Below are 144,179 nucleotides of genomic sequence, written 5' to 3' on the forward strand. Positions count from 1 at the left end.
TTTCTTTTTCAACATTATTACGTGATCCATTCGCGTCATGGGTATCGTCTTGGTTAGCCATTTTATCTGTAATATAGAAATGATTCAATAAGACCCAAGTAAGACAATGATTCAATACGTGAACACATTCATATACCTTCCATTTCTCTCATGTTACAACAATCTAAACTCTTTTTTTTTATCATTATTGAATACAAACTCACACACACCTACTGCATGCAAAAGACCAATGCAAACTTATGGTGTTTGGAACATGAACAAACTTGCATCCATAATCATCAAACTTCCAAGCACAAGCTCAAACACACTTCAAATGATATCAGTTTTCAATCAGAAATAAAAAACTCAGTTTGCCCTAAACAACATTAATCAACATAATGCACAAAATGAAAAACTAAGTTTAGAAAATGCCCTAATCAAACACATGAAGAAAGTGAATGGTAACGATGGAGAAGAGAAATACCTTAAAGGTGACGGTAACGATGGAGAAGAAAGTGAACAGTGACGGTGGACGCAGATAACTCAGTGAACGTGAACGCAGCAGCAGAAAAAGGCGACGGCGACGATGACGGTGAGGGAGGGAGAACGAACGGAGGACGAGAGTAATCGCAGTAGAGAGTAATCGCAGTTGAGAGAAAACCCAGTTACGTAAACGAAATAGCTTATAGAGAGGGAAAATAAAGAGACATGCAGTATATGTTATAATTTTAATGTTTACTAAAGGGGACATTAGAGGGCGCTTTTGTAAAAAAAGCGCCCTCTAAAGGGGGCCTAAGAGGGCGCTTCTGAAAGCGCTCTCTAAGGCTTTCCAAAAGCGCCTTCTAAACTGGAAATGTACATGGACTTAGAGAGCGCTTTTTCAAAAGCGCCCTCTAAGGGTAACCTTAGAGGGCGCTTTCACTAAAGCGCCCTCTATTGTTGTCCCTCCATTTCCTCATTATTTTTTTTTGGCTTCACTTTAGAGGGCGCTTTGTTACAAAAGCACCCTCTAAAGGGGGCCTAAGAGGGCGCTTCTAAAAGCGCTCTCTAAGGCTTTCCAAAAGTGCCTTATAAACTGGAAATGTACATGGACATAGAGAGCGCTTTTTTAGAAGCGCCCTCTAAGGTTACCCTTAGAGGGCGCTTTCAATAAAGCGTCCTCTATTGGTGTCTGTCATACGGTGAACTGACTTGGGGTGTTTTGCTTTTAATCGCAATGTCGCGGATAGCAAGAGTCGCCACCGACTTTTCTTTTATCCAATAAGGAAGGGTAGAAAAGAACAGGAAAGACCTCAATAGATTTTGGGTTCGGGAGGTACATTATACAAAGGGAAGGTATTAGCACCCTTTGTATCCATGGTTATCCATGGGCTCTTAATTGCTGGATCACTTATATTTTTGTCTGAAAAAAAGTGTTGGTGAATTGCTTAAAAAATGTTTGAAAGAGAGTCCAACTTTGTAATGATTCTCGTGTGAATGTATACGAAGTGTTATCTCATTTAATTTTGAAACGATTTAGAAAAATATAACCTGGCAATGATTCTAGTATGAATGTATACCAAGTGGTGATTTTCTAGTATTTTGCAAAGTGTAAAGTGTGAGGGATGGAAAATGTTTTAGATTATGATCCAGCAATTGAGAGTTATACCTTCCTAAGGTCGTTATGAGCGTTTCCTATCCTTATGAGGGTAAAACTGTCCTTACTATTGAGAAGTAAGTAATTTTACCCTTTGGATGTTTACAGGTCATCGTAGGGTCATCGATCGGTCATTGAAGGCAACATTTGTAAGGATACCTTAGCATTCGAAGGGACGATCATCATTTAACCGTAGGCTACACCGAAGGGTCATCGAGGGACAAAATCGTATTTTCGAAGGCAACATCCGAGGGACCATGATTTATCTTATGATGATTTAACCGAAGGGTCTTTGCTAAGTGTATCCCTACATTCGCGGGACATGACCGTTATACCGTAATATCGTAAGGCAAAAGAGAGGTCCAAGATCACATATTTAAAGGCCATATTTTAAAGTCAATTAGGTGATTTAAGGTGAATCTCCACATTAAAATCAATATATTAAAATTAATACATTAAAATTAATACATTAAAATTAACTAGGTAATTTAAGGTGAAACTCCACAAGGGTATCCCACAAATAAAGTGGAAGACCTAAACGGCAATCTTTTCCTGGGACATGTGAACCTTTGCAAAATTCAGCAAACGGGTTAGAATACCAAATCGGGGTGCAATCGAGGATCACACCGCAAAAGAAACACAGCAGCAAAAATGTCATGCAAAACAATGTATGATGATAAGGGAACAGATCGGAAAAGTATAGCACAGAATAAACGAAATATAAGCGACTGTCCTGTTCGCCTCTGCCTCGCCTAGCGAGGGCCTAGCGAATACTCGCTACATGCTCGCTTAGCGATGTGCTAGCGAGCGGCTGCGGGTTTTGAATTTCAGAACAGTATGGTCTCAGCATGCTGCATGCCTTATTGCATTCAATTACAGAAATAATATGGTCAAACATTCGGGGTATTCAGGCGTACTGGAATTCACATGCAAAGTCTAATCCAAAAAATTCAATCATGATGCCTTATGTATTTAGAGATTACAAATTGGAAGCATAAAACACTAATGATACGCAAACCTGTTTGCAATGGAGTGGTAATGCTGAATTGGCAAGTCACTTTTGGTATCGGGTGGAGTTGGACGGCGGCCGTCAGGGTTTCTTCACTCCGACTTCTCTGAGCTAGGGTTTCTATGCCAGGGTTTCCGTCCTTTTTCGTCCTCCTCTTTTCTGACTGGAGTTGTGGTATTTATAATGCCTTTTTCATGACCTAATGGGCTCAGAATGAAGCCCAGAATTTTTTGTTATCTGCCAGCTTCGCTAGGCGAGCGTGTAGCGAACGTTCGCTAGGCGAGCGTGTAGCGAACGTTCGCTAGGCGAGCGTGTAGCGAACGCGTAGCGAACAAGCCAGTTTGGGCCATTTTCTGGATTGGGCCATTCGTGAGCTGGGCCTTCGTTCCTTTAAGATCAGTGTCATAAAAATGAGTCGGAGTGCCTTGAAAAATGTCTTGAAATATTAATGGGAAAATTTTGGGGTATGACAGCTGCCCCTGTTCAATATTCTCGAACCGAGAGAGTTAGGATGGCGAGTATGCCATTCGTGGTCTGGATGTGGAAGATGATTGAACACTAGAATGCCCCAAAAATTTGCACTTGTCATTTAGTCTTGACGGAGATGGGCTTAAAGATGCCATCCAGGAAGTTTGATGATGAGAGCTTCAGAGTACGTCGTACGCTAGAAGATATCTGAAGTCATGGGTGTCACTGGGTCATACGCTAGACCGTATAGTGAGTCATCCCTTAGGCCGTCGACTTTACTGAGGAGTCAGAGTGTGTCATGCGCCGCTGGAAATAACAGGTCAGAATGGATCATACGCTAGATCGTATCTGAGTTGCAGAATGGGCCGTCCGTCAGGCTGCATCTGTCGAAAAGTAGTCGTACGCTAGACTACACCTCGGAATGTACCGTACGCTAGATAGTATCTGAGGAAAGAACATCCAAATGGGTCGTACGCTAGACCGTATCGGACTTGTTGGAGGAGTAATATGTTGTGCCGAATCAGGATGAGATAAAAATTTGAATGAGTCATACACTGCTGGGGATAAAGGATCAGGATGGATCATACGCTAGATCGTATCTGAGTTGCGGGATGAGCCGTCCATTAGGCTGCATCTGACGAAAAGTAGTCGTACGCTAGACTACACCTCGGGATGTACCATACGCTAGGTAGTATCTGAGGAGTGAAGATCCGAATGGGTCATACGCTAGACCGTCTCTGAGCAGAATGAGCCGCCCGTTAGGCTGCATCTGATGATGAAAGGGGTAGTCATACGCCAGACTACACTTCAGAATGTACCGTACGCTAGGTAGAATTTGAGGACTTGAGGGTCTAACTGGGTCGTACATTAGACTGTCTCTGAGCAGAATGAGTCGTCCGTTAGGCTAAATCTGATGATAAAGGGGGTAGTCATACGCTAGACTACACGTCAGAAATATACCGTACGCTAGGTATCATCTGAGGACTGAAGGTCCAACTGGGTCGTACATTAGACCGTACTGGAGTGGCTGAAGGCCAGAAGGGATCGCACGTTAGATCGCATCTGAGTTGAAGGAGTCATATGTTGAGCTGAATCAGAATGAACCGTACGCTAGGCTATATCTGATAGTATTTGCATATGTTGTATTTGCAATAAATGTCTGGGATGGGCTTATAGAGGCCATCGTTAGGAGGATGTCAGAATGAATGTTGACATGGAGTATATCTGAAAGATGTAGTTGAATCCTGAATGTAATTGATGAAGATGTCCGTCTGAATGGACCTTTGTTTTGACTGTATCAGGAGGATAATTAACCTGAAAAATAAAGTTAGCTTCATGCCATGTCATGATGCATGAGATGTTTTATGCTTCTGAAACTAAATGCGAACAATGTATGCATGCGTATGCTGTGAAATGATGTAATGAATGAATTATGCATCTGAAAAGTTCTTCCCGAGGACTCTACTGGGGAAAATAAATCTCAATCTTCTGGTTGGGAGATACTGGTATCGATGACCCTTTCTTAGCCGGGGATGCTTGATTTCTGTCTGATGGTAGAAATGTTCAACAGAAGCCCGGCTGGGGGTGGAAGAGATGACCCATTTGTCTAGTAATGCCACTCTCTTATGAGAATGACTGGCTTTGCCGGGGAATAGGATTAGCAACGGATTCATTGGAAAGCATGATTAGACCTTCTCCTCGATCCTGAAGTCTCGTAGTAATCGTTATTTCTATTTTATGCGCACATTTTTGGTAAACATTGATCATACTCAAATGCATATATTAATTCGAATTAAATCAATGGACGTTTATGCAAACAAAACAAAGAAAGTAAAACAAGAGCATCTTTTTTTGAAACTAAAATTATATTGATTTCGAAAGAGGGCCTATAAACAGGCAATTTGTGTACAAGGAGACAGAAATCCTAGTAAGAGGAAATTGTCAAGAAAACAAAGAGAAAGCTATGTCGAAAACGTCCTATTGACTTTAATTCCACTACTGCCATTATGTCTTCAAGCCTCTCATCTCCTGCTGTCGGATAGAAGTGATTAGCTTGTTCAGTCCTTTGAACTTGGATGAAGCTGTCTGAGAACGGGACATATTCATACGCTTTAATCCCTAATTTTTGCCTGGACCGCCTTTTCAGGTTTTCAATCCACCAGGATACCCCTTTTTGCCCAAGCCGCCTTTTCAGGTTTTCGACTTGCCGGGTGCACATTTTTTATGTTTATCCCTAATTTTTGCCCGAACCTTTTTGGTTCGCCGGGATGCCCTTACTTTTGCCTAGGTACGTCGACCTAGCAGGTCTCTTTTATGCGTAGTATTTTTTGACTATGTCTGCGTTCACGGGATGTGGGAAGTCTTCGCCATCCATTGTAGCAAGTATCATGGCTCCACCAGCGAATACCTTCTTAACTACAAATGGCCCCTCGTATGTGGGAGTCCATTTGCCTCTGGGATCACCTTGTGGTAGAATGATACGCTTGAGCACCAAGTCGCCAATTTGATACACCTGTCTCTTGACCTTTTTATTAAATGCCTGGGTCATGCGTTTCTGATATATCTGCCCATGACAAACAGCCGCAAGTCTCTTCTCATCAATCAAATTTATCTGGTCGAGTCGAGTCTGAATCCATTCCTCTTCATCTAAGCCCGCCTCTTTCATGATTCTTAGAGAGGGAATCTGAACTTCCACTGGTAAAACGGCTTCCATTCCGTAGACTAAAGAGAAAGGAGTTGCTCCTGTCGAAGTGCGTACTGAAGTGCGATAACCGTGAAGAGCAAACGGTAACATCTCATGCCAGTCTTTGTACGTCACTGTCATCTTTTGTATGATCTTCTTGATATTCTTATTAGCAGCTTCTACAGCGCCATTCATCTTTGGTCGGTACGGAGAAGAGTTATGGTGCTTTACGTTGAACTACGTGCAGAGTTCAGTAATCATTTTGTTGTTCAAATTAGTACCATTGTCGGTGATAATTCTTTCAGGGATGCCATACCGACAAATAAGACTATTCTTGATGAACCGTGCCACCACATTCTTGGTGACAGAAGCAAATGAGGCGGCCTCTACCCACTTTGTAAAGTAATCAATAGCGACAAGGATGAAGCGATGTCCATTAGAAGCAGTAGGTTTAATCTCCCCAATCATATCAATGCCCCACATTGCAAAGGGCCAAGGTGCGGTCAACACGTTCAATGGAGCAGGAGGTGCATGTACTTTATCCGCATATATCTGGCACTTGTGACAGGTTCTGGAGTGATGGTGGCAATCAGTTTCCATGGTAGACCAATAATACCCTGATCTCAGAATCTTCTTGGCCATCGTATGTCCACTAGAATGAGTCCCAAAAATACCGTCGTGCATATCTCCCATAATCTTTTCTGCTTCCTTTTTATCCACACAGCGAAGCAAAGTTGAGTCATGATTACGTTTGTATAATACTCCATTACTCAAAAAGAACTTAGCGGAGAACTTCCTCAGGAATTTTTTGTCATTGATGGATGCCCCTTCAGGGTATTCCTGAGCTTCCAAATATCTTTTCACTTCGTGGAACCAAGGTTTTTCCCGTACTCCCTCAGTGTTAAGTTCATAACAGTATGCCGGTTCATCTAGTCGCTCAATGGTGATCATGGGAGCTTCATTGTCCCATCTGACTCTGAACATAGATGACATGGTAGCCAATGCGTCTGCCAACTGATTCTCTTCTCGTGGGATATGTTCGAATGTAATCTCTCCAAAGTATGGGATTAGTGACAACACCTTCTCTCGATAAGGGATGAGATTCGGATGTTTAGTGTCCCATTCTCCTTTGATCTGACTGATTACTAATGCTGAGTCTCCGTACACACTCAAAAACTTGACCCGCCGGTCTATAGCAGCCTTGAGTCCCAAAATACATGCTTCATACTCAGCCATATTATTGGTACAATGAAAACATAGTCTAGCAGTGAAAGGCATATGGTAACCCTCGGGAGAAATGATTACCACACCAACACCATTGCCCAATGCATTAGAAGACCCATCGAAAACCATAGTCCATCGGGATCCTAGTTCGGGTCCTTCATCCGGTCCAGGTTCTTCATAATCAGTAACAAGCATGACATCCTCATCTGGGAACTCAAAATTCATAGATTGGTAATCATCCACTGCTTGATGAGCCAAATGATCGGCTAGCACGCTTCCTTTGATTGCTTTCTGGGTAGTATACTGGATGTCGTACTCTGTTAGAATCATCTGCCATCTTGCTATTCTTCCGGAGAGAGCGGGTTTCTCAAATATGTATTTGATAGGATCCATCTTAGAAATCAATACAGTGGTGTGATTCAACATATACTGTCTCAGTCGGCGAGCAGCCCAGGCCAAAGCACAACAAGTTTTCTCGAGCAGTGAGTATCTTGTTTCACAGTCGGTAAACTTTTTGCTAAGGTAGTATATGGCATGCTCTTTTCGACCAGACTCGTCATGTTGTCCCAACACGCACCCCATTGAATTTTCTAACACGGTTAAATACATGATTAGAGGTCTTCCTTCAACTGGTGGCATCAGAATTGGAGGTTCTTGAAGATACTTCTTGATTTTGTCAAAAGCTTCTTGACATTCCTCATTCCATATCATCTCTTGATTTTTCCTCAGTAGCTTGAAGAGGGGTTTGCAGGTAGTAGTCAAATGGGAGATAAATCGGGTAATGTAATTCAAGCGTCCCAAGAAACCTCTGACTTCTTTATCTGTACGGGGAACTGGCATTTCTTGAATAGCTCTCACCTTAGCCGGGTCAACCTCAATTCCTTTACCACTGACAATAAAACCCAAGAGTTTACCGGATCTTACTCCAAAGGTGCATTTGTTCGGGTTCAATCTCAACTTGTACTTCCTCAACCTCTCGAACAGTTTGTATAAATGATCAAGATGTTCTTCTTCAGTATGAGATCTGGCTATCATGTCATCCACATATACTTCTATTTCGTGATGGATCATATCATGGAACAAAACCACCATAGCACGCTGGTATGTTGCCCCTGCATTCTTTAAACCGAATGGCATTACTTTATAACAGAAAGTGCCCCATTGCGTCACAAACGTAGTTTTCTCCATGTCCTCAGGCGCCATCTTAATCTGGTTATAACCTGAGAATCCATCCATGAATGAGAATACCTTGTGTTGAGCGGTGTTATCTACCAGAACATCAATGTGCGGAAGTGGAAAGTCATCCTTGGGACTCGCTTTATTCAGGTCTCGGTAATCTACACACATTCGCACCTTACCATCCTTCTTTGGCACTGGTACCACATTAGCAACCCATTGAGGATAAGAAGTAACAGCCAGAAAACCTGTATCAAATTGTTTCATCACCTCGGCTTTGATTTTCTCAGACATTTCAGGACGCATGCGACGAACCTTTTGCTTAACAGGACGACATTCTTCCCTCGTTGGCAGTCGATGCACTACTATATCGGTATCCAGTCCTGGCATGTCTTCATAAGACCAAGCAAAAATCTCTACATAGTCATGCAACATCTGAATCAACCTTCTCTTGACACTGTTTTCCAAGCCTGCTCCTATTTTGACTTCTTTCTTGTTTACTTCAGTACCCAGATTTACAGTCTCAACTGACTCCTCGTGTGGCTGTATAGTCCTTTCTTCCTGCAGTAACAGTCTGGCAAGTTCTCCAGGTACTTCACAATCTTCCTCACTTCCATCCTCGGCTTGGTAGATAGGATTTTCAAAGTCATAATGAACAGTAGTAGAACTATTGTCAACAGGATCCAGAGTGGGTATGGATCTGCAATTCGTTACGTGAGTGTGTGTAAGAAAACATAGCTCGTTTGGAAGATGACAGAAAAGATAAAGAGCGCAATATTTGAATGCAAAAAGTCCATTGATTTATTGAATATGAATATGCTTATGAAGATGACAAAACCCTTAACAAATTAGCTATTATGCCCCGGGCATAGACACAATGCTTGGAGAAGTTCAATTGTAAAAAAAACAAAAATTTGCAACACTAAAATAGACAATAACAATTACTCCTGACTAAAGGAAATCGGGATAGTGTCTTCAGCCTTCCAATTATTGAGTCCGTCACCAATTGTTGGGAAAATCCAGCTATCCAGGTCGCAATCGCTGTCAGCATCTTCTATGGCATTAACCTGATCTTTGACTATCTTCTCAGAGTTAAACCCCAGGCCAAATTTATCAGACTTGTATGGTATGTCGATCAGTCGACCCCAGCCAGTACGACCACCATCTTCAACCACGGCTTGAGCGTCCTTCAGAGAAATCATAGCAGGAGGAGCACGAATAACCTTGGGTACACAGGAAGTTGGCTTAAGGACAGGATTGGTCGGAGGAACTACTTCAAATGACTGACAAGGAGTCTCAATGAATTCACCATCCATCTCGACGTATCTGAAGGTATGCACACTACTGACAATGTACTCTTCTTCTCCACACACGGTGACAATTTTGCCCTTTGTGGGATACCTCAACTTTTGATGGAGAGACGAGGCTACAGCGCCTGCCCCAAGAATCCAAGGGCGTCCCAGTAAGCAAGAATAGGCAGGACGAATGTTCATTACGTGGAAGGTAGTGTTGAAGACTTGAGGTCCTATCTTGATAGGGAGGACTACTTCGCCATGGACAATGCTCTTCGCACCATCGTAGGCACGTACCACAATGTCACTAGGTTTCAGTTCAATGCTTTTACAGTCCAGTTTATCCAGCACAGCTGTCGGCAGCACATTCAAGGAAGAGCCATTATCGATCAACACATGAGACAAAGTGATTCCCCTACACTCAATGGAGATATGCAGGGCTTTATTATGATTCTTTCCTGCTGGTGTCAGATCAGCGTCGGAAAAGCCTAGGCCATTGTCAACAGCCAAGTGAGCAACATAATGTTCGAACTGATCGACAGATGTCTCCTGAGGTACATGAGCGGTCTTCAAGAATTTTATCAATGCATTGGCATGAGATTCAGAAGATAATAGCAAGGATAACATCGAGATCTTAGACGGGGTATGCCCCAACTGTTCTACAACATCAAAATCACTCTTGCGAATGATTTTCAGCACTTCTTCCATTTCTTGTTTGGCAATATCTTCGGAAGTAACTTCGACCGGTGCCTCTGACTGAGGAGGATCGACTGGTTCCTTTCCTCGAGTTTCAAGGACCGGAGGCGAGATTTCTGGAGAGAAGATCCTTCCACTTCGAGTAATTTTACTAGTCCCAACAATGCCATTAGGATTAGCAGAATTATCAACTTGCTTTACGCCATGGATGTAAACATCACCGCCATAATTCCACGGAATAGCTTTGCTTGAGGAATACGGGATCGGGCCAGGTGCAGTAATGATTAGGGGAGCTACCCTGGGCTCAGCAATAATCTTCACAGGCGCTTTAGTAGCGGTAATCTTCACTGGAACTTTGGATCTAGCAATCACAGATATTTCTTCAATAGCGTTTTCCGCCTTAGGAATCTTTTCGAAGAGAACTGTACGATCATCCATCAGCCGTTGAATACCATTCTTCAATTGCCAACAATCATCTGGTTGGAGTATGCAGAGATTGCAATCTTCAGCACAACCTGGAAATAAACCAGCTTGCAATAAATTCCTCTTTATGATCGGGAGAGGAGATGTTAAGTTCGCCACATTAGAAACGTGAGCATCGTCATCCACAGCATTAACAGTCTTGTCATGGTTAGGCATGGGAGCAGTGATGACATTAGGAGTCTCCGGAGGCTCAAACTCAATTTCTCCAGCTTCGATCATATCCTGAATCCTATTCTTCAATGACCAGCAATCGTTTGTGTCATGCCCGGGGCTATCGGAGTGATATGCACACCTGGCATTGGGATTATAACGAGAAGAGGTAGTGTTGGGATTTGTAGGAGGATCTCTAAGGGTGATCAAATTTGCCTTTAGCATTCCCTGCAGTGCCTGTGCCAAGGTCATATTGATCCTGGTGAACTGCCTTCTTGGCCTGTCTTGTTTGGGCTGGAAGTTTTGAGATGGTGGTGCTGCAATCGTAACTGCTCCAATGTCGTGGTCACGGTTTTTCTTGTTACGACCCTTTTGACCGTACACAGCATTTGATTCGTTCCTCCCCTGATAGGACCTTTTGGTGCTTGCAGAGGTAGCCACATGTATCTTTCCACTTCGGATGCCGCTTTCAACACGTTCACCTGTTAATATAAGTTCAGTGAAACCTGACGAAGAACTTCCCAGTAGATGGCTGTAGAATGGGCCGGTCAGTGTGCCCATGAACATGTCCACCAATTCTCTGTCAGTCATAGGGGGTTTGACTCTGCCAGCCAAATCTCTCCACTTTTGAGCATATTCTTTAAAGCTTTCTTTAGATCCCATAGTCATATTCTGCAACTGTAGCCGGGTAGGTGCTAGTTCAGAGTTATACTGGTACTGTTTATAGAAAGCTGTTGCTAAATCAGTCCAGGTGCGGATGTCAGAGCTCTCGAGCTGATAATACCATTCCAACTGTGTGCCAGACAGGCTCTCTTGGAAGAAATGGATCCATAGCTTCCTGTCAGTGGTATGCGGCTGAATCTTTCTCACATAAGCTCTCAGATGCATTTGAGGACAAGACACACCATCGTACTTAGTGAAAGTGGGGATTTTGAATTTGCGAGGAATGGTCACATCGGAGACCAGACCCAAACTTTCGAAATCCAGACCGAGCACCTTCTGACCCTCCATAGCTAGCATACGTTCTTCCAGCAACTTGTACTTATCATCTCTTGGAGAGTACTGTTCATTTTCATAATCTTCATCGTCATCCTCAGGGTTGGAGAAATCAACATTCTCTTCCTCTGAATCATTCTCCGCCCCCTCTTCTGGACCATTCGGGATTCCAAACTTGACTCCTGCGGCCTGTCCTTTACGCCTTCTTCCCGGGTTAATGAAACTCACAGCTTTCTTGTCTTTCTTCTTTTCGAGCAAAAGAGCCTTCAGTTCCTCCTGCCCCTTGGATAAGCTTAGCATCATCTCTTTGAATTGAGCATTCTGAGTCTGGAGATCTTTGACAGTTTGTTCGAGATCCATTTTTCTGTTTGTAATGAAGACCGTGAGAACATTGAACTTGTAGAATACCTGTTATGCAGTGTTATGTTATGTTATGCAATGCATGAAATGTTTTCAAGGACTTTTGGAATTTAACTTTGCGTAAATCACCAACAAGAGAGAAATGTTTATTTCTAATTTCTTTGATCAATGTTCATTACAAAAGGAATAATAATAAAAATACAATGAAAGCTCAAGTCTCCCAGGGGAGACTTCTTTTTGGGCGAAGATACGTATTGAATCTTCGTTCCTCATTAAGCTGACTGGTAAGTTCTAACACTTTCTTCCTTTCTGCGACGAACTGAGTCTCGAAAGTATCCCTTTCTTCTCTCAACTGGATCCAGGATCTCTTTAGTTCCTCAACATTGGTAGGCATATCTGGATAAGGAATGATCTGAGGAGCACCTCCTTCAGCTTCAGGTTCGACAATCTGAGGTCCGATTGCAAGATATGGCATGACAAGTTCACGAGCTCTGGCGCGTACCCATCTGAGATAAGGTTCCATAGGAATAGAATTTTTCTGTCCTAACGTACCTCTATTCACCATGCCCCAAGCTCGTACAAATCTTTGACGGAGGCCTTGGGAATCGTTGTCATAGTCGAACATAATGCCTTCGATGATCATTTCATGTGGACCATCTCTTCGAGCACAACCAAACTGTCGCAGAGCTAAAGCAGGATTATAAGTAATACCTCCTCTTATTCCTAGTAGTGGTACATTAGGGAACTCGCCACAACGGTCAATGATGGTAACATTTTCCTTGAACTGAGGACACCAACAGATGTCTGAATGGGAGAGCGACATTATCCTTTGAGACCATTTCAAATTCTGCCCGTTCTTCAAGACTGATTGAGGAAGGTGCAAAATAAACCACATAGACAGCAAAGGTATGCAGCACATGAGAGTCCCTTGCCTCTTCATAGTACGAGTGTGAAGGGAATGCAAAATGTCTCCAAGCAAGGTAGGCACAGGGTTATGAGTGAGAAATATCTTAATAGCATTCATGTCTATGAATTGATCCGGATTAGGAAATAGCACCAAACCATAGATTAGTAATGCTAGAACATCTTCGAAAGCGTGGACACTCATAGATTTTAGGAATTCTCGGGCCTTATTTATCAGAAATTTGGCAAGTAAACCCCTAACTCCACTTCTTGTTACCCAATTAGTTCCAATGTCGGACTTTGTCATGTGTAAAGTTGCAGCAACTTCTTCAGACTTCGGCATCTTTTCTAAACCACTGAAAGGTGTTTGATCAAGGATAGGTATCCCAAGCAATCTGGAGAATTCTTCTAATGTGGGTACCAACTGATAATCTGGGAATGTGAAGCAATGATGTTTAGGATCGAAGAACTGGAATAGAACTCTCATCATATCTTCTTTGAAACCCGTGGTAACCAAACTGAGAAGAGAACCATGTTTCCTGATGAACGGAGCATGATCGGGAAGCTCTGACACTAAATTCTTCAGTTGAGGAGAGATTGCTACAAAATTGATCCGGATGGTCTTCCTGGGAGCCATAGCCTTACAAAACAGAGCAAAGTTAAATCCCTAAGTCCTTGAAATGGTTAGTACGATGTCATGATGTTATGATGCTATGATGTTATGATGTTATGATGTTAAGTAAATAACAAGCACAAACAAGTCATACAACCATCATTCCTAAGTTTTAAGGCTTGCATGAGTTCCATAGGTAAGTACCCTCCCCACTGAAGTTTGGTTGGTTCAACCTGTCCTAGAATAGTAACCGGGTTCTAAAAGGATCTCCAATCATTGACATTCCTTTAAGTCCACTTCAGTGCAACACCAAGTGGTTGACCGAAGCTTCCCTAAAGTACAATCTCAAGGAGTGTAGTATCGAGTCTCAACCAACCCCAGTCGGAACCGAAGTCAGTTATCTCACTACTTTCTAATGGCCAGGATGAGTCAATTAGGGTTCTAAAGGTCTGGTTAATGCTTTGATGACACCACGCGGAAGCCAAATTTTTCCTCAAGTGAACATGAGGAACATCAGGACATCCAAAGTGTCACATTAACCGTGGCCATCATTTTAACCATTCCAGTATACGCCGGATAGTCGTGATGATCTATTGCCACTTACCTAAGGTACACTAGATCCGGGTGTAGGATCTTTCACTCAAAAATACCCAAGCAATCCCTTAAAAGTAAATCAGACAATTTGGAAGAAGTGATCTTGTTTTTAAGGTAACCTCTCTTTTTAAAGTTTCCCCAGCAGAGTCGCCAGTTCTGTCATACGGTGAACTGACTTGGGGTGTTTTGCTTTTAATCGCAATGTCGCGGATAGCAAGAGTCGCCACCGACTTTTCTTTTATCCAATAAGGAAGGGTAGAAAAGAACAGGAAAGACCTCAATAGATTTTGGGTTCGGGAGGTACATTATACAAAGGGAAGGTATTAGCACCCTTTGTATCCATGGTTATCCATGGGCTCTTAATTGCTGGATCACTTATATTTTTGTCTGAAAAAAAGTGTTGGTGAATTGCTTAAAAAATGTTTGAAAGAGAGTTCAACTTTGTAATGATTCTCGTGTGAATGTATACGAAGTGTTATCTCATTTAATTTTGAAACGATTTAGAAAAATATAACCTGGCAATGATTCTAGTATGAATGTATACCAAGTGGTGATTTTCTAGTATTTTGCAAAGTGTAAAGTGTGAGGGGTGGAAAATGTTTTAGATTATGATCCAGCAATTGAGAGTTATACCTTCCTAAGGTCGTTATGAGCGTTTCCTATCCTTATGAGGGTAAAACTGTCCTTATTATTGAGAAGTAAGTAATTTTACCCTTTGGATGTTTACAGGTCATCGTAGGGTCATCGATCGGTCATTGAAGGCAACATTTGTAAGGATACCTTAGCATTCGAAGGGACGATCATCATTTAACCGTAGGCTACACCGAAGGGTCATCGAGGGACAAAATCGTATTTTCAAAGGCAACATCCGAGGGACCATGATTTATCTTATGATGATTTAACCGAAGGGTCTTTGCTAAGTGTATCCCTACACTCGCGGGACATGACCGTTATACCGTAATATCGTAAGGCAAAAGAGAGGTCCAAAATCACATATTTAAAGGCCATATTTTAAAGTCAATTAGGTGATTTAAGGTGAATCTCCACATTAAAATCAATACATTAAAATTAATACATTAAAATTAATACATTAAAATTAACTAGGTAATTTAAGGTGAAACTCCACAAGGGTATCCCACAAATAAAGTGGAAGACCTAAACATCAATCTTTTCCTGGGACATGTGAACCTTTGCAAAATTCAGCAAACGGGTTAGAATACCAAATCGGGGTGCAATCGAGGATCACACCGCAAAAGAAACACAACAGCAAAAATGTCATGCAAAACAATGTATGATGATAAGGGAACAGATCGGAAAAGCATAGCACAGAATAAACGAAATATAAGCGACTGTCCTGTTCGCCTCTGCCTCGCCTAGCGAGGGCCTAGCGAATACTCGCTACATGCTCGCTTAGCGATGTGCTAGCGAGCGGCTGCGGGTTTTGAATTTCAGAACAGTATGGTCTCAGCATGCTGCATGCCTTATTGCATTCAATTACAGAAATAATATGGTCAAACATTCGGGGCATTCAGGCGTACTGGAATTCACATGCAAAGTCTAATCCAAAAAATTCAATCATGATGCCTTATGTATTTAGAGATTACAAATTGGAAGCATAAAACACTAATGATACGCAAACCTGTTTGCAATGGAGTGGTAATGCTGAATTGGCAAGTCACTTTTGGTATCGGGTGGAGTTGGACGGCGGCCGTCAGGGTTTCTTCACTCCGATTTCTCTGAGCTAGGGTTTCTATGCCAGGGTTTCCGTCCTTTTTCGTCCTCCTCTTTTCTGACTGGAGTTGTGGTATTTATAATGCCTTTTTCATGATCTAATGGGCTCAGAATGAAGCCCAGAATTTTTTGTTATCTGCCAGCTTCGCTAGGCGAGCGTGTAGCGAACGTGTAGCGAACGTTCGCTAGGCGAGCGTGTAGCGAACGTTCGCTAGGCGAGCGTGTAGCGAACGCGTAGCGAACATGCCAGTTTGGGCCATTTTCTGGATTGGGCCATTCGTGAGCTGGCCCTTCGTTCCTTTAAGATCAGTGTCATAAAAATGAGTCGGAGTGCCTTGAAAAATGTCTTGAAATATTAATGGGCAAATTTTGGGGTATGACAGTGTCCCTCCATTTCCTCATTATTTTTTCGCTTCACTTTAGAGTGCGCTTTGTTACAAAAGCGCCCTCTAAAGTGCGCTGTCTATTCTAGTACTATGCTCCTTATTTTTTCTCTTCACTTTAGAGTGCGCTTTTGTAATAAAGCGCCCTCTAAGGGGCGCTGTCTATTCCAGTTTTTGGCGTAGTGAAAGTGGTTAATAGAAGCACACTTAAGAGACTTAAAATTTGATCATTTATTCAATAAAGGAATAAACTGAAACCCAAAATAAAGTTAAGGGACCAAATAATACATTAAGCATAGATTTTAATATTACATGAACCTGTTTCCCGAGGTTAGTGCAAGTGTAGTCTTTTTTCTTTGTTCAGGTATTGACCCTCTTTCATACCGAAAAAAAACAAATCACACATCTCATTCTTCTACGTATAATAAATAAATAATCCATATAAATTAGCAAATTTCAAAATACCTCATTCTTCAACATATAATTAATAAATAATCCATAAAAATCAACAAATTTCAAAAAAATCTTGAATCATAATTGTAATTTGTATGTAGGGATGCCAACTGTACTCATTCCTAATGGATATTCACAAAAAATATCCATACCAGATAAGATAAAAACCTATAAAATGGATACGAGCGCCACACATGTAATTATCCATCAGAATAAGCGAGAATGAATACAAATACAAGTGTCTTAATATCCACATCGGCCCATACTCATACAATGCATATTTATATATTTTAATTTATATCAAAGTATAAAAAATGTATGTCAATTTCTTTAAAAGAATGCATCACAATTAAATTATTACATATTTTAATAAAAAATTGAGATTAAGCAAACTATCGGCAAAAGGAAGGATATGCAATGACAATGTAAAATAATTTTACACGATCATATATTTCGACAAATTATCTCAATATTTTAAAATTAATTGTATAACATGGATATGAAGGTTTTTTTACCGAGATAACCTAGTTTTTCAAAAAAAAAAATCCCAAAATACCCCTGGTTTCAGAAAAATTCCCAAAATACCCCACTGTTAGGAGGAGTCTCCAATTGAATTGGTGACTCCTCTTAAAACTTGAATGGAGGCGCCAATTGGATTGGCTAGGGCAGGTGCCCTAGCCAATCCAATTGGCACCTATGTGTAGGTTTTAAGAGGAGTCGCCAATTCAATTAGCGACTCCTTCAAAAAAGCCTCAAATGACAAAACCTCCAATATGAAAGTTGTAGATCTTTTCAAGAAAAGGAATTTGGACATAAATTTTGCATCATTTGGATTTTTTTATGAGAAAGTTATGGGCACTTGAAGTTGGACTTCTGATTTTTTCAACTGTTATCTGACCTATAATGTTTTGTATTATCACATGTGTTTCTTTTAGAATTATGAAATTTTGTGCAACATAAAAAGTGAAGTAGACATCTCAAACTTTCCAATGCACTTGGTCCCACCTCAAAAGAATAAACAATGAGTGAGTTAGGTCCTTGGGAAGTTGTCCCAAAATTAGGGTTTCAGTCAAAATGACCTATAATGTTTTGAAATGAATGATGAGCTTCCAAGTTTCAAATGGATTTTTGATGAACATGAAAGTTGTTCATATGGCGACTCTTCTTAAAACTTGAATGGAGGCGCCAATTGGATTGGCTAGGGAAGGTTCCCTAGCCAATCCAATTGGCGCCTATGTGTAGGTTTTAAGAGGAGTCGCCAATTCAGTTGGTGACTCCCTCATAAAATGCCTTTTTTGTCTTATAAATAGATGCGTTGTGTGATCAATTGTTCCACAACTTATATAATCATTTGGCTATCATGTTTGGTGTTCGTCGCCGATACGGTAAGGTGATTTATGCGAGAGACAAACCTCAAATGCTGATGCTGTTTTGGAACATCACCACGTTCGATCAACTGAAGAGGGAGCTGGTTCGATGGTTGGATGGGAAAATACCAGAAGGGGAAAAAATAAGAAGTATTGAGAGACTTGATAGTATCTTTGGTTGGGTGCGAATGAAGACTGATTAGGATGCTAGGGAAATGATGTTCGGTCGAGACGACATTAATTTGATTGTTGCAATCAGTTAGAATTATTTATGTTTTCAGATGTTTTGTACTGATGTTTGTTGTGAAACTCGTTGTAACAAGAACTTAATGATATATAATGATTGAATTTTACAGAAATACAATGTTACAAAAAGCTTAAGATCTAGATGATGCTCCTTGATTGAGACAATTGTTTTTGTTGTGTCCTGGTTGATGACAGATACTACATAATCTTATCATTTTATCTGTGGAATCCATCTCTGTTTTGATACGTGTGCTGTTTGGCCTTCCTTTCTTCTTTCTATGCATCTCTTCATTGTGCCAAACAATATCTCCTTCATATGGAGGCCAGTAATCCTCCATTGGTAGTACTGAGAAGCTTTGAGTATATACATTCATGGAGGTGTTGGCCTTGTACACATCAGATAAATGGTTGTAATTTGTCTTGACGAGTATAAGCGCATGCTGCAATGACATGGGAGCAAGGTATGCGGAAGGCCTGAAATTTTCTATAATCGCACCAACTTCTGTTTAGTCTAACAGCGTAGGCTAAATTTGGTCTCCCCTCGTTGTTGCCCATTGTTTCTTGGACGCTGAAATTTTGTCTATGACGGTCAAAGACTGTTACAGCGTGTGTGGTAGCTTTGATGCTCTCCTCTTTCATGACCTTCATGCAACACTCACTGAATACTTATCCGGACATTAACACTGCACTCCATCTTTCACCTCTGGTTGCGAACATAGAAGCCAACCTATAATAGGTTGATCTTACCAAGGCAGTTATCGACATATTTCGAATTCCTTTGAAAACCCCGTTCATGCATTCCACAATGTTTGTTGTCATGTGGCCCCATCGACAACCACCGTCAAATGCTTTTGTCCACTGCTCTACTGGTATGTTATTTATCCATCTCCATGCGTCTTCATTAGATAGTCTAATTTCATCACGATAATATTGAAATGACGGTTGAGTTAAAGCATACCCAGAATTCACCACCTTCTTGCAAAGATTCTTATCTTTTATAGCACACATGAAGTTTTGTGCAATGTGTCTGATACAGTAGACATGTGTAGAAGGAGGATCATGCCATCCGTTGTCATGGTTGTTGTAGGCACTCTCAATGGCAGCATGTCTATCAAAAATCAAACATAGATTGGCTTGTGGAGCCACATGTGTTCTGAGATGTCGAAGAAAGAAACCCCATCCACCAACCGTTTCACCTTCAACAAGAGCAAAGGCAATGGGAAAGACATTGTTGTTACCGTCTTGTGCAACCGCCATGAGCAAAGTACCTTTGTATTTTCCGTATAACCAAGTGCCATCAATTTGAATAATAGGTTTCCAGAATGCGAAACCTTTGATGCACGGGTCAAATGCCCAAAAGAGACGGTGAAATATTCTATTACCTGTAGCACAGGTTCCGTCTGGCATCATTGCTGGCACTGTCTCCATAATTGCCACAGTTCCTGGGACATATGTTTTTAGTGCCCATAAAAACCGTGGCAATTCCTTGAATGAATCCTCCTAGTTGCTGAAAACCTGTTCAACAACCTTTGTCCTTGCAATCCATGCTTTCTTGTAAGATGGAGTATAATTATATGTTGTTCTGATATGAGATACAATTATACTCACCTTCACTGATGGGTCTTTATTTACCAATGGCAGAATGTCTTGACATATCAAAGTTGTGCTCAGTTTACGGTGATCTTGTTCAACGTTAGTTGCAACGCAACTGTGCGGTGGGTCTATTGAAGCGATCTCCCAAGAGTCATTTTTCTTCTTGTAAGACGCAGCCAAACGAAACTTACAAAGCATGTTACGACATTCAATAATATACCTTCTAGAATCAGTGTGTTTCACTGTAAAGTCAGCAAAGTTGTTCATGTGGAATTTTTTGATTGCCAAAACACATTCTTCTTTGGTACGAAACATGTCTCCCACCTTTAATTCGCCTTTTGATCTTGGATACGGATTATAGAAGACACTGTTGGATGTTTCATCGTCGTGAAGATCCATATTTGTCATATGTTAAGGCGGATTGTAGACATGACTAGGAGGTATTGGTGGTGGTTGATCATCATCTTCATCGTCGTTGTTCAGCATGTGATCAACCTGTATCTCGGCCTCCTCTTCTTCTTCATCAACAACGTCGACTTCTACTTCTGCTTCTGGGTTGAGTTCATCTGACCATTGTGCATCATCTTCACCAGCTTCATCCTGATCGGTTAGTTGAGACTATTGAGATGGTATACATGGTTGTAAAGTAATGTACAACTCGATACAGTTGTTGCCTGAATGTTCATGACTAACAAACATGTCTCGTACCTTAAGGGGAAAAAACTTGCATTGACCATTCTCAAAAAATATTGGATTTTGATATGTGATCTTTGACACAATACCCGATCCTATAAAGGATTGTATTTTTTTTTTCAAATGCAAAAAGGTTGCATTTCTCTTGATCGTGATTCTAATGGTATCAGTGTTTCAAAAACAAAAACCATGAAGCTCAAACTCAAAAGTTTCACCGTTGTAGTGAATGTTGACACTGTATAATGATGAAGATGACATTGTGGAGATGAAAACTATTTTCTTACTGCAGATGAATGTGAATGAAGTGTCTTGGATGTTGATAGTAAGACACTTAAATAGATGGTATCAATGTCTCACATGCTAGCTAGTTCTGAGATGACGTGTCAGACATGTAAGATAGTCTAAGATGATGTGTCAATCATGTAAGATAGTCTGAGATGATGTGTCAACCATGCAAGCTATCAAGAAATGACTCTTCAGCATGCAGGAGACAAGACAACACGTGTCAGACATGTAAGATAGTCTGAGATGATGTGTCAGTCATGCAAGATAGTCTGAGATGATGTGTCAACCATGCAAACTATCAAGAAGTGACTCTTCAGCATGTAGGAGACAAGACATCCATGTGTCGGACATGTAAGATAGTCAGAGATGATGTGTCAGTCATGCAAGATAGTCTGAGATGATGTGTCAACCATGCAAGCTATCAAGAAGTGACTCTTCAGCATGGAGGAGACAAGACAACCACGTGTCGGACATGTAAGATAGTCAGAGATGATGTGTCAACCATGCAATCCATCAACAAGTGACTTGTTCAGCATGCAGGAGACAAGACAGCCACGTGTCAGACATGCAGGTGGTGTCTCCAAATGGATTGGCGCCTCCACTTAATCCTTGTACATGGTCGCCAATTCAAGTGGAGACACCATGCATTCAGACCTCGAAACCAAGCATTCAGACCTAGCCTTGCATGCATGTCCCTATGGAGGCGCCAATTGAATTGGCGACTCCTCTTAAAACCTACACATAGGCGCCAAACTTTCATCCCGGTTACTCACAACCCCTTATCCGTCAAACTTTCCGTTCCACAAACACACAAACATATAACCAAAAACATGCTATTCACCCAACCCCAATACCAAGAACATACCCCATACCACCACCAACAAATTGACCATCAACCTGAGACCCAACATCGCTTCGCACCCACACCATCACCCTACCAAAGTCGCCTTAGCCAAAACACCAACAACCCTTCCTCCTACCGTAGCCAAGAAGCCCAAACATCATAAAACCAAAACATCCCACAACCCTATCTCTACCAAACACCCCAACAACCTTTCCTAGACGCATCATTCACACCCATGTCTCCCTTCAACCGTCTCGGTCGCCCATCCATGAGTCAACCACATCCTAACTTCTCTGGCATGGGTCATGAGCTCAGCTACGGCGGTACACCATCATTGCATACCGAAGACTATGCTGAGTTGTCTGAATACCTCAACGGACCTTCTCCTGTAGTTGGTAGTGACGCTCCTGGCCCCTCAGATGAACAAACACCGGTGCAGAATCGTCAACGTGGGTTAGGGCCAAGGGTTAGGGTAGCTAGGGGATGTGGGACCGGAGGTCGGTTAGGTGATCCCGGTCATCACCATTAGGTTTCTTTGTGTAAACTCCAAACTTTATTAATATCAAGTCGTATTATATCAAATTTATCTTTGTGTAAACTCCAAACTTTAGGTTTCTTTGTGTAAACTCCATTTTGGCAAAATTCACATACACGTGTTTTGACTAAAACCCTAATTTTAGGTCAACTTCCCAAGGACCTAACTCACTCATTTTTTATGATTTTGAGGTGGGACCAAGTGCATTGGAAAGTTTGAGATGTCTACTTCACTTGTTATGTTGGACAAAATTTCATAATTCTAAAATAAAAACATGTGATAATACAAAACATTATAGGTCACATAACAATTGAAATGTGAAAAAGTCCAACTTCAAGTGCCCATAACTTTCTCATAAAAACTCCAAATGATGCAAAATTTAAGTCCAAATTCATTTTCTTGAAAAGATATACAACTTTTATGTTGAAGGTTTTGTCATTTGAGGCATTTATCATTCAAAAAGAAGGGCTTGAAGTTGGTTCATTTTGGCAAAATTCACATACACATGTTTTGACTAAAACCCTAATTTTGGGTCAACTTCCCAAGGACCTAACTCACTCATTTTTCATTCTTTTGAGGTGGGACCAAGTGCATTGGAAAGTTTGGGATGTCTAATTCACTTGTTATGTTGGACAAAATTTCATAATTCTAAAAGAAACACATGTGATAATACAAAACATTATAGGTCAGATAACAATTGAAAAAATCAGAAGTCCAACTTCAAGTGCCCATAACTTTCTCATAAAAAGTCCAAATGATGCAAACTTTATGTCCAAATTAATTGTCTTGAAAAAATCTACAACTTTCATGTTGGAGGTTTTGTCATTTGAGACTTTTTTAAAGGAGTCGCCAATTGAATTGACGACTTCTCTCAAAACCTACACATAGGCGCCAATTGGATTGGCTAGGGCACCTGCCCTAGCCAATCCAATTGGCGCCTCCATTCAAATTTTAAGGGGAGTCACCAATTCAATTGGAGACTCCTCCTAAAAGTGAGGTATTTTGAGAATTTTTCTGAAATCAAGGGTATTTTGAGAATTTTTCTGAAATCAAGGGTATTTTGAGAATTTTTTTAAAAAACTGGACTATCTCGGTAAAAAACCGAATATGAATCTATAGATAATCTTTAAAATTATATGAATTAAATTCTTTAAATATTATATTAATTGCTTAAAATTTGAGTTGCCCGGGAAAACAAGATAAACCTTCCCCAATATTGAATTTGAACCAAAAGGAAAGAAACCATGATCAGTGGAAAGTTTAGAACCGGTGACATAGTATGGGCAAAGCCAACAATTCCCTCCCCTCCAAACACCGCCAACTGGTCTCCAGCACTCGTCACATCCTCCTCCGACCTCGCCATCTCCCTCTCCTTCTTCAACAACCCCACCACCGACCTCCCCACTCGCACGTTCTTCCTCGAATCCGAACTTCTCCCCTTCGATAAACCCTTCCCCTTTACAACCTCCCTTTCTCCCCAAAACGACGCGTTTCTCTCCGCACTTAGGTTATTCGGTCTTAGAATCATTTCAAGTTTAACCTGCCGCTGTATAAAAGGTCATCACGAAAAGAAGACGGGTTTAAACGGGTCGGGTTATTGTTTTGAACCGATTAGGGTTTTGGGTTTTGTTTTGGATGCTGCTGTTTTGCCTTGGGTTGAAGGTTCGCGTGTTGTTGATGCGGTTAAATTGGTTGCCAATGTACATGCTTTTCGTCGTTATTCTTCTGTTCAGCAAAAGAAAGTCTACCAAGAAAACCGAAAATTAGGTATTTTTTATTTTTTTATTTTTTTTCCTAATTTGAGTGTTGGGAAGTTTATAATTTTGATAAATATCTATGCAGTAGTAGTTAACCTGACACGAGACAATGGTTCCAAATTGAGACAAATTACATAGCATGTGTTTGAAAAAATTGATTTTGATTGAATTGATTATGACTAAAGCTGGGTTGAATGTAAAGTTTTGCATAGATTCTTGCAAAAGTGAATTGAATAGTAATTTTCAGTGTAAAAATCACGTTAAGATTCAAAACTACACATTCTAGCTTAAGTATAATCAGTTCTACTTGAGAGCAACCAAATATGTCAAAATCAAAATCAATTCTAAGTGCTCCAACCGTGAAGTCAAACATAAAGATAATTGAGTATAATTACATGTGATGGTATTATGTTGGTGAGATATGCCATTCACGGAAGACACATTTGATCAAAAGTGTAGTTGCTGTATAGATAAATATTATCCTGTTTTTGTTTTTGGATTGGGAATTTTGATTGAGATTTTGGTAGATATTGCAACCTAATAGTTGTTACATAAGCTAAGAAATGTTTTGATTGTAATTGGGTGATTATTGTAGAGTTTGTCTCTAGTAGACATTTATGGAGAAGAATGTAGAATTATATATAAGCATGACATTTATGGAGAAGACGCATAGAAGCATGACAAGGGTTTAACAACTTGTGCTTTTTTTCCAAGTGATAATAATAAGAGGCTCATGAGTTAGTCACCTTAAAAAAGTGGACAGGGTCAAATTCTGACTCTTCACATGGAAAAAACTATACAGAGATTAGATATAGAGATATATTTGTTTTGTCCAGCGCAGACAGGACTGTATCAAGTCAAGAAGGCGCTGATAAAGCGCTGAGCAGTAGCACAACCGATGCATAAAAAAGTTGGAGGTAGATTATTGTCGTAATGCAGGGGTGAGTTCATGTGCTGTAGTACTAGAAGCAGTGCTTTAAAAGAGTGAACAATAGATTGTCTTTGCCAGTGGGGTGGGAATGATGGCAGGGGCAGCTTTGGTTGGCCGGAAGGCATTGAGATGTAGCAAAAATTTAGAAGCCATATGGCAAAATGCTCTTGTTTTACAAATTTTTGTACCCAAATTTTCCTTTTTATTTTGAACTTGATTACACAAGCATAATTTTGTGATTTTGCGTTTGAATGAGTCTACATAATTTCCACCGAGTTTTCTCCAAACGAGGTTTATGTGATTCAACTAGACTTTCCTACCCAAAAACATAACACGGACGAGTTTGCTAGTCAACTTGGGTTTTTGATAGCCATGCTAGTGATGATCATCCATAATTTGAAATGGAAAAGTATTATACTACATGATTTCAATTAGTCAATATTTACCATTTTCTTGACAGGACTAAGCTTCTAGTCCTATTCCTATGTCGATGTTAGAAATTTCTGATAAAATAACTATGCTGTCCTGTTCTTGTGGAAACAGGCTTTTATTGTTGTATTATTAATTGAGTATCCAATTTACTGAACTACGAAAGGTATATATATTCATTTTTCCTGTTTACTATATTATTTTTATCATTAGGTGATAATGTGAAGCAGCATCGGTGTTCCTCTCTGAGTCAGAAGGTTCACTTAGTTACTTGTAAATCTACGGCTTTAGAACCCAAAGAAAAGTCTCGGGTCATATCCGAGCAAGGGGAGGAAAACTCGACTATTGGTGCTATAAGAAGATTGAAGCCAGCAGTTCCTGATTTGGAAGGATATAGTGGTAAGGCTGAACTCTTTATGCATTCTCCCACCTTAATCCCATTGCACATTTGGGGAAATAATCTAAATTTGGAAAGGCAGAACCTTCTGAGATTTAAAAGTATACTACTACCCCGTGGCCTAGTTGATATGTGCTTTGGAAACTGTTCTAGAATGAGGGAAGCTTACTTTTCTATTTCTTCAAACTTTAAGACTCACTTGATTAGTTATATCAGTAAAAGAAAAGACCATGCACCATGGCTTTGCTCTAGATTGCAAGAAACAGAAATCACTATACGCCTCAACAGGAAAAGAAAGCGACTAGATAAACATGATTTAGGTAATGTTTTTCCGCAAACTGGCAGAGTTGAAGAAAGTGAAGGGAATGCACACATCTCAAAAAAATACTAGACCTAGGATCTCGCACATCAAGATGCTTGAACCAGAAGAAAGTATCAAAATAGACGATCAGGCCCGCGTACACTTTGGCCAAACTAACATAAATTTCACTGATAAGGATCAGAAACTTGATATGAAAAGAAGTCAAAGTTTGACCTTACAGCAGTCTTTTACCCGTGAATCCTCATCTAACTTGATGTCTGAGTTCCAATCCGATATCTGTGAGGTTGATGCTAGTACAGCGAAAGTTAACTTTGTGTTGGGATCTAACTCCTCTGTTTACCGGGAGAGGCTGCAAAGAATTTGCAATGGTGATATGACACCTCTTAAGTCAAAAGAGTCGGTGAGAATAAAATTGTCTTCTGGGGATTGTTTGGTGGAGAGTAAAGATTCTTATCCCTATGTTGCTTCTTGTTCAACATTTAAATCAAAAGTTGGACAACAATCAAAACCACATGTTCCCTTATGTTCTAAATCTTTGCACATGAAGTTCCCCAAGAATTTCGACCTACCGTCGAAAGAACAGCTAATAAAGAGTTTTAGTGGATTTGGCTCAGTAGATTCTTCAAGCACAAGAGTCTCTTGGTACTGTGGCTCAGCTCAGGTGGCTTTTCTCAAAGAAAGTGACGCAGTTGCTGCATATCAATATGCCAAAAGGAAGATCTGGTTTGGCGAGCCTAATATCCGGTTTTGGCTTGATCCTTTTGAGCATAAACGAAGAGATCTCAAGTGTTCATATCCCATGCAGACATCATCAAACAAACTAATAGGACCACCACTGAAATCATGTCTGAAAAAATTCAATTCCTTGAAACAGGAAAACAGAAAGAAACATTATAGGGTAAGATTTACAATAGGAACTTAGTTTGTAGATTTTTGCAGTATTAAAATGTTTTACCCTATTCAATGAAGTGTTTCTGCTCATCTTTGCTCCTTTTCTTACTATGGATAAATGAATGCCACAGTTTTATTCAATGTCATGCATGCATGCAAGTACTCAATGAAAGCTGAAAACTTCATCTAGTATCATGCAATTGCTAAAAGCTTTCTGGTTTTATTAGTTCAAACAGGCCATTAAAAACTAATTTCCATTCATGTGTGGTTGAGTTTTGATCTGCACACGATCGATGCAGCTCAACATGGAAGAACTTTATCGTTTATAGGCCACGGACCTCTATTCCTTGCAATCTAAGTTACTGAAAGTCACCATACAGTAAGTTCATCTAAGCTATTGAATATAGATCTTTTGGAAAAATCTTCTATCAATCTAAGAAAACAAACAACTAGCTAAAAATTCAAAATGCCCATTTTTGAAAAATTGACACATCACAGATTTTTTAAAGGTAAATAATCCTATTCTCATCTTCTCACTATAACTTTTTCTTTCTTTCAAACTCCTTTGAACATACACTCCATCAAACCCTAATATCTCCATGATCAATGGCTTCCCTTTTGCAACCATTGCATGATTCAAACTCTTACCAAAAGTCCTTCATCTCTAACAGTAAACCTAACTTTAAGATCCTCGTTGGAGATGTAAGGATCTTGATAGTGCTGATGATCTTATGCATGATTATGCAAGATGCTTATGTAATAAATATTTATTTAAAAATATTATTTATTAGTTTTTTTTAAAATAAATATTTTTTAAATTTAATTTTTTTCAAAAATTATGTATAAAATTTCAAATATATAATAAATAATTTATTAAATATGAAAATAAATATTATATATAAATAAATATTATTAAATATGAAATAAATATTTATATAATAAATTAATATTCTTATATATGAAATATAAAATAATTAAATAAAAATGTAATAAAGGACTTCAACCCTAAAGTGGACCTCAAGTTTGGATCAAGATTTTTGGTTTATCTCAAGAATACTGACAATGAATTTTTTTTTTGTTATTGGAAGCAGTGCTGGGATCTCTTTTTATGTGGATCAGTTCACTAACAAGCCCAAGTTTGATAGAGAATTTAAGCACTTTGTTAGGGTTCTTGTGGATATTGATCTAAGGAAAACTTCTATCTATCAGGTTCAAGTAGAAAGAATTAGATTTGCCTTTTTTGTTGATATTGATTATGAAAACATGCTTGAATTTTGTAATCTATGCAACGACATAAGGCACTCACAATCCAAGTGCAGTAAACTTAATGCAAGTGCTAAAAAGTACCAACAAAAGAAACTACCAAACAAACTTTTCAAGTCATAAATGATCATAGGAAACAAACTGAACCTCCCAACAACAAACATGTTAGGTACCTCAAACAAAACTGCATCCAAATCAGTTGAAGATCCAAATACATCTCAACCATTCCTCAATGAAAATGAACAATATTATACCAAGATAGGTTAGGGTATTCTCTATCTTTCTCATCAGATTCAGATCCAAGACCTGACTCAGACTCTGAATCAGGGAGTGTAAGAACCATCAGTGCATAATTGGCTTCTTTAACTTCTATGTCCGAATCTTTTTCATCAAAAAGTTCATCCCATGTTGCAATGAGATCTTTCTTGAACTTTCTCTGAAACTTTCCTTCAGAAGGCTTTCCTTAAATGATCAGTCTTTTAGAGATTAGGACAATCATTTCATAAGTGATCAGGCTAGTTGCAATTATAGCAGATCTTCTGATCAACTTCTTTGTTCTTGAAGCATAAGCCTTTGAAGTTAGAGCTTATACCAAAGAGTCTCATATTAATCTTGGTTAGCTGTTGAAGCCTCTTACAAAAGGAAGACCATTTCCTCATTATCAGAATCCCCATTAGAATCTTCTCAAACAGAAGTTTCTTTTGGTTTTTCTGACTTGAGAATCTGGAAGTTTGATCAGTCTTTCTTTTAAATAAGTAGATCAAGATTAAACATGATTCCTGCAACAAGCACATTTACCCCACAAGTTAGTCTTAAGGATTAAGAAATCCTTTCATACTCACAAGGCAAATGACTCAAGGCAGAAAAGGTTTCCTAATTTCCTCAACAAGCACACGTGTCCCTTGAGTTAGTCAGGATTAAAAATCCTTTCATACCCACAAAACAAGTGACTTAGAGAGGAAACAAGTTTCTTGGTCTCCTTCAGTTCAACTTTCTTTTCTTGCAATAGTTTCCATTTTGTAACCAATGAAGGAAACTTCAAAGAAAGCTGGATTGTTGCTTGAGTGTGCAATACTCACTGGATTTTTTTGTTTCACTGTTAAGTGAAATAAGCACAACAGAACTCTGATACTAACTAAAGGTGAGAAAAATACATAAGAAGGGGGAGAGGGGGAGGTTGAATTGTATATGACTAAAAATACTCTTTTCACTTCTGATTCTAGAACATTAGATTCTGAACCACATTCATAGTTTGATACTAGACTAAGTATCAGAAGTGAGAAGTTTACTTCTTTCTTCTTCAACTCTATTTCAGAACCTAAGGTTTCACGCTCAGATTATGATATAAGTAAGAGGCTGAATCAGAACTGAGTCTTACTTCAGAGTTTGTTTGCATAGCGCAATATAAATGCATAAGTAAATAAATAGACACACAATATATCATGGTTCCTTTCAAACCGAGAGTAGTCCAGTCCTCTTGCAGCACAAGAGCTTTTAACTATAATCATACTGATTATAATTTATCAAACCAGTATCTCAAGACTTTCTACTCAATCCCACAAAAAGAGACTTCTGCTCAAGCCTTCAAGCATGAGACTTCCTTGCCTAAACTACTCGTTCAAGACTCCATGCTCAATCACCCAGATCGAGACTTTCTTGCTCAAGCACCTAGCTCGACTTCCTACTCACTTACCCAGACCAAAATTCCTTGCCTAAACTCTTTGTTAAGGAATTCCTTTCCTTAAGCTCCTGTTTAAGACTTCTTGCTCAATCACCCAAACCGAGACTTCCTTCTCTGCCCGTAAGCATGAAGCTTTAATTCCTAAATAATCCGTTCATGACTTTCCCACCTTAAGCTCATGTAAATGAGTTTTGCTCAATCACTTAGAATGAGACTTGTTTTCCTAACTAATCAGATTAGGACTTTAATGCTCAATCTAATCAGAAAGAGACTTACTCTGAGCACAACGGCTAGAGTCTTCAGATTCTCTTAACCATAAAAATCTGGCATAGTCTTGTGTTCATGTGAGTGCTTCTTGGATAAGAAGATACACAAAGATTTACACTATTGAGAGGATGTGAGTTGTTTTCTCATGAGTGTGGAAGAAAGAAATGGCCATTCTTCTTCTCTCCTTGCACATATTTTCTTCTTGTTGTGCCTTTCTATTCTGATGAACATATTCATATATTATATCTTCAGAATGTATGTGAATACGTTTCATCCCTTCTCTCACACACTTAACCCTTCTGGTTATATAACTATTTTGAAGTGTGTTTCTCTCAAATCATTTCAATGAACTGGAATACCATCCATGTGAACACAATCACAAAATCTTCATCTCTTATTCATTCTCTTGAGAGGTAGAGGTTCATCTTAGAGAGATTATTCCATGAACTCCACAAGTTCAGAACACTCTTAAATTTTTTCAATCTTCATATATAAATAGATTCTGGAATAAATCCGTTGAAGATTAAAACTACATTAATACAGATAATTGTTGAAACCATCATGGTACAAGTAACCGTTGAAGGTCTTTAACTGTTGGATAATAGAGTCTTAACTCAGATAGCATAAAGAAGTTGGGAGACGTGATTAAAGTTCAAAGCAGTTGGAGAGATAAGATTCTAACAACATAGTTTTATGCTGATTAGACATAAAGTGTTGTACCGCTGTCACGTGATCTTCTATGTATAACTTCGGACTTGAAATCTTCTTGTAGACGTTTGTTGAAGCTTGATCAGAGTCGTTACTATCATTATACTTGACTTCTTAGTTCAGAGGATTTTTATAGAATTAGTTAAAGCTTGATCAAAAGTTAAAGTATGTCTTCAGAACCTGGTTGGAGTGAGAATTCAGAGTCTAGAGTTCACAAGTTATGAGTTTGTCTTCATCAAAGTCTTGATCAGAACTAGTCTGGGTAAACACTTATAGAGTTAATGACTTGATGCAGAAAATTCCTTTGAAGCAGATCCTTTAAAAATGTTGGTAAAACACATTCAGAAGTTGCAGGGTCATTCCTTGTGACAATGTCTGTTTGCTTCCAAAGATTCCAGTCTTCAGATCTTGATGATCTTTGGATTCCATGATAAGCTCATGTTCAGAATCTGGAAGACATGGATAGACTCATCAAAGTCTGGAAGCTTGGTTTTGATACTTCAAATTCATAACAACTTTGCTTGCCTTTAATGGTCCCTCTTAGTGATTAACTTGATCAATATCAAGGTTATTGTCTTTTGATTATGCATACTAGAATAACCATTAGTAAACCTTGTTGTTTTTTAAATACTTTGTTATCATCAAAATCTTTTAGGAGATTGAACAAATCTTGTTCTAACATAAGATTGTATTATGAAACTTGTAATTTGTTTTCTTTTATTGTTTATAGGTTACATATGCTTCTACTTCCCCGACCAATTAGATTCTCTAAGTCCTTACACTAATGAAGATTAAAGAAAGAGATTAGAAACTGATTTTATCTTGGATAGGTTTTTTCTCATGTACTATGTTGTGAGTTCTTTGTTGTCCTATTAGACGGGTTTTGGTGACTGCCACTATTTAGTTGAATTTGGTTATAAGCCATTGTAGTTTATTTCTTAGTATGGATGTCATGCACAATGTACTTTTTAGTTTGAGATAATTGTAAGATTTATTGATGTTTAATATAATTGAAATTTTCTTTGACAATTTTTTATTATTATTAAAAAATGAAATTTTTATTATCATTAAAAATATGAAAAAGAAAAATATTGACAAAGCTATACCAACGGAAAAATTCGTGGATCTATGGATTTACTAAATTGTCAATTTCTATAGGTATAGGTATGAGATGTTGTCCAACAGCCTAAACTGATGTAGCTATATGCTATTGGTATGGCAAATTTCCGGTGGTATAGGATACTCAAAGTTGATTGAGCAAAAAGTCTGTCGGTATAGGTTTTATGGTCTATACTAACGATTTTGCAACCTTTACCTACGGAATTTTTCTGTCGCTTATGTTAAATTTCTTGTAGTGCTTGAAGCTTTGTTGGGATTTTTTCAACTCCAATGATCAATGGCATTTTTCCTTTGAAGCTGAGTGCTCAGAGGGAGCACTCATATTAGATACCACATAATCTCTTGCATTTGGAGTGACATCAAGTCTCACTTCAACATAATTTCACACAATTCAAAATGGCAAGTTGGCAATGGTAATAAGATTAGATCCTGGACATATAACTAGTTAGAGGTTGGTCACCTTGGTGATTTTCTCCAAATTCCAGGTTATGTCTCTCACCAACTTACATCTATTGTGCAAGACTTCATCATTAACTAAAATTGGCATATTCCTTCATATATGCTCTCTCTTTTTCCTAACTCAACTGCCAAATCTCCTCCACAGTTTTGCCCCTTCAACAAAAGAGGACAAATTGCTTTGGAAAAGTTCCACTTCAGGTTTCCTTCCCTCAAATATGCTTACTCTTTTCTGAATGTGGTTCCTCCAATAAAAGAGTGGAGTAAGCATATTCGGAACTCATGTATCCCTCCCTTAAACTTAACCTTCATTTGGAGAATTTTCCATCACAAAATGACAATTGATGATAACCTGGCTCAAAGAGATTTCTAATTTTTCTAGATGTGCACCTTTGGAAAAAGATCTATCGATATTGAACATCATCTTTGTATTGACTACACTTTTTTCCCTCAAGATATGGAACTGACTTCAAACCACCGTATATCATGCAATAATTTTCTCCTCTTTTTCACTTCCATCCTTAGTGTTTGTAAAAAAATGATGGAGCCCTCAATACTCTCTTGTCATATGTGTGTCTATCATCTCCGTTTTCAAGACAATATGGAAATACAAGAATGGCTCAAGGTTCAAAAATAGTTCACCATCATTCAACATGTCTATTACAAAGATAATTACTTCAGTTTCTTTAACAGGAAATGAAACCAAGCCCCCACTGGTCCTTCCATGTTTGACTTCTCTTTTTTAAAGGCATTCAAAGTTCAAGTTCACCCTCATAAGGCTTCTCTAATTAAAGAAGTCTTTTGGTCTCCTCCTAACCATCCTTGGATTAAATGTAATACAAAGACTCATCTCTTGGTTTGGCTGATCCTACTTCTCGTGGAGGAATTTTTGGGTCAACCTCAAGTACTTGTTGTATTGGTTATTTTTCCTCTTATCTTGGAACTCACAACTCCCTTTATGCTAAGCTTATGGGAATCATCCTTGATATAGAACAAGCTGTCATTAGAAGATGAAACTTTCTTTGGATAGAAACAAATATCTTCTAGCCACCCTAACTTTAAAGAATCCAAACTTTGTTCCTTGAAGTCTAACTTTAAAGAATCCAAACTTTGTTCCTTGAAGTCTAAGCAATAGATGGAGCAATTGTATATCAACGTCTAGATCGATGAATTTTGTTATCTCGCACACATATAAGGAAGGAAATCATTGTGCACACGTCTTTGCCTCTATTAGGTTAACTCATGACTCTTTCACTCGGTGGAATAGCCTCTATTTGGCTATTTAAAGTGACTTGGTTAAGAACACGTTATACTTGCTTTTCTCCTAGTCATTTTTAGTGCTTTTGCTTTGAGGTTTTTGTCTAGGTCCCCCCTCATTTTGTAACTCTTTCTCATTTTTTTTTCAATACACGAGACTTATATAAATACGGATTATTTTTCTCTCACTTATATCGTGCGAAAATACAAGTTTAGTGGTAGATCAATGTCAAATTCAACTTATTCTCATATAATCTTAATTAATGGTAAATTAATTTATTTGGTTGTTTATTTCTCATAAATCCTTGACGTTCTTTGATTTGATTGTACTTTTTTCTAAATTATTTGGTAGTTTCCTTTTTCTATTATTCGCACATCTTGTGGCCCTAGAACAATTTTTTAATATATTCATTTAGTTTTCTAAAAAATAAATAAAGAATGATGCAAGAAGCATTTAGAAATTACCAGGTGTACCATACTTTTATAGAGTATGTCTAACTTGTGTATAATAAAAATTATTTTCTTTATTTTTTCACAAAAAATAATTTATTGAAATTCTTTTAATAAATTTTAATTAAACACTCTTGTTGAGGAAATAAATAAATAAAATTGATCTTTTTGATTAGTTAAGAATTTCAAAATAAAATATTTATAATAACCAATAATTAATTAAATAAATAAATATTTCAATTAATTTTGATTTGAATTTCTTTAATTTTATTTCACTAAATAGGAAAAAAAAACATAAAATATTTTCTTTTGAGCTTATCTAAAATTAGTTTTTGAGACATGAATGAAATCAAGTGGTTGACAAATTATTTAGGGCCTCTTTGGTTCAAAGGAAAGGGAGGGGAAAAAGGTGATTTTAATGAAGGGAAGGAGAGTGGAGGTGAGCCAGGAGGGGGAAGAAATTTTTTTAAATTAAAAACATGTTTGGTTCACAAGGGAAAAGAAAGAGATTTTATTAATAATTTATATTTTTTTATCTTTATTGTACGTGCTAATTGCATGTGCTAATTATCATTTAGCTAATAAACCAGTAGATATTGAGGTTCCATAAACGGTACTTTTTGATACTGTATTTGAAGCAGTTGTTCGAATTTTTTATGATATGCAAGTGAAACAAGTTCTTGCTAATGGTAAAAAGGGGGTTTTGAAGGTAGGAGTTGATCTTATTTTATCGGAAGGTTTTGAATTGGTCCCTCCTCACCGTCTTTCGCCCGAGATTAAAGAAAAGATAGGTATTTTGTCTTTTCAAAGCTATCGTTCCACGAAAAGAATTCTTGTTATAAGCGCTGTTCTTGGAAAAAAAATATAGTGAAATTACCTTTCCTATTTTTTATATACGTAATGATATTCAAAAATTAAAAAATTCAATTTTTTTTTGATAATAATATATGCATATATAATTAAATACAAAATTTTTATTATTAAGTGATTAATAAAGTTATAACTTATTACATATTATTAAAAAAAAAGTACACTTGATTTGTAATTATTTTTCGACATAAATTAAACTATGTGTTGATAATAAATTTTAAATTATTATTAATCATATAATAAAAAAACACATAAGATAACTTTTATATATATATATATATATATATATATATATATATATATATATATATATATATATATATATATATATATATATATATATATATATATATATATAATGTAATAGATAAAATATAAAATGAATGGTTTAAAATTTGATATAAAAAAATATTGTAGGATAATAAATTAGAAAATAAAACTAAAAATAATAAAATAAAAAATAAAGTTATTATAATTTATATTAAATTACAAAATAAGAAAAAATAATTTGAATGTGAAGAACAATTATAACAAATTGATTGAAGCAATAGAGAAAAAGCGCACATAAAAGATGCATAACATGACAGAAAATAAATTATTTTGAAATAATAAGATAAAATTGAGGATAATTTAGAAATATAATAATTTTTTAAATATCAAAGTTTATATTCCCTCCCCTCCAAACCCCCCGATTTAGGGGAAAATGTATTTTGGAGGAGTTTTGCTCCTCCCCCTCCCCTTCTATCTCCTCGTAAAATTTAAACTAAACACATTTAATTAGAAATATTTTCTCTCCTCCCCTCCATTTACCCTGAACTCAACACCCACGTAAGAAAACTATGGATTACTACGGATTAAAATTTGAACGGAGAATTTATAATTCTCATGGTCCATATTTTAGATGATAACTCGCTCGTAAGATATTTGCGATCTAACATTAAGATATTAGATTCAAATCTCCTTAAAATAAGTTTTTAAATAATCAATATTGTCACTTTAATTAATAAAGACTTATTTTTCTCAATTTATTTTTATAATATTACCATATTTATTGAATGACTCATATCTCTCTCCATATAAAAGATCAAATGACATTAAATGATCAAATTTAGTAACATGACATCTCCAATAACTTTTCACCTATGCTTGTATAACAAAATCAATCGTGGATTAAAAGTTATTATCTTATGGATCATGTCTATAAAATTTGATATCAATAAAAAATTATTTGACATATCAAAGTGAAGCATAAAAACTAACGTCTTATAGAACTTAAAAAAACCGTTAATTTTTATGATTCTCTTTAACATATCCATTGATGTGAAATTTTTGTAAGTATCATCTATCTAATGATATATTTCAATTGAACGGTAAATTTTGTTATACAGGTATAGGATGAAGAATTATTAGATTAAATTTTTACTAAATAAAATACTAATAAAAAAAACTCAGAATATTTCTCATGCATATTATATTAAACGATCTTCATAATATTTATCCTAAAATTATCTAAATAACTAAAGTATGTCCCTACAAATTCCAATAACAAAACAAATACAAATCAGATAACAATTGAAGCCACTATTCCTAGACTTGCAGTGTGGTATTGCTCACTTTAAAAATGTGAAGAGTCAGAAAATGAAGGTATGGTTTCATTTCATGTAACATCTAGATTTTAATTTCACTTGTTTTCTTTCTTTTTATTTTATTCCTCTACGCATTTAATAATATATTCATTTTCTTAAGTAAAATCAGTATACTAGTTCTCCATGAAACACTACACAATGGCGAGGCTTTCTTGTTGTTTAAACCCAACATTGGATAGTGATATAAACTGAACATCGTCATCACTTAGATAGTTAATGTCTATAATCACTTAACAGTATCCTGTTGCTATATTTTGGCTTATTCATAACTTAATTTCAATGTTCCCAGCGTAACAAGCCTAATTAAAAAAAAGGATATATATGTGGCATCTAGAATAAAAGTGTATTACAGAAAAATAATGAGCACTTATTAGGTCAAATGTTAAGGTTAAAAAAAGTTTTTTTTAAAAAAAAATAATCAAGTTTTTCAATTAAAATTTTAAAATAACCATTATTTAAAAATATTTATCAAAATAACCACTTTTTTAAAAACATCTAACAAAGATGTCAGGTGCATTGACGCATCCAATAAAAATATTATTCATTGACGTCACATGCACTGCACTGGCGCATGCATGACCATGGCACCACTAAGAGCGACACATGCATGTGCAGGCGCCATATGCAATGACACATGCATAATCCACTCTATGTATGCGCCAATGCATGTGACAACTGCTCCACCACTCCATCTATAAACACACATCATCATCCTCCCATAATTTTTCACACATCTTCTTACTATCTCATTCCATTCTCCTTCCATTTTTCTTTAAAATGTCTTCATATTCATATATGTGTCCTTATATTCACAAAAGAAATGTCGGTTTAATTTTTTCAACAGTGCAACCTCCGATGAAGATCCGACTGAGAAACATATGATGAACATCGTCATCATCTCAAATCTTCAACTGATAAAACTTAACTTGGTTGTCTGCAAAAAACACCGGATTTTTGTAGATGATTTGTTCCACCTGGCCACACTGCAATTTATTTGCTGTCCTCTAATCATGTCAAATTCTTATACAGTTTATCTGGAGGTCGTATTTGGGTCTTGACAATCAGGTTAACCGTGATGATGTTGCAGTTTGGACAACAAAAATACCAATCATCTGATTCACTACTGTGGAGATGCACCAGAGTGACCGTGTGAAACTGCAGTTCGGCATGTAAACAAATTCCAAAACCTCCTACGTGTTTGGGAGATTGACATCAACAAAGAGTCAATGGCCAATGGAATTATTCTGATTGGAGAGACTTCGCAAAAGAGATGTGTCGTCATTGGAGGAATCGACGAGAACACATCTTAAACGAACTAATCATACATGGTGCTAGACCAAATCAATATTATATGACATGGTTTTGGTCGGTTACAATGCCACAATTTGTGTCTGAGCCAAAGTATTTGATTGATCCACGCCAACGAGCTTAGTCATCATACTTCCAACAACAAATCCCCGCCCTAGAACAATGTCAAGCCACCCAAACCCAACGACCAACCTCACACCATCACCCTACCATATACACCCAACCACCAAACAAACCAACCACAACGACCCAACTACGACAACTTGGACACTAAACTCAATTACGTCAGCACCGTTGGCGGGAACACCCCCAACTATTGGAGAGAAATGATGACAAATTTATCAAATACCGCTGGATCTTCCACCAGACCTTCACACTAGTTACCATTGCATCATGTCAACACTCAAAGAGCCCAAACACCTCAGAGAAATCATGGGATACCTCGAAGACAGACTAACGCACAAGGATGTGGAACATGAGAGCGTTTCAATCGGGTGAGTCATTAATTTTCTTGTCAATTGTTACGTATTTTAACTTTATATCATAATATTAATAATTATTTTTTATTTACCTATTTATTTTATTTATTTATAAGTATAACATACAAAGTTTAAAAAATAAAATATAAAGCATGCGCCATATGCAATGGTGTATACACTCGATATAATAAAGTATGTGCCAATTGCATTGCTTTACCAGCATCCATGCGCCAATGATATTTGTGCCTATGTTCAATGACAACTTGGATGCGCCAGTCCAATTGATGCATGCTTTAGAGGTGTGCATGGAACCTAATTATATTGGTAAATAACTTGAAATAGTGATTATTTTAGAAATTAAATTGAAAAACTTGGTTATTTTATAAAAAACTTCTTAAAAAAAGTTTTTTGGTAATAATAATAATAATAATAATAATAATAATAATAATAATAATAATAATAATAATAAAGTTAATATTAAAAAATATTTTTATTTGTATAAGGTTAATAAAGGTTTTTTTTGTAACAATAATAAAAAAAAGTTAAGGTTAAAAAAAGTTTTTTTTTGTAATACTAATAATTAAAAAAGATTAAGGTTAAATTTTTTTTTGGTAATAATAATAATAATAATAATAAGAGATTAATGTTAAAAAAAGTTTTTTTTTATAATAATAATTTAATAAACGGTTAAGGTTACTTTTTTTTTTATAATACTAATAATAAAATAAAAGTTAAGGTTAAAAAAAGTTTTTTTGATAATAATAATAATAATAAAAAAGTTAATATTAAAAAATGTTTTCTTTTGTAATAAGGTTAACAAAAGATTTTTTTTCGTAATAATAATAATAATAAAAAAAGATTAAGGTTAAATTTTTTTTTTTGGTAATAATAATAACTTAAAAAGATTAAGGTTAAAAAAGGTTTTTTTTTGGTAATGATAATAATAATAAAAAGAGATTAATGTTGAAAAACTTTTTTTATAATAATTATAATAAAGAGTTAAGGTTAAAAAAGCTTTTTTGATAATAATAATAATAATAAAAAAAGTTAAGGTTAAAAAAAGATTTTTTTTGATAATAATAATAATTTTAAAAAAAATGAAGGTTAAATTTTTTTTTTTGGTAATAATAATAATAATAATACAAAAAAGATTAAGGTTAAAAATTTGTTTTTTGATAATAATAATAATAATAATAATAATAATAATAATAATAAAAGGTTAATGTTACCAAAAAAGATTTTTGGTGTAATTAATTATTATATGGATAAAAGTTTTTTTTTATAAAAATAAAACAGAGAGCGACAACACGAATACAATTAACAATCCTAAGTCGCACATCAAAACGAATCTAACACCATAAATCTAAACATTAAAACACAAATAAATATGTGCAAAAAAACACACTACGAATAGACTATTACATGCAAGGCAAGAAAAATAAGAGGCACCAACCCACGAGAGCGAAATTTTCCCCGGTGAGCAAAAATCTTTTGACTTCCTCTTACTTCTTTTCTTTGACTTCTGCCTTTTCCTTCTGCGAGGTGTTGCAGATGGACTTGATGCAAGGATGAAGCTTTTTTAGGGTTTAGTTATTGTTCTTTAGCATGAAAAGCAACAACTTTTTGGAATTTTGAATTTGTAAAATAATGAAATATAAAAAGTGGAGAATTATGTACCGAATGTGGATGATCAAAATGTGTTAAATTGAGACCTATTTATACTAAAAAAACTAGGTTAATAAAAAATAAAAAATAAATAAATTATGATTGAGACCATTAACCCAATTAAAATTAAAAAATTAATTGGTTTTGATTCTTGCGGAAAAAAAATAGAAAACTCAAATAAAAAGTTTTCATAAAATTAACTTGATGAAAAAGTTAAATAAAAACTTACCTTATTTTTTTTTATTATTCTTGTTTATTTTTTGAATAAAAAATTAGTAAAAATGAAAAATTTTAATTTTAAAAAGTGCTTAATTTAAAAATACGAAAATTAAAATTAAAAATTCCATCTTTGATTTTTTGTGATTTTGTATATAAATAAAAAAAGAAATAAAGGTAAAAACATATAAAAAGAAAAAAATGCACAAAAAGTTGGAAAGGTGAGAGTTAAACTCAAGACCTCTAGCAATTGTACTCCTTACACTCATTTTGTTGCAAAATGGGCCAGCTTATTCATTCGAAACAAAATGCAACTAAAACTCATATAATAGTAAAGAGATGAACATAATTTAGGGTACTACAATTGCCTCTGTTTAATTACCTTGAATCGGAGATGATGATGACAGTTGGTCTTCATCTTCTCATGATAGAAGATAATTAAATATACATAGAAACCCCAAATTTTGTCCACTAGATGAGGAGGAAGTGTGGAAGCACATCAATCGAGAGATCCTTTGGATATTTAAAGGACACATATGTAAATACTCGATGGATCCCATCCCTGGTGAGGGATGCACACGACACCCTAGTAAGTCTCAAACAAAATTTGGACAGAACTTTGGTAAAACTCACAACAAAACTGACGGGACACAAACTTTGATAGAACTCATATAACACTCTCAATGGAACTTAGTTCTCTGAATAACTCCCTTGGGGGAACCTGTGCAATACTCTAATGGAACCCGGACCACCCGTGTAATTCCCCGATGGAATTCAATAGCTCTTGGTGAAACTCGTTTAGGACCCTGGTGATACTCTTAATCACCCTCGATGGAACTCATGTAGGACTCTAGTGATACCCCGATCACTCTTCATGGAACTCAGGTAGGACTCTAGTGATACCCCAATCACTCTTCATGGAACTCAGGTATTACTCTAGTGATACTCCGACCACTCATTATTGAACTCAGGTAGGACACTAGTGACCCCCTATCACTCTTGAGGGGACTCAGGTAGGACTCTGGTGATACTTCGATCACTCTTGATGGAACTCAGGTAGGACTCTAGTGATACTTCGATCACTCTTGATGGAACTCAAGTAGGATTCTAACCATCCTTGATGTATTCACATATGACTCATGTGGAACTCAAATGAAACTCTTAAAATTGATATGTTTGAACTCAATCTATCCGATGAGACTCAAACCTCTTTTGATTGGGATCATATGTCATTTGATGAGACACAACCTGGATGAGGGATAAATTCTCTGACAGGATATGCCTCGGGTGAGGGATATGTTGATAAGTTAGGGATACGAGAGGTGAAAACCTACTTATAACGGTAAATTCATGATCATCAAGCCATGGATAAGCTAGAGATCAAATAATAAGAGTCGCCACCGCGCTTTTATTGTTTCCAAGGGAAAAGGGAAAAAGTACGAACAAAACCCAAAAGTAAGAAGTTTTCAAATCAAAACTAATAAAATGTCAGAGATTACAGGTAAGGGGGTTGGTTACACAAAGGGAAGGTGTTAGCACCCAAAGTGTCATAGGTACTCCTAGGGAGCCCTTTTTGTGTGCATATGTATTTGGTACAAAAATGATGTTTACAAACAATAGAATGGGGGGATGAGAAAATAATTCATTAATTATATTTTTGTGTTTGACAAGACCTTCGGACTTGTGCCTACGTACCAACATAAAAATGAGGGATCAAAACCTCGTAGTTCGTGATATAAATTTTAAAGTGGATGCATTGCTTTTAATAAAAATTAAGTTTGAAAGGCACAAAGGCCTAAAAATGGTTTGAATGAGTTAGTTCTTTTTGGCTTTTTGAAAGTTTAAGTCAAGTATAGTTAAGTTTATTTACAAGTTTGATTTAAGAAAAGAAGTTTGAAAATACAATGGCATAAGGCCAAAGTTTCTATCTTTTTGCAAAGTGGTCAAAGTTTAAAACAAAATAAGTTCAAGCAAAGAATATTTTTGAAAAGGAAGGGAGAGATTTTGAAATTAAAGAAATGGGGAAAAGATGAAGAGACTAATCCTATGCACAACATTAAAAGTTAAGAGTTGAAAAAATCTGACCAAATGGGTAGCGATCCAATAGACAAGGATGTCAACAGAAACCCATAATTCCATTGGACTTTTAGAATCAAGCAACACACAAATGCATAATTATATTATCTTGAAGAGCAAAGACATCAAATAAAGATAGCCACATCTAATCTTTAGCCATTCCATGATCTTCTTCAGATTAACCCATGTAACAGATGGATTCCACAAGTCAAATGTTCAAAATAACAGCTTCACAATGATCATGTTACAGATGAACTCAGAGGGATCTTGAATGATGTATCAGATGAAGTTTCAAATTGCAAGCACTTGGTTTCTCAATAAGTTGGCATTGGTCAAGTCCTTTAACATATGAATGTTTCCTAAGTTCTAAGTCCATTTGTCCAAGATCAAGCCAACAGTTTACACAAAAGTTTTTTAGGGTTTTTTGTTGTTATCATGTACATTAATGGTCAAAGACCACACAAAACAAGCAAAGTATACACAAACAAGATATATCACACAATATGGTCCAAATGGACAAAGGGAAAATTACATTAACATAAACAATTAGAATGATATGAACAATGGCAAATGAATAAAGGCTAGAATTAAATGACATTAAAGTAAATGGCTTGAAATTAGAAGTTAATTGTTAGTGAATTAGAAGTTAGTATTGTTTTGCTTTTGCTTTTCATTTTAAGACATTCTTTGGAGAACACTCAACCCACTTATCACAAGCATGGATCCTTGAGCCAAGACATCTTCCAAAGGAAGGAAAAAGGCCAAGTTTCCACACAATACCTTGAAAGAGGAGAGACTTACAATCTCACTAACTAGAATGCTATGCCTTTTGTGTCACAAATTTAGCTCTATGTTAAGCAATCGTAATTGGACTTATGTAGAAGTCACAACTATTTGAGGTCGGGCAATAGAATTTTTGTGTTAATGCATGTTTGAGACATAGTATAAGGGACCATGCTCAATGAAACATACCACACACAAAAAGAAATATGCAAAATAAGTGGCCTAATCTCATCCATACTCATGTTAATTTTTTAATCAACTAGCTTTAGGACTTTGAGATATCATAGGCCAAATGAGATGAATGCATAAAGAAGGGGAATAAGATGAAGAGGGAGGGGAATGGATCAAAACTCAAATTGGTCAAAGGAGTACTTTTACCAAATTAATATCATCCATTCATTTTGGGAGATGGAATATACATTCCATTAATCCCCTAAATCCAATGATATTAACTTGGCAAAGTCAAATCAAACTTGACCAAGGCCCAACAACAAGAGTCAAACACAAACAAGTCATCACAATTTGTCAACAACATTATTTGGCATTTATTCAAATTAAAAATACTAAAATAAGGCATTTAAATTAAATATGGTTTGTCAAATTCCTAAAATCTCATCAAAACACCAAATAAATGGCCATGAGATTTATCATAGGTCAAACAAGGTCAAAGGACCTTGGAGAAATTTTTTCAGAATTTTTAAAGACTTAAAAGTATTTTTAAACAATAAAAAACAAATACAAAATCAATTCAATCATGAAAAATATTAATAATGATCCAAAAAATAATCTTAATTCAGAATATGAATGAGGAAATTATTTTAAATTATTTGGTGAAACTCTCATATTTTTTGGATCAATATTAAAATTAATATGAATTAATGAAAATAAAAGGAATAAAAGAACATCAGAAAATAACAAAAAAATGTGGACCACTTGATCTCCCTCATTAATTGAGGTGGCAGATCAAGTGGTCCTCAGCGCGCTTTCCACCGTGGACTTAAGTCAATGTGCCACAGGAATGGTAATCAGAACCAACGCGTGAGATTAAATCATTTTAAAAGGATCCTATGGTTGGAGACATGCCAACACATGGCCGGAGCTGTAGCTCCGGTCTTTTTCTCCGGTGGACCTCACCAGACTGATCCACCTTCAACCATCACCAAAATAAAAAAGGAGGACATGATTTGAAAGAAAAAATGGCGTAGAACATGAATCTGACCTCAATTTCAACTAACTCCACATATATAGAAAGATATGAGGAGTTCAACTTTGAGGTGTGTCAACTGAGTTACTTCAATTTGACCTCTAAGAAACTCAATCTTCTTGCCTACATTGGTAGGACTTCAGACAACCAAAGATCCAAGAGAACTGAGTGGAATTGAGAGAGAATCGACGAGATGAAATTTTCTGGAAAATACCTTCAATGCAGGTCTGGATTCGCTTGTTCTTGCTTTGGCTCGTGCTTGATCTTGCTCAGGATGCTTGCAGAAGTAGATTAGAATGCACAAAAGGTCTTGGATCCCTGGGATGCCAAACAAGTTGGGCTTTGAGAGATGCAGGAAATTTGGGCTTTTTGGAGGTGCCAGGTGAAGTTGGGCTTTGGAGGTGCCAAGTGAAGTTGGGCTTTATAAAGTTGCCAAGTATGATTGGGATTTATGAAGGTGCCAAGTATGATTGGGCTTTATGAAGGTGCCAAGTATGATTGAGCTTTAGCTTTTCTGGTTTGTTCTACAAGGCTTCATGTTATGCTAGATGAATGATATTCAGAGTGAAGCGACATGATTAATGCATGGTGATGATTTATGTAATGGTTTTAAAGGTTCAACAAGTTCCCCTGAGGTGAGTCATATATGGTTGAAGCTGGGAAATGTCTTCCTTAGCTACAAGACTTCTCGTTGAAAAGTTATAGGATGTGCTTAGCATGATTTCCCAACATTTGTATTGAACTTAGAGGTTGCTTATGCATGACAGAACTTGCTTGAGCAGCTTTGAAAGTATAGATAGAAACTTCCCCTCTATAGCCAGTCTTGCCCTAGTCTGTTGTGTATCTGCATGGATTGCCCCCAATCATAGGTTATGAAGCAGTATTGCCATATGATGATCTCGACCTGACATGTCTCGATGTTTTGAAATTGTATGCCCCTGATTAATCATCTCCTAGAGAGGTTGACTTTTTGTGCTCTTGAGCTGGCCTGCCCCAGTACGAGCCTTGAAGTGATTTTACCCATGACCGACTGATCTTTGAGGGAATTCCCCTGGCTAACCAATCTTGGAGGAATGCCCCTGGTAGGACCATATGCTATAGCTCCTCATTGCAACCTCTTTGATTCTAGGTGCTGATTTACAGATTAAAATTGTTAACTAAAAAATGGTAATTTTAATGCGACGCTGCTACAAGTTTCGAGATCAAAATCATTATTTAAAGTGTGAAAGACGATGTGGGAATTTGATATCAAAACAAATGTGTTTAGAAAATGTCTAGGTGTCAGGTTTACGCAACCTTGTTGTAGTATGCCTTCAAAATGCTTTTTCTTCAATTAGGTCTTTTGCATATTGTAACGAAGCCTGGTTCAGGGTTTGAGAAACAAATAATATGAGACTTAAAATTTGATTTTAGCCCATCCCATTATACTTGATGTTCTTCAATCCTACGTCAGCTAACTCAGTAGGTGCATTCAGTTTCTAAAAGAAATTTAGGCAATTTTTGGAATCACTGAGGTGTTTCTTTCGTTCTCTTGAGTGGAAGTCACCCTTTTATTTTCGTAGTCACATCGTTTTGCTCTTGCTTTCATTCTTTGCTAAAGATTTTTTATTTTTTGGTTATCCATAATTTTTTCCTGGACTGGTTTTTAAGTTTGCAGTCCACCGGGATGACCTAATTTTTGCCTAAGTCATTATTTTTTGTTGTTGACTTAGGGAACTTTTTTTTCTCTCTTTTTTGCTTTTGAAAGATCGTGACTACCGTGATATTGGCTATTGGGAGACAACCATTGTGAAATTTTGGATTTTCAACATCTTTGACATCAGATGATGCATAAGATGTGATTGATCCATTAATTGGATATTCTTTTTGGAATTTGAATGCACAACCGAATTAGCTAACGACTATCTCGCCCATGGTTAAGATTAAAGGGGTTTTTTTCGTACATAAAGAAACACCAACTTCTAGGCTCATGGGGGATGACGAGGTATTATCTTCCTTATATCTTCAGTGTTTAAGAGGTGAAACAACACCTTACATCGTCAGTTTTGGGTATTTATTTTTTATCATTCTCCATTTGATCTTTTCTTAAGTGAAGTGGAGAAGTATTGATATCATTTTTCCATTTTATTATGAAAAAGAGAAACAATGAATTAAGCATATAGTGAATATGAATGGATTGAATAAAAAAAAGTATGCTCATTTTATTAATATCATCATGGTGAGTAACAATATTAAAAGCAAATAGTACTTTTACAACAAGAAAATGCAAATGAAAAAGCTAAAGATGGCCTAAGGATGGTCAATCTTGGTGATGATCTATCAAGTCTTCTCTGTAAAGCATAGCAACTTCTGATCAAGGAGTTTTTGAACTTTGTTCTTTAAAACGAAACAAGCTTATGTGGAATACCCTACGTATCCTGCATGATATCCACATGTGGCATTAGGATTATGCTTAGAATGGTAGGGAAACTTGACAAACTTGATCTCCTTGGGAACAATTTCCCCAACATGAATTAGAATAGGAAGTAGATGCATATTGTCACGGCTGGAAAAATTACGGAGTAGCCACCACCTTTTGCTCGTTCATAAGGAATATGGAAATGATGATAAAACCTAAAAGATAAGGGCGAGACATAGGATTCGGGAGTCAGTTAAGCAAGGGGAAGGTGTTAGGCACCCCTCACTCCCATTGTACTTAACGGGAGCCTTATCTAGTTCCATGGTTAAGCTTGTTGTCTAAGGGGTGTCTGTTTAGATTATTTATTCTTGCATAGTTACTTATTTATTTATTTACAAGAAAATAACTTTATTATTTTTTAAGAAAAGATTATTTAATTACAATAAGGACCAAAAAATGTTTTTTATAATTGTATTCGCTAGAGTGTTTCGACTCTATGCATACGTACCTTCAAGAATATGTAGGATCACAATACCGTAGTTTGGTTAGAAAATAAGTGTTGGTTGGTTGATTTTAGAGAATAGTGTTAAGTCGCATTTTAGCAGTTAAATTGTATGCTCGCACGATGGAGACTTAGACATTGTTTATTTTTGCGTTAAATGAACCAGACTATTCTTTTATGAAAAAGTTTGGAATTTGGTGCACAAGGGCACAAAATAGATTTGATGAGGGGAGTTAATTTTAACTTATGAAAGAGTTTTTTTTTGTTTTTTCTGTCTTTTTTAATTTTATATTTTTTATTAACATCCTAATAGAAAGAAAAGAGACGTTTTTTTTTGTATTTTTAATTCATATTAATAATAAAAAATAGACTTAAATGCACTTTTGATCTCTGGAAAAAGTTTTTTGGTCTAAGTCCGTATATCTCATTTTTGTGTTGGTTTTAGTCCCTAAAGTCAAAATCCGCAGTTTTCCTACGGATTTTTCTTTTATGGACTAAAACCAACACAAAAGTGAGATATATGGGCTCAGACAAAAAAAAAATTACAGGGACCAAAATCAAAAACTCGCTATCTTACGGGAACCAAAAATTCAATAAATACTCGATAAATATTTATAGGTACGGAAAAATATGGTGACCCTAGAATCAATTTTGGATTTTACATAAAATATTATCATAGTAAAACCATGAAGTTTTAAAAACAAGGGCAATTCTTATTTCAATTAATTAATATATTTCTACCACTAATATTACTTATGAATTATATTTGAATAATTAACATAATTTTTTCTTAATTTTTAATTTTATTAATATTTCTATTCAATTGTTTTTGACATGTACATCTTTAAAAAGTCTTATAATATAATAAATAGTAAAAAATATGATTATTAACTTTTAATGAAAATTTATAAAATAAAATAATAATAATTTTTATTTCCATTTAAACAATTTTTTTAGTCTATATAATGCATATGATTTTAATATTGTAACACACAAGAAAATATAAAGTGAAATCCAACAAAATTACTTATCAAAGCTATCAATCTTCTTATCTTTTTAGTATTTTATGCATTATTTTGATTTTGATTTCAAGTAAACGGAGGAATTTTTTCTATATCTCTTTTAATACATTTTTATTTTGATGAAACAATTTAAGTTTAAATTTAAGAATTTTTATTATTTGTATCCTTAGAATTGATGCTCCTAAAGAAAAAAATATTAGCTTTAGTTATTAGATCCAGATGATTCACCAACTTTTTATGAAGTAATAACAATAATGGGTGCAAATTTTGACAAATATAAAGAAACAACTTTGTGTGCATAACCCTATACGCTAGATTCACATACTTAAATAATATACTTATCCTATCGCGGTACTCCAACTAATAATCGGACAATCACTTATCCAAACAAATAAATATAGTTTGGTGTTACTTAAATCCCGACTCGGGCGTTTATGTATTGTGACCAACTAAAACACTAACAAATCAAACATAGTGTCAACAATTGTATTAGTCTATATATGACTCACACGACTCCTATACTTATAGGCCATTTATCAAAGCATAACATCTAGACTGACTCTCTCCTACTGCCACCCAAAGGACCCGAACCATTTATAAATTTCTACACTGAGTATAGAACCAGGAGTTCAACCAACTCCTATACTTATAGGCCATTTACCATAAAATAGTAGTCAACCATCCGGAGTAGCGTATGGATAATATATCATCCTAATCTATCTCATGAGAACTATATCTCGTGATATCCGTGTATAGAGCAAAAAACTATACATTGTGACTAGGATAGTCACATGATCCACATATGCTACTGAGACGGACACTAACTGCAACGGTCCCCCACATTCGAGTCTAGTTTATGAGATTTCAATATCCTATTACAATTTTGTGAGATTCCATCACTACTTTGGGTTATATACCTAGTGTATGCAGTTAGACATCTCAAACCTCTATATGTATTATAGTAAGTTAATTGAATGGTCTTCAAGAACCTTTTTAGTTGTCAGTAATCAACTCGAATATAACCATATAAAATAACTTTGGATGTCCATGATTTTCCTACACCAAACATAATTAATCTAGCTTTTCCCTGCAACACTCCTACTAGTATCATGTAACCATAATATTATAGAATATGTTACTATCTTGTGGTACTAACCAATAGGGTAGTCCATCACGTAAGACGGTATTCACAATCTCTCATCCAACTCTTAGTTTAATCCTATCTCGAAGGATAAATTTACACCTAAACACATAAAAAATACAACATTTATACCCAAACAAAGATGCCTCAGTTAATATAATATAATCATTTTTTCATCAACAATAACTTATTGGGTATGAAAGTTTTGATTAGATAAGTTTTGGATCCTTAAATATTATTAAACTATTATGACAATTGAAAAAACTAGCAATCCTTTTCAATGTTTTTTAATCTATGACGAGTTCATATATTTTGAATCATACAAGAAATAAGGCACTAATTTGAAACATAGATTGTTAGTGAGAATTTATTTTTATTTTAAATTAAATTTATTGATAATTGAGGTTTAAAGATTTCAAACATTACAAAAACTCCGTACACCTTCTAGTTTTATTTTTCAGTGATATGAGTGATACGACGTAGGTTCTTAAATAAAACAACATCAATTATCTTGACCAACCAGAAATCAACATTGTCCATGTTTTCGAAATCCCTTTCTGAAGCATTATGTGCCACACTTTAAATTACAAGTAGTTAGAGTGTCCAACCTATTAACAGATCCTGAAACAAAAAAAAAGAAGCATAAATTATTATGCATACAAAGTTGTTTCTTTATATTAGTCAAAATTTGCACCCAATATTATTATTATTTCATAAAAAGTTGGTGAATCATCTGGATCTAACAACTAAAGCTAATGTTTCTCTCTCTCCCTGAACATAAATTCTAAGGATACAAATAATAAAAATTCTTAAATTTAAACGTAAATTGTTTCATCAAAATAAAAATGTATTAAAAGAGATATAGAAAAAATCCCTCCCTTTACCTGAAATTAAAATCAAAATAATGCATAAAACACCAAAAAGATAAGAAGATTGATAGCTTTGAGAAGTCATTTTGTTGAATTTCACTTTATACTTTATATTTTCTTGTGTGTTACAAGACTAAAATGATATACATTATATAGACTAAATATTTTTTTAAATGGAAATAAAAATTATTATTAATTTATTTTATAAAATTTCATTCAAAGTTAATAATCCTATGTTTGAAGATTTATTATATTATAAGACTTTTTAAAGATGTACATGTCAAAAACAAATAAATAGAAATATTAATAAAATTTACAACCTAAGAGAAAATTATGTTAATTATTCAAATATAATTAATAAGTAATATTAATGGTAAAAATATATTAATTAATTGAAATAAGAACTGTCCTTGTTTTTAAAACTGTGTGGTTTTACTATGACAATATTTTATGTAAGATCCAAAATTGATACTAAGGTCACCATATGTTTCTGTACCTACAAATATTCATTGCGTATTTATTGAATATTGATCACTAGTTCAATAATAAAATAAAAAATTTAATTACAATAATAATTTTATAAAATAAATTTTAAATAAGAAAATAGTAGGTCAATTAGTAATATTTAATGTAATATCTACTAGTTACATGTCTAGAATAATAACCAGTGGTATAAATAATTGGTACGGGAAACATCAATTCAAATATATAGAAATGAGCCAGATTAAAATTTTTACAAAAATAGAAATAGGATAAATAATACATCAATGACCGAACAAAATCTTTAACACTCCATCGTATCCTCGATGCCAAGTCCATAGTTGCGAGTCCGAACCAATTACCTACTAAATTCAAAATAACATAATAACATGGGATGAGATATTAATGTTAGTAGGTTTCTGATATAAACAATTGAATCTATGACTACCCTTCTACCCAGGTCAAGGTCAAGGTCTACTTGATAAGTCCATCAGGATATCTCAACCCAATCCCACGTGAATGGTTTTTGACTATATACCTTACGATCATCTCATTGGCATTATACATCTAGTTAAACACGCAAGATTAACATACTAAAATAGTATACTTATCCCATCGATGTTCTCAAACTGATAATTGGATAATCAGTTATCCAAGCCGATATATATGTTTTAATGTTAATTAAAGCCCGACACAGGCGTTTATGTATTGTGACCAACTAAAACACTAACAAATCAAATGAAATGTCAACAACCGTACCAGTATATATATGACTCATATGGCTCATCACAAACTAGGGTCCTCCTATTAGCATATAATCTAGATTGACTCTCTCCTAGTGCCACCCGTATGACCTGAAGCATCTCTAATTGGCCATAGACAACAAATATAGTAGTCATCTATCCGGAGTAGCGTATGGATCATATATACTCCAAATCTATCTCAGGAGAACTATATCTCGTGATATCCGTGTATAGATCCAGAACTATACATCGTGACTAGGGTAGTCATTGACCCACATACTCTATTGAGATGGACATATTATGCCATACACCCATATATAGCCATGCAAATTCTAACTGCAACGATCCCCGACATTCGAGTCTAGTTTATGAGATCTTCGACATCCAACTAAAACTTTGTGAGATTTCGGCACCATTTTGGGTTATATACCTAGTGTATGCAGTTAGACATCTCAATCCCCTAGATGTTATATAGTCAGTTAATTGAAAGGTCTACACGAGCCTTTCGGGTTGTCAGTAATCAACACGAATATAAGCATATAAAATAACTTTGGATGTTCATGATTTTCCTACATCAAATATAATTAATCTAGCTTTTCCCAGCAACGCTACTAGTATCATGTAATCATAATCATATTGATTATGTTACTATCTGGTGGTACTAACCAATAAGGTAGTCCATGACGTAATACGGTATTCACCATCTCTCATTCAACTCTTAGTTTAGTCCTATCTCGAACAAATGATTTACACCTAAACGCATAGAAAATACAACATTTATAACAAAAAAAAATTTCCTCTGTTAAAATTAGATTTTATTTTTTTCATTGACAATTATTTATTGGGTATGAAAGTTTTGATTAGATAAGTTTTGGATCCTTCTCAATATTTAGTATTAAACTATTATGACAATTGTAAACACTAGCAATTCTTATCAATGTTTTTTTAATCAATGACGAGTTCATATATTTCATATCATCCAAGAAATATGACACTAATTTGTAACATAGATGGTTGGTGAGAATTTATTTTCATTTTAAAGTGAATTTATCGATAATTGAGGTTTACAGATTTCCAACATTACAAAAACTCCTTACAGCTTCTAATTTTCAAACACAAATTAAGGTGCAACTTTTATTTTTCAGTGATATGAATGATACATCGTAGCTTCTTAAATAAAACAACAACAATTATCTTGACCACCCGGAAACCAACATTGTCCACCTTTTTGAAATCCCGTTCTAAGGCATTATGTGCCACAATTTGAATTACAAGTATCTACGCAACATGCTGCTGGTGGTCCATTTCTTCCATAAGGGCAATCTAGTGTAGCTGTAGTGTCCAAACTAGTAACAGATCCTGAAATAAAAAAAATGTATAAGTTATTATGCACACAAAGTTGTTTCTTTATATTTTTCAAATTTTGCACCCGATATTATCATTACTTCATCAAAAGTTGGTGAATCACGTAGATCTAACAACTAAAGCTAATCTTTTTCTCTCTCTATGAAAAAAATTTCTAAGGATACAAATAATAAAAATTCTTAAATTTAAATGTAAATTGTTTCATCAAAATAAAAATGTATTAAAAGAGATATAGAAAAATTCCTCCCTTTACCTGAATTCAAAATCAAAATAATACATAAAACACCAAAAAGATAAGAAGATTGACAGCTTTGAGAAGTCATTTTGTTGGATTTCACTTTATATTTTCTTGTGTGTTACAAGACTAAAATGATATGCATTATATAGACAAAAAACTTAGATGGAAATAAAAATTATTATTATTTTATTTTATTAAATTTCATTCAAAGTTAATAATCATATTTTGAAGATTTATTATATTATAAGACTTTTTAAAGATGCACATGTCAAAAACAATTGAATAGAAATATTAATAAAATTTAAAAATTAAGAGAAAATTATGTTAATTATTCAAATATAATTAATAAGTAAGATTAATGGTAGAAATATATTAATTAGTTAAAATAAGAATTGTCATTGTTTTTAAGACTTCGTGGTTTTACTATGACAATATTTTATTTAAGATCCAAAATTGATACTAGGGTCACCATATGTTTCTGTACCTACAAATATTCATTTAGTATTTATTGAATATTGATCACTAGTTCAATAATAAAATAAATATATTAATTAATATAGTTATTTTGTAAAATAAATTTTAAAAAAGTAAATAGTAGGTCAATTAGTCATAATTAATGTAATATCTACTAGTTACATGTTTAGAATAATAACCAGTGGTATAAATAATTGGTACGGGAAAACATCAATTGAAATATATAGAAGTGGGCCATAATAAAATTTTCATAAAAATAGAATTAGGATAAATAATATATCAATGACCGAACAAAATCTTTAACATAAAAGATAGACACTCCATCATATCCCCGATGCCAAGTCCGTAGTTTCGGGTCCGAATCAATTACCTGCTAAATCCAAAATAATACAATAATATGGGATGCGATACTAATTTTAGTAGGTTTCTCATACAAACAATTGAATCTTTGACTACCCTTCTACCTAGGTCAAGGTCTACTTGAAAACTCTATCAGGATATCTCAACCCAATCCCACACGAATGAGTTTTAACTATACACCTCACGATCATGTCATTGGCGTTAGACATCTATTTAAACACTCAAGATTCACATACTGAAATAATATACTTATCCTACCACAGTTCTCCATATGATATGTAGATAATCTGTTATCCAAGCCGATAGGGATGCTTTGGTGTTACGTAAATCCCGACTCAGGCGTTTATGTATTGTGACCAACTAAAACACTAACAAATAAAACAAAGTGTCAACAACCGTACCAGTCTATATATGACGTATATGGCTCATGACCAACAAGGGTACTCCTATAAGCATATCATCTAGATTTACTCTCTTCTACTGCCACCCGTATGAACTGAAGCATTTATAAATTTATACGCTCAGTATCGAATCAGGAGTTCAACAAACTCCTATACTTATAGGCCATTGACCACAAATATAATAGTCAACTATCCGGAGTAGCGTATGGATCACATATCATCCTAAACTATCTCATGAGAACTATATCTCGTGATATCCTTGTATAGAGCCAAAACTATAAATCGTGACTAGGATAGTCACATGATCCACATACACTACTGAGATGGACATGTTATCCCATACACCTATATATAACCCTGCAGACCCTAACTGCAACGGTCCCCACATTCGAGTCTAGTTTATGAGATCTTCGACATTCTACTAAATTTTGTGAGATTCCGGAACCACTTTGGGTTATATACCTAGTGTATGAAGTTAGACATCTCAATCCCCTAGATGTTTTATAGTCAGTTAATTGAAAGGTCTTCACAAGCCTTTCTGGTTATCAGTAATCAACACGAATATAAGCATATAAAATAACTTTGGATGTTCATGATTTTCCTACCTCAAACATAATTAATCTAGGTTTTCCCTGCAACACTAATAGTATCATGTAACCATAATCATATTGATTATGTTACTATCTCGTGGTACTAACCAATAGGGTATTCCATCACGTAATACGATATTCACCATCTCTCATCCAACTCTTAGTTTAATCCTATCTCGAACGACTGATTTACACTTAAACGCATAGAAAATACAAAGTTTATAACAAAAAAAAATATGCCTCTGTTAAAATTAGATTATATTTTTTTCATCAACAATTATTTATTGGGTATGAAAGTTTTGATTAGATAAGTTTTGGATCCTTCTCAATATTTAGTATTAAACTATTATGACAATTGTAAACACTAGCAATCCTTATCAATGTTTTTTTAATCTATGACGAGTTCATATATTTCATATCATCCAAGAAATATGGCACTAATTTGTAACATGGATTGTTGATGAGAATTTATTTTCATTTTAAAGTGAATTTATCGATAATTGAGTTTTACAGATTTCCAACATTACAAAAACTCCTTACAGTTTCTAATTTTCAAACACAAATTAAGGTGCAGCTTTTATTTTTCAGTGATATCAATGATACACCGTAGCTTCTTAAATAAAACAACAACAATTATCTTGACCACCCGGAAACCAACATTGTCCACCTTTTTGAAATCCCTTTCTAAGGCATTCTGTGCCACAATTTGAATTACAAGTATCTACACAACATGCTGGTGGTGGTCCATTTCTTCCATAAGGGCAATCTAGTGTAGCTTGAGTGTCCAAACTAGTTACAAATCCTGAAACAAAAAAAATGTATAAGTTATTATGCACACAAAGTTGTTTCTTTATATTTTTCAAATTTTGCACCCGATATTATCATTACTTCTTCAAAAGTTGGTGAATCACATAGATCTAACAACTAAAGCTAATCTTTTTCTCTCTCTATGAAAAAAATTTCTAAGGATACAAATAATAAAAATTCTTAAATTTAAATGTAAATTGTTTCATCAAAATAAAAATGTATTAAAAGAGATATAGAAAAAAATCCTCCCTTTACCTGAATTCAAAATCAAAATAATACATAAAACACCAAAAAGATAAGAAGATTGACAGCTTTGAGAAAGTCATTTTGTTGGATTTCACTTTATATTTTCTTGTGTGTTACAAGACTCAAATGATATGCATTATATAGACAAAAAAAATTAAATGGAAATAAAAATTATTATTATTTTATCTTATTAAATTTCATTCAAATTTAATAATCATATTTTGAAGATTTATTATATTATATGACTTTTTAAAGATGCACATGTCAAAAACAATTAAATAGAAATATTAATAAAATTTAAAAATTAAGAGAAAATTATGTTAATTATTCAAATATAATTAATAAGTAATATTAATGGTAGAAATATATTAATTAGTTAAAATAAGAATTGTCATTGTTTTTAAAACTTCGTGGTTTTACTATGACAATATTTTATTTAAGATCCAAAATTGATACTAGGGTCACCATATGTTTCTGTACCTACAAATATTCATTGAGTGTTTATTGAATATTGATCACTAGTTCAATAATAAAATAAAAATATTAATTACAATAGTTATTTTATAAAAAAAATTCTAAAAAAGAAAATAGTAGGTCAATTAGTCATAATTAATGTAATATCTACTAATTACATGTCTAGAATAATAACCAGTGGTATAAATAATTGGTACGGGAAAACATCAATTGAAATATATTGAAGTGGGCCAGAATAAAATTTTCACAAAAATAGAATTAGGATAAATATCAATGACCGAACAAAATCTTTAACATAAAAGATAGACACTCCATCATATCCCCGATGCCAAGTCCATAGTTTCGAGTCCGAATCAATTACCTGCTAAATCCAAAATAATACAATAACATGGGATGCGATACTAATTTTAGTAGGTTTCTGATATAAACAATTGAATCTCTGACTACCCTTCTACCCAAGTCAAGGTCTACTTGAAAACTCTATCAGGATATCTCATCCCAATCCCACACGAATGAGTTTTAACTATACACCTCACGATCATCTCATTGGCGTTAGACATCTATTTAAACACTCAAGATTCACATACTGAATTAATATACTTATCCTACCATAGTTCTCCAACTGATATGTAGATAATTTGTTATCCAAGCCGATAGGGATGCTTTAGTGTTACGTAAATCCCGACTCAGGGGTTTATGTATTGTGACCAACTAAAACACTAACAAATAAAACAAAGTGTCAACAACCGTACCAATCTATATATGACGCATATGACTTATGACCAACAAGGGTACTCCTATAAGCATATCATCTAGATTTACTCTCTTCTACTGCCACCCGTATGAACTGAAGCATTTATAAATTTATACGCTCTGTATCGAATCAGAAGTTCAACAAAGTCCTATACTTATAGGCCATTGACCACAAATATAATAGTCAACTATCCGGAGTAGCGTATGGATCACATATCATCCTAAACTATCTCATGAGAACTATATCTCGTGATATCCGTGTATAGAGCCAAAACTATACATCGTGACTAGGATAGTCACATGATCCACATACACTACTGAGATGGACATGTTATCCCATACACCTATATATAACCCTGCAGACCCTAACTGCAACGGTCCCCACATTCGAGTCTAGTTTATGAGATCTTCGACACTCTACTAAATTTTGTGAGATTCCGGAACCACTTTGGATTATATACCTAGTGTATGCAGTTAGACATCTCAATCCCCTAGATGTTTTATAGTCAGTTAATTGAAAGGTCTTCACAAGCCTTTCTAGTTATCAGTAATCAACACGAATATAAGCATATAAAATAACTTTGGATGTTCATGATTTTCCTACCTCAAACATAATTAATCTAGGTTTTCCCTGCAACACTAATAGTATCATGTAACCATAATCATATTGATTATGTTACTATCTTGTGGTACTAACAAATAGGGTAGTCCATCACGTAATACGATATTCACCATCTCTCATCCAACTCTTAGTTTAATCCTATCTCGAACGACTGATTTACACCTAAACGCATAGAAAATACAACATTTATAACAAAAAAAAAATGCCACTATTTAAATTAGATTATATTTTTTTCATCAACAATTATTTATTGGGTATGAAAGTTTTGATTAGATAAGTTTTGGATCCTTCTCACTATTTAATATTAAACTATTATGACAATTGTAAACGCTAGCAATCCTTATCAATGTTTTTTTAATCTATGACGAGTTCATATATTTCATATCATCCAAAAAATATGGCACTGATTTGTAACATAGATTGTTGATGAGAATTTATTTTCATTTTAAAGTGAATTTATCGATAATTGAGGTTTACAGATTTCCAACATTACAAAAACTCCTTACAGCTTCTAATTTTCAAACACAAATTAAGGTGCAACTTTTATTTTTCAGTGATATGAATGATACACCGTAGCTTCTTAAATAAAACAACAACAATTATCTTGACCACCCGGAAACCAACATTGTCCACCTTTTTGAAATCCCTTTCTAAGGCATTCTGTGCCACAATTTGAATTACAAGTATCCACGCAACATGCTGCTGGTGGTCCATTTCTTCCATAAGGGCAATCTAGTGTAGCTGGAGTGTCCAAACTAGTAATAGATCCTGAAACAAAAAAAAAAGTATAAGTTGTTATGCACACAAAGTTGTTTCTTTATATTTTTCAAATTTTGCACCCGATATTATCATTACTTCATCAAAAGTTGGTGAATCACGTAGATCTAACAACTAAAGCTAATGTTTTTCTCTCTCTATGAAAAAAATTTCTAAGGATACAAATAATAAAAATTCTTAAATATAAATGTAAATTGTTTCATCAAAATAAAAATGTATTAAAAGAGATATACAAAAAAATTCCTCCCTTTACCTGAATTCAAAATCAAAATAATACATAAAACACCAAAAAGATAAGAAGATTGACGGCTTTGAGAAGTCATTTTGTTGGATTTCACTTTATATTTTCTTGTGTGTTACAAGACTAAAATGATATGCATTATATAGACAAAAAAAATTAAATGGAAATAATAATAATAATTATTTTATCTTATTAAATTTCATTCAAAGTTAATAATCATATTTTGAAGATTTATTATATTATAAGACTTTTTAAAGATGCACATGTCAAAAACAATTGAATAGAAATATTTATAAAATTTAAAAATTAAGAGAAAATTATGTTAATTATTCAAATTTAATTAGTAAGTAATATTAATGGTAGAAATATATTAATTAGTTAAAATAAGAATTGTCATTGTTTTTAAAACTTCGTGGTTTTACTATGACAATATTTTATTTAAGATCCAAAATTGATACTAGGGTCACCATATGTTTCTGTACCTACAAATACTCATTGAGTATTTATTGAATATTGATCACTAGTTCAATAATAAAATAAAAATATTAATTACAATAGTTATTTTATAAAATAAATTTTAAAACTGAAAATAGTAGGTCAATTAGTCATAATTAATGTAATATCTACTAGTTACATGTCTAGAATAATAACCAGTGATATAAATAATTGGTACGGGAAAACATCAATTGAAATATATTGAAGTGGGCCAGAATAAAATTTTCACAAAAATAGAATTAGGATAAATAATATATCAATGACCAAACAAAATCTTTAACATAAAAGATAGACACTCCATCATATCCCCGATGCCAAGTCCATAGTTTCGAGTCCGAATCAATTACCTGCTAAATCCAAAATAATACAATAACATGGGATGCGATACTAATTTTAGTAGGTTTCTGATATAAACAATTGAATCTCTGACTACCCTTCTACCCAGGTCAAGGTCTACTTGCACTACAACAAACAAGACCTTAGACAGCGCTTTTTTTAGCCTTAGACAGCGCTTTAAAGCGCTGTCTAAACCTCCGCTGCTAAAGGTTTAGACAGCGCTTTTTTAAATCTTAAAAGCTTTTGTTTTAAACCACATTTTTTCCAGGTTTATAAACCAGAATTTCTACCTGTTTTCAACCAGATTTTGACAGACAATTATCACATTTTATATATGCCATTTTGGCCTTTTTTTAACCAATTTTTGGCTAACAAATATATATATATACCAATTCAAACCAATTTTGCCTTAAATGTATCAAAATATATACAAATTTATGTACACATTTACAAGTCATTACATATACTACAAATGTACACATTAATTACACAAATTTATGAACAAACATTGAGCTCTATCATGAATTGACACCACTCCTCTTTGATTTCGTCCACTTGATCCTTTGTATAAAATGCACACTTGAATTCCTCAAAGTACTACATAATAATATAACATATTTTGAATTAATTCCAACTATTTAATTATATGAGATATGTGTAAATATAAAAATAACTCATAAGTTAGAAATACATACATCGGTGGGAATCTTTAATCGGCCCAAAGCAAGAGTATCTTGCATAAACCTCAACATGAAATACCCGCAATCTATTTGATTACGTTGTTGAGGACACTACATATGAAAAAAAAAATATGGATTATAAATCCTAAGTTTTATCAAGTGTCATCACTAATATAATAAAAAATGTGGTAATTAAAAATATACCGCCACTTTAATCCATGTAATGGAGTTGGCGCCCCTCCTTAAGGTTTGGATATCTCGTTGGGCCCGAAAAGCTTGTAGGACGCTAATAAAATAAAAATGAAGCAATTAGAACAATTCACATAAACTAAGAAATTTTTTGAACATTCTCACTTACGTGTCAATTAGGACCTTCATATCCGGGTATGTTGTCCAATCATTTCCTAACAAGTCAAGATAATACACAATTTCTCGGATAGGATTGATTGCGAGCAACAACCAATGTCCACTGTAATGATTAGGCAAATGTTAGATGGTAACTTGGAAAATAATTATAATAGATGAATTTAGAATGAAATGCTAACCCGGTATTAAACGGTATAAAAAACAACTTCTCCGCATCTTTATTGTCCATGAGGATCCGAAGAACGTACTCCGTCACGGTATCCGGTCTACTTAAGATTAAACCTAAGTTGACGGTCGCGGGTGCTAAGAATCCGAATGACACGTCCAAACCATTGGGGCGCATCAATTTGTCATACAAAAACCTAATATAAAAACATCATTAACACCTCTTTTGAAACATAAAGTAAACCGGATTAACATAAAGTAAACATCATTAACATAAGTTGTTTAATTAATAAAACAAAGTAGACCGGATTTACCTAATATATGTATTGACAACGGTGACGCCGATTTCTTCATGACTAAAAACTTGCATGAAGTCTTCATTACCAATCATTTGGTCGTAATCAAAGCCGAAAATCCCTACCTCCATATGTACAGTCCGAACACCTCCGGTCGGTATATCGGTCATCTCTAGAGATGTCCTGAGGCACGACCTATACTTGGTGGTAGGTTTTTTCCTAGCTACGGTCTTCTTAGCACCAGAACTTTTTACCCGTGCGGAGGCGTTGCTAACCTCCTTTTTTTGTTGTGCGGAGGCATTGCTAACCTCATTTTCTTGAAGCTACATGTCATATAAATAGTTAGATCAAATTAAGAATGTAACAACTTCCATGAATATATGTCATATAATTGTATATTACCTCTTTTCTTGAAACCGTGGACTCGGTATGCCGTGGAATCGCATTATCTTTTGATTTGGATTTTGTGGGAGTCTATTTAACATAACCAAGGAAAATATGTAAGTAAAATTTTAAGCATACGATTCTCTTCAAACACCCCCTTTTATACCCAAGAACTAAATGTATGGATAAGAGAGAGAGAGAGAGAGAGAGAGAGAGAGAGAGAGAGAGAGAGAGAGAGAGAGAGAGAGAGAGAGAGAGAGAGAGAGAGAGAGAGAGAGAGAGCTCAAGTGATTATAATACTGCAATTCTGTAAAGAAAGGAAATTGCCAAAGAAGCACACAAGCAAGTGCTTCAAGGAGGAACACAGTGGGAGTTGTGGAGTTGAATACGTGCTCAGAAGAGTTACAACAAAACTTAAAAATAGAGAATGGCCAAAACAGCCTCACATGAGAATCTATTTATTGTTTCTCACCAATCATTAGCATTTGCCATTACATTCAAGCTTTACACACAATCTTGGGAATATCAATTCCCACAAATTAGTTATTAACCGTATCTAAATTTTATATATTAGTGTTAGTATTAGGTTTTATAAACCTTCAACCTCATTACTATGTAACAAAACAAACCAGCGGAGAGGATAAGTACACAACTGGGTTAATCAAAGAGTATTAGGTTTAATAAACCTTCAACCTCAACAAATATACTTAAATAACAGACAAAATCTATGATTTAATATCAGTGAAACATTCAAACAAAACAATGAAAAGAAGACAGAATAATGTAAATTTACTTGCCAAATCCTCAAATGGACACAAGTGATAACAAAACTAAAAATTTGTAGAAAATATTCAGATAGCTAAAGGTACCACAACAAAAATTGACTGAATTATATTAAAACAGAACCTAATAAAACAAGCTAAATCCCATGTCATCATCGCTCTCTTCTTTGGGTTCCTCCTGTAAAATTGAAACAACAACTCAATTAGTTTAAAACTAAATTAGAAAAACTAATTGCCAAAAATATATCACATGGTTTTCACAAATAAGCTACCTTTTTCTCCTCGACCACGGGAGCAGCGACAACAGCAACTGGGGCAGCGGCAACAGCTCCTGGGGCTCCACTACCAGCAGCACTAGCAATCAAATCCTTAATATTTTTCTTCTCAGCAAGTTTAACAAATAGACTGGGCCAGTATGATTCGACATCAACCTTAGCACTTTTCAACAAAGTGGTGATATTGTCAGCCTATTTACAGCAAGTCAAGGTGCAACACATCGTATTCAAAATCAAACAAAATAAAAAACCAAATCAAACCTCTTGAAAAACCCTAATTGAGTAAATCCATTTAAAAATAACATGAATTCAACAACACTAATTGATTTCAAAAAACCTAATTGCGTAAATTGAACTATAAACACTAGCTAGAATTAACAGAAAACTAAGATAATAAAGAAGGATATAGTGACGGCAATTTTATCATCTTCGAGGATGAGAAGTGCGTATGAGCAAGCAATTTCTCCAAGCGACATTTTCACACTACAAATCAAAAAAATTCACGAGAGAATGCGAATCAAGATCTGAGAAAAACGATAGTTGAATAACAAAAGCAGAAGCATAATCGAAACCGAGAACTGTTACCGGAAATGGAATGAAACGAGAACGGAGACGACGGGAGAGTGAAGAGAATTCTGCAGCGCCGTAAATGTATTGAAATTAGGGTTTGAGGGTATAAAAGGTAGTGCGGATGGTATGCCGTGGAAAAACGAAGTCAACACCCAAATGTCGAGACACGTACGATTCTTTAAACACGTTCAATGATTGAAACCGAAAAATGGAAGTGTATTCGTGTTCGCTGTTATGGTTTTCGCTGATAGGGTTTCAACGTTCGCAGGAGGGAAAACAAAAGAACAGAGAACGAAAATTGAAATGGAGTCTGAAATTTTATTTTAATTAGACCTTAGACAGCGCTTTTGTGGAAAGCGCTTTCTAAGGTATGCCTTAGACAGCGCTTTCCAAAAGCGCTTTCTAAACCCCCCCTTAGACAGCGCTTTTGGTTTTAATTTTTTTTTTTAATTTAAAGACTTTAGACAGCGCTTTATCAAAAGCGCTGACTAAGGTCTATATTTAAAAGCGCTTTCTAAAAGCGCTGTCTAAGGGGGGGGTCTTAGACATCGCTTTTAGAAAGCGCTGTCTAAGACCCCCCCCTTAGACAGCGCTTTCATTATTTTTTTGGAACATTTTCCGTGTTTTATTTTAATTTTAACCTTAGACAGCGCTTTCTTTTAAAAGCGCTGTCTAAGATGCGCTGTTAAAAGTCATTTTTGGCGTAGTGTTGAAAACTCTATTAGGATATCTCAACCCAATCCCACACGAATGAGTTTTAACTATACACCTCACGATCATCTCATTGGCGTTAGACATCTATTTAAACACTCAAGATTCACATACTGAAATAATATACTTATCCTACCACAGTTCTCTAACTGATATGTAGATAATCTGTTATCCAAGCCGATAGGTATGCTTTGGTGTTACGTAAATCCCGACTCAGGCGTTTATGTATTGTGACCAACTAAAACACTAACAAATAAAACAAAGTGTCAACAACCGTACCAGTCTATATATGACGCATATGGCTCATGACAAACAAGGGTACTCCTATAAGCATATCATCTAGATTTACTCTGTTCTACTGCCACCCGTATGAACTGAAGCATTTATAAATTTATACGCTCAGTATCGAATCAGAAGTTCAACAAACTCATATACTTATAGGCCATTGACCACAAATATAATAGTCAACTATCCGGAGTAGCGTATGGATCACATATCATCCTAACCTATCTCATGAGAACTATATCTCGTGATATCCGTGTATAGAGCCAAAACTATACATCGTGACTAGGATAGTCACATGATCCACATACACTACTGAGATGGACATGTTATCCCATACACCTATATATAACCCTGCAGACCCTAACTACAACGGTCCCCACATTCGAGTCTAGTTTATGAGATCTTCGACATTCTACTAAATTTTGTGAGATTCCGGAACCACTTTGGGTTATATACCTAGTGTATGCAGTTAGACATCTCAATCCCCTAGATGTTTTATAGTCAGTTAATTGAAAGGTCTTCACAAGCCTTTCTGGTTATCAGTAATCAACACAAATATAAGCATATAAAATAACTTTGGATGTTCATGATTTTCCTACCTCAAACATAATTAATCTAGGTTTTCCCTACAACACTAATAGTATCACGTAACCATAATCATATTGATTATGTTACTATCTTGTGGTACTAATCAATAGGGTAGTCATCACGTAATACGATATTGACCATCTCTCATCCAACTCTTAGTTTAATCCTATCTCGAACGACTGATTTACACCTAAACACATAGAAAATACAACATTTATAACAAAAAAAAAATGCCTCTGTTAAAATTAGATTATAGTTTTTTCATCAACAATTATTTATTGGGTATGAAAGTTTTGATTAGATAAGTTTTGGATCCTTCTCAGTATTTAGTATTAAACTATTATGACAATTGTAAACACTAGCAATCCTTATCAATGTTTTTTTAATCTATGACGAGTTCATATATTTCATATCATCCAAGAAATATGGCACTAATTTGTAACATACATTGTTGGTGAGAATTTATTTTCATTTTAGAGTAAATTTATCGATAATTATGGTTTACAGATTTCCAACATTACAAAAACTCCTTACAACTTCTAATTTTCAAACACAAATTAAGGTGCAGGTTTTATTTTTCAGTGATATGAATGATACACCGTAGCTTCTTAAATAAAACAACAACAATTATCTTGACCACCCGGAAACCAACATTGTCCACCTTTTTGAAATCCCTTTCTAAGACATTCTGTGCCACAATTTGAATTACAAGTATCTACGTAACATGCTGTTGGTGGTTCATTTCTTCAATAAGGGCAATCTAGTGTAGTCGGAGTGTCCAAACTAGTAACAGATCCTGAAACAAAAAAAATGTATAAGTTATTATGCACACAAAGTTGTTTCTTTATATTTTTCAAATTTTGCACTTGATATTATCATTACTTCATCAAAAGTTGGTGAATCACGTAGATCTAACAACTAAAGCTAATCTTTTTCTCTCTCTCTATGAAAAAAAATTCTAAGGATACAAATAATAAAAATTCTTAAATTTAAATTTAAATTGTTTCATCAAAATAAAAATGTATTAAAAGAGATATAGAAAAATTCCTCCCTTTACCTGAATTCAAAATCAAAATAATACACAAAACACCAAAAAGATAAGAAGATTGACAGCTTTGAGAAGTCATTTTGTTGGATTTCACTTTATATTTTCTTGTGTGTTACAAGACTAAAATGATATGCATTATATAGACAAAAAAAATTAAATGGAAATAAAAATTATTATTATTTTATTTTATTAAATTTCATTCAAAATTAATAATCATATTTTGAAGATTTATTATATTATAAGACTTTTTACAGATGCACATGTCAAATACAATTAAATAGAAATATTAATAAAATTAAAAATTAAGAGAAAATTATGTTAATTATTCAAATATAATTAGTAAGTAATATTAATGGTAGAAATATATTAATTAGTTAAAATAAGAATTGTCATTGTTTTTAAAACTTCGTGGTTTTACTATGACAATATTTTATTTAAGATCCAAAATCGATACTAGGGTCACCATATGTTTCTGTACCTACAAATATTCATTGAGTGTTTATTGAATATTGATCACTAGTTCAATAATAAAATAAAAATATTAATTACAATAGTTATTTTATAAAATAAATTTTAAAAAAGAAAATAGTAGGTCAATTAGTCATAATTAATGTAATATCTACTAGTTACATGTCTAGAATAATAACCAGTGATATAAATAATTGGTACGGGAAAACATCAATTGAAATATATTGAAGTGGGCCAGACTAAAATTTTCACAAAAATAGAATTAGGATAAACAATATATCAATGACTGAACAAAATCTTTAACATAAAAGATAGACACTCCATCATATCCCCGATGCCAAGTCCATAGTTTCGAATCCGAATCAATTACCTGCTAAATCCAAAATAATACAATAACATGGGATGCGATACTAGTTTTAGTAGGTTTTTGATATAAACAATTGAATCTCTGACTACCCTTCTACCCAGGTCAAGGTCTACTTGAAAACTCTATTAGGATATCTCAACCCAATCCCACACGAATGAGTTTTAACTATACACCTCACGATCATGTCATTGGCGTTAGACATCTATTTAAACACTCAAGATTCACATACTGAAATAATATACTTATCCTACCACGGTTCTCCAATTGATATGTAGATAATCTGTTATCCAAGCCGATAGGTATGCTTTGGTGTTACGTAAATCCCGATTCAGGCGTTTATGTATTGTGACCAACTAAAACACTAACAAATAAAACAAAGTGTCAACAACCGTACCAGTCTATATATGACGCATATGGCTCATGACCAACAAGGGTCCTCCTATAAGCATATCATCTAGATTTACTCTCTTCTATGTCACCCGTATGAACTGAAGCATTTATAAATTTATACGCTCAGTATCGAATCAGGAGTTCAACAAACTCCTATACTTATAGGCCATTGACCAAAATATAATAGTCAACTATCCGGAGTAGCGTATGGATCACATATCATCCTAAAATATCTCATGAGAACTATATCTCGTGATATCCGTGTATAGAGCCAAAACTATACATCATGACTAGGATAGCCACATGATCCACATAACCTACTGAGATGGACATGTTATCCCTTACACCTATATATAACCCTGCAGACCCTAACTGCAACGGTCCCCACATTCGAGTCTAGTTTATGAGATCTTCGACATTCTACTATATTTTGTGAGATTCCGGAACCACTTTGGGTTATATACCTAGTGTATGCAGTTAGACATCTCAATCCCCTAGATGTTTTATAGTCAGTTAATTGAAAGGTCTTCACAAGCCTTTCTGGTTATCAGTAATCAACACGAATATAAGCATATAAAATAACTTTGGATGTTTATGATTTTCCTACCTCAAACATAATTAATCTAGGTTTTCCCTACAACACTAATAGTATCATGTAACCATAATCATATTGATTATGTTACTATCTTGTGGTACTAACCAATAGGGTAGTCCATCACGTAATACAATATTCACCATCTCTCATCCAACTCTTAGTTTAATCCTATCTCGAACGACTGATTTACACCTAAACACATAGAAAATACAACATTTATAACAAAAAAAATGCCTCTGTTAAAATTAGATTATTTTTTTTTCATCAACAATTATTTATTGGGTATGAAAGTTTTGATTAGATAAGTTTTGGATCCTTCTCAATATTTAGTATCAAACTATTATGACAATTGTAAACACTAGCAATCCTTATCAATATTTTTTTAATCTATGACGAGTTCATATGTTTCATATCATCCAAGAAATATGGCACTAATTTGTAACATAGATTGTTGGTGAGAATTTATTTTCATTCTAAAGTGAATTTATCGATAATTGAGGTTTACAGATTTCCAACATTACAAAAACTCCTTACCGCTTCTAATTTTCAAACACAAATTAAGGTGCAGCTTTTATTTTTCAGTGATATGAATGATACACCGTAGCTTCTTAAATAAAACAACAACAATTATCTTGACCACCCGGAAACCAACATTGTCCACCTTTTTGAAATCCCTTTCTAAGGCATTCTGTGCCACAATTTGAATTACAAGTATCTACGCAACATGCTGCTGGTGGTCCATTTCTTCCATAAGGGCAATCTAGTGTAGCTGGAGTGTCCAAACTAGTAACAGATCCTGAAACAAAAAAATTGTATAAGTTATTATGCACACAAAGTTGTTTCTTTATATTTTTCAAATTTTGCACCCGATATTATCATTACTTCATCAAAAGTTGGTGAATCACGTAGATCTAACAACTAAAGCTAATCTTTTTCTCTCTATGAAAAAAAATTCTAAGGATACAAATAATAAAAATTCTTAAATTTAAATGTAAATTGTTTCATCAAAATAAAAATGTATTAAAAGAGATATAGAAAAAATTCCTCCCTTTACCTGAATTCAAAATCAAAATAATACATAAAACACCAAAAAGATAAGAAGATTGACAGCTTTGAGAAGTCATTTTGTTGGATTTCACTTTATATTTTCTTGTGTGTTACAAGACTAAAATGATATGCATTATATAGACAAAAAAATTAGATGGAAATAAAAATTACTATTATTTTATTTTATTAAATTTCATTCAAAGTTAATAATCATATTTTGAAGATTTATTATATTATAAGACTTTTTAAAGATGCACATGTCAAAAACAATTGAATAGAAATATTAATAAAATTTAAAAATTAAGAGAAAATTATGTTAATTATTCAAATATAATTAGTAAGTAATATTAATGGTAGAAATATATTAATTAGTCAAAATAAGAATTGTCATTGTTTTTAAAACTTCGTGGTTTTACTATGACAATATTTTATTTAAGATCCAAAATTGTTACTAGGGTCACCATATGTTTCTGTACCAACAAATATTCATTGAGTGTTTATTGAATATTGATCACTAGTTCAATAATAAAATAAAAATATTATTTACAATAGTTATTTTATAAAATAAATTTTAAAAAAGGAAATAGTAGGTCAATTAGTCATAATTAATGTAATATCTACTAGTTACATGTCTAGAATAATAACCAGTGGTATAAATAATTGGTACGGGAAAACATCAATTGAAATATATTGAAGTGGGCCAGAATAAAATTTTAACAAAAATAGAATTAGGATAAATAATATATCAATGACAAAACAAAATCTTTAACATAAAAGATAGACACACCATCATATCCCCGATGCCAAATCCATAGTTTCGAGTCCGAATCAATTACCTGCTAAATCCAAAATAATACAATAACATGGGATGCGATACTAATTTTAGTAGGTTTCTGATATAAACAATTTAATCTCTGACTACCCTTCTACCCAGGTCAAGGTCTACTTGAAAACTCTATCAGGATATCTCAACCCAATCCCACACGAATGAGTTTTAACTATACACCTCATGATCATCTCATTGGCGTTAGACATCTATTTAAACACTCAAGATTCACATACTAAAATAATATACTTATCCTACAACAATTCTCCAACTGATATGTAGATAACCTGTTATCCAAGCTGATAGGTATGCTTTGGTGTTACGTAAATCCCGACTCATGCGTTTATTTATTGTGACCAACTAAAACACTAACAAATAAAACAAAGTGTCAACAACCGTACCAGTCTATATATGACGCATATGGCTCATGACCAACAAGGGTCCTCCTATAAGCATATCATCTAGATTTACTCTCTTCTACTGCCACCCGTATGAACTGAAGCATTTATAAATTTATACGCTCATTATCGAATCAGGAGTTCAACAAACTCCTATACTTATAGGCCATTGACCACAAATATAATAGTCAACTATCCGGAGTAGTGTATGGATCACATATCATCCTAAACTATCTCATGAGAACTATATCTCGTGATATCCGTGTATAGAGACAAAACTATACAGCGTGACTAGGATAGTCACATGATCCACATACACTACTGAGATGGACATGTTATCCCATACACCTATATATAAACCTACAGACCCTAATTGCAACGGTCCCCTCATTCGAGTCTAGTTTATGAGATCTTCGACATTCTACTAAATTTTGTGAGATTCCGGAACCACTTTGGGTTATATACCCAGTGTATGCAGTTAGACATCTCAATCCCCTAGATGTTTTATAGTCAGTTAATTGAAATGTCTTCACAAGCCTTTCTGGTTATCAGTAATCAACACAAATATAAGCATATAAAATAACTTTGGATGTTCATGATTTTCCTACCTCAAGCATAAGTAATCTAGGTTTTCCCTACAACACTACTAGTATCATGTAACCATAATCATATTTATTTTGTTACTATCTTGTGGTACTAACCAATAGGGTAGTCCATCACATAATACGATATTCACCATCTCTCATCCAACTCTTAGTTTAATCCTATCTCGAACGACTGATTTACACCTAAACGCATAGAAAATACAACATTTATAACAAAAAAATATGCCTATGTTAAAATTAGATTATATTTTTTTCATCAACAATTATTTATTGGGTATGAAAGTTTTGATTAGATAAGTTTTGGATCCTTCTCAATATTTAGTATTAAACTATTATGACAATTGTAAACACTAGCAATCCTTATCAATGTTTTTTTAATCTATGACGAGTTCATATGTTTCATATCATCCAAGAAATATGGCACTAATTTGTAACATAGATTGTTGGTGAGAATTTATTTTCATTCTAAAGTGAATTTATCGATAATTGAGGTTTACAGATTTCCAACATTACAAAAACTCCTTACCGCTTCTAATTTTCAAACACAAATTAAGGTGCAGCTTTTATTTTTCATTGATATGAATGATACACCGTAGCTTCTTAAATAAAACAACAACAATTATCTTGACCACCCGGAAACCAACATTGTCCACCTTTTTGAAATCCCTTTCTAAGGCATTCTGTGCCACAATTTGAATTACAAGTATCTACGCAACATGCTGCTGGTGGTCCATTTCTTCCATAAGGGCAATCTAGTGTAGCTGGAGTGTCCAAACTAGTAACAGATTCTGAAACAAAAAAATTGTATAAGTTATTATGCACACAAAGTTGTTTCTTTATATTTTTCAAATTTTGCACCCGATATTATCATTACTTCATCAAAAGTTGGTGAATCACGTAGATCTAACAACTAAAGCTAATCTTTTTCTCTCTCTATGAAAAAAAATTCTAAGGATACAAATAATAAAAATTCTTAAATTTAAATGTAAATTGTTTCATCAAAATAAAAATGTATTAAAAGAGATATAGAAAAAATTCCTCCCTTTACCTGAATTCAAAATCAAAATAATACATATAACACCAAAAAGATAAGAAGATTGACGGCTTTGAGAAGTCATTTTGTTGGATTTCACTTTATATTTTCTTGTGTGTTACAAGACTAAAATGATATGCATTATATAGACAAAAAAATTAGATGGAAAGAAAAATTATTATTAATTTATTTTATTAAATTTCATTCAAAGTTAATAATCATATTTTGAAGATTTATTATATTATAAGACTTTTTAAAGATGCACATGTCAAAAACAATTGAATAGAAATATTAATAAAATTTAAAAATTAAGAGAAAATTATGTTAATTATTCAAATATAATTAGTAAGTAATATTAATGGTAGAAATATATTAATTAGTCAAAATAAGAATTGTCATTGTTTTTAAAACTTCGTGGTTTTACTATGACAATATTTTATTTAAGATCCAAAATTGATACTAGGGTCACCATATGTTTCTGTACCTACAAATATTCATTGAGTGTTTATTGAATATTGATCACTAGTTCAATAATAAAATAAAAATATTATTTACAATAGTTATTTTATAAAATAAATTTTAAAAAAGGAAATAGTAGGTCAATTAGTCATAATTAATGTAATATCTACTAGTTACATGTCTAGAATAATAACCAGTGGTATAAATAATTGGTACGGGAAAACATCAATTGAAATATATTGAAGTGGGCCAGAATAAAATTTTCACAAAAATAGAATTAGGATAAATAATATATCAATGACCGAACAAAATCTTTAACAAAGAAGATAGACACTCCATCATATCCCCGATGCCAAATCCATAGTTTCGAGTCCGAATCAATTACCTGCTAAATCCAAAATAATACAATAACATGGGATGCGATACTAATTTTAGTAGGTTTCTGATATAAACAATTTAATCTCTGACTACCCTTCTACCCAGTTCAAGGTCTACTTGAAAACTCCATCAGGATTTCTCAACCCAATCCCACACGAATGAGTTTTAACTATACACCTCACGATCATGTCATTGGCGTTAGACATCTATTTAAACACTCAAGATTCACATACTGAAATAATATACTTATCCTACCACAGTTCTCCAATTGATATGTAGATAATCTGTTATCTAAGCCGATAGGTATGCTTTGGTGTTACGTAAATCCCGATTCAGGCGTTTATGTATTGTGACCAACTAAAACACTAACAAATAAAACAAAGTGTCAACAACCGTACCGGTCTATATATGACGCATATGGCTCATGACCAACAAGGGTCCTCCTATAAGCATATCATCTAGATTTACTCTCTTCTACTGTCACCCGTATGAACTGAAGCATTTATAAATTTATACGCTCAGTATCGAATCAGGAGTTCAACAAACTCCTATACTTATAGGCCATTTAATGGACCAATGAAAGAAATAATTTGAATTGGTCATCAAATAATTAAATGAGAGTTATTGGTTATTATTAGCATTTGATCTTGTCAAGTAGTTAACAAACAGTAGCTATAGTTTAAGCATCACTCTAGCTAATTCTATTTAATTATCATCATGTATTATAGCTTTATATACTGATGCAAATCTCTGTAAAATATCATTCTCATATAAGTATAAAATATACTCTTATATGGTATCAGTAGTTTACTAGCTTTACAGCAAAACCGATCCACAATCTCACCATGTCTTCCTCGACAACATCTGAAATTTCTATTACACCAAATACCAATTCTGTTATTGCCCTAAACACTCACTCGTCAGTGAAACTGAGCAGCAACAATTTTCCTGCTTGGCAAGTGCAATTCAATGCACTCCTTGTAGGGTATGATCTCATTGGCTATGTTGATGGCACCACTGCCAGTCCAACCCAAACTGATCCAGCATACAAACGCTGGAAAAGACAGGATCAACTGATCCTGCATGCCATCATATCATCTGTTGATCCAAGCATTATTACCATGTTGGGGAATGTCAAAACCTCAAAACAAGCTTGGGACATTCTCACCAAGATGTTTGCAAGCAAAACTCGTGCAAGAATTATGCACTTAAAAGAGAGACTCTCTCGATTCACAAAAGGATCACAATCTATTTCTGAATACCTCCATGGCATCAAGGCCTTATCTGATGAATTAGCCATCATCAACTCTCCGGTGGACGATGTCGACCTTGTCATCCACACTTTGAATGGTCTTGGAGCTGAATATCGTGAAGTAATAGCTTCTCTAAGAACTAGAGAAAATCCTATCGGATTTGATGATCTTCACGATCTCCTTTCTGATTTTGAAAGTTATTTAAAGAGGGATACACCTGTGCAAGAAACTCCTCTCATTGCCACTGCAAACACTGCACACAAAGGAAAACAATTCTACAACAAAACACCAAAACAGTACCACAATAACACAATGTCCAGATCAACATCACCGGGCTTCTCAAGGCATGTAGTGTGTCAATTTTGTGACAAACCAGGCCATACTGCCAAGGTCTGCTACAAATTTCATGGCTACCCTCCAAAGCATCAACCACCTACTGCTCTTCATACTAGGGCCATGCCTTCTGGTGCAGCAGATTGGATCCTAGACTCAGGGGCTTCTCATCATATAACAAATGAGTTGGATAACCTGCACTTGTCTCAACCTTACACAGGTTCAGATCAGCTTCTGGTTGGTGATGGATCTGGACACACCATCTCTAACATTGGTAAAATTATCTTACAAACTCCTTCTAAATCATTTCATCTTTCCAATGTTTTACATGTGCCTAAAATTACTCAAAAACTATTGTCTGTTTCATCTCTATGTCACACTAATCCAATTTCCATTGAATTTTTTCCTGATCATTTCTTGATAAAGGATTTGAAGACAAGAGAACCTCTTCTAAAAGGACAGCATAGTAATGGACTCTACCACATGCCCCATCCATCATCATTACCTCAGGCACTTGTCACAACCACACACACTCCTCCACCATGGCATCACATATTGGGGCATCCATCTGATCGCATACTGAGACATCTCCTACCATCTCACAAAATAAAGAGCCACCAACAACCTTGTCTATCATGTAATAGTGTTAAGAGTCACAAATTACCTTTTTCCATTTCCAGTATCAAAACACAAAAACCATTACAACTTATATATACTGATGTATGGGGTCCATCCCACATCAAGTCTTTAGATGGTTTCTCCTATTATTTACTTCTTGTTGATCACTTCACCAAATATGTATGGCTCTATCCATTAAGAAATAAATCTGATGTCTCTAATGTATTTCCCACATTCAAAATCTTGCTGAAAACTACTTCAAAGAAAAAATCATTTCATTGCACTCTGATAATGGAGGAGAATTCATCAAACTAAAATCATTTCTCCACACACATGGCATATCTCATTTCACCACATCACCACATACACCTGAACTCAATGCTCCAGCTGAAAGGAGACACAGACATGTAGTTGAAACTGGAAGAGCCTTACTACATATGTCAAATCTACCTCCCGAATACTGGTCCTTTGCGTTCAAGACAGCAGTGTACCTAATCAATAGGTTACCAACTCCCATCCTCAACATGAAATCACCATATCAAGTCTTACACAAGAAAAGCCCAACAACATCACATCTTCATTCCTTTGGATGCCTTTGTTTTCCTTGGCTGCGACCTTATGTCTCAAATAAACTTCAACCCCGATCTCAACCTTGCATATTCTTAGGATATGCAGAATCCCAATACAGTTATTTATGTCTTGACCCAACAAATCACAAAATATACACCTCTAGGCATGTCAAATTTTTTGACCACATTTTTCCATACAACCAACTTGTCAAATCTATACCACCACCATCTCTAAGCATACCCAAAATACCACAATCCCCTCATATCATCATACCTATCCTTCAACAACCACCACTTGAGTCACACGCTATGCCCCATGAAGAGGAGGATCTCTTGGTTTCAAATACAATGTCAGGTAATGATACTCATCCACCTACTCTTGTTACTACACCTATTGTCACTCCTAATACCTCTACAGCCCCTACTACTGAAACAAACCAAATCATCACAAGGTCGAAAAATAATATATTCAAGCCAAAAAGGATGTATACTGCATCAAAACACCCTCTACCTGAGAATTTGGAACCTTCAAACATCTGTGAGGCAATGAAACATGCCCATTGGCGTCAGGCAATTGCTGATGAATTTGAAGCCTTAATAAGAAATGGCACATTCTCACTTGTACCACCTAAGGCAGGGCAAAACATTGTTGGATGTAGATGGTTATTTCGTATCAAGAGAAATAGTGATGGTTCCATTGCTCGCTACAAGGCACGTCTTGTTGCCAAGGGTTTCACACAATGTCCTGGCATTGACTTCAAGGAGACATTCGCACCAGTTGTTCGCCCACAAACAATTAAGATTATTCTTACCTTAGCAATCTCTCATCAGTGGTCAATGCACCAACTAGATGTGAACAATGCGTTCTTACAAGGAGCTCTTACAGAAGAGGTCTTCATGGACCAACCGCCAGGTATGAAAGATGCAACACATCCCAACTATGTTTGTAAACTTCACAAGGCCATCTATGGCCTACGGCAAGCACCAAGAGCATGGCATGATTCTCTGAAGGAATTTATTATTGCATATGGATTTCAAACAGGCAAAAGTGATCCATCCTTGTTCATTTATCACTCGGGTGATACCAAGGCTTACTTTTTAGTCTATGTAAATGACTTGCTGCTCACTGGTAACAACTCTACATTCCTTCAAAGCTTCATCAAGGCACTATCTCAACGATTTTCGTTGAAAAATATGGGACAACCTCACTACTTTTTGGGTATTGAAATCATACCAACAAGCTCTGGAATTTTTCTTTCTCAACACCGGTACATTCGTGACCTCTTACAAAAGTTTGACATGGAGGGGGCGAAACCATCTCCCACACCACTTTCCTCCACAACAGTGCTACAACTTCACGATGGTACATCATCCACCGATGCCACGGAGTCTCGTAGAATTATAGGAGGACTTCAGTATCTTAATCTTACTCGTCCAGACTTATCATACTGCATCAATAAATTGTCCCAATTTATGCATAAACCAACTTCCCTTCACCTACAGCACTTAAAACGCATCCTTCGATACATCAAACTAACCATTAATCATGGTCTCATGCTACACAAAACTGCTGCAAACAACTTGTTAGCATACTCTGATGCAGATTGGGGTGGGAACAATGATGATCGCACATCTACCTCAGCTTATATCATTTTCTTCGGAGGCAACCCAATTTCGTGGCTCTCAAGAAAACAAAGAACTGTAGCACGGTCATCTACTGAGGCTGAATATCGTGCAGTTGCTACCGCTACCACTGAGATCATGTGGCTCCAAACTTACTGCATGAACTAAGAATACCCATACATGACCCTCCACGACTATTGTGTGACAATGTGGGTGCCACATACCTTTGTTCCAATCCTGTACTTCACTCAAGAATGAAACATATATCATTAGATTATCATTTTGTCAGAGAACAGGTTCAAACCAACAAGCTCATCGTAACACATGTGTCTACCAAGGATCAGCTGGCAGATTTACTCACTAAACCACTTCCCACAACCAAGTTCACTGAACTCATGTCCAAGATAAAGGTCGTTGATGGAACCTTCATCTTGAGGGGGCGTAATGGACCAATGAAAGAAATAATTTGAATTGGTCATCAAATAATTAAATGAGAGTTATTGGTTATTATTAGCATTTGATCCTGTCAAGTAGTTAACAAACAGTAGCTATAGTTTAGGCATCACTCTAGCTAATTCTATTTAATTATCATCATGTATTATAGCTTTATATACTGATGCAAATCTCTGTAAAATATCATTCTCATATAAGTGAAAAATATACTCTTATACCATTGACCACAAATATAACAGTCAACTATCCGGAGTAGCGTATGGATCACATATCATCCTAAACTATCTCATGAGAACTATATCTCGTGATATCCGTGTATAGAGCCAAAACTATACATCGTGACTAGGATAGTCACATGATCCACATACACTACTGAGATGGACATGTTATCCCATACACCTATATATAACCCTGCAGACCATAACTGCAACGGTCCCCACATTCGAGTCTAGTTTATGAGGTCTTCGACATTCTACTAAATTTTTTGAGATTCCGGAACCACTTTGGGTTATATACCTAGTGTATACAATTAGACATCTCAATCCCCTAAATGTTTTATAGTCAGTTAATTGAAAGGTCTTCACAAGCCTTTCTGGTTATCAGTAATCAACACGAATATAAGCATATAAAATAACTTTGGATGTTCATGATTTTCCTACCTCAAACTTAATTATTCTAGGTTTTCCCTGCAACACTAATAGTATCATGTAACCATAATCATATTGATTATGTTACTATCTTGTGTTACTAATCAATAGGGTAGTCCATCACATAATACGATATTCACCATCTCTCATCCAACTCTTAGTTTAATCCTATCTCGAACGACTGATTTACACCTAAACGCATAGAAAATACAACATTTATAACAAAAAATAATATGCCTCTGTTAAAATTAGATTATATTTTTTTCATCAACAATTATTTATTGGGTATGAAAGTTTTGATTAGATAAGTTTTGGATCCTTCTCAATATTTAGTATTAAACTATTATGACAATTGTAAACACTAGCAATCCTTATCAATGTTTTTTTAATCTATGACGAGTTCATATATTTCATATCATCCAAGAAATATGGCACTAATTTGTAACATAGATTGTTGGTGAGAATTTATTTTCATTTTAAAGTTAATTTATCGATAATTGAGGTTTACAGATTTCCAACATTACAAAAACTCCTTACAGCTTCTAATTTTCAAACACAAATTAAGGTGCAGCTTTTATTTTTCAGTGATATGAATGATACACCGTAGCTTCTTAAATAAAACAACAACAATTATCTTGACCACCCGGAAACCAACATTGTCCACCTTTTTGAAATCCCTTTCTAAGGCATTCTGTGCCACAATTTGAATTACAAGTATCTACGCAACATGCTGCTGGTGGTCCATTTCTTCCATAAGGGCAATCTAGTGTAGCTGGAGTGTCCAAACTAGTAACAGATCCTGAAACAAAAAAAATGTATAAGTTATTATGCACACAAAGTTGTTTCTTTATATTTTTCAAATTTTGCACCCAATATTATCATTACTTCATCAAAAGTTGGTGAATCACGAAGATCTAACAACTAAAGCTAATGTTTTTCTCTCTCTATGAAAAAATTTTCTAAGGATACAAATAATAAAAATTCTTAAATTTAAATGTAAATTGTTTCATCAAAATAAAAATGTATTAAAAGAGATATAGAAAAAATTCCTCCCTTTACCTGAATTCAAAATCAAAATAATACATAAAACACCAAAAAGATAAGAAGATTGACAGCTTTGAGAAGTCATTTTGTTGGATTTCCCCTTATATTTTCTTGTGTGTTACAAGACTAAAATGATATGCATTATATAGAAAAAAAAATTAAATGGAAATAAAAATTATTATTATTTTATTTTATTAAATTTCATTCAAAGTTAATAATCATATTTTGAAGATTTATTATATTATAAGACTTTTTAAAGATGCACATGTCAAAAAAAATTTGAATAGAAATATTAATAAAATTTAAAAATTAAGAGTAAATTATGTTAATTATTCAAATATAATTAGTAAGTAATATTAATGGTAGAAATATATTAATTAGTTAAAATAAGAAATTTCATTGTTTTTAAAACATCGTGGTTTTACTATGACAATAGTTTATTTAAGATCCAAAATTGATACTAGGAAGTTGAAAATTTTACCTTATACCCCTACATTTTATAAAATATATCTATTTTATCCTTATATATTTTTAAATAATTTATTATTTTATTATTTAAATATTTTTTAAATTTTATTTTACATACCGGAAGACGTTGTAAAAGAATTCCGGTAGTCATTTTTCATGTATTTTTTAAACTTTTTTTATGTACCGGAAGACTTTACAAAAGAGATCCGATACACAAAAATTGACTACCGGAACTCTTTTACAAAGTGTTCCGGTATATAAAAAAAAGTCAAAAATATTTGAAAAATGAATACCGGAACTCTTTTGCAAAGTCTTCCGGTTCTCAAAAATTGACTACCGGAACTCTTTTGCAAAGTCTTCCGGTACACAAAAAAATGATAAAAAATATATTTAAAAATGACTACCGGAACTCTTTTGTAAAATCTTCCGGTACATAAAATTTGACTACCGGAACTCTTTTGCAAAGTCTTCCGGTACACACAAAAAAATGTTAAAAAAATATTTAAAAAATGACTACCGGAACTCTTTTGCAAAGTCTTCCGATACACAAAAATTAACTACCGGAACTCCTTTGCAAAGTCTTCCGGTACATACAAAAATATTTAAAAAATACTTGAAAATAACTACCGGAACTCTTTCCCAAAGTCTTCCGATACACAAAAATAAAATTTTAAAAATATTTAAAAAATAAAATACTAAATTAATTAAAAATATATAAGGATAAAATTTGTATTTTTTTATAAAATGTAGGGGTGGAAGGATAAATGTAGGGGTATAAGGTAAAACTTTCCCATATGTTCCTGTACCTACAAATATTCAATGAGTGTTTATTGAATATTGATCACTAGTTCAATAATAAAATAAAAATATTAATTACAATAGTTATTTTATAAAATAAATTTTAAAAAAGAAAATAGTAGGTCAATTAGTCATAATTAATGTAATATCTAATAGTTACATGTCTAGAATAATAACCAGTGGTATAAATAATTGGTACGGGAAAACAACATTTGAAATATATAGAAGTGGGCCAAAATAAAATTTTCACAAAAATAGAATTAGGATAAATAATATATCAATGACCGAACAAAATCTTTAACATAAAAGATAGACACTCCATCATATCCCCGATGCCAAGACCATAGTTTCGAGTCCGAATCAATTACCTACTAAATCCAAAATAATACAATAACATGGGATGCGATACTAGTTTTAGTAGGTTTCTGATATAAACAATTGAATCTCTGACTACCATTCTACCCAGGTCAAGGTCTACTTGAAAACTCTATCAGGATATCTCAACCCAATCCCACACGAATGAGTTTTAACTATACACCTCACGATCATGTCATTGGCGTTAGACATCTATTTAAACACTCAAGATTCACATACTGAAATAATATACTTATCCTACCACAGTTCTCCAATTGATATGTAGATAATCTGTTATCCAAGCCGATAGGTATGCTTTGGTGTTACGTAAATCCCGACTCAGGCGTTTATGTATTGTGACCAACTAAAACACTAACAAATAAAACGAAGTGTCAACAACCGCACCAGTCTATATATGACGCATATGGCTCATGACCAACAAGGGTCCTCCTATAAGCATATCATCTAGATTTACTCTCTTCTACTGCCACCCGTATGAACTGAAGCATTTATAAATTTATACGCTCAGTATCGAATCAGGAGTTCAACAAACTCCTATACTTATAGGCCATTGACCACAAATATAATAGTCAAATATCCGGAGTAGCGTATGGATCGCATATCATCCTAAAATATCTCATGAGAACTATATCTCGTGATATCCGTGTATAGAGCCAAAACTATACATCATGACTAGGATAGTCACATGATCCACATACACTACTGAGATGGACATGTTTTCCCATACACCTATATATAACCCTGCAGACCCTAACTGCAACGGTCCCCACATTCGAGTCTAGTTTATGAGATCTTCGACATTCTACTAAATTTTGTGAGATTCCGGAACCACTTTGGGTTATATACCTAGTGTATGCAGTTAGACATCTCAATCCCCTAGATGTTTTAAAGTCAGTTAATTGAAAGGTCTTCACAAGCCTTTCTGGTTATCAGTAATCAGCACCAATATAAGCATATAAAATAACTTTGGATGTTCATGATTTTCCTACCTCAAACATAATTAATCTAGGTTTTCCCTGCAACACTACTAGTATCATGTAACCATAATCATATTGATTATGTTACTATCTTGTGGTACTAACCAATAGGGTAGTCCATCACGTAATACGATATTCACCATCTCTCATTTAACTCTTAGTTTAATCCTATCTCGAACGACTGATTTACACCTAAACGCATAGAAAATACAACATTTATAACAAAAAAAATATGCCTATGTTAAAATTAGATTATATTTTTTTCATCAAAAATTATTTATTGGGTATGAAAGTTTTGATTAGATAAGTTTTGGATCCCTCTCAATATTTAGTATTAAACTATTATGACAATTGTAAACACTAGCAATCCTTATCAAATTTTTTTTAATCTATGACGAGTTCATATGTTTCATATCATCCAAGAAATATGGCACTAATTTGTAACATAGATTGTTGGTGAGAATTTATTTTCATTTTAAAGTGAATTTATCGATAATTGAGGTTTACAAATTTCCAACATTACAAAAACTCCTTACAGCTTCTAATTTTCAAACACAAATTAAGGTGCAGCTTTTATTTTTCAGTGATATGAATGATACACCGTAGCTTCTTAAATAAAACAACAACAATTATCTTGACCACCCGGAAACCAACATTGTCCACCTTTTTGAAATCCCTTTCTAAGGCATTCTGTGTCACAATTTGAATTACAAGTATCTACGCAACATGCTGTTGGTGGTCCATTTCTTCCATAAGGGCAATCTAGTGTAACTGGAGTGTCCAAACTAGTAACAGATCCTGAAACAAAAAAAATGTATAAGTTATTATGCACACAAAGTTGTTTCTTTATATTTTTCAAATTTTGCACCCGATATTATCATTACTTCATCAAAAGTTGGTGAATCACGTAGATCTAACAACTAAAGCTAATCTTTTTCTCTCTCTATGAAAAAAAATTCTAAGGATACAAATAATAAAAATTCTTAAATTTAAATGTAAATTGTTTCATCAAAATAAAAATGTATTAAAAGAGATATAGAAAAATTCCTCCCTTTACCTGAATTCAAAATCAAAATAATACATAAAACACCAAAAAGATAAGAAGATTGACAACTTTGAGAAGTCATTTTGTTGGATTTCACTTTATATTTTCTTGTGTGTTACAAGACTAAAATGATATGCATTATATAGACAAAAAAAATTAGATGGAAATAAAAATTATTATTATTTTATTTTATTAAATTTCATTCAAAGTTAATAATCATATTTTGAAGATTTATTATATTATAAGACTTTTTAAAGATGCACATGTCAAAAACAATTGAATAGAAATATTAATAAAATTTAAAAATTAAGAGAAAATTATGTTAATTATTCAAATATAATTAGTAAGTAATATTAATGGTAGAAATATATTAATTAGTTAAAATAAGAATTGTCATTGTTTTTAAAACTTCGTGGTTTTACTATGACAATATTTTATTTAAGATCCAAAATTGATACTAGGGTCACCATATGTTTCTGTACCTACAAATATTCATTGAGTGTTTATTGAATATTGATCACTAGTTCAATAATAAAATAAAAATATTATTTACAATAGTTATTTTATAAAATAAATTTTAAAAAAGGAAATAGTAGGTCAATTAGTCATAATTAATGTAATATCTACTAGTTACATGTCTAGAATAATAACCAGTGGTATAAATAATTGGTACGGGAAAACATCAATTGAAATATATTGAAGTGGGCCAGAATAAAATTTTCACAAAAATAGAATTAGGATAAATAATATATCAATGACCGAACAAAATCTTTAACATAAAACATAGACACTCCATCATATCCCGATGCCAAGTCCATAGTTTCGAGTCCGAATCAATTACCTGCTAAATCCAAAATATGACAATAACATGGGATGCGATACTAATTTTAGTAGGTTTCTGATATAAACAATTGAATCTCTGACTACCCTTCTACCCAGGTCAAGGTCTACTTGAAAACTCTATCAGGATATCTCAACCCAATCCCACACGAATGAGTTTTAACTATACACCTCACGATCATGTCATTGGCGTTAGACATCTATTTAAACACTCAAGATTCACATACTGAAATAATATACTTATCCTACCACAGTTCTCCAATTGATATGTAGATAATCTGTTATCCAAGCTGATAGGTATGCTTTGGTGTTACGTAAATCCCGACTCAGGCGTTTATGTATTGTGACCAACTAAAACACTAACAAATAAAACAAAGTGTCAACAACCGTACCAGTCTATATATGACGCATATGGCTCATGACCAACAAGGGTACTCCTATAAGCATATCATCTAGATTTACTCTCTTCTACTGCCACCCGTATGAACTGAAGCATTTATAAATTTATACGCTCATTATCGAATCAGGAGTTCAACAAACTCCTATACTTATAGGCCATTGACCATAAATATAATAGTCAACTATCCGGAGTAGCGTATGGATCACATATCATCCTAAACTATCTCATGAGAACTATATCTCGTGATATCCGTGTATAGAGCCAAAACTATACATCGTGACTAGGATAGTCACATGATCCACATACACTACTGAGATGGACATCTTATCCCATACACCTATATATAAACCTACAAACCCTAATTGCAACGGTCCCCTCATTCGAGTCTAGTTTATGAGATCTTCGACATTCTACTAAATTTTGTGAGATTCCGGAACCATTTTGGGTTAGATACCCAGTGTATGCAGTTAGACATCTCAATCCCCTAGATGTTTTATAGTCAGTTAATTGAAAGGTCTTCACAAGCCTTTCTGGTTATCAGTAATCAACACGAATATAAGCATATAAAATAACTTTGGATGTTCATGATTTTCCTACCTCAAACATAATTAATCTAGGTTTTCCCTGCAACACTACTAGTATCATGTAACCATAATCATATTTATTATGTTACTATCTTGTGGTACTAACCAATAGGGTAGTCCATCACGTAATACGATATTCACCATCTCTCATCCAACTCTTAGTTTAATCCTATCTCGAACGACTGATTTACACTTAAACGCATAGAAAATACAACATTTATAACAAAAAAAATATGCCTCTGTTAAAATTAGATTATATTTTTTTCATCAACAATTATTTATTGGGTATGAAAGTTTTGATTAGATAAGTTTTGGATCCTTCTCAATATTTAGTATTAAACTATTATGACAATTGTAAACACTAGCAATCCTTATCAATGTTTTTTTAATCTATGACGAGTTCATATATTTCATATCATCCAAGAAATATGGCACTAATTTGTAACATAGATTGTTGGTGAGAATTTATTTTCATTTTAAATTGAATTTATCGATAATTGAGGTTTACAGATTTCCAACGTTACAAAAACTCCTTACAGCTTCTAATTTTCAAACACAAATTAAGGTGCAGCTTTTAATTTTCAGTGATATGAATGATACACCGTAGCTTCTTAAATAAAACAACAACAATTATCTTGACCACCCGAAACCAACATTGTCCACCTTTTTGAAATCCCTTTCTAAGGCATTCTGTGCCACAATTTGAATTACAAGTATTTACGCAACATGCTGCTGGTGGTCAATTTCTTCCATAAGGGCAATCTATCGTAGCTGGAGTGTCCAAACTAGTAACAGATCCTGAAACAAAAAAATTGTATAAGTTATTATGCACACAAAGTTGTTTCTTTATATTTTTCAAAGTTTGCACCCGATATTATCATTACTTCATCAAAAGTTGGTGAATCACCTAGATCTAACAACTAAAGCTAATGTTTCTCTCTCTATGAAAAAAAATTCTAAGGATACAAATAATAAAAATTCTTAAATTAAAACGTAAATTGTTTCATCAAAATAAAATGTATTAAAAGAGATATAGAAAATTCCTCCCTTTACCTGAATTCAAAATCAAAATAATACATAAAACACCAAAAAGATAAGAAGATTGACAGCTTTGAGAAGTCATTTTGTTGGATTTCACTTTATATTTTCTTGTGTGTTACAAGACTAAAATGATATGCATTATATAGACAAAAAAAATTAGATGGAAATAAAAATTATTATTATTTTATTTTATTAAATTTCATTCAAAGTTAATAATCATATTTTGAAGATTTATTGTATTATAAGACTTTTTAAAGATGCACATGTCAAAAACAATTGAATAGAAATATTAATAAAATTTAAAAATTAAGAGAAAATTATGTTAATTATTCAAATATAATTAGTAAGTAATATTAATGGTAGAAATATATTAATTAGTTAAAATAAGAATTGTCATTGTTTTTAAAACTTCGTGGTTTTACTATGACAATGGTTTATTTAAGATCCAAATTAGGGTCACCATATGTTCCTGTACCTACAAATATTCATTGAGTGTTTATTGAATATTGATCACTAGTTCAATAATAAAATAAAAATATTAATTACAATAGTTATTTTATAAAATAAATTTTAAAAAAGAAAATAGTAGGTCAATTAGTCATAATTAATGTAATATCTACTAGATACATGTCTAGAATAATAACCAGTGGTATAAATACTTGGTATGGAAAAACATCAATTGAAATATATAGAAGTGGGCCAGAATAAAATTTTCACAAAAATAGAATTAGGATAAATAATATATCAATGACCGAACAAAATCTTTAACATAAAAGATAGACACTCCATCATATCCCCGATGCCAAGTCCATAGTTTCGAGTCCGAATCAATTACCTGCTAAATCCAAAATAATACAATAACATGGGATGAGATACTAATTTTAGTAGGTTTCTGATATAAACAATTGAATCTCTGACTACCCTGCTACCCAGGTCAAGGTCTACTTGAAAACTCTATAGGATATCTCAACCCAATCCCACACGAATGAGTTTTAACTATACACCTCACGATCATCTCATTGGCGTTGTACATCTATTTAAACACTCAAGATTCACATACTGAAATAATATACTTATCCTACCACGGTTCTCCAACTGATATGTAGATAATCTGTTATCCAAGCCGATAGGTATGCTTTGGTGTTACGTAAATCCCGACTCAGGCGTTTATGTATTGTGACCAACTAAAACACTAACAAATCAAACAAAGTGTCAACAACCGTACCAGTCTATATATGACGCATATGGCTCATGACCAACAAGGGTCCTCCTATAAGCATATCATCTAGATTTACTCTCTTCTACTGCCACCCGTATAAACTGAAGCATTTATAAATTTATACGCTCAGTATCGAATCAGGAGTTCAACAAACTTCTCTACTTATAGGCCATTGACCACAAATATAATAGTCAACTATCCGGAGTAGCGTATGGATCACATATCATCATAAACTATCTCATGAGAACTATATCTCGTGATATCCATGTATAGAGCCAAAACTATACATCGTGACTAGGATAGTCACATGATCCACATACACTATTGAGATGGACATGTTATCCCATACACCTATAAATAACCCTGCAGACCCTAACTGCGACGGCCCCCACATTCGAGTTTAGTTTATGAGATCTTCGACATTCTACTAAATTTTGTGAGATTCCATAACCACTTTGGGATATAAACCTAGTGTATGCAGTTAGACATCTCAATCCCCTAGATGTTTTATAGTTAGTTAATTGAAAGGTCTTCACAAGCCTTTCTGGTCATCAGTAATCAACACGAATATAAGCGTATAAAATAACTTTGGATGTTCATGATTTTCCTACCTCAAACATAATTTATCTATCTGTTCCCTGCAACACTACTAGTATCATGTAACCTTAATCATATTGATTATGTTACTATCTTGTGCTACTAACCAATAGGATAGTCCATCACGTAATACGATATTCACCATCTCTCATCCAACTCTTAGTTTAATTCTATCTCGAACGACTGATTTACACCTAAACGCATAGAAAATACAACATTTATAACACACAAAATATGCCTCTGTCAAAATTAGATTATATTTTTTTCATCGACAATTATTTATTGGGTATGAAAGTTTTGATTAGATAAGTTTTGGATCCTTCTCAATGTTTAATATTAAACTATTATGACAATTGTAAACACTAGCAATCCTTATCAATGTTTTTTTAATCTATGACGAGTTCATATATTTCATATCATCCAAGAAATATGGCACTAATTTGTAACATAGATTGTTGGTGAGAATTTATTTTCATTTTAAAGTGAATTTATCGATAATTGAGGTTTACAGATTTCCAACATTACAAAAACTCCTTCTAGCTTCTAATTTTCAAACACAAATTAAGGTGCAACTTTTATTTTTCAGTGATATGAATGATACACCATAGCTTCTTAAATAAAACAACAACAATTATCTTGACCACCCGGAAACCAACATTGTCCACCTTTTTGAAATCCCTTTCTAAGACATTCTGTCCCACAATTCGAATTACAAGTATCTACGCAACATGCTGCTAGTGGTCCATTTCTTCCATAAGGGCAATCTAGTGTAGTTGGAGTGTCCAAACTAGTAACAGATCCTGAAACAAAAAAAAAGTATAAGTTATGATGCACACAAAGTTGTTTCTTTATATTTTTCAAATTTTGCAGCCGATATTATTATTACTTCATAAAAAGTTGGTGAATCATGTAGATCTAACAACTAAAGCTAATGTTTTTCTCTCTATGAAAAAAATTCTAAGGATACAAATAATAAAAATTCTTAAATTTAAACGTAAATTGTTTCATCAAACTAAAAATGTATTAAAAGAGACATAGAAAAAACTCATCCCTTTACCTGAATTCAAAATCAAATTAATACATCAAACACCGAAAAGATAAGAAGAGTGACAACTTTGAGAAGTCATTTTGTTGGATTTCACTTTATATTTTCTTGTGTGTTACAAGACTAAAATGCTATGCATTATATATACTAAAATTTACTTTTAAATGGAAATAAAAATTATTATTATTTTATAAAATTTCATTCAAAGTTAATAATCCTATGTTTGAAGATTTATTATATTATAAGACTTTTTAATGATGTACATGTCAAAAACAATTGAATAGAAATATTAATAAAATTTAAAAATTAAGATAAAATTATGTTAATTATTCAAATATATTTAATAAGTAATATTAATGGTAGAAATATAATAATTATTTGAAATATGAATTGTCCTTGTTTTTAAAACTTCTTGGTTTTACTATGACAATATTTTATATAAGATTCAAAGTTAAAACTAGGGTCACCATATGTTTCTGTACCTACAAATATTCATTGAGTATTTATTGAATATTGATCACTAGTTCAATAATAAAATAAAAATATTAATTACAATAATCATTTTATAAAATAACATTTAAATAAGAAAATAGTAGGTCAATTAGTAATATTTAATGTACTATCTACTAGTTACATGTCTAGATTAATAACCAGTGGTATTAATAATTGGTACGGGAAACATCAATTCAAATATATAGAAGTGGGTCAGATTAAAATTTTCACAAAAATAAAATTAGGATAAATAATACATCAATGAGTGAACAAAATCTTTAACATTAAAGATAGACACTCCATCGTATCCTCGATTCCAAGTCCATAGTTGCGAGTCCGAACCAATTACCTACTAAATCAAAAATAACACAATAACATGGGATGAGATGCTAATGTTAGTAGGTTTCTGATATAAACAATTGAATCTATGACTATCCTTCTACCCAGGTCATGGTCTACTTGAAAAGTCCATTAGGATATCTCAACCCAATCCCACACGAATGAGTTTTGACTATAAACCTCACAATCATCTCATTGGCATTATACATCTAGTCAAACACACAAGATTTACATACTAAAATAATATACTTATCCTTTCGTGGTTCTCGAATTGATAATTGGATAATCAGTTATCCAAGCCGATAGATATGCTTTGGTGTTACTTAAAGCCCTACTCAAACATTTATGTATTGTGGCCAACTAAAACACTAACAAGTCAAACGAAGTGTCAAAAACTGTACTAGTCTATATATGACTCATATGGCTCATGACCAACTAGGGTCCTCCTATAAGCATAACATCTAGAATGAGTCTCTCTTAGTGCACAAATATGACCTTGAGCATTTATAAATTTCTACATTGAGTATACAACCAAGAGTTCAACAAACTCCTATACTTATAGGCCATGGACCACAAATATAGTAGTCAATTATCCGGAGTAGCGCATGGATCATATATCATCCAAATCTATCTCATGAGAACTATATCTTGTGATATCCGTGTATAGAGCCAGAACTATACATCGTGACTAAGGTAGTCACATGAACCACTTACGCTATTGAGATGGACATGTTATCCCATACACCCATATATAACCCTGTAGACCCTAACTGCAACGGTCCCTGACATTCGAGTCTAGTTTATGAGATCTTTGATATCCTACTACAACTTTGTGACATTCCGACACCATTTTAAGTTATATACCTAGTGTATGTAGTTAGACATTTCAATCCCCTATATGTTTTATAGTCAGTTAATTGAAAGGTCTTCAAGAACCTTTCTGATTGTCAATAATCAACACGAATATAAGCATATAAATTAACATGAATGTTCACGATTTTCCTACATCAAACATAATTAATATGGCTTTTCCCTACAACACTACTAGTATCATGTAATCTTAATCATATTGATTAAGTTACTATCTTGTGGTACTAACCAATAGGGTAGTCCATCACGTAATACGATATTCACCATCTCTCATCCAACTCTTAGTTTAATCCTATCTCGAACGACTGATTTACAGCTAAACACATAGAAAATACAACATTTTTAACAAACAAAAAATTCCTCTGTTAGAATTAGATTATATTTTTTTCATCAACACTTATTTATTGGGTATGAAATTTTGATTAGATATGTTTTGGATCCTTCTCAATATTTAGTATTAAACTATTATGACATTTGTAACCACTAGCAATCCTTATCAATGTCTTTTTAATCTACGACGAGTTCATATATTTCATATCATCCAAGAAATATGGCAATAATTTGTAACATAGATTCTTGGTGAGAATTTATTTTTATTTTAAAGTGAATTTATGGATAATTGAGGTTTACAGATTTCCAATATTACAAAAACTCCTTACAACTTCTAATTTTCAAACACAAATTAAGGTGCATCTTTTATTTTCCAGTGATATGAGTGATACACCGTAGCTTCTTAAATAAAAAAACAACAATTATCTTGACCACCCGGAAACCAACATTGTCCACCTTTTTGAAATCCCTTCCTAAGGCATTATGTACCATAATTTTAATTACAAGTATTTACGCAACATGCTGCTGGTGGTCAATTTCTTCCCTAAGGGCAATCTATCGTAGCTGGAGTGTCCAAACTAGTAACAGATCCTGAAACAAAAAAAAATGTATAAGTTATTATGCACACAAGGTTTTTTCTTTATATTTTTCAAATTTGGCCCACAATATTATTATTACTTTATAAAAAGTTGGTGAATCGTGTATATCTAACAACTAAAGCTAATGTTTTTCTCTCTATGAACAAAAATTCTAAGGATACAAATAATAAAAATCTTAAATTTAAACGTAAATTGTTTCATCAAAATAAAAATGTATTAAAAGAGATATAGAAAAAATTCCTCCCTTTACCTGAATTCAAAATCAAAATAATACATAAAACACCAAAAAGATAAGAAGATTGACAGCTTTGAGAAGTCATTTTGTTGGATTTCACTTTATATTTTCTTGTGTGTTACAAGACTAAAATGATATGCATTATATAGGAAAAAAATTAAATGGAAATAAAAATTATTATTATTTTATTTTATTAAATTTCATTCAAAGTTGATAATCATATGTTTGAAGATTTATTATATTATAAGACTTTTTAAAGATGTACATGTCAAACACAATTGAATAGAAATATTAATAGAATTTAAAAATTAAGAGAAAATTATGTTAATTATTCAAATATAATTAATAAGTAATATTAATGGTAGAAATATATTAATTAATTGAAATAAGAATTGTCCTTGTTTTTAAATCTTCGTGGTTTTACTATGACCATATTTTATGTAAGATCCAAAATGGTACTAGGGTCACCATATGTTTCTGTACCTACAAATATTCATCGAGTATTTATTGAATATTGATCACTAGTTCAATAATAAAATAAAAATATTAATTACAATAGTTATTTTACAAATTAATTTTAAATAAGAAAATAGTAGGTCAATTAGTAATATTTAATGTAATATCTACTAGTTACTGTAAGACCCCAATTTTGTCCCTAAGATCCCTCATGGCATCATATCATATCATATCATTGCCTCAAGGATCTTTGTGCACCTTGCTTCCTTCCCTGTGGGTGGGTTGTCTTTTGAGAGTGGTTCTTGATCACCAAACATGTTTGGCATATGTATATCATTGCTTTTCATTTGTTTACTAACCAAAAGTACAAAAATATGTCATCTAACCTTGTCACTTGCAGATGAAGCAATCTTAGGTCAAGACAGTCAAAGGCATTCATTGAGCAATAGATGGTGGCCATTCTTGAGAATTTGGGCACCATTGATCATTCACAAGAGTTCATATGAACCATGGTATCATTTTGAATCAAGATCCCAAGTGGTAGAGGCTTGAATTTCATCTGAGCATGGTCAGGTCAACTAAAACCCTAGAAAAGTCAACATAAGTCAACTGTGCATTCAGTCATGGATTTGATGGTGGGAGATGGTTAGAGAGGCCTCATTCATGTCCATACAAGTCTCATTTGACATTCCAAACATCAACAATGAAGAATTTGAGGTCAGATGAAAAGTTTCCAAAAATAGTAAGTGACCTGTAATTTGAAATTGCCAAAAATGGAAAGGTCTTCTCCTCAAGTTTACATCATCAAGAAAGCTTCAAATGAAATTTTGTCCAACATGAAAGTTGAAGATCTTGTTCTCCCCTTTCCAGAAAGTCCAAGATCATGAATTTCTCATGTATGGTTAAGGAATTATGATCAAAACATGGCCAAGTGAATTTGAACTTCAAACATGCATAACTTTTGAACCATAAGGCCAAATGAAGTGGTTCTTTTTGCAACATTTCTCTCTTGACATGCACTATCCAATTCACATATCATAAGCCATGCATTTCCATCACAAAAATATTTGACTTTTCATTTGAATTTTGGAGGGAAAGTTTAAATTCAAAAATTATGCATTATCCACATATTCCATCATTTGCATTTGGCTCCAAATTGGTTTTTCAAGTGAATTAAAACAGAAATCGTGCACTGTTCCATTGCTTTTCCACACATGAGGTGCATTGGCCAATTTGCATAAACACTTGGTTTTCATTAATTACACTTGCATTGCTTAATTGTGATTAACAAACTTGATTAGCAGATCATATAAAAGGCAAAGCATAACAGAATTCATCATCAACACTTCATAATTCTCAGATCTGAAAATTTTCTTCACTTGGTTCTCTCACTTTTTCTTCAATTTTCTTCATACACCTTGCCTTGTTCTTGATTTGTTCATCATCCATAAGCATAATTGAGCATTTTGGAAGCAGGATTCGAAGGATTTCATGCAGATTTGAGGACTGTTGAAGCTCACACTCATCAATGGCAGTTGGAGATTCAAGCAAGATCGTGCAAGATTAAGCTATCATTCCTCATCCATTCATTCATCTAAGCATTGAGGAGCATCTGTTTGAGCTTAGCATGGCCTGAAAGCAACAATTTCACTTCTGCCTCTTCAACAAGGTCAGATTTCGAATGCTTTAATTCTTGAAATAGTTATGTGCATGTTGTAGATCCTTCATCACTGAGTACATTGAGCTTTAGATCATTAATTTCTATGCAGTATTGTGATAGTTATGGTGATTTGAAGTTTGGCATGTGAAACTTATTGTGTTCGATTTGCTTGATACATGTAGAATTAGATTAAATTAAGCATTGATCTGTGATGTATGATGGAAGATGAGTCCAATGATATGTGTATTTTGAATTTCTGTGGATGTTTGTTCTTGAGGATGATGAACATGATGAAGGCGTATGAATGAGCTAGGGTTTTCTGTCCAGATTTCTGTTTGATCTTGTTAGCGCCTGTATTGCATGTGATTTCATGTTAGTGATCATGCAGTGGTCCAAGTCAGCGTGTGCGTGGCCATTTGATTGGATGATAGCGCTTGCATGTGCCACATCAGTTAAGTGAAACGGTGCGTTTCACTTAACTGGCGCGCTAGTTCAAATAAGCGCTCGGTTCGAATCTTGCTGATGTACTTTTCCAAAAGGCCTTTTGTATTATTTCATGTATTCCATCCATTCATGAACCATGCTTTCATATGTTTTTTTTTATTTTTCTTCCACTTTCAAAAATTCATAACTCCATAAATATTCATCCAATTAATGTGTGGTTTTTTGCATCTTGATCCTCATCATGTCTAGTATTTTTTGGATATTTTTCCAGAAATTGTGCACGGCTGAAAATGTTTTGGCTTAGGGTTTGTGTATGCATGTGCTTTTTGGACCTTGCCTGCCATATGCTTTGTGAAATGATGAGTTTTAATCCAATGCTTTTGAAATTTGGTATGCTTAAACTAGACATCTTGCTGGTCATTTTGGTGTTGAGTTTGCATTTTTAGCATTTATGGTTGTTGAGATATGATCTGGTTAATGTAGGTGTGACAATGTGTGTCACACCTTTGCTTTCTCAACTTGTGAATTTTCTTTGCCATGCCAAATGAACTCCAAATGCTCTGATTTTTTGCATGATACATATTATGGATGTTATGGTTGATCATGAATGTTTGTGGAATTTTTGTATTCATTTCTGATTTGTTTGGTATTTTTCTTGCTGGTTGACCATTTGTGAACTTTTGAAGAGTGTTGAACTTCAATGATTTGGGAAATGCTGGTTGTGTATCCTATGAATGTGGAATTTTGAACATTGTTTATAGACATATTGAAGTTTATTATGGCTTTGGTTTGAGGTCTTTACCATTTGTCATTTCTGTTTTAGGATTGCCTTAAGTTGATGTACCAATTTGTGTCTCCTTTGAGCTTGTTTGTGCCTACCTTGCCTTATGGAATTTCTTTGCCATACTTAAGCTTGTCCAAATGCGTTGATTTTTGGTGTGATTGTCATGTTATGTGTTCTGTTTAGCCATGATTTGTCTTGGAATTAATTGAACCATTTTTGAATTAATGTGTATTTGTTCATTCTGTTGCTTCAATGTGGTTCCAACTTGCATGCCTTGCCTTAGTTGATTTGTGAAATGAATTTGGTTGATGCTATGGACATGAGACCTTTTGGATTAGTTTTTTAGTTGATTGAAGTTGATTCATGTTAATTTTTAGCTTCTGTTTTAAATTTTTTCTTCATCTTTGACCCTAGGCTTTGACCTAGTGGTTTGCCTCTCATGTTTGAAGCTTTGTTTCAGGTTACACATTCAAGTTACACAATTGATGATGCCTCATCTTGAGAGCATTTGATATTTGCTTTTGATTACTAATGTGTGTTTTGTAGGTTGATGTTGACTCTCTTGAGTTTGACTTGTGGCTTACACATTGTGTATATTGGTTATCTGTTGCATTAACTGTTGGTTGTTTGTCTGTATAGTATACTAATATGTTTGATGTTTCTACAGGTACATTAGTTGCTTAAGTTCATTTTGAACTTGCTTTTGCTTGGTTGCTTAACCAATTAGGTATAATTTCTCTTCTTCATGTAGTCTGGAAGACCTACTGTTACTTGGTAGGCACCTGTCTGAAGTCCTCCTTAAGAGGCAATGCTTGTGTTTGTTTATCTTTGTGCCAAGCAGGAAAAGTCCTTTGATAAGGCAATTGGCAGATAAAAGAGATGTGTAATCCATCTCCTGCTATCCAGTGTGTCATCCCTTTGCTCACATAACATGTTGATGCATTGTGGATATTAACCAAAGATCTATAGAGTCATTCACTTGTGAAGAAAGTTCCAACTTTCTGAACTCCCACACCTTCTATTATTCAAAGCTCTCCCAGGCCAAGGATAAGAGCTATGAGGCACACCCCTCATCTCCTTTTCATCTGCTTCACCTTAACTCTCAATGTTAAGGTTAAGAGCACAACTTACCCCATTCCAGTTGACTTTAAAGTCTAACCTTGTTTGAGCCTAATTGCTTGTGTATAATGTGTGCTATTTGACTTGCTTGCTTGATTGATTGATTCATCTGTACATGTTTGCTTGTGTGCCTTGTGCATTTATCATCATTAATTGTTCATTGTTGCATGATCATTGTTCATATCTTTGTGACATTTTTGTTTGTCCATTGAGGAATCAATTGTAAGTCCATGTATTGGCCATTGTTCCTATGATTTGGAAGGGATTGAGTGTAAGACCATTTATTGGCAACTTGTATCCTCTTTGCTTATTGCTTTTGTTGTTTGTTGTATGTGAGGATTCAATTGTAAGTCCATGTTGTTGGCATTTGTATTCCTATGATCATCCTGTGGAGATTGGAATAAGTCCAGATAGATTGGCATCTGATATCCATGTTTTGTTTTGCCTTGGGAGATTAGTGTAAGTCCATTGATTGGCATCTGGTATCCTTGTTTATTTTAGGAGATTGGTGTAAATCCATTGATTGGTATCCGGTATCCACCTTTGCCTTGGGAGATTGGAGTAAGTCCATATATTGGCATCTGATATCCATGTTTGTTTTGGTTCTTTGGAGATTGGAGTAAGTCCATATATTGGCATCTGATATCCATGTTTGTTTTAGGAGATTGGTGTAAATCCATTGATTGGTATCCGGTATCCATCTTTGTTTGTGAGATTGGTTTAAGTCCATTGATTGGCATCCGGTATCCACTTGCTTGTTTATTTACTATTGCTCATTGCCTATTCCTAAGGAATCACTTGAATCATCTTCTATATGATTTCAAGAGGTGAACCTCTAAGAAGTTTTACACTCCTTCACCACACCCTTTTTGTTATAATCCCTTTTCACTTGTTGACTTTTAAAACTTGAAATAAATGTTGTGCAAACATCTTCATGTCTTTTCAAATTAGAAACCTGGACCTTAAGTTCTTGACTTTTCAAACTTCATTTTCATAATACTTCTTTGAATTGAATTCTAATAATACTTTGACCATATTTTGTGAATATTCATGATCAATTAACTTCCACTCATTCAATTGTTTTGTGGCTTTGTCCCATCTTGATAAGTTTTCATACATTAGCCATAGGTTTGATTTATCCTAGTTGGTTGATGTTAATCTCACCTCTTTGTCCTTAGTGATTGAATTGTAAGACTTCCTTGCTTATTATAGGGCATGGTCCCTCACTAGCAAGTTGAAGCTTTTCTCACATGGTGGACTTGTTGTTTGTATAAGGTTGAGTTTTATCCCGTGGATAACGAAAGACCTTAGGGCTTTTGTTTAAAATGAACCCACTCATATTTTGGAAATCTTTTAGCCGAACTACGGTGTTTTGATCCTTACCTTCCATGGAAAGGTACGTAGGCAACGGGTTCATCCGTTCAAACACAAAAATAATAACTTGTACATTCTTTTCTCATCTTCCCAATCATGTTTGCACAATATGTCATAAACAAATAAACTTTTTTTATACAACAAGTGTGAAAAGGGCTCCCTAGGAGTACCTAGGACGTTTTGGGTGCCTAACACCTTCCCATTGTGTAATTTACCCCTTACCCAGATTCTCTGATCTTTTCATTAGTTTTCTATGTGTAAAACTTCTTAGGCTTTTGTTCGCTTTTTAGCCATTCCTTCGGATAAATAAAAGTGCGGTGGCGACTCGATTCCTTGTATGCTTTGCTTTTGGTTTAATCAATAAATCATAAAGTGACGAATACACCGCTACAGAAAAGTGGCGACTCTGCTGGGGACATGTTCCTTGGTGGTATTGCCTACTTTTCACCCTTGTTGTGTGATATATTGTTATGTGTTATGTGACGTATTTTTGTACAATTTGGGATAATTGTATTGATTGTAATGTTTGAATTGCTTGATATACAATTGCTGTTTGCTTTGGTGATCTCTGTGAGATGAGTTCTATACCCGAACTCGAGTGCACCTTAGGATAGGAGAATGGCATAGTCTTGTCGACTGGTGTGGAGTATTCCTTAGCTAGTTGACTTGCGAGTCCATTCACTTGGTGGAGGTCATGTTGGATTAATAATGTCACACAAGTTATTTGTGGTTAGGCATTATTCTTTCAATCATGTGCCTTAGAAGCCAAGGACCTTAGTTTACCAAGCCCATCTTGGCCTATTTTAGGACGTAGTGCGGAGGTCGTTCAGATGTCAGATCTGATGCGATTGTTACGCGATACTACACTCATAAGAGTCTCTCTTGAGAATATTTTTGGAATACGAGTATTCGTTCCTCCGATAATATTCGAAAGATGGGACGATGATTATGGGAACCTCTGGTAGAACATGTTTGGCAGGTTTAAACCCTAGTACACTCCCTTTGGGTGGTTCTTAACCGAGACTCCATGCTCGTGACTCTCAGCAAACCCGTGATTCATGGTTGAGTCGTTCAGACAACCTTAATATCAATGGAACTTGGGTGTCGATAAGGTGTAAAACCTAAATCCACCAAAACGGATGGTTGATATTAAGGATGTTTGAGCCGGTTCATGTACCGTTAATATCAATGGAACTTGGGTGTTGATAAGGTGAAAACCATAATCCACCAAAATGGATGATTGATATTAGGGATACTATGAGCTTTCCCATGACCTTTGTCTGGTGTGACTTGCTTGATCCTTGAGTGTGATTGTTGCATTCATGCATTCATCTGCATTCATGTCATCAGAAAGAGAAAATTTTCAAGGAACTTAAAGGGTTTATTTGCAAAATTTTCAGACATGGAAAGACCGAAAAGGCATACAAAGAAGTACAGCTTTAGACAGCCCGATGTGAAAGAGTTAAGGAATCTGACATCTTATGTATTAGATCCCTTGGGTTTCAAAGCTCGGTATGGGAAGCTTCTGCCTCTGTTGACTACTCAGGTTGATGAGGGACTGATGAGTACTTTGGCGCAGTTTTATGATCCTCTGTATCATTGCTTCTCTTTTCCGGACTTCCAGTTGTTGCCTACCTTGGAGGAGTATGCTCATCTTATTGGGATCCCGATTCTGGATCAGGTGCCGTTCAGTGGCTTAGAGAGTATTCCGACTGCTCGAGAGATTGCGAACTTGTTGCACATAGATGAAGACTCGATTAAAGCTAATCTGACTGTCAAAGGTGGAATTCAGGGTCTTCCGTCCGAGTTCCCCGTCACTCAAGCTACCATCTATGGGAAGGCCATGAGTGAGGATGCCTTTGAGGCTTTATTTGTGCTGCTCATCTATGGGTTGGTGTTGTTCCCCAACATCGACAAATTTGTGGATGCGAACGCCATTAGGATCTTTTCAGTTCTTAATCTCGTTCCGACTCTGTTGGGTGATGCCTATGTCTCTTTGCATCTGAGGAATGAAAAGGGTGGATGAGTTATTGTGTGCTGTTTGCCTCTGCTGTATAAGTGGTTTATTTCTCACTTACCACAGACGGTTGCTTTCAAGGAGAACAAGGGATGTCTACGGTGGTCTCAGAGACTCATGTCTCTCACTAATGATGATATCTCTTGGTATGATCGCGTGTATGATACTGTGCAGATTATTGATTACTGTGGTGAATTCCCTAATGTGCCTCTTCTTGGTACATGTGGAGGGATCAGCTACAATCCTATCATAGCACGTCGTCAGCTTGGGTTCCCCCTAAAGGATAAACCTCATAACATTCTGTTAGAAGGTGTGTTCTTTCAGGAGGGTAAAGATCCCCAAGGCCTGAAAGCCAGGATGGTCCGCGCTTGGCGCCATATTCATAAGAAGGGTAGGAATGAGTTGGGTCCGAAGAACTGCATTGCTTTGGAGCCGTATACCTCTTGGGTCAGACAGAGAGCTGTTGTGTACCTTATGCTGTATGATCATCCGAGACCTACACCGTTGGATGTGGCTGGGCCTTCAACCCTTCCCACCCAAGATGTAGAGGAGTTGAGAGAAGAAGACCTTTCACGTGCTTGGATCCGTGAAAGAGAGGAGTTGCTTCACCAGCTTAAGGAAAAGGACGCTCTGATTGAGTTTCTCGAGCATCAGGTGATCGACGATCCGAATGATACTTGGACTTCTCTGCTCCCTCAGTCTTCCAAGTTCTGGAAGAGGAAGTATGATCGACTTGCAAAGGAGAAAGCGGATATGGAAGCAGCCTATGAGAGAGAGATCAAGAAGTTGTGTGCATCTCGTCTTCCAGCATCCCGAGCTTCTAGGGATCCATAGGATGTTTATTTTCCTTTTCCCTTTGTAATGATCAAAAATGATGTACTTCTTTGTTCCAAATATATTTGATGAGATATTTTCCATATGATATTAAATGCTTAAATATTCAAAATTGCAAATAATGCCCTAAAAGGTTCCTTGAAAATAAAATAAAGCATATGCACGAGCATTACATGCATCATTTTACATAAGCAGGTATCTTGTTCTGGTCTTCTTGTCTGTGGCCTAACTCTGTGCTCTTCATTTATTTTGAAGACAAGCTGACTCACCGGTACTATACCAGAGCCAATTCTGCTAGAGTGATGGGTCAACTTGAACAAGAGAACAGAGAATTGAAGGAAGAGGTCGCTCGTCTGAGTGCTCTGATGGAGCAGTTTCTGTCTGCTCAGAATCAACTTTCTCCAACTCCTGCAACTCCTCCCCAGAGGACGGTTATATCTGAAGCCGTTGCTCCGACTGTGCCAGCTGTTAGTGCTCATTTCGTGCCGAATGCCATGCCAGCCGGGTTTCCCTAGGGTATGCCTCCGGGTTTCATGCCAGATATTCCTGCTCCAACTTTTGCTTCTGTGTCGGCATCTAGCCCGGTCCTTGTTGCTCCTCCTCCTGTCGTGCATACCATGCCTAGGGTAGACGACACCATCTATCATTCTGAGCCGTCTGAGGGCCCAGATGTCAATGAGAAGATGGAAGCGATGAAAGATCAATTCCTTGAGCTGCGTAAGGAATTGAAGACCCTCCGAGGGAAAGATCTGTTTGGCAAGTCTGCTGCTGAGCTTTGCCTTGTTCCCGGTGCAAAGATTCCAATCAAGTTCAAAGTGCCTGACTTTGAAAAGTATAATGGGAACACCTGTCCTCTCGCTCACCTGGTCATGTATGCCAGGAAAATGTCTACGCAAACTGATAATGATCAACTTCTGATTCATTACTTCCAGGATAGTTTGTCCGGTGCGGCTCTTCGCTGGTATATGAGCCTTGATAGTGCAAACATCCGATCCTTCAATGATCTTGGTGAAGCTTTCGTCAAGCAATACAAGTATAATGTTGATATGGCGCCTGACCGTGATCAACTCAGGGCTATGTCTCAGAAGGATAAAGAGACATTTAAGGAGTACGCCCAGAGGTGGCGAGAGCTGGCAGCTCAGATCACTCCTCCGCTGGAAGAGAAAGAAATGACTAAGATCTTTTTGAAGACTCTTAGCTCATTCTATTATGAGCGGATGGTTGCAAGTGCTCCCTCTGATTTCACCGAGATGGTGAACATGGGGATGCGTCTGGAGGAAGGAGTCCGTGAAGGACGTTTGTCAAAAGATGAGAGCTCTTCTAAACGGTATGGGGCGTTTAAGAAGAAAGATGGGGAGGCACATGCTGTGTAGTCCCATGCTAAACCAAGAAGACCCTCTGTTCAGAGGAAGCCAGTACGTCGTACCAGTAATCAGCACCAGGTGGCTCATATATCACCTGTCTTCAGAGATAATGCTCAATATCAGCAGCCTAATCAGCATCAGCATCAGCAACAACCTCAGTATCAACAGCAACATCGTCCACAGCAACAGGCTTACCAGCCTCGTGGCAGTACCAGTAATCAGGCCAATTTGAATTATGATAGGAAGAAGATCAGTTTCAATCCCATTCCTATGTCATACGCTGAATTGTATCCTTCCTTGTTGGAAAGGAAGCTGGTTACTCCCAGGGATCCTCCAGCTGTGCCTGCGAACCCGCAATGGTGGTATAAGCCAGACCAACACTGTGTTTATCACTCCGGTGCTCCGGGGCATAACATAGAGAACTGCTTTCCATTGAAGACTAAGGTTCAAGACCTTATGAGATGCGGCATTCTGAGCTTCGAGGACTCAGGCCCCAATGTTACAAAGAACCCATTGCCCGAGCATGGGAAATCAGCGAATATGGTCCAGGGGTGCCCTGGGAAGTACAAAGTCAAATATGTAAGCCATATTCGACGGTCATTGGTCGAGTTGCATCGTTTACTGTGTCAGTACAGTCATATGGAGCATGACCATGACAAATGCCGCATCTGTTCTGTTAATAGACTGGGGTGTCGCCAAGTGCGAAGAGAGCTTCAAGAGCTGTTGGATGAAGGTATCATAGAGATTCTTCAGAACCGAAATGTTGATGAAGATGAACCAGAAGTCGATGTTATCTCTCCTGTGTTCAAGCTGCCTGAGCCTGTTGTCATCCGATATGATGGTAGCAAGCCGAAGGTCTCTCCTTCTCTAATAATCAAGCCTGTAGGCCCTGTGCCTTATTCTTCGGATAAAGCTATCCCTTTCAGGTACAATCCCGTTGCTGTGGAAGATGGGAAAGAGGTGCCGTTGCCTTCAACTTCTGTTACCAATATTGCTGACGTGAGTGGGTTGACCCGTAGTGGTCGTGTGTTTTCTGCACCCCTAAGGCCTCATGTTGTTTCTGATTCCGCTGAGCGCCCGGTTGGGACTGCTGTGAATGTTCAGAATCCGGCACTTGCTGTTGCCAAACCCTCCTCTGTACAAAAGACTCCTGCTTCTTCTGTTGGCCCTAGTGGCATTGTGAATGAAGAGTGTGATGAGATGCTGAGGCTCATCAAAAAGAGTGAATACAACGTTGTAGACCAGCTTCTACAAACGCCGTCCAAAATCTCCGTTTTATCTTTGCTGCTGAATTCAGAACCCCATAGGGAGTCTCTGCATAAAGTTTTGGATCTGGCCTATGTTGATCATGATGTCACCATAGAACAGTTTGACAGTATCGTTGCAAACATCACTGCTTGCAACACTTTGAGTTTCTGTGACGCTGATCTCCCTAAGGAGGGAAGAGACCACAACATGGCTCTACATATTTCTATGAACTGCAAGACTGATGCCATGTCCAACGTGCTGGTGGACACCGGATCATCTCTGAATGTATTTCCAAAAACCACGCTCTCAAAGTTGTCATATCAAGGGCCTCCCATGAGGCAGAGTGGTGTTGTTGTGAAAGCTTTTGATGGGTCGCGTAAGACCGTGATTGAGGAAGTTGATCTCCCAATCAAAATTGGACCAAGCGATTTCTAGGTTACCTTCCAGGTTATGGATATCCACCCATCATATAGCTGTCTCCTTGGCAGACCATGGATTCACGAGGCTGGCGCCGTGACATCCACCCTACACCAGAAGCTGAAATTCGTGAAGAATAAGAAACTGGTCGTGGTAGGGGGAGAAAAGGCTCTCCTGGTTAGCCACTTGTCTTCCTTCTCCTATATTGACGCTGAGGATGAAGTTGGAACCCCTTTCTAAGCTTTATCTATTGATGAACCAATTGAGAAGAAGTCTCCTTCGTTTGCTTCCTACCGTGATGCGAAACTGGCCATTGAATGTGGTGCAGTTGCTGGATTAGGGAAGATGATCGAGCTTGAAGACAATAAATCCCGGGCTGGGATTGGCTATTGTTCTGGGGCATTCAACGAGCACGGTCTGTTTAAGAGTGCAGGTTTCATCCATGCTGATCAATCTGAAGAAGCTGCTGCTATCTTGGAAGAGGATGTAGAGGACTTGAGCAACTTCATCATACCTGGTGGGATCTGTCACAATTGGGTCGCTGTAGATGTTCCTACAGTTATCCATAGATCAGAGTAATGATTCACTTTGTTCAAAACCCTTCTCCCATGCCAAAAGGAGAAGTGATGACATTGTTGGCAGCATATATACAATGATATTTTCATTCAATTAATGCATTATTAAACATTTGTTTTTCCTTTTGTTTTCATTTTTTTGCTTTTGCATGAAATCAGTGATCACAAAAAACCCTAAAAACAAGAATAAAAGCAATCCTTTTCATCTGCATAATGGTTTGCTTGTTTAAATTCTAAAGTTTTTCATTAACCAAAATCATTATGCAGGTTGATTCTAAAACCCATTGAACATAATGATCCAACGCCATCTCCCAATTTTGAATTCCCTGTATTCGAGGCAGAGGAAGATGATATTGAAGGGATTCCTGATGAGATTACCCGTCTCCTTGAGCACGAGAAGAAGATCATTCAGCCGCATCTCGAAGACTTGGAAACAGTCAACTTGGGGTCTGAGGATTGTGTTCGTCTGATTAAGATTGGGGCACTTCTTGAAGAGTCTGTCAAGAAGGGGTTGATCAGTTTGCTACGAGAATATTCCGATATCTTTGCTTGGTCGTATGAAGACATGCCGGGTTTAGATACAGATATTGTGCAACATTTCCTGCCTTTGAAGCCTGAGTGCGTGTCTGTGAAGCAGAAGCTCAGAAGAACTCATCCAGATATGGCAGTGAAGATCAAAGAGGAAGTTCAGAAGCAAATTGATGCGGGGTTTCTGGTGACTTCTACATATCCTCAGTGGGTGGCCAATATTGTGCCTGTGCCTAAGAAGGACGGAAAAGTCCGTATGTGTGTTGATTACAGAGATTTGAATAAAGCTAGTTCGAAAGATGATTTTCCTCTACCACACATTGATATGTTGGTAGACAATACAGCCAAATTCAAAGTCTTTTCCTTTATGGACGGATTTTCCGGATATAATCAAATCAAGATGGCACCCGAGGATATGGAGAAGACAACATTCATCACACCTTGGGGAACATTCTGTTATCGAGTGATGCCCTTCGATTTGAAGAACGCCGGAGCCACGTATCAACGAGCTATGACTACCTTGTTTCATGATATGATGCACAAGGAGATAGAAGTCTATGTTGATGATATGATTGCTAAGTCCCGAACGGAAGTTGAACATGTTGAGCATTTGTTGAAGCTTTTTCAGCGTTTGAGGAAGTTTAGACTTCGCCTGAATCCGAACAAATGTACATTTGGAGTCCGTTCCGGCAAGTTATTGGGTTTTATTGTCAGCGAGAGAGGTATTGAGGTTGATCCTGCCAAGGTCAAAGCAATACAAGAAATGCCTGCGCCCAAAACTGAGAAGCAAGTCCGAGGTTTTCTTGGCCGCTTGAACTACATTTCCAGGTTTATATCCCACATGACTGCCACATGTGCGCCGATATTCAAGCTCCTCCGAAAAGATCAGTCTCATGATTGGACCGAGGATTGTCAGAAAGCTTTCGACAGTATCAAGGAGTATCTGTCTGAACCTCCGATTTTGTCCCCGCCTGTGGAAGGAAGACCTCTGATTATGTATTTGACTGTTCTTGAGGACTCGATGGGTTGTGTACTCGGTCAGCAAGATGAATCTGGGAAGAAAGAATCTGCTATATACTACCTCAGTAATAAGTTTACTGATTGTGAGTCTCGGTACTCAATGCTTGAGAAGACGTGCTGTGCTTTGGCTTGGGCTGCTAAGCGTTTGCGCCAGTACATGATAAATCATACAACTTGGTTGATATCTAGAATTGATCCAATTAAGTATATCTTCGAGAAGCCTGCTTTAACCGGGAGGATTGCCCGTTGGCAGATGTTGTTGTCTGAATATGATATTGAGTATCGAGCTCAGAAAGCTATCAAAGGTAGTATCTTGGCTGACCATTTAGCGCACCAGCCGATTGAAGATCATCAGTCTGTTAAGTATGACTTCCCTGATGAGGAGATTCTGTACTTGAAAATGAAAGATTGTGATGAGCCTACACTTGATGAAGGTCCGAAACCTGGTTCCAGATGGACGATGGTGTTTGATGGCGCTGTAAATCAGTATGGAAATGGAATTGGGGCAGTAATCATTACTCCTCAAGGTACTCATATTCCGTTTACAGCAAGGCTAACTTTCAAATGCACGAATAATATGGCGGAGTACGAAGCCTGCATTATGGGACTGGAAGAATGTATTGATTTGAGAATCAAGCATCTTGATGTGTATGGTGATTCGGCCCTCGTTGTTAATCAGATCAAAGGTGAATGGGAGACAAATCAGCCTGGTCTCATTCCATACAGAGATTATGCAAGAAGGATTTCAACTTTCTTTACAGAAGTTGACTTTCATCATATTCCTCGAGAGGATAATCGGATGGCAGATGCTCTTGCTACGCTGGCTTCAATGATTGTCGTAAAGTATTGGAATGAAGTTCCCAATATCGCCGTGATGCGCTTGGATAGACCAACTCACATATTTGCAGTTGAAGAAGTGAAAGATGAAAAGCCTTGGTATTTTGATATCAAGAATTTCCTCCAGAACCAGGTCTACCCGCCTGGGGCATCTGTGAAAGATAGGAAAACTTTGAGAAGGTTGTCAGGCAGTTTCTACCTCAGTGGTGAAGTACTGTATAAGAGAAATTTTGACATGGTTTTGCTTAGATGCGTGGATAGACACGAAGCAAACCTGTTGATGACTGAGGTCCATGAGGGTTCATTTGGTACTCATTCCAATGGACATGCCATGGCTAGAAAGATGTTGAGAGCAGGCTATTATTGGCTGACAATGGAGTCTGACTGCTGCAAGTATGTGAAGAAATGCCACAAGTGTCAGATTTATGCAGATAAGATTCATATTCCTCCGACACTTCTGAATGTGATTTCATCACCATGGCCTTTCTCTATGTGGGGAATTGACATGATTGGCATGATTGAACCGAAAGCGTCCAATGGGCACAGGTTTATTCTCGTAGCAATTGATTACTTCACCAAATGGGTTAAGATCGCATCGTATGCGAATGTGACCAGGCAGGTGGTTGTGAAGTTTATCAAGAATCAACTGATTTGTCGTTATGGTGTGCCAGATAAGATCATTACTGATAATGGATCTAATCTGAATAATAAGATGATGGATGAGTTGTGCGCTGAATTCAAGATTGCACACCATAATTCCTCTCCTTACAGACCTAAGATGAATGGGGCTGTTGAAGCGGCTAATAAGAATATCAAGAAGATTATCCAGAAGATGACAGTCACGTACAAAGATTGGCATGAGATGCTGCCATTTGCTTTGCATGGTTATCGTACATCTGTACGCACTTCAACAGGGGCAACCCCTTTCTCTCTTGTTTACGGCATGGAGGCTGTTCTCCCAGTAGAGGTGGAGATCCCATCAATGCGAGTCTTGATGGAAGCCAAGTTGACTGATGCTGAATGGATTCAAAGTCGTTATGACCAGTTGAATTTGATTGAAGAGAAACGATTGACTGCCATGTGTCATGGTCAGTTATATCAGCAGAGAATGAAGAAAGCATTCGATAAGAAGGTCAAGCCTCGTGTGTTCCGAGAAGGTGACCTCGTGCTCAAGAAAGTCTTGTCTTTCGCGCCCGATTCCAGGGGCAAGTGGACTCCAAACTACGAGGGTCCATATGTTGTTAAGAGAGCCTTTTCAGGCGGTGCTTTGATGCTTACAACAACGGATGGGGAGGATTTCACTCGTCCTGTGAATTCAGATGCAGTCAAGAAATACTTTGCCTAAAAAAAGAGTGTATGCAAAAGAAAAACAGAATAGCTCGCTAAGTTGAAAACCCGAAAGGGCGGCTTAGGCAAAAATGAGCGTCTCGGTGGAGAACCCGCAAGGGCGATCCAGGCAAAAGTTAGAGACATAAAAAAAAAATTTGCATCCCGCTAGATTGAGTACCTCACCCTGGGGCAATCTAGGCAAAAATTAGGGATTTGGCAAGTAACCGCATCCTGATAAGACTTTCTGTTCCACAGCCGTCTGATCGTCAGAGATTCTCGATTCATCGTCAACTGAAGCTTCGAATACATCGAGATTCAAATTGGTAGAGAAAGGATCATTATGTTCAATGTAGCCCTCTTCCAATATATACCATTGATTTCAAATTTGTACAGATCTATGGAGTCTTGCCATTTGCAGGCTACCATTCCATCAAATAAATTTGAGCTGTTATCCAATTATTTGCACTCTTATTTGTTTCAATTCAACAAATGTTTTGCATTGTTTTAATTGATAAAATGTCATTGTTTTAAACAAATAAATTTTTCCAAATTTTGTTGTTTTAAACAAAGTGAATATTCACAATGATGAAAGGATACTTAAGAACTTCTCAGTGCTCTCCCGAGGGTGGCATGATTTCCAACAGGTAGGACATTTGTTCATATTCCTGGCTTGGTTGTGTCCTCCTTCTCCAGATTGTTGTTGGGGTTGTTCCCCAAGCAAAGCTTTTGTTGGGGTTTGTTCCCCAAGCAAATGTTGTTGAAGACCTAGTTTTCTTCTCCAGCAGTAGTCTCTCCCCAGCATGGATGTTTTCTTTGGAAGATTCAGTGATTGATTGGGTTGATACCCCAGTGCTTCATCCATTTTCCTCAGCTTAGTCCGCAGAGTTGATGTTGTGGCAGTTTCTGCCTATTGAAAGCTCTTTTGGATCCCCAGTAGGGTCGGTTGGTGATCTGTCATCCTGGGATTAGGCTGATTTCCTGATTGTTTTTGATCCTCAGTAGAGTGGCTTGTTGCAGAATCTACTTGTGTGGTCTATTTTTCCTTCAGTGGGTGTATCCCCGATGGAGTGTCTATGTGTGTTCTCCCCAAGTAGAGTGACTTGTTGCAGAATCTACTTGTGTGAGCTGTTCTCCCTCAGTGGGTTGTTCCCCAGCGGAGTTATTCGGAGTTGCTTTCATAACAGTTCTCACTTGTGCAGTGAACTTTTGTTTCTCAGTTGATACTGAGAACCCCCTTGCAGATATCTCGGGATTTCTCCGTTTACCCAACAGATTTGTCTTTGTGGCTGTTTATGCTTGTTGTGGACTTTCTGTGCCCTAGATGGGATGTTTGTTGAGCCATCACTCAGAGATTTTTGTGATTTCCTGATATCTCTGATCTTTTGCCTCCCCGCAGATATTGGATTTTTAGCATGGATCTCCAGCAGATTGGCTTTCCAGTTGGTTTTTTCCCTGGAAGTATAGTACCGGGCGTTTGATTCCTGGACCTGTTTGTGTTAGATATGTCTGTTTTGTCAACATTCATCAAACATAAGTTACGCATATTCATGCATATTCATAAACATTCAGATATTCATGTTGCATTGTTTGCCATATATCTTTTGTTTGTTGTTCTCTGCTATTGGTAATATAGATCTCTTCATTAGATCTTCCCAAGCAGATGTCGGGTGTCTAATCTCTCAACATAGAGTCAGCCCCATAAGCAGAAAGTGTCTGTCTTTCCTTCTGTAGTTCCCCACTGAGATATATCCTCGTGGATGACGGTTTCTTCTGTTTCCTCCCAACACATGTATTGGGATGGATGTTCCTATTTGAGTTATATCCTCATTAGGACGGGTCTTGATCCAGTTTGCCTTTCGGTTTGACCTCGAATTGGCTACTTGTCAACTGTTTCTTGTACTTCCCTGTGGAATAAATGAATGAATTGCCCAGCAACCGGCAATAATTCTTTTTATCCCCAGCGGAGTTGTTGGCCTCTACCCTTATACCGGTAGTTGTAAGTCCTATGTTCTTGCCTTCTTGGCGGAATTTGTGGTTATATACCTTTTATTCCTCGGCAAGAGTGGGTGGTTCGTTATAAACCCTATTTTGTTTCCCGTGCGGATTTGTGATTCTTTTGTTCCCCACGCGGAGTTGTTGGTTTTCTACCCAGTATTATTCGGTGGATGTAAACCCTACTTGTTTATCCCTCATCAGAGTTGATGGCTACTACCCCGTATTCGGTAGTTGTAAGTCCTATCTCTTTTCCCCTAGCAGAAGTAACCTTTGCGGTTCGTTCTGGTCGACGGTGGATTTTGTGCTGTTGTGGTTTTATCCCCAACGGAGTCTGTGCTTTCGTGTGGATGATTGCCGTATGCCAGCAATCCTATCCCCAGCCGAGTCTTTGGTTTTCTACCCGGTAGTCAGTAGTGTTAAACCTCTTGTTTCCTCAGTCAGAGATTGTTGGTTTTCTACCCCGTATTCAGTAGTTGTAAACCCTAATCCCTCCCCTTTACAGAGTTAACTTTGTTGTTCATCTTAACCGATGATGGTTACTCTTTGTGGTTATCTTCATCTGATGTTCGATGTTGATATTCCTTCCTTGCTTGTGGATAATTGTCGGTTGCTAGCAATTATATCCCCAATAGTCTTCTGGATCATTGCCGTATGCTTGCAATGTTATCCCGTTTGAAGTCTCCAGTAAGTCCTTGTGGATAATTGTGTTTATACAATTCATCCCCAGCGGGTCTTCTTTCATTTACCCTTTTGTTGGTAATGTTGTTGCTCCCTTTGATCGGTCATCATTATATACCTAGTTTTGGTATCCCGATGCCTTTCTGTTCGGTTGATTTATCCTTTATTAACCCAGTAACCGGTTGTGGATAATCTTCCATGCGAGTATGTTATCCACGTTCTGACGGTAATGGATAATATATCTCATGCACTCTTCAGTCGAAACTTGTTGTGTTTCCCCGATCGAGTAAGATTCGCTATTCCTTTTGCGGAATCGAATGTTCTTTGTTCTTGGATAATTGCCGGATGCTTGCAATTTATCCCTTTGAGTTGTCTTTCGTTTACCCGTATGCTTGGTATCGATTGTCTCTCTCTTTGGTTAGTTACCTATTATATACCCAGTAACCGGTATCTTTGGTGTCTCTTCCTTTCGAGGATATTATTCACGTTCTGACGGTAATGAATAATATATCTCATGCGCTCTTTGGTTGGAGTCCTTTGTTGATTTTCCCCAGTAGAGTAAGATTCGTATTCTTTGTAGAATCGAATATCCATCCTTTCGGATGATGAGTGTTTTGGCAGTATAAAACCAATCCACGTTTTCGGTAGGTCACCTATTATATACCCAGTAACCGGTATCCCTGGTGTTTCCTTCCATGCGAGTGTATTATCTACGTTCTGACGGTAATAGATAATATATCTTATGCGAGTATTTTATCCACGTTCTGACGGTAATGGATATTATATCTCATGTGCTCTTTGGGTTTGTGTCCCCAATTGAGTAAGATTCGTCTTCCCGTTGTGGATTCGAATGTCCATCCTGTAAGTCGATTTGCTTTTTCAAGCCCTCCTTTTGGATGATGAGTGTTTTGGCAGTAAAAACCAATTCACGTTTTGGTCGGTCACCTATTTTATACCCAGTAACCGGTATCCTTGGTGCTCCTTCCTTTCTGCTCCCTATTATGACCCTGGTCCCCTGTGGAGTCAGATTTCCCTGAGTTGCTGTACCTTTTGCAGGTTTTTCTCAGATGTTTGGATTGATTGATGTCTCTCACCCTTATACCGGTTTTAGATATTCATTCTTTCTGAGTTTTGTTACCCTTATACCGGTAACACCTCATCTTGTTGCTTTTCCCCAGGAGAGTCTCTTTGTTAGACATTTCCCGTTGGAATTCTTGTTGTGATTTTACCCTTTGCTGTATTGGCGTTTTCCCCAATATAGGCATTTTTCCCCGGCAGGGAGGTTCTTTGTGAATCTTTTCCTGGTCCGAGTCCGGATTTTTATCCGAAGTATCCTTTGTGGATAGCTTGAGTCAGATTGAGTCTTTCCATTGGAGGTGTTTCCCTTTGGGATTTTCTTCTTTTCCCCAGTTTGAGTCCTTCACTTCCCAGTGAGGTCTCTAGTCCAGTCGTGTCTCATTCACACAGTGTCAGTTTGTCCCCTAATTCAGAGTCGTGTCCTGCCCACGCATGCTTTTTCTTTCTATCCCCAATAAGAGTCCCCGTGAGAGTCTTGTTAGAGTCTCTGTTCCTAGTGAGTGTATTACTCTGATGGATTGTCTTTCCTTCTTTTGTGGACCAGTATCCCCACAGGGGTCGTTTTCTTTTACATGCATACATTTGCATCATGAGGTCTCTTAGGGACCAAAATTTATCTCATTACTGTTATTTAAGCCCATTCTACCGCGTCGAGATGAAGATTTCTAAACTTCACTTCTCCGGCTAGAATGACCTTAAATAGGGGCATCTGTAAGACCCCAATTTTGTCCCTAAGATCCCTCATGGCATCATATCATATCATATCATTGCCTCAAGGATCTTTGTGCACCTTGCTTCCTTCCCTGTGGGTGGGTTGTCTTTTGAGAGTGGTTCTTGATCACCAAGCATGTTTGGCATATGTATATCATTGCTTTTCATTTGTTTACTAACCAAAAGTACAAAAATATGTCATCTAACCTTGTCACTTGCAGATGAAGCAATCTTAGGTCAAGACAGTCAAAGGCATTCATTGAGCAATAGATGGTGGTCATTCTTGAGAATTTGGGCACCATTTATCATTCACAAGACTTCATATGAACCATGGTATCATTTTGAATCAAGATCCCAAGTGGTAGAGGCTTGAATTTCATCTGAGCATGGTCAGGTCAACTAAAACCCTAGAAAAGTCAACACAAGTCAACTGTGCATTCAGTCATGGATTTGATGGTGGGAGATGGTTAGAGAGGCCTCATTCATGTCCATACAAGTTTCATTTGACATTCCAAACATCAACAATGAAGAATTTGAGGTCAGATGAAAAGTTTCCAAAAATAGTAAGTGACTTGTAATTTGAAATTGCCAAAAATGGAAAGGTCTTCTTCTCAAGTTTACATCATCAAGAAAGCTTCAAATGAAATTTTGTCCAACATGAAAGTTGAAGATCTTGTTCTCTCCTTTCCAGAAAGTCCAAGATCATGAATTTCTCATGTATGGTTAAGGAATTATGATCAAAACATGGCCAAGTGAATTTGAACTTCAAACATGCATAACTTTTGAACCATAAGGCCAAATGAAGTGGTTCTTTTTGCAACATTTCTCTCTTGACATGAACTATCCAATTCACATATCATAAGCCATGCATTTCCATCACAAAAATATTTGACTTTTCATTTGAATTTTGGAGGGAAAGTTTAAATTCAAAAATTATGCATTATCCACACATTCCATCATTTGCATTTGGCTCCAAATTGGTTTTTCAAGTGAATTAACACAGAAATCGTGCACTGTTCCATTGCTTTTCCACACATGAGGTGCATTGGCCAATTTGCATAAACACTTGGTTTTCATTAATTACACTTGCATTGCTTAATTGTGATTAACAAACTTGATTAGCAGATCATATAAAAGGCAAAGCATAACAGAATTCATCATCAACACTTCATAATTCTCAGATCTAAAAATTTTCTTCACTTGGTTCTCTCACTTTTTCTTCAATTTTCTTCATACACCTTGCCTTGTTCTTGATTTGTTCATCATCCATAAGCATAATTGAGCATTTTGGAAGCAGGATTCGAAGGATTTCATGCAGATTTGAGGACTGTTGAAGCTCACACTCATCAATGGCAGTTGGAGATTCAAGCAAGATCGTGCAAGATTAAGCTATCATTCCTCATCCATTCATTCATTTAAGCATTGAGGAGCATCTGTTTGAGCTTAGCATGGCCTGAAAGCAACAATTTCACTTCTGCCTCTTCAACAAGGTCAAATTTCGAATGCTTTAATTCTTGAAATAGTTATGTGCATGTTGTAGATCCTTCATCACTGAGTACATTGAGCTTTAGATCATTAATTTCCATGCAGTATTGTGATAGTTATGGTGATTTGAAGTTTGGCATGTGAAACTTATTGTGTTCGATTTGCTTGATAAAACAAAGTGTCAACAACCGTACCAGTCTATATATGACGCATATGGCTCATGACCAACAAGGGTACTCCTATAAGCATATCATCTAGATTTACTCTCTTCTACTGCCACCCGTATGAACTGAAGCATTTATAAATTTATACGCTCATTATCGAATCAGGAGTTCAACAAACTCCTATACTTATAGGCCATTGACCATAAATATAATAGTCAACTATCCGGAGTAGCGTATGGATCACATATCATCCTAAACTATCTCATGAGAACTATATCTCGTGATATCCGTGTATAGAGCCAAAACTATACATCGTGACTAGGATAGTCACATGATCCACATACACAACTGAGATGGACATCTTATCCCATACACCTATATATAAACCTACAAACCCTAATTGCAACGGTCCCCTCATTCGAGTCTAGTTTATGAGATCTTCGACATTCTACTAAATTTTGTGAGATTCCGGAACCATTTTGGGTTAGATACCCAGTGTATGCAGTTAGACATCTCAATCCCCTAGATGTTTTATAGTCAGTTAATTGAAAGGTCTTCACAAGCCTTTCTGGTTATCAGTAATCAACACGAATATAAGCATATAAAATAACTTTGGATGTTCATGATTTTCCTACCTCAAACATAATTAATCTAGGTTTTCCCTGCAACACTACTAGTATCATGTAACCATAATCATATTTATTATGTTACTATCTTGTGGTACTAACCAATAGGGTAGTCCATCACGTAATACGATATTCACCATCTCTCATCCAACTCTTAGTTTAATCCTATCTCGAACGATTGATTTACACTTAAACGCATAGAAAATACAACATTTATAACAAAGAAAATATGCCTCTGTTAAAATTAGATTATATTTTTTTCATCAACAATTATTTATTGGGTATGAAAGTTTTGATTAGATAAGTTTTGGATCCTTCTCAATATTTAGTATTAAACTATTATGACAATTGTAAACACTAGCAATCCTTATCAATGTTTTTTTAATCTATGACGAGTTCATATATTTCATATCATCCAAGAAATATGGCACTAATTTGTAACATAGATTGTTGGTGAGAATTTATTTTCATTTTAAATTGAATTTATCGATAATTGAGGTTTACAGATTTCCAACGTTACAAAAACTCCTTACAGCTTCTAATTTTCAAACACAAATTAAGGTGCAGCTTTTAATTTTCAGTGATATGAATGATACACCGTAGCTTCTTAAATAAAACAACAACAATTATCTTGACCACCCGAAACCAACATTGTCCACCTTTTTGAAATCCCTTTCTAAGGCATTATGTGCCACAATTTGAATTACAAGTATTTACGCAACATGCTGCTGGTGGTCAATTTCTTCCATAAGGGCAATCTATCGTAGCTGGAGTGTCCAAACTAGTAACAGATCCTGAAATAAAAAAATTGTATAAGTTATTATGCACACAAAGTTGTTTCTTTATATTTTTCAAAGTTTGCACCCGATATTATCATTACTTCATCAAAAGTTGGTGAATCACGTAGATCTAACAACTAAAGCTAATGTTTCTCTCTCTATGAAAAAAAATTCTAAGGATACAAATAATAAAAATTCTTAAATTAAAACGTAAATTGTTTCATCAAAATAAAAATGTATTAAAAGAGATATAGAAAAATTCCTCCCTTTACCTGAATTCAAAATCAAAATAATACATAAAACACCAAAAAGATAAGAAGATTGACAGCTTTGAGAAGTCATTTTGTTGGATTTCACTTTATATTTTCTTGTGTGTTACAAGACTAAAATGATATGCATTATATAGACAAAAAAAATTAGATGGAAATAAAAATTATTATTATTTTATTTTATTAAATTTCATTCAAAGTTAATAATCATATTTTGAAGATTTATTGTATTATAAGACTTTTTAAAGATGCACATGTCAAAAACAATTGAATAGAAATATTAATAAAATTTAAAAATTAAGAGAAAATTATGTTAATTATTCAAATATAATTAGTAAGTAATAGTAATGGTAGACATATATTAATTAGTTAAAATAAGAATTGTCATTGTTTTTAAAACTTCGTGGTTTTACTATGACAATAGTTTATTTAAGATCCAAAATAGGGTCACCATATGTTCCTGTACCTACAAATATTCATTGAGTGTTTATTGAATATTGATCACTAGTTCAATAATAAAATAAAAATATTAATTACAATAGTTATTTTATAAAATAAATTTTAAAAAAGAAAATAGTAGGTCAATTAGTCATAATTAATGTAATATCTACTAGTTACATGTCTAGAATAATAACCAGTGGTATAAATACTTGGTATGGAAAAACATCAATTGAAATATATAGAAGTGGGCCAGAATAAAATTTTCACAAAAATAGAATTAGGATAAATAATATATCAATGACCGAACAAAATCTTTAACATAAAAGATAGACACTCCATCATATCCCCGATGCCAAGTCCATAGTTTCGAGTCCGAATCAATTACCTGCTAAATCCAAAATAATACAATAACATGGGATGAGATACTAATTTTAGTAGGTTTCTGATATAAACAATTGAATCTCTGACTACCCTGCTACCCAGGTCAAGGTCTACTTGAAAACTCTATAGGATATCTCAACCCAATCCCACACGAATGAGTTTTAACTATACACCTCACGATCATCTCATTGGCGTTGTACATCTATTTAAACACTCAAGATTCACATACTGAAATAATATACTTATCCTACCACGGTTCTCCAACTGATATGTAGATAATCTGTTATCCAAGCCGATAGGTATGCTTTGGTGTTACGTAAATCCCGACTCAGGCGTTTATGTATTGTGACCAACTAAAACACTAACAAATCAAACAAAGTGTCAACAACCGTACCAGTCTATATATGACGCATATGGCTCATGACCAACAAGGGTCCTCCTATAAGCATATCATCTAGATTTACTCTCTTCTACTGCCACCCGTATAAACTGAAGCATTTATAAATTTATACGCTCAGTATCGAATCAGGAGTTCAACAAACTTCTCTACTTATAGGCCATTGACCACAAATATAATAGTCAACTATCCGGAGTAGCGTATGGATCACATATCATCATAAACTATCTCATGAGAACTATATCTCGTGATATCCATGTATAGAGCCAAAACTATACATCGTGACTAGGATAGTCACATGATCCACATACACTATTGAGATGGACATGTTATCCCATACACCTATAAATAACCCTGCAGACCCTAACTGCGACGGCCCCCACATTTGAGTTTAGTTTATGAGATCTTCGACATTCTACTAAATTTTGTGAGATTCCATAACCACTTTGGGATATAAACCTAGTGTATGCAGTTAGACATCTCAATCCCCTAGATGTTTTATAGTTAGTTAATTGAAAGGTCTTCACAAGCCTTTCTGGTCATCAGTAATCAACACGAATATAAGCGTATAAAATAACTTTGGATGTTCATGATTTTCCTACCTCAAACATAATTTATCTATCTGTTCCCTGCAACACTACTAGTATCATGTAACCTTAATCATATTGATTATGTTACTATCTTGTGCTACTAACCAATAGGATAGTCCATCACGTAATACGATATTCACCATCTCTCATCCAACTCTTAGTTTAATCCTATCTCGAACGACTGATTTACACCTAAACGCATAGAAAATACAACATTTATAACACACAAAATATGCCTCTGTCAAAATTAGATTATATTTTTTTCATCGACAATTATTTATTGGGTATGAAAGTTTTGATTAGATAAGTTTTGGATCCTTCTCAATGTTTAATATTAAACTATTATGACAATTGTAAACACTAGCAATCCTTATCAATGTTTTTTTAATCTATGACGAGTTCATATATTTCATATCATCCAAGAAATATGGCACTAATTTGTAACATATATTGTTGGTGAGAATTTATTTTCATTTTAAAGTGAATTTATCGATAATTGAGGTTTACAGATTTCCAACATTACAAAAACTCCTTCTAGCTTCTAATTTTCAAACACAAATTAAGGTGCAACTTTTATTTTTCAGTGATATGAATGATACACCATAGCTTCTTAAATAAAACAACAACAATTATCTTGACCACCCGGAAACCAACATTGTCCACCTTTTTGAAATCCCTTTCTAAGACATTCTGTCCCACAATTCGAATTACAAGTATCTACGCAACATGCTGCTGGTGGTCCATTTCTTCCATAAGGGCAATCTAGTGTAGTTGGAGTGTCCAAACTAGTAACAGATCCTGAAACAAAAAAAATGTATAAGTTATGATGCACACAAAGTTGTTTCTTTATATTTTTCAAATTTTGCAGCCGATATTATTATTACTTCATAAAAAGTTGGTGAATCATGTAGATCTAACAACTAAAGCTAATGTTTTTCTCTCTATGAAAAAAAATTCTAAGGATACAAATAATAAAAATTCTTAAATTTAAACGTAAATTGTTTCATCAAACTAAAAATGTATTAAAAGAGACATAGAAAAAACTCATCCCTTTACCTGAATTCAAAATCAAAATAATATATCAAACACCGAAAAGATAAGAAGAGTGACAACTTTGAGAAGTCATTTTGTTGGATTTCACTTTATATTTTCTTGTGTGTTACAAGACTAAAATGCTATGCATTATATATACTAAAATTTACTTTTAAATGGAAATAAAAATTATTATTATTTTATTTTATAAAATTTCATTCAAAGTTAATAATCCTATGTTTGAAGATTTATTATATTATAAGACTTTTTAATGATGTACATGTCAAAAACAATTGAATAGAAATATTAATAAAATTTAAAAATTAAGATAAAATTATGTTAATTATTCAAATATATTTAATAAGTAATATTAATGGTAGAAATATAATAATTATTTGAAATATGAATTGTCCTTGTTTTTAAAACTTCTTGGTTTTACTATGACAATATTTTATATAAGATTCAAAGTTAAAACTAGGGTCACCATATGTTTCTGTACCTACAAATATTCATTGAGTATTTATTGAATATTGATCACTAGTTCAATAATAAAATAAAAATATTAATTACAATAATCATTTTATAAAATAACATTTAAATAAGAAAATAGTAGGTCAATTAGTAATATTTAATGTACTATCTACTAGTTACATGTCTAGATTAATAACCAGTGGTATTAATAATTGGTACGGGAAACATCAATTCAAATATATAGAAGTGGGTCAGATTAAAATTTTCACAAAAATAAAATTAGGATAAATAATACATCAATGAGTGAACAAAATCTTTAACATTAAAGATAGACACTCCATCGTATCCTCGATTCCAAGTCCATAGTTGCGAGTCCGAACCAATTACCTACTAAATCAAAAATAACACAATAACATGGGATGAGATGCTAATGTTAGTAGGTTTCTGATATAAACAATTGAATCTATGACTATCCTTCTACCCAGGTCATGGTCTACTTGAAAAGTCCATTAGGATATCTCAACCCAATCCCACACGAATGAGTTTTGACTATAAACCTCACAATCATCTCATTGGCATTATACATCTAGTCAAACACACAAGATTTACATACTAAAATAATATACTTATCCTTTCGTGGTTCTCCAACTGATAATTGGATAATCAGTTATCCAAGCCGATAGATATGCTTTGGTGTTACTTAAAGCCCGACTCAAACATTTATGTATTGTGGCCAACTAAAACACTAACAAGTCAAACGAAGTGTCAAAAACTGTACTAGTCTATATATGACTCATATGGCTCATGACCAACTAGGGTCCTCCTATAAGCATAACATCTAGAATGAGTCTCTCTTAGTGCACAAATATGACCTTGAGCATTTATAAATTTCTACATTGAGTATACAACCAAGAGTTCAACAAACTCCTATACTTATAGGCCATGGACCACAAATATAGTAGTCAATTATCCGGAGTAGCGCATGGATCATATATCATCCAAATCTATCTCATGAGAACTATATCTTGTGATATCCGTGTATAGAGCCAGAACTATACATCGTGACTAAGGTAGTCACATGACCCACTTACGCTATTGGGATGGACATGTTACCCATACACCCATATATAACCCTGTAGACCCTAACTGCAACGGTCCCTGACATTCGAGTCTAGTTTATGAGATCTTTGATATCCTACTACAACTTTGTGACATTCCGACACCATTTTAAGTTATATACCTAGTGTATGTAGTTAGACATTTCAATCCCCTATATGTTTTATAGTCAGTTAATTGAAAGGTCTTCAAGAACCTTTCTGGTTGTCAATAATCAACACGAATATAAGCATATAAATTAACATGAATGTTCACGATTTTCCTACATCAAACATAATTAATATGGCTTTTCCCTACAACACTACTAGTATCATGTAATCTTAATCATATTGATTAAGTTACTATCTTGTGGTACTAACCAATAGGGTAGTCCATCACGTAATACGATATTCACCATCTCTCATCCAACTCTTAGTTTAATCCTATCTCGAACGACTGATTTACAGCTAAACACATAGAAAATACAACATTTTTAACAAACAAAATATTCCTCTGTTAGAATTAGATTATATTTTTTTCATCAACACTTATTTATTGGGTATGAAATTTTGATTAGATATGTTTTGGATCCTTCTCAATATTTAGTATTAAACTATTATGACATTTGTAACCACTAGCAATCCTTATCAATGTCTTTTTAATCTACGACGAGTTCATATATTTCATATCATCCAAGAAATATGGCAATAATTTGTAACATAGATTCTTGGTGAGAATTTATTTTTATTTTAAAGTGAATTTATGGATAATTGAGGTTTACAGATTTCCAATATTACAAAAACTCCTTACAACTTCTAATTTTCAAACACAAATTAAGGTGCATCTTTTATTTTCCAGTGATATGAGTGATACACCGTAGCTTCTTAAATAAAAAAACAACAATTATCTTGACCACCCGGAAACCAACATTGTCCACCTTTTTGAAATCCCTTCCTAAGGCATTATGTACCATAATTTTAATTACAAGTATTTACGCAACATGCTGCTGGTGGTCAATTTCTTCCCTAAGGGCAATCTATCGTAGCTGGAGTGTCCAAACTAGTAACAGATCCTGAAACAAAAAAAAATGTATAAGTTATTATGCACACAAGGTTTTTTCTTTATATTTTTCAAATTTGGCCCCCAATATTATTATTACTTTATAAAAAGTTGGTGAATCGTGTATATCTAACAACTAAAGCTAATGTTTTTCTCTCTATGAACAAAAATTCTAAGGATACAAATAATAAAAATTCTTAAATTTAAACGTAAATTGTTTCATCAAAATAAAAATGTATTAAAAGAGATATAGAAAAAATTCCTCCCTTTACCTGAATTCAAAATCAAAATAATACATAAAACACCAAAAAGATAAGAAGATTGACAGCTTTGAGAAGTCATTTTGTTGGATTTCACTTTATATTTTCTTGTGTGTTACAAGACTAAAATGATATGCATTATATAGGAAAAAAATTAAATGGAAATAAAAATTATTATTATTTTATTTTATTAAATTTCATTCAAAGTTGATAATCATATGTTTGAAGATTTATTATATTATAAGACTTTTTAAAGATGTACATGTCAAAAACAATTGAATAGAAATATTAATAGAATTTAAAAATTAAGAGAAAATTATGTTAATTATTCAAATATAATTAATAAGTAATATTAATGGTAGAAATATATTAATTAATTGAAATAAGAATTGTCCTTGTTTTTAAATCTTCGTGGTTTTACTATGACCATATTTTATGTAAGATCCAAAATGGATACTAGGGTCACCATATGTTTCTGTACCTACAAATATTCATCGAGTATTTATTGAATATTGATCACTAGTTCAATAATAAAATAAAAATATTAATTACAATAGTTATTTTACAAATTAATTTTAAATAAGAAAATAGTAGGTCAATTAGTAATATTTAATGTAATATCTACTAGTTACTGTAAGACCCCAATTTTGTCCCTAAGATCCCTCATGGCATCATATCATATCATATCATTGCCTCAAGGATCTTTGTGCACCTTGCTTCCTTCCCTGTGGGTGGGTTGTCTTTTGATAGTGGTTCTTGATCACCAAACATGTTTGGCATATGTATATCATTGCTTTTCATTTGTTTACTAACCAAAAGTACAAAAATATGTCATCTAACCTTGTCACTTGCAGATGAAGCAATCTTAGGTCAAGACAGTCAAAGGCATTCATTGAGCAATAGATGGTGGCCATTCTTGAGAATTTGGGCACCATTGATCATTCACAAGAGTTCATATGAACCATGGTATCATTTTGAATCAAGATCCCAAGTGGTAGAGGCTTGAATTTCATCTGAGCATGGTCAGGTCAACTAAAACCCTAGAAAAGTCAACATAAGTCAACTGTGCATTCAGTCATGGATTTGATGGTGGGAGATGGTTAGAGAGGCCTCATTCATGTCCATACAAGTCTCATTTGACATTCCAAACATCAACAATGAAGAATTTGAGGTCAGATGAAAAGTTTCCAAAAATAGTAAGTGACCTGTAATTTGAAATTGCCAAAAATGGAAAGGTCTTCTCCTCAAGTTTACATCATCAAGAAAGCTTCAAATGAAATTTTGTCCAACATGAAAGTTGAAGATCTTGTTCTCCCCTTTCCAGAAAGTCCAAGATCATAAATTTCTCATGTATGGTTAAGGAATTATGATCAAAACATGGCCAAGTGAATTTGAACTTCAAACATGCATAACTTTTGAACCATAAGGCCAAATGAAGTGGTTCTTTTTGCAACATTTCTCTCTTGACATGCACTATCCAATTCACATATCATAAGCCATGCATTTCCATCACAAAAATATTTGACTTTTCATTTGAATTTTGGAGGGAAAGTTTAAATTCAAAAATTATGCATTATCCACACATTCCATCATTTGCATTTGGCTCCAAATTGGTTTTTCAAGTGAATTAACACAGAAATCGTGCACTGTTCCATTGCTTTTCCACACATGAGGTGCATTGGCCAATTTGCATAAACACTTGGTTTTCATTAATTACACTTGCATTGCTTAATTGTGATTAACAAACTTGATTAGCAGATCATATAAAAGGCAAAGCATAACAGAATTCATCATCAACACTTCATAATTCTCAGATCTAAAAATTTTCTTCACTTGGTTCTCTCACTTTTTCTTCAATTTTCTTCATACACCTTGCCTTGTTCTTGATTTGTTCATCATCCATAAGCATAATTGAGCATTTTGGAAGCAGGATTCGAAGGATTTCATGCAGATTTGAGGACTGTTGAAGCTCACACTCATCAATGGCAGTTGGAGATTCAAGCAAGATCGTGCAAGATTAAGCTATCATTCCTCATCCATTCATTCATCTAAGCATTGAGGAGCATCTGTTTGAGCTTAGCATGGCCTGAAAGCAACAATTTCACTTCTGCCTCTTCAACAAGGTCAGATTTCGAATGCTTTAATTCTTGAAATAGTTATGTGCATGTTGTAGATCCTTCATCACTGAGTACATTGAGCTTTAGATCATTAATTTCTATGCAGTATTGTGATAGTTATGGTGATTTGAAGTTTGGCATGTGAAACTTATTGTGTTCGATTTGCTTGATACATGTAGAATTAGGTTAAATTAAGCATTGATCTGTGATGTATGATGGAAGATGAGTCCAATGATATGTGTATTTTGAATTTCTGTGGATGTTTGTTCTTGAGGATGATGAACACGATGAAGGCGTATGAATGAGCTAGGGTTTTCTGTCCAGATTTCTGTTTGATCTTGTTAGCGCCTGTATTGCATGTGATTTCATGTTAGTGATCATGCAGTGGTCCAAGTCAGCGTGTGCGTGGCCATTTGATTGGATGATAGCGCTTGCATGTGCCACATCAGTTAAGTGAAACGGTGCGTTTCACTTAACTGGCGCGGTAGTTCAAATAAGCGCTCGGTTCGAATCTTGCTGATGTACTTTTCCAAAAGGCCTTTTGTATTATTTCATGTATTCCATCCATTCATGAACCATGCTTTCATATGTTTTTTTTTTATTTTTCTTCCACTTTCAAAAATTCATAACTCCATAAATATTCATCCAATTAATGTGTGGTTTTTTGCATCTTGATCCTCATCATGTCTAGTATTTTTTGGATATTTTTCCAGAAATTGTGCACGGCTGAAAAATGTTTTGGCTTAGGGTTTGTGTATGCATGTGCTTTTTGGACCTTGCCTGCCATATGCTTTGTGAAATGATGAGTTTTAATCCAATGCTTTTGAAATTTGGTATGCTTAAACTAGACATCTTGCTGGTCATTTTGGTGTTGAGTTTGCATTTTTAGCATTTATGGTTGTTGAGATATGATCTGGTTAATGTAGGTGTGACAATGTGTGTCACACCTTTGCTTTCTCAACTTGTGAATTTTCTTTGCCATGCCAAATGAACTCCAAATGCTCTGATTTTTTGCATGATACATATTATGGATGTTATGGTTGATCATGTATGTTTGTGGAATTTTTGTATTCATTTCTGATTTGTTTGGTATTTTTCTTGCTGGTTGACCATTTGTGAACTTTTGAAGAGTGTTGAACTTCAATGATTTGGGAAATGCTGGTTGTGTATCCTATGAATGTGGAATTTTGAAAATTGTTTATAGACATATTGAAGTTTATTGTGGCTTTGGTTTGAGGTCTTTACCATTTGTCATTTCTGTTTTAGGATTGCCTTAAGTTGATGTACCAATTTGTGTCTCCTTTGAGCTTGTTTGTGCCTACCTTGCCTTATGGAATTTCTTTGCCATACTTAAACTTGTCCAAATGCCTTGATTTTTGGTGTGATTGTCATGTAATGTGTTCTGTTTAGCCATGATTTGTCTTGGAATTAATTGAACCATTTTTGAATTAATGTGTATTTGTTCATTTTGTTGCTTCAATGTGGTTCCAACTTGCATGCCTTGCCTTAGTTGATTTGTGAAATGAATTTGGTTGATGCTATGGACATGAGACCTTTTGGATTAGTTTTTTAGTTGATTGAAGTTGATTCATGTTAATTTTTAGCTTCTGTTTTAAATTTTTTCTTCATCTTTGACCCTAGGCTTTGACCTAGTGGTTTGCCTCTCATGTTTGAAGCTTTGTTTCAGGTTACACATTCAAGTTACACAATTGATGATGCCTCATCTTGAGAGCATTTGATATTTGCTTTTGATTACTAATGTGTGTTTTGTAGGTTGATGTTGACTCTCTTGAGTTTGACTTGTGGCTTACACATTGTGTATATTGGTTATCTGTTGCATTAACTGTTGGTTGTTTGTCTGTATAGTATACTAATATGTTTGATGTTTCTACAGGTACATTAGTTGCTTAAGTTCATTTTGAACTTGCTTTTGCTTGGTTGCTTAACCAATTAGGTATAATTTCTCTTCTTCATGTAGTCTGGAAGACCTACTGTTACTTGGTAGGCACCTGTCTGAAGTCCTCCTTAAGAGGCAATGCTTGTGTTTGTTTATCTTTGTGCCAAGCAGGAAAAGTCCTTTGATAAGGCAATTGGCAGATAAAAGAGATGTGTAATCCATCTCCTGCTATTCAGTGTGTCATCCCTTTGCTCACATAACATGTTGATGCATTGTGGATATTAACCCAAGATCTATAGAGTCATTCACTTGTGGAGAGAGTTCCAACTTTCTGAACTCCCACACCTTCTATTATTCAAAGCTCTCCCAGGCCAAGGATAAGAGCTATGAGGCACACCCCTCATCTCCTTTTCATCTGCTTCACCTTAACTCTCAATGTTAAGGTTAAGAGCACAACTTACCCCATTCCAGTTGACTTTAAAGTCTAACCTTGTTTGAGCCTAATTGCTTGTGTATAGTGTGTGCTATTTGACTTGCTTGCTTGATTGATTGATTCATCTGTACATGTTTGCTTGTGTGCCTTGTGCATTTATCATCATTAATTGTTCATTATTGCATGATCATTGTTCATATCTTTGTGACATTTTTGTTTGTCCATTGAGGAATCAATTGTAAGTCCATGTATTGGCCATTGTTCCTATGATTTGGAAGGGATTGAGTGTAAGACCATTTATTGGCAACTTGTATCCTCTTTGCTTATTGCTTTTGTTGTTTGTTGTATGTGAGGATTCAATTGTAAGTCCATGTTGTTGGCATTTGTATTCCTATGATCATTCTGTGGAGATTGGAATAAGTCCAGATAGATTGGCATCTGATATCCATGTTTTGTTTTGCCTTGGGAGATTAGTGTAAGTCCATTGATTGGCATCTGGTATCCTTGTTTGTTTTAGGAGATTGGTGTAAATCCATTGATTGGTATCCGGTATCCACCTTTGCCTTGGGAGATTGGAGTAAGTCCATATATTGGCATCTGATATCCATGTTTGTTTTGGTTCTTTGGAGATTGGAGTAAGTCCATATATTGACATCTGATATCCATGTTTGTTTTAGGAGATTGGTGTAAATCCATTGATTGGTATCCGGTATCCATCTTTGTTTGTGAGATTGGTGTAAGTCCATTGATTGGCATCCGGTATCCACTTGCTTGTTTATTTGCTATTGCTCATTGCCTATTCCTAAGGAATCACTTGAATCATCTTCTATATGATTTCAAGAGGTGAACCTCTAAGAAGTTTTACACTCCTTCACCACACCCTTTTTGTTATAATCCCTTTTCACTTGTTGACTTTTAAAACTTGAAATAAATGTTGTGCAAACATCTTCATGTCTTTTCAAATTAGAAACCTGGACCTTAAGTTCTTGACTTTTCAAACTTCATTTTCATAATACTTCTTTGAATTGAATTCTAATCATACTTTGACCATATTTTGTGAATATTCATGATCAATTAACTTCCACTCATTCAATTGTTTTGTGGCTTTGTCCCATCTTGATAAGTTTTCATACATTAGCCATAGGTTTGATTTATCCTAGTTGGTTGATGTTAATCTCATCTCTTTGTCCTTAGTGATTGAATTGTAAGACTTCCTTGCTTATTATAGGGCATGGTCCCTCACTAGCAAGTTGAAGCTTTTCTCACATGGTGGACTTGTTGTTTGTATAAGGTTGAGTTTTCTCCCGTGGATAACGAAAGACCTTAGGGCTTTTGTTTAAAATGAACCCACTCATATTTTGGAAATCTTTTAGCCGAACTACGGCGTTTTGATCCTTACCTTCCATGGAAAGGTACGTAGGCAACGGGTTCATCCGTTCAAACACAAAAATAATAACTTGTACATTCTTTTCTCATCTTCCCAATCATGTTTGCACAATATGTCATAAACAAATAAACTTTTTTTATACAACAAGTGTGAAAAGGGCTCCCTAGGAGTACCTAGGACGTTTTGGGTGCCTAACACCTTCCCATTGCGTAATTTACCCCTTACCCAGATTCTCTGATCTTTTCATTAGTTTTCTATGTGTAAAACTTCTTAGGCTTTTGTTCGCTTTTTAGCCATTCCTTCGGATAAATAAAAGTGCGGTGGCGACTCGATTCCTTGTATGCTTTGCTTTTGGTTTAATCAATAAATCATAAAGTGACGAATACACCGCTATAGTTACATGTCTAGAATGATAACCAGTGGTATTAATAATTGGTACGGGAAACATCAATTGATATATATAGAAGTGGGCCAGATTAAAATTTTCACAAAAATAGAATTAGGATAAATATTACATCAATGACAGAACAAAATCTTTAACATAAAAGATAGACGCTCCATCATATCCTCGATGCCAAGTCCATAGGTGCGAGTTCGAATCAATTACCTGCTAAATCCAAAATAACACAATAACATGGGATGATATACTAATTTTAATAGGTTTCTGATATAAACAATTGAATCTCTGCCTACCCTTCTACCCAGGTCAAGGTCTACTTGAAAAGTCCATCAGGATATCTCAACCCAATCCCACGCGAATGAGTTTTGATTATACACCTCACGATCATCTCATTGGTGTTATAAATCTAGTTAAACATGCAAGACTCACATACTGAAATAATATACTTATCCTACTGTGGTTCTCCAACTAATAATTGGATAATCAGATATCCAAGCCGATATGTAATGTTTGGTGTTACGTAAATCACGACTCAGACGTTTATGTATTATGACCAAATAAAACACTAACAAATCTAACAAATTTTAACAACCGTACCAGTCTATATATGACTCATATGGCTCATGACCAACTAGGGTCCTCCTATAAGCATATCATCTAGATTGACTCTCTCATGTAGCCACCCATATGACCTGAAGCATTTATATATTTCTACACTGAGTATAGAACCAGGAGTACAACAAACTACTATACTTATAGGCCGTGGACCACAAATATAGTAGTTAGCTATCTGGAGTAGCTTATGGATCATATATCATCCTAATCTATCTCATGAGAACTATATCTCGTTATATCCATGTATAGATCCATAACTATACGTCGTGACTAGGGTAGTCACATGACCCACATACGCTATTGAGATGGGCCTGTTATCCTATACACCCATACATAACCCTGCAGACCCTAACTTCAATGGTCCCCCACATTCGAGTCTAGTTTATGAGATCTTCGACATCCTACTACAACTTTGTGAGATTCCAGCACTACTTTGGGTTATATACCTAGTGTATGATGTTAGACATATCAAGCCTTATATATTTTATAGTCAGTTAATTGAAAGGTCTTCTGGAGTCTTTCTAGTTATCAATAATCAACACGGATATAAGCATATAAAATAACTTTGGATGTCCATGATTTTCCTACATCAAACCTAATTAATATGGCTTTTCCCTACAGCACTACTAGTATCATGTAACCATAATCTTATTGATTATGTTACTATCTTGTGGTACTAACAAATAGGGTAGTCCATCACGTAATACGATATTCACAATATCTCATCCAACTATTAGTTTAATCCTATCTCGAACGGCTGATTTACAGCTAAACACATAGAAAATACAACATTTATATAAAAAAAAGAAACCTCGGTTAATATTAGATTATATTTTTTTATCAACAGTTATTTATTGGGTATGAAAGTTTTGTTTAGATAAGTTTTGGATCCGTATCAATATTTAGTATTAAACTATTATGACAATCGTAAATACTAGCGATCCTTATCAATATTTTTTTAATCTATTATGAGTTCATATATTTCATATCATCCGAGAAATATGGCACTAATTTGTAACATAGATTGTTGGTGAGAATTTATTTTTATTTTAATGTGAATTTATTGATAATTGAGGTTTACAAATTTCCAACATTACAAAAACTCCTTGCAACTTCAAATTTTCAAACACAAATTAAGGTACATCTTTTATTTTTCAGTGATATGAGTGATACAACGTAGCTTCTTAAATAAAACAACAACAATTATCTTGACCACCCGGAAACCAACATTGTCTAACTTTTTGAAATCCCTTTCAAAGGCATTATGTGCCACAATTTGAATTACAAGTATCTACGTAACATGCTGCTTGTGGTCCATTTCTTCCATAAGGACAATCTAGTGTAGCTGGAGTGTCCAAACTAATAACAGATCCTGAAACAAACAAAAAAATTAAATTATTATGCATACAAAGTGGTTTCTTTATATTTTTCAAACTTTTCACCCAATATTATTATAACTTCATAAAAAGTTAGTAAACCATGTAGATCTAACAACTAAAGCTAATGTTTTTCTCTTTATGAACATAAATTCTAATGATACAAATAATAAAAATTCTTAAATTTAAACGTAAATTATTTCATCAAAATGAAATTGTATTAAAAGAGATATAGAAGAAATCCCCCCTTTACCTGAAATCAAAATCAAAATAATGCAAAAAACACCATAGTAGCGATTACCATGAAAACCTACAATCGTTGAATGGAATATGAATGGAACATGAATACAAGCCTATCTTAGACCCATCATATGGAAACATGAACTAGGATTTAGCTAGGAGGAAGATCAAAGTGCCAAGCCATAACTAAAAGCCTTAAACCAAGTGAGTAATCAACCCAAATGATGCACTAATGTCATGAACCATAACTAGGGTTTCCACTCCCTCAAAGCAGGCCAACATGATTGGTGAGCTTCAAAGACTAATAGTTAGGATTTTGGTGAATCCCTAGTTTAAAAGTCAACCAACATGGCACTCATGTACCAACTATCCCTGATTAGGGTTCCAAACCACATCCAAAGCTCCTCAAACAACATCTCAAACCATGAGCCCACAATTAGGACTTAGAAGTCAATTCAGATGTACAGAAAGTCAAGCAATAAGATCCTATAGAAGTATAGTCAAGAATTAGGATTAGAATTCCCATATGAATGTCAAGATGTAGGCCTCAGGATTTGAGGTTCCAAAGGATCAAGCCATTAGGGTTTCAACCTATCTGATGAGGAAAACCATAATCTTCAAGCAAAGCCCTTGTCTTCATCAATCAAAATCATTGATCATATGATGCTTGGTAGAAAATGCTGATCATAAATGAAGGATGGACATGAATGAGTATAGATGAATCTCATATGAGAGGTTAGATGAAGAGCAAAAAGGAAGGGCAAACTTTGGGGTACAATAAGCGGTATCTGGCAACACATCGCTGCTACCCAAGACACGAAAATGTCATGTGATCTGACAGATTCCGTTTTGTGATAATACTTGTGTGTACAATCACCCTTTTTGCCCTTATGTCTATATTGAACACAAGGCATAGACGGTGTCATCCTTGTCCAATTCAATATTGGGCCCTTAGACATTTATCATGTTATGTAGGATGGGAAAATTCCATCTAGGTCACTCATGTCCCTCAACATGCTTCGTGGAGTACCCATCAAATGTCTTTATTTTCATCCAGTTACGAATAATGTTTGATCAGTAATAAAACACTCGACTCTACATCTAGGGTCCATAGTGGTTTCAGGTCGAAGGGTGGTATACACCACTATCACCATGAGAATAACTTATGAAACTTTTCATAAAATTCTATGTAGTATTCTCATAGCGGGTCAATCCAGTATAAATATTACTCCCAATATTCATACCTATGTTTAAGACTTGATAACTCATTATCCATGATCCATGAGACGTGATCATCAGTCTATATACATAATAGTCTTAATGCTTTAATGTTATCCGACTGCACAATAAAGCTCGACTACGAATATTTTAAGAATAGTGTCTTTATGTTTAATGGGATCTCATGATTAAGTCACACTTGATACATTAAACAGACTAGCTATTCTAGGGACTTTATTAAACAAACATAATAAAGAAAAGACCTTTTATTATTAATAAATAATTTGATACGAGTACCAAAAGTATTCGCCTCTAGGTCTTACATCAACAATGTCCCACTAGCCTTAGATCCAATCATGCATACCCCTAATACCCATAGATCTAATATTGCCATCATGCTTCTGTTGCGCAAGAGGCTTTGTCAGTCGATCAGCAATATTGTCAAGTGTAGGCACTCTGCATATTTTCACATCTCATCTATCTATTATCTCTCTAATGAGTTGATAACGCCTAAGTATGTGTTTGGATCATTGGTGATATCCAGGCTCCTTAGCTTGTGCGATAGCACCATTGTTATCATAATAGAGATCAATAGGATCCATAATGCTTGGAACTATGCCAATTTCACTAATGAACTTTTTGATCCAAACAGCTTCCTTTGCTACACTTGAGGCAACAATATACTCGGCCCCGGTTGTAGAATAAGCAATTGTATCTTGCTTTGAACTTTTCCATCTCACATCACCACCATTTAAGTAGAATATATAACCAGATTGTGATCTAAAGTCATCCTTATCTTTCTGGAAGCTAGCATCGGTGTATCCAATTACAACAAGCTCTTCCTGACCTCCATATATCAAGAATGAGTCCTTAGTCCTTCTCAAATACTTAAGGATATTCTTGAAAGCTACCCAATGAGCATCACTGGGATCAGATTGATACCTGCTTGTTACACTTAAAGCATACGAGGTATTTGGTCAAGTACATAATATGGCATACATGATAAATCATATTACAGATGCATGTGGAATCTTATTCATGCGATCCCTTTCTTCCTTAGTTGAAGGGGATTGCGTTTTTGATAGACATATGCCATGTTGCATAGGTATGAATCCTTTCTTAGAATCATGCGTATTAAAGCGTCTCAGTACTTTGTCTATGTATGTACTCTGACTTAGGCCAATCAGTTTTTGTGATCTATCTCTATAGATCTTGATTCCTAATATATAGGTTGCTTCACCTAGGTCCTTCATAGAAAAGCATTTCCCCAACCAAGTCTTTACTTGTTGCAAGATAGGGATATCGTTTCCAATGAGTAATATGTCATCTACATATAATACCAGGAAGATGATCATGCTCCCACTAACCTTCTTGTAGACACAAGTGTCATCTTCATTCTTGATGAATCCATATTGTTTTACTATTTCATCAAAATGAAGATCCCAGATTTTGGAAGCTTACTTCAATCCATAGATTGATCTCTGTAACTTGCATATCTTTTGGGATTCTTTTGGTATGTCAAATCCTTTAGGTTGTGTCATGTACACATCCTCAAGAAGATTCCCATTAAGGAAAGCAGTTTTGACATCCATCTGCCATATTTCATAATCATGATACGCACCGATAGCAAGTAAAATCCGAATAGATTTAAGCATTGCAACTGGTGAAAAGGTTTCATCATAGTCAACCCCATGAATTTGTTTATATCCTTTTGCAACCAGTCTTGCCTTATAGGTATGTAACTTACCATCCATGTCAGTCTTTATTTTGAAGACCCACTTGCATCCTATAGGTTTAACTCCTACAGGAGGCTCTACCAAGGTCCAAACCTGATTTGTGTACATGGAATCCATTTCAGACTTCATGGCTTCTAGCCACTTCTTAGACTCAGGATCATTTATGGCCTCTTGGTAGGTCACGGGTTCATCTTGATCCATGAGTAATATATCACCTTGTTCAGTTATGATATATCCATATCTCTCAGGTAGGTGACATATCCTGCTTGACCTACTTTGGTCTTGTTGTACTTGATCAAGTTGCTCTTCCAGAACTACTGGTGTTTCCTGCTCTAATTCCTCCATAGGTGTACCAATGCTTTGTGATTATTGAATTTCTTCAAGCTATACTTTCCTCCCACCGATTCCTATGGAAATAAAATCGGTTTCTAGGAAGACTCCAGTTCGAGCGACAAACACTTTGCCCTCAGAAGGATTGTAGAAGTAATACCCTTTTGTTTCTTTAGGATACCCCACAAATAAGCATTTGTCAGATTTGGGCTCAAGCTTAGTTGAAATTTGTCATTTCACATAAACTTCGTAACCCCAAATTTTCATATAAGACATATTTGGTATCTTACCACTCCATATCTCATATGGTGTCTTCTCAATCTTTTTGGATGGAACACGATTAAGTGTGTAAGCTGTTGTCAATAATGCATGTCCCCAAAAGGAGTTCAGAAGATCGGCGTGACTCATCATGGATCAGACCATGTCTAACAAGGTTCAATTTCTTCTCACAGATACACCGTTCCCTTAGGGTGTTCCAGGAGGAGTAAGTTGAGATATAATCCCACACTCTTTCAGATGGTCATCAAACTCTAGGCTTAAATATTCACCACCTCGATCTGATTGAAGAGTTTGGATATTCTTACCTAGTTGGTTTTGTACTTCATTCTTGAATTCCTTGAACTTTTCAATGGACTCTGATTTGTGTTTCATAAATAAACATAACCATGTCTACTGAAATCATCAATAAATGTGATGAAGTACTGAAAACCTCTTATGGCCGGTATGTTCAGTGGTCCACATACATCATTATATATGAGTCACCTTTTTCTATGAATGGAGACTTTGTCATCTTTCCAATTAAACAATATTTGCAGGTCTCATATGATTCATAATCAAAAGAGACCAAGAATCTATCTTTATGGAGTTTCGAAATGCGTTTCTCATTTATGTGCCCTAATCGAAAATGTCAAAGGTAAGTTGGATTTAACTCATTAGGTTTCATCCTTTTAGTATTAATGTTATAAATAGGCATTTCAAGATCAAGGACATATAGTCCATTGTTCATTTGCGCATTAGCATAGAATACATCATTCAAATAAATGAAGCAACAATTGTTCCTACATCAAACATAATTAATCTGGCTTTTCCCTACAGCACTACTAGTATCATGTAACCATAATCTTATTGATTATGTTACTATCTTGTGGTACTAACAAATAGGGTAGTCCATCACATAATACGATATTCACAATATCTCATCCAACTCTTAGTTTAATCCTATCTCGAACGGCTGATTTACAGCTAAACGCATAGAAAATACAACATTTATATATAAAAAAAGAAACCTCGGTTAATATTAGATTATATTTTTTTTATCAACAGTTATTTATTGGGTATGAAAGTTTTGTTTAGATAAGTTTTGGATCCGTATCAATATTTAGTATTAAACTATTATGACAATCGTAAATACTAGCGATCCTTATCAATATTTTTTTAATCTATTATGAGTTCATATATTTCATATCATCCGAGAAATATGGCACTAATTTGTAACATAGATTGTTGGTGAGAATTTATTTTTATTTTAATGTGAATTTATTGATAATTGAGGTTTACAAATTTCCAACATTACAAAAACTCCTTGCAACTTCAAATTTTCAAACACAAATTAAGGTGCATCTTTTATTTTTCAGTGATACGAGTGATACAACGTAGCTTCTTAAATAAAACAACAACAATTATCTTGACCACCCGGAAACCAACATTGTCTAAGTTTTTGAAATCCCTTTCAAAGGCATTATGTGCCACAATTTGAATTACAAGTATCTACGTAACATGCTGCTTGTGGTCCATTTCTTCCATAAGGACAATCTAGTGTAGCTGGGGTGTCCAAACTAGTAACAGATCCTAAAACAAAAAAAAAGTATAAATTATTATGCACACAAAGTTGTTTCTTTATAGTTTTCAAATTTTGCACCCGATATTATTATTACTTCATAAAATGTTGGTGAATCATATAGATCTATCAACTAAAGCTAATGTTTTTCTCTTTATGAACATAAATTCTAAGGATACAAATATTAATAAAAAATTAAACGTAAATTGTTTCATCAAAATAAAAATGTATTAAAAGAGATATTGAAAAAATTCCCCCCTTTACCTTAAATCAAATTCAAAATAATGCATAAAACACCAAAAAGATAAGAAGATTGATAGTCTTGAGAAGTCATTTTGTTGGATTTCACTTTACATTTTCTTGTGTGTTACAAGACTAAAATGATATGCATTATATAGACTAAAATTTATTTTTAAATGGACATAAAAACTATTATTATTTTATTTTATAAAATTTCATTCAAAGATAATAATCCTATGTTTGAAGATTTATTATATTATAAGACTTTTTAAAGATGCACATGTCAAAAACAATTGAATAGAAATATTAATAAAATTTAAAAATTAAGATAAAATTATGTTAATTATTCAAATATAATTAATAAGTAATATTAATGGTAGAAATATAATAATTAATTGAAATATGAATTGTCCTTGTTTTTAAAACTTTGTAAGATTCCAGCACTACTTTTGATTATATGCTTAGTGTATGCAGTTAGACATCTCAAAACCCTTATCAATATTTAGTATTAAACTATTATGACAATTGTAAACACTAGTAATGCTTATCAATGTTTTTTAATCTATGACGAGTTCATATATTTCATATCATTGAAGAAATATGGCACTAATTTGTAACATAGATTGTTGGTGAGAATTTATTTTTATTTTAAAGTGAATTTATTGATAATTGAGGTTTACAGATTTCCAAGATTACAAAAACTCCTTACACCTTCTAATTTTTAAACACAAATTAAGGTGCATCTTTTATTTTTCAGTGATATGAGTGATACAATGTAGCTTCTTAAATAAAACAACAACAATTATCTTGACCACCCGGAAACCAACATTGTCCACCTTTTTGAAATCTCTTTCTAAGGCATTCTGTGCCACAATTTGAATTACAAGTATCTACGCAACATGTTGTTGGTGGTCCATGTCTTCCATAAGGGCAATCTAGTGTAGCTGGAGTGTCCAAACTAATAACAGATCCTGAAACAAACAAAAAAATTAAATTATTATGCATACAAAGTGGTTTCTTTATATTTTTCAAACTTTTCACCCAATATTATTATAACTTCATAAAAAGTTAGTAAACCATGTAGATCTAACAACTAAAGCTAATGTTTTTCTCTTTATGAACATAAATTCTAATGATACAAATAATAAAAATTCTTAAATTTAAACGTAAATTGTTTCATCAAAATGAAACTGTATTAAAAGAGATATAGAAGAAATTCCCCCCTTTACCTGAAATCAAAATCAAAATAATGCATAAAACACCATAGTAGCGATTACCATGAAAACCTACAATCGTTGAATGGAATATGAATGGAACTTGAATACAAGCCTATCTTAGACCCATCATATGGAACCATGAACTAGGATTTAGCTAGGAGAAAGATCAAAGTGCCAAGCCATAACTAAAAGCCTTAAACCAAGTGAGTAATCAACCCAAATGATGCACTAATGTCATGAACCATAAATAGGGTTTTCACTCCCTCAAAGCAGGCCAACATGATTGGTGAGCTTCAAAGACTAATAGTTAGGATTTTGGTGAATCCCTAGTTTAAAAGTCAACCAACATGGCACTCATGTACCAACTATTCCTGATTAGGGTTCCAAACCACATCCAAAGCTCCTCAAACAACATCTCAAACCATGAGCCCACAATTAGGACTTAGAAGTCAATTCAGATGTACAGAAAGTCAAGCAATAAGATCCTATAGAAGTATAGTCAAGAATTAGGGTTAGGATTCCCATATGAATGTCAAGATGTAGGCCTCAGAATTTGAGGTTCCAAAGGATCAAGCCATTAGGGTTTCAACCTATCTGATGAGGAAAACCATAATCTTCAAGCAAAGCCTTTGTCTTCATCAATCAAAATCATTGATCATATGATGCTTGGTAGAAAATGTTGATCATAAATGAAGGATGGACATGAATGAGTATAGATGAATCTCATATGAGAGGTTAGATGAAAAGCAAAAAGGAAGGGCAAACTTTGGGGTACAACAAGCTTTATCTGGAAACACATCGCTGCTACCCAAGACACAAAAATGTCATGTGATCTGACAAATCCCTTTTTGTGATAATACTTGTGTGTACAATCACCCTTTTTGCCCTTATGTCTATATTGAACACAAGGCATAGACGGTGTCATCCTTGTCCAAATCAATATTGGGCCCTTAGACATTTATCATGTTATGTAGGATGGGAAAATTCCATCTAGGTCACTCATGTCCCTCAACATGCTTCGTGGAGTACCCATCAAATGTCTTTATTTTCATCCAGTTACGGATAATGTTTGATCAGCAATAAAACACTCGACTCTACATCTAGGGTCCATAGTGGTTTCAGGTAGAAGGGTGGTATACACCACTATCACCATGAGAATAACTTATGAAACTTTTCATAAAATTCTATGTAGTATTCTCATAGTGGGTCAATCCAGTATAAATATTACTCCCAATATTCATACCTATGTTTAAGACTTGATAACTCCTTATCCATGATCCATGAGACGTGATCATCAGTCTATATACATAATAGTCTTAATGCTTTAATGTTATCCGACTTCACAATAAAGCTCGACTACGAATATTTTAAGAATAGTGTCTTTATGTTTAATGGGATCTCATGATTAAGTCACACTTGATACATTAAACGGACTAGCTATTCTAGGGACTTTATTAAACAAACATAATAAAGAAAAGACCTTTTATTTTTAATAAATAATTTGATACAAGTACCAAAAGTATTCGCCTCTAGGTCTTACATCAACAATGTCCCACTAGCCTTAGATCCAATCATGCATACCCCTAATACCCATAGATCTAATATTGCCATCATGCTTCTGCTGCGCAAGAGGCTTTGTCAGTCGATCATCAATATTGTCAAGTGTAGGCACTCTGCATATTTTCACATCTCATCTATCTATTATCTCTCTAATAAGTTGATAACGCCTAAGTATGTGTTTGGATCATTGGTGAGATCCAGGCTCCTTAGCTTGTGCGATAGCACAATTGTTATCATAATAGAGATTAATAGGATCCATAATGCTTGGAACTATGCCAAGTTCACTAATGAACTTTTTGATCCAAACAGCTTCCTTTGCTACACTTGAGGCAGCAATATACTCGGCCTCGGTTGTAGAATAATCAATTGTATCTTGCTTTGAACTTTTCCATCTCACATCACCACCATTTAAGTAGAACATATAACCAGAGTGTGATCTAAAGTCATCCTTATCTTTCTGGAAGCTAGCATCGGTGTATCCAATTACAACAAGCTCTTCCTGACCTCCATATATCAAGAATGAGTCCTTAGTCCTTCTCAAATACTTAAGGATATTCTTGACAGCTACCCAATGAGCATCACTGGGATCAGATTGATACCTGCTTGTTACACTTAAAGCATACGAGATATTTGGTCAAGTACATAATATGGCATACATGATAAATCATATTACAGATGCATGTGGAATCTTATTCATGCGATCCCTTTCTTCCTTAGTTGAAGGGGATTGCGTTTTTGATAGACATATGCCATGTTGCATAGGTATGAATCCTTTCTTAGAATCATGCGTATTAAAGCGTCTCAGTACTTTGTCTATGTATGTACTCTGACTTAGGCCAATCAGTTTTTGTGATCTATCTCTATAGATCTTGATTCCTAATATATAGGTTGCTTCACCTAGGTCCTTCATAGAGAAGCATTTCCCCAACCAAGTCTTTACTTATTGCAAGATAGGGATATCGTTTCCAATGAGTAATATGTCATCTACATATAATACCAGGAAGATGATCATGCTCCCATTAACCTTCTTGTAGACACAAGTCTCATCTTCATTCTTGATGAATCCATATTGTTTTACTATTTCATCAAAATGAAGATCCCAGATTTTGGAAGCTTACTTCAATCCATAGATTGATCTCTGTAACTTGCATATCTTTTGGGATTATTTTGGTATGTCAAATCCTTTAGGTTGTGTCATGTACACATCCTCAAGAAGATTCCCATTAAGGAAAGCAGTTTTGACATCCATCTGCCATATTTCATAATCATGACATGCAGCGATAGCAAGTAAAATCCGAATAGGTTTAAGCATTGCAACTGGTGAAAAGGTTTCATCATAGTCAACCCCATGAATTTGTTTATATCCTTTTGCAACCAGTCTTGCCTTATAGGTATGTAACTTACCATCCATGTCAGTCTTTATTTTGAAGACCCACTTGCATCCTATAGGTTTAACTCCTACAGGAGGCTCTACCAAGGTCCAAACCTGATTTGTGTACATGGAATCCATTTCAGACTTCATGGCTTCTAGCCACTTCTTAGACTCAGGATCATTTATGGCCTCTTGGTAGGTCACGGGTTCATCTTGATCCATGAGTAATACATCACCTTGTTCAGTTATGATATATCCATATCTCTCAGGTAGGTGACGTATCCTGCTTGACCTACTTTGGTCTTGTTGTACTTGATCAAGTTGCTCTTCCAGAACTACTTGTGTTTCCTGCTCTAATTCCTCCACAGGTGTATCAATGCTTTGTGATTATTGAATTTCTTCAAGCTATACTTTCCTCCCACCGATTCCTATGGAAATAAAATCGGTTTCTAGGAAGACTCCAGTTCGAGCGACAAACACTTTTCCCTCAGTAGGATTGTAGAAGTAATACCCTTTTGTTTCTTTAGGATACCCCACAAATAAGCATTTGTCAGATTTGGGCTCAAGCTTAGTTGAAATTTATCGTTTCACATAAACTTCGCAACCCCAAATTTTCATATATGACATATTTGGTATCTTACCACTCCATATCTCATATGGTGTCTTCTCAATCTTTTTGGATGGAACACGATTAAGTGTGTAAGCTGCTGTCAATAATGCATGTCCCCAAAAGGAGTTCAGAAGATCGGCGTGACTCATCATGGATCAGACCATGTCTAACAAGGTTCAATTTCTTCTCACAGATACACCGTTCCCTTAGGGTGTTCCAGGAGGAGTAAGTTGAGATATAATCCCACACTCTTTCAGATGGTCATCAAACTCTAGGCTTAAATATTCACCACCTCGATCTGATTGAAGAGTTTGAATATTCTTACCTAGTTGGTTTTGTACTTCATTCTTGAATTCCTTGAACTTTTCAATGGACTCTGATTTGTGTTTCATTAAATAAACATAACCATGTCTACTGAAATCATCAATAAATGTGATGAAGTACTGAAAACCTCTTATGGCTGGTATGTTCAGTGGTCCACATACATCATTATGTATGAGTCACCTTTTTCTATGAATGGGGACTTTTTCATCTTTCCAATTAAACAATATTTGCAGGTCTCATATGATTCATAATCAAAAGAGACCAAGAATCTATCTTTATGGAGTTTGGAAATGCATTTTTCATTTATGTGGCCTAATCGAAAATGTCAAAGGTAAGTTGGATTTAACTCATTAGGTTTCATCCTTTTAGTATTAATGTTATAAATAGGCATTTCAAGATCAAGGACATATAGTCCATTGTTCATTTACGCATTAGCATAGAATATATCATTCAAATAAATGGAGCAACAATTGTTCTTTACTAAGGACGAATGGACTGAAACTCCTTGGCAATGATTGCAAGATCAAAGCAGTCGCAAGTTCCTTTCCGAGGGGAAAACCCAACCTCTCAAGGTTCTCAACATATCCAATCATCTTGAGCACATGGAGACCTACAGGGGCTCCCTCAGCTAACTTGCCTTGAAAAAGGGATTTTGAAACTTCAAACCTCTCATTCTTTGTCTTCTCTTGATAGAGCATCTTTAGGTGTTCGATCATATCGAACGCTGCCATGTTGTCATGTTGCTTTTGCAACTCCGAGTTCATGGTAGCTAGCATGAGGCAAGCAGCTTCATTGACATAATCGACATGCTTCTTATAAGCATCTCTTTCCGCCTTAGGTGCAGAACTAAGAGGTTCCTCTTCAGGAACAAGTTTCTCCAAGATATACAGCTTTTTATCATGCTTTAGGATAATCCTCAGAATCCGGTGCCAATCCAAAAAATTGTCCCAAACAATTTTTCCTTATCAAGGATTGATCGCAAAATATTGTTAGAGGTGTTTGTTGTCATGGTAATCTACATGAAAAATATGAAAATATAAGTATCATTAAAATAACATATTTAATTAGGCCTTTAATTAAATATGCTCCCACTATTTTACTCAAAACAAATGACCCTCACCATTTGATTCAGAAATCCCATTGGAAGATTTTCCAGTGGGTCGAGATCCACATTTCACTTTGTTTTAAGTCCGTGTAGGTGGATTACACAAAACTAAGTTATTTAGGTGGGAACTCCTTCCAATTGTATCCAATATAACTCTCCAATATTTTAGTTGGGTGAATAACTCCTTATTCCAATCCATCATATGGATCATTTCCAACTCTTGCTTCTAAACATATATAATCTTATTATGATTTGTTTAGTTAAGTTTGACCCATTGTTTTAGCAATTGGATATTACAATTATCCCATCTCACCTTACTAATATAGAACATGCACCTCGTGTAGGCGAAACCTACATTATTCGATACACGTCTTGATGAGTGCTAAAACTTGGAAAGCATAAAATTAATATTTAATTTGAGAGAATTTGCAATTATTTTGATCTCACCGGCTTATTTATCATATCAATCGTCTCTCACAAGCATCAACATACATTCACATGCATCAACATACATATAAAATGAAACAGTTATAGCCCTTAGTGCAATTGTTCTCCCAAGTCAATGAGAGAACCTAAGCTAACCTAATAACTGTAGCACCTCAAATTTGCACCCCCCACTCATGCATTCATTTTTTTTAGGTCATTAACATTAACAATACATTAACATTGCATAGTACATTGCATCTCATCAGTCAAGACTGGCATCAGGAGAATTCATCAGTACCAAGGAGCAAGGGTTTTTCTTGAGATGAAAGCCCTATGGTTGTTCTAGATAGCTTATATGAGCCAAGGTTCATTTTGAAGCAGCTTGACCAAGTGTTGAAGGCTCAAAGTCATCAGTGCAGTTTCAGGTCATCTGAGACCCATAAAAGTCAACTGCAAGTCAACTGAGGGCTAGGAGGTGGAGAAATGGTTTGAGACACTTCATTCATGTCCAAAAGGGGTTTATTCAACATGTCAAACATCTACCTTGAAGATTTTGAAGCCAGATCAAAAGTTTCCAAAAATGGAAAGTGACCTGTAATTTCAAGTTTCCAAAAATGGCAAGTTTTTAGACTACTTTCAACTTGACTTTACAATATTAAAGAAGCTTCAAATGAAATTTTGTCCAACATGAAAGTTGAAGATCTTTCTCTCCCATTTCTAAAAAGTATAAGATCGTGAGCATCTAATGAATGGTTGAGAAGATATGATCAAATCATTGCCAAGTGTGCATGGAACTTCAACAAGCCATAACTTTTGACTCATAACTCCAAATTGAGTGCCTCTTTTTGCATAATGCTTGTCATGACTCATATTTTCCAAATCCATCAAGGCATTGCATGAAATTTCATCACATGACCATGTGCTCATTCATGCTCATTTTGGAGGGAAAATCATGAATTTGAATTTGGTGCATCATATGAGCTTTTTAACCATTCCAACATGTTCATAAGATGATTTTAAGTGAAATTGCATGGCCATGTGATACTGTTCACGTTCATGTTGCATGCATGGGGTGAAAAATCAATTTTGGCATAACACCTCATATCTCATTAAACTTTCATTAGCCATGCTTAATTCTAATTAGCAAATGGATTAACACAGCATATAAAAGGATAATCCTAACAGAATTTTCAGATTTCATCATTCTAGATCTAGATTCAAACTTTCCCTCCAAAATTTCTCTCCACCATAATTCAAATTTTTTCCACATAACACCTTGATTTTCTTGCATATTTGTGTTCTCTGATCATCATTTAGCATAGATCCAGCATTGATTTGCAGAATTTGGTGAAGAACTAATCATATGAAGCTCAAGAACATGGCAATGGAAATTGAACTTTGAGCTAGATCCAAGCCCTTCCAAGAGTTGATTCGTGCTTCAGAAATCATAACAAGGTTGATAGAAGAGATTTGGATGCTGCTAGACACCTGGATCCATTGCTGCCATTGATTGAGCTTCAAGAGGTGTGATTTTCGAGTCTCTTAATTCATGATTTTATGTGCATAATGTTGTAGAGCCTTGATTGCTAAGCATTCTGATCTAAATTTCATGCAAAATGGTTGAGTATTTACTATGTTATGATGAATTGAAGTTTTGAGTGCATGGATGTTTTTGCTCGATTTGCATTTTTTATGATGAATTAATACAAAATAATAGTGGATTTGAAACCTACATGGAACGAGCTTTCATTTGATATAATTTTTATGGATTTCTGGAAAAAAAATGTCGAAGGCTACTGTTCATCCACCATCTTCATGAAGAAGACGGTGGTTTCCACCGTATGCAGCGCCGCCTGCAACAGGCCTTGTTCGCTAGGGTTTTGTCCCAGTCATCATCCACGCGAGCGTCATGCTGTCCAAACCATAGGTTGTTGCTTGCTTGACCAAATCCACATGTACTTTGACCGCTGATGTGGACGCCACTTCAATTAATGAAGTGATGCGTTTTGATGCATACTCCCTTCGATTCCCAGCGCCAGCGTTCTGGATTTATTTTGCTTCAGCGCATTTCCTTTTTCACATACACGGTTCGATCCCTGCTGAGACCACTTTTTTCAAATTCCTCAACCTTTTTCTCATTTCCCTCCATAATTTCCTATGCATGATCATTTTCATTTCAAATATTGTCATCACATTCAAAAAATCATGAAAAATAGAATAGTGATCCAATTAATTCCCAATTTTTTTCTACATGATCATGTGTTTGTCTAGTATTTTATGGTGTTGATTTTATGATTTTACCATGTTTAGATTTTTAATTGTGTTGAATTGATTGAACATGTATACAAATGGACCATGCCTCATTCAAATTGGTGTGAAATGCTCAATACTTGTCCAATTACCATGAAATTTTATATGCTGCTTCCTAACATGTGGTAGGATGTTTGAGATTTTATTTGGCATTTTTAGCATTTTTCTTCTCTGTTTTGGACACATGATTGTATGGTGTGACAATGTGTGTCACACAATTTGATGTTGATCTTATTCATTTTCATTGCCTTGCTAAATGAGCTTTTCTGATTCTAATTTTTTGCACCTTGCTTGTGTTCAATATGCTAAGCCTGTGTATAAAATTTCATGATCATTGGATGTGTTTCTGATTTAATGTGCATTTTCTCACTTTGTATGTCCAATTGATGATCATGTTGTGTGTCTTGCCTTATATTGTTCATTACATGGCTTTGCTTGATGCTTTTTACTTGGCCCTTTTTAGGACATCTTCTTGCTTATTTAAATGAGCTTTATGTTGAGT

General features: G+C 34.9%; 2 protein-coding genes and 1 pseudogene across 18 annotated transcripts; 1 reads left to right on the top strand and 2 right to left on the bottom strand.

Annotated features, from left to right (window-relative positions):
* The first annotated feature begins 23,592 nt into the window (after positions 1-23,592).
* On the top strand, positions 23,593-27,308 carry LOC127085953 (uncharacterized; annotated as a pseudogene).
* A 25,428-nt stretch (positions 27,309-52,736) lies between these two features.
* LOC127085955 (uncharacterized) lies at positions 52,737-121,030 on the bottom strand. 17 transcript variants are annotated; one of them, XM_051026547.1, is made up of 3 exons: positions 85,698-85,793; positions 82,439-82,573; positions 52,737-52,946 (listed from the first exon to the last, which is right to left on the bottom strand). In XM_051026547.1, exons 1-3 carry the CDS (start codon positions 85,765-85,767, stop codon positions 52,894-52,896), a joined length of 258 nt encoding a protein of 85 aa, XP_050882504.1. In that variant the 5' UTR covers positions 85,768-85,793; the 3' UTR covers positions 52,737-52,893. The 17 variants fall into 17 exon arrangements, 9 of the variants coding, with proteins under 9 accessions (XP_050882504.1, XP_050882499.1, XP_050882501.1 ...); XM_051026542.1 differs by lacking the exons at positions 82,439-82,573; positions 85,698-85,793 and adding exons at positions 68,533-68,667; positions 82,833-82,916; XM_051026544.1 differs by lacking the exons at positions 82,439-82,573; positions 85,698-85,793 and adding exons at positions 78,778-78,912; positions 82,833-82,916.
* LOC127085954 (60S acidic ribosomal protein P1) lies at positions 62,550-63,325 on the bottom strand. Its single transcript, XM_051026538.1, has 3 exons — positions 63,263-63,325; positions 62,847-63,041; positions 62,550-62,752 (listed from the first exon to the last, which is right to left on the bottom strand). The coding sequence occupies exons 1-3, from the start codon at positions 63,323-63,325 to the stop codon at positions 62,699-62,701; spliced, it is 312 nt and encodes a 103-aa protein (XP_050882495.1). The 3' UTR covers positions 62,550-62,698.
* Positions 121,031-144,179: the final 23,149 nt, after the last annotated feature.

Source organism: Lathyrus oleraceus, chromosome 5 (genome assembly GCF_024323335.1).
Source record: "Lathyrus oleraceus cultivar Zhongwan6 chromosome 5, CAAS_Psat_ZW6_1.0, whole genome shotgun sequence".
NCBI lineage: Eukaryota > Viridiplantae > Streptophyta > Magnoliopsida > Fabales > Fabaceae > Lathyrus > Lathyrus oleraceus.

Coding starts and splice junctions, on each gene's coding strand:
- LOC127085954 (XM_051026538.1), bottom strand. CDS start 63,325: ATGTCGCTTGGAGAAATTGCTTGCTCATACGCACTTCTCATCCTCGAA. Junction 63,042..63,262: donor TCGAAGATGATAAAATTGCC/GTCACTATATCC, acceptor TGCTGTAAATAG/GCTGACAATATCACCACTTT. Junction 62,753..62,846: donor CCGTGGTCGAGGAGAAAAAG/GTAGCTTATTTG, acceptor TCAATTTTACAG/GAGGAACCCAAAGAAGAGAG.
- LOC127085955 (XM_051026547.1), bottom strand. CDS start 85,767: ATGACTTCTCAAAGCTGTCAATCTTCTTATCTTTTTGGTGTTTTATGT. Junction 82,574..85,697: donor TATTTTGATTTTGAATTCAG/GTAAAGGGAGGA, acceptor TTTTTGTTTCAG/GATCTGTTACTAGTTTGGAC. Junction 52,947..82,438: donor TAGAAAGGGATTTCAAAAAG/GTGGACAATGTT, acceptor GATTTCAAAAAG/GTGGACAATGTTGGTTTCCG.